Source organism: Schistocerca nitens, chromosome 9 (assembly GCF_023898315.1).
Source record: "Schistocerca nitens isolate TAMUIC-IGC-003100 chromosome 9, iqSchNite1.1, whole genome shotgun sequence".
NCBI lineage: Eukaryota > Metazoa > Arthropoda > Insecta > Orthoptera > Acrididae > Schistocerca > Schistocerca nitens.
The window spans coordinates 492,326,488-492,470,666 of NC_064622.1; positions in this window are offsets into that span (position 1 = coordinate 492,326,488).

Below are 144,179 nucleotides of genomic sequence, written 5' to 3' on the forward strand. Positions count from 1 at the left end.
GAGATCTGGGGTGCAAATATCTCTACCTCCGCTATCGGGTGGAGAAATGTAGGGTCCCCCTGAATAGGTCAGGCGTGCCCTACACTCCGGAAGCGGCTACAAGGGTAGCGGAGTACGTGTGGAGGGCACATGGGGGTTTTTTAGGTTGGAGAATTCCCTCCCTACGCTCGACAAGACGCCTCCTGAGACGCGGCAAGGTAGGAGTAGGCAAAATGCAACAGGGAATAACAATATTAATGTGCTAATAGTAAACTGCAGGAGCGTCTATAGAGAGGTCCCAGAACTGCTCTCATTAATAAACGGTCACAATGCCCATATAGTACTAGGCACAGATAGTTAGCTGAAATCAGACGTAATCAGTGATGAAATCCTAAACTCAGATTGGAATGTATACCGCAGAGACAGGCTGGACAGTGAAGGGGGAGGCGTGTTTATAGCGATAAGAAGTGCAATAGTATCGAAGGAAATTGACGGGGATCCGAAATGTGAAATAATTTGGGTGAAGGTCACTGTTAAAGCAGGCTCAGACATTGTAATTGGATGTCTCTATAGGCCCCCTGGCTCAGCAACTGTTGTGGCTGAACATCTGAAGGATAATTTGGAAAATATTTCGAGTATATTTTCCCACCATGTTATAGTTCTGGGTGGAGATTTTAATTTGCCGGACATAGACTGGGAGAGTCAAACGTTCATATGGGTGGCAGGGACAAAGAATCCAGTGAAATTTCTTTTAAGTGCTTTATCTGAAAACTACCTTCAGCAGTTAAACAGAGAACCGACTAGTGGCGATAACATATTAGACCTTCTGGTGACAAGCAGCCCCGAACTATTTGAAACAGTTGACGCAGAACAGGGAATCAGCGATCACAAAGCGGTTACTGCATCGATGATTTCAACCGTAAATAGAAATATTAAAAAAGGCAGGAAGATTTTTCTGTTTAGCAAAAGTGACAAAAAGCAGATTACAGAGTTCCTGACGGCTCAACAGAAAAGTTTTGTCTCAAGTACAGATAGTGTTGAGGATCAGTGGACAAAGTTCAAAACCATCGTACAAAATGCGTTAGATGAGTATGTACCAAGCAAGATTGTAAGAGATGGAAAAGAGCCACCGTGGTAACCACATCCGAGTTAGAAAACTTCTGCGGAAGCATAGGGAACTTCACAGCAAACATAAACATATCCAAAGCCTTGCAGACAAATATTACGCGAAGCGAAATGTAGTGTTAGGAGGGCTATGCGAGAGGCGTTCAATGAATTCGAAAGCAAAGTTCTATGTACTGACTTGGCAGAAAATCCTAAGAAATCTTGGTCTTATGTCAAAGTGGTAGGGGGATCAAAACAAAATGTTCAGACACTCTGTGACCAAAATGGTACTGAAACAGTGGATGACAGACTAAAGGCCGAAATTCTAAATGTCTTTTTCCAAAGCTGTTTCACTGAGGAAGACTGCACTGTAGTTCCTTTTCTAGATTGTCGTACAGATGACAAAATGGTAGATATCGAAATAGACGACAGAGGGATAGAGAAACAATTAAAATCGCTCAAAAGAAGAAAGGCCGCTGGACCTGATGGGATACAAGTTCGATGTTACACAGAGTACGCGAAGGAACTTGCCCCCCTTCTTGCAGCGGTGTACCGTAGGTCTCTAGAAGAGCGTAGCGCTCCAAAGGATTGAAAAAGGGCACTGGTCATCCCCGTTTTCAAGAAGGGACGGCGAACAGATGTGCAGAACTATAGACCTATATCTCTAACGTCGATCAGTTGTTGAATTTTGGAACACGTATTATGTTCGAGCATAATAACTTTTCTGGAGACTAGGAATCTACTCTGTAGGAATCAGCATGGGTTTCGAAAAAGACGATCGTGTGAAATCCAGCTCGCGCTATTCGTCTACGAGACTCAGAGGGCCATAGACACGGGTTCACAGGTAGATGCCGTGTTTCTTGACTTCCGGAAGGCGTTCGATACAGTTCCCCACAGTCGTTTGATGAACAAAGTAAGAGCATATGGACTATCAGACCAATTGTGTGATTGGATTGAAGAGTTCCTAGAAAACAGGACGCAGCATGTCATTCTCAATGGAGAGAAGTCTTAGGAAGTAAGAGTGATTTCAGGTGTGCCGCAGGGGAGTGTCATAGGACCGTTGCTATTCACAATATACATAAATGACCTCGTGGATGACATCGGACGTTCACTGAGGCTTTTTGCAGATGATGATGTGGTGTATCGAGAGGTTGTAACAATGGAAAATTGTACTGAAATGCAGAAGGATCTGCAGCGAATTGACGCATGGTGCAGGGAATGGCAATTCAATCTCAATGTAGAAAAGTGTAATGTTCTGTGAATACATAGAAAGATAGATCCCTTATCATTTAGCTATAAAATAGCAGGTCAGCAACTGGAAGCAGTTAATTCCATACATTATCTGCGAGTACGCATTAGGAGTGATTTAAAATGGAATGATCATATAAAGTTGATCGTCGGTAAAGCAGATGCCAGACTGAGATTCATTGGAAGAATCCTAAGGAAATGCAATCCGAAAACAAAGGAAGTAGGTTACAGTACGCTTGTTCGCCCACTGCTTGAATACTGCTCAGCAGTGTGGGATCCGTACCAGATAGGTTTGATAGAAGAGATAGAGAGGATCCAACGGAGAGCAGCGCGCTTCGCTACAGGATCATTTAGTAATCGCGAAAGCGTTACGGAGATGATAGATAAACTCCAGTGGAAGGCTCAGTAGCTCGGTACGGGCTTTTGTTAAAGTTTCGAGAACATACCTTCACCGAAGATTCAAGCAGTATATTGCTCCCTCCTACGTATATCTCGCGAAGAGACCATGAGGATAAAATCAGAGAGATTAGTGCCCACACAGAGGCATACCGACAATCTTTCTTTCCACGAACAATACGAGACTGGAATAGGAGGGAGAACCGATAGAGGTACTCAGGGTACCCTCCGTCACACACCGTCAGGTGGCTTGCGGAGTATGGATGTAGATGTAGAAGAAGGCCTGTATATTCCTCGCAATATATGGCTGGGCATTGTCCTGTTGAAATGTGGCCTGTACAGAGGCCTGAATCACGTGAAGTACCTCAGGCTCCACAACCTCCGTTAGGGACCGGTTGCTGTTCAAAGTGCCCGCAATACGTACGAGGCGAGAGCGATTGCTGTAACCAATAGCGCCCCTAACCATCACACCTTGTGTTTGTCCACTACGCCGCTCCACAATGCAGCCCTCCAGCTTGCGCTCACCACGGTACTGCCGGACAAATATGCGGCCATCACTGTAGGACACGTTAAAGCGGGACTCGTCCGAAACGGTTACATGTTGGCACTCGGCACCCCAGTGACGGTGTTCACGTGTCCATTGCAGTCCGAGGAGCTTGTGGTTTCTGCACAATGGAAGCCGACGTAATAGCATGCGTGCAACTTGTCCAACCTGCCGCAGACGGCGACGTACCGTCGATGAAGACAAGTTCACACCTCTTGCAGTGTTCCAGCGACGAGCCAACACTGTGGATGACGCTGTACGGTCCGTAATGGCCATGCGTGCAAGATGACGGTCATCCCGTGCTGTGGTCATGTTCCGTGGTCCAGTTCAATCTGGTCGCTGCGTACTACCTTCCTCTATCCACTGCTTCCACACACGCATGTCGTAGCAGCATGTCCTGTGCGTGCCGAAATGTCACGGTATGACAATCCCGTTTCCCGGAGACCGATCATTGTGCGTCGTTCGAACTCGCTCACGTGCCCATATGGCTCCCTTTGAAGTCGACGAGGCATCCTGGCACTTAGTGTATTGTTTACACCTTGTGTGACAGCTCTGCACCGACTACACTAGGCGCAACACCGACCCTGTCGAACCGAGACGAGAGGGCTCTGATCGGCCTACGTGTACCCCATCTCGCTGCAAACCTCATCACGTATTTCTTGCACACCCGTCGCCATTTCCACCAAGTGTGGCGCTATTCAGGCAATTCCTTCTCGGCGTTGCACTTTTCACAAACGGCGTGTATTATTCTACTCATGCAGAAACAATAGGTTTACTTTTTCCTTTCCCAATTTTTTTACTCGTTACCGGTCACTTCTCAAAAAAATCGTCTATTGACGATTGTGTAGTTACACACTTTATTTTATTTGGAAAATGATCAAAAATTTTTGTTGTTGCATATTAACCTTCTTTCTGAGTCACTGACAGTTTTAATAATGAGTAACAAACATGGCTTTTCCTTATAGTTTTGTAGGCACTGACATTGCTGTTGGTTTGAAATTAAATTGTGAGAGATTACTTACGATGAAATTTAATAGCGAATGTATTTATTGTGATGATGCAGATGATATCCTTGGAGAGACACCAACAAGTGACTGTGCTTGAACATCCCATAATATTCTCACTGCCCCCTTTTGTGCCATCAATACTTTTTTTCCAAGTGATGACATCTGCAAGAAAATTATCCCATACTGAGTTCAAATGTGGTAACTATGTTATGAAGTTGATCCTTTTCTTTCCAGGACTAGCAACTATGCGAAGAGCGAAAGCAGCTGAACAAAGTTCTTTGAGCAGCTCAGTAATATGTTTCTTGCAGCTCAAGTTTTCATCACGATTTACATCCAGATATTTGTAGCATTCGGACCCTGTTTACTGACTCCTATTCAAGCGCTGCATCAATCGTTGGTATGGCTCTGTTTGTTCTACACGTCTGAATATAATGTTTGTTTCTCAAAATTAAGCCCTTGATAAACTTAATTAACAATGCCTTCTATTGCTTTCTCTCTAATCAGATTTATTATGAGACTAGTACCAACTGCAAAAGCAGCAGCTCTGGTACATGAATGTTCATGGGAAGGTCATTCAGATACACAGGGTAATTCTGCTGCATCTACAAATACCGCTTTATGCAACCCGCACTACGTCATTATCTGTAACTGTATCCAGACGGGCGACAGCCACATAATGGATGTAAGTTCCATCTCAGAGCTTTAGGCGACTGGTAGTAAACGGAATCATATTGTAAAAAAATACAAGTGACGACTGACCATGAGTTGGAAGATATTTTTGGACCAAAATATCTCTTACTTCTGCCACATTTATCCAAATGTCTGCAGTCTTTCTCTGTGTAATTAGCGAGGTAGTCGTACAGGTCCTGAATGGCTCTCTACGTTCATTCCATTTCTAATACTTGATATTTCGTAAATGATTAGAAAACGTTTCCTTATAAAACATATTTCACCATGAGAAACAACGAAATTAACACCAGATATCAAAATAGGGAGTGTGGTAGTAACAACTTTCCAACACACAGGAAGAAGAAAAAATGCTGCACTTAGCTGCCAGCATGAGAACTCATCCAAAGTCGATAGAAAAGTGTATCAATCGAAACCTAGTCCCAGCACTAGGTTTAATTGAAATGTGTTTTTAAAAATAAGGCTCTGTCAGTGCTGTAAGAACAAGAACAGGTGGCATGAACTCTGCTCTGTGCTGGAGTCGTCAGATGAGATGATGCCATCGGGAATGATATGCGAAATTGCTAGTGTTCCAGTCTCGTTATTTTTCCTTTTTTGAAGTTAAAGCAAAAAAAAAATCCAATTTACACCTCTACAGTGTGGTATCTGTTACTGTTACCTTTATTTAAACGTTAAGATGTAACATGAACTTCTTACAGATGTAAACGACCACTTACTTTCGCTCATCAGAGAAATAAAGCCACCAGAAAATAATAGTGGATGCAGTAACATCGTCTGTATCCAATGAGGTACAGAAAACGCAATGGGTAACCGACACTAGATTCTACAGTCTTACACATAAAAACTGATCGCCACCACAGAAACTAAGTCCGAGTCGTTCACTTAAGGCGGCCAATAAAACACAGCGCCCCAGACAACGCTAAGTCCGGCCATCTGCACAATCTGGCAACACTGTAAGATGTGGAGCCCGCATCTCGTGGTCGTGCGGTAGCGTTCTCGCTTCCCACGCCCGGGTTCCCGGGTTCGATTCCCGGCGGGGTCAGGGATTTTCTCTGCCTCGTGATGGCTGGGTGTTGTGTGATGTCCTTAGGTTAGTTAGGTTTAAGTAGTTCTAAGTTCTAGGGGACTGATGGCCATAGATGTTAAGTCCCATAGTGGTCGGAGCCATTTTTTTGTAAGATGTGGAACTGTCAGGAGGAAGTGTTGTCAACTTTAGAGATATTGTTGTGTTGCGTGAGACTGTGGTCTAGTCTAGCCGGCATGGCAGCTCAGCGTGTTCCATCAGAAGGTTAAATGCCCTCTGTAATAAAAAAACCTGAGTTTATGGATCAATGATGAAGTTGAAGAAGCGTCATGGGACGTCAGCCACGAACAAACAAACAAAAAGTGGTAATCATTGTGTGTTCTAAACTTATAGTTACGTGTTCGCTTCCAAACGCATTTTTTTTTCTTTTTTACCACATTTCCGTCCTCGTCTAAAGTTATGAGGCTAATTGAACATAGAATATAATTCGCTTCACATTCTACCCTCCAGTAATAACAAATACTTCCAGAAACAATTCCACAGGACAACTCGTGGCTGCGGCGCAATTAGAACAGCTTTACGCTCGAGCATTTCATCGCCCTGCAGCGGTTACCGGCCATCGGCCAGACGCCACCCGCCGCCTGAAATCGGCCGCCACCCAGGTCATTGCGGAGCGACGCTGTCAGTGTATGTATCAATTGTCATTTTCGAACATGAATGTCTAGTTATCATCTTGCAGTTAAGCATTGGATTTTGGATACATGAAAATCATGAACTACGCTTAAGCAATGTAAAATTGGGTCGTAAGTGTAAAAAGGTGTAACATCTGCAACACAGTATTTACTTTTGGTATAATAGAGGGGTGAATGTAGAGGAGGCAGCTCGAAACATTTGAACTGTGTGTGGAGCGAGCGCTTTTGGGAAAAATACTGCAGAGAAAAGCTATTGTTATTTCAACTAAGACCGTTCTGGCATGAATGATTCTCCACATTAAGGAAGACTCGACTACTGATATAAGTGATGGATTACCATTTAATCATCATGCGACATTTGCATTCAACAGCCAAGATTCAGAAGTCTGGTGCAGGAGTACTGCACGCTCTAATTCGAAACAACAAAATTCAACAGAGTGATTATTGTTGCAGTATTCCTCGAACGTCGTCGCTCATTGAGCAGTCCTATGCAATACTGCTACTGGTGACGAGTTATGATGCCTATGTCATTAACTTCCTAAAAAGAAATGAAAGGCTGAGCCCTACCAAAAGACGTAAACACGAGCAAAGCGTAGTGTGAACATAATATTTTGCATCTGATAACTCCAAAAGTGTGCTTGCAACTTCGAATTCTTCCCTAAGTGTATGTCCATCACCGCTGGAATTTATTGCCAACAACTGAGACACCTTTCGGTCTCAGTGTAACAAAATCGACCGACAAAACTACATCACGTGTGCTACTGCATGATAACGCACTCTGTGGATTTGAGAAACAGAACTATCCAGGAAAATGATAGGGGAGTGATCTCTCAGGGAATTGTCTTGATAGGGGAGTCATCTCGCAGCACTTGTCGCTCAGATCGTATACTCGTAAAATTTTACCTTTCCCGCTATTGATCGATCAACCGTCAAGGCAATTCACTTTTAGACGACAATGCTCTTCAGACTACACTGGTTTAATGACATCGTTAGAATGAGTAGGTTTCTACAGGCGTAGAACTTGTAAACTACTTTAGCATTGTATTGTATTTTATGTTAACCGGGGACCTAGAAACGACGGACGTCCCCGTCGCAGCCGCAGTGGTCCACAACCCCACGACGACTACCGCAGTCCACTTCACCTCTCCACCGCCCCACACCGAACCCAGGGTTTTCGTGCGGTTCGGCCCCTGATGGAAACCCTCCACCCCCCCCCCCCCATGCCCCCAGGGAACATCTCACACCAAACGAGTGTAGCCCCTATGTTTACGTGGTGGAGTAGGGGTGGTGTACGCGTACGTGGAGAACTTGTTTGCGCAGCAATCGCCGACATAGTGTAGCTGAGGCGGAATAAGGGGAACCAGCCCGCATTCGGCGAGGCACATGAAAAACCGCCTAAAAACCATCCACAGACTGGCCGGCTCACCGGACCTCGACGCAAGTTGGTGCCGGGGACCAGGCGCTCCTTCCCAGTCCGGAAAGCCGTGCGTTGGACCGCTCGGCTAACCGGGCGGCCACTTTAGTATTGTCAGATTGTTTTAGATATTGTTAAAGAATATATTGTTTAATTTCGGTTTGATGATTACTGTTGTGTTCAATAAACTAATGAAAGACACAATTAAAATTTTATCTGTACTAACTCAAATTAAATTCAACTTACCATAGAAACACACGACGGTAGCCTACCTTTTAAAGCATTAAGTATCTGTAAGACGATTGTGCCTACTTTTGACTTCGAAAAGGTGTGTATTTACTTCGTGTCCTGTATCAGACTCAAGTATTATGAAAATGTGGCAATTCATAGATAAAATTATGTATTCACAACAACTACAAAATATGCAGACTCAAGTATTATGAAAATGTGGCAATTCATAGATAAAATTATGTATTCACAACAACATCAAAATATGTCGGCAGAAAACAAGAGTGAAATTATGGATTTCGCAGTACCATAAGGTTTGCACTCTGACACTAAGGGGTACTGAAGGTAGAAAGACAAATTTTTCTCGAGCATTTCTTACGATTCACTTATTGAGTTTCTATCTGCCTGCTTGTAGCTCTGTTACAAAAAAATTAAAAATCTGGCTTTCAGCTAGTATCGAAAGACGAACGAAAGCAACTTGCACCTGGTAGGCAACCACATTAACTCGGAGCTAGCGAGCAGGTGCGACATATGTGTCTTACCTGTTGATCTAGTAACCCCTTGTGACATAAATTGCAACATAAGAGGCGAGAGTAGTTGTATTTCCCGTTGGAACGACTTTTGTGGACTCAAAAGCATTAACTGATGTCCTTATATTACATCTCAAGAGAAAATCACTCACATTATTCAAATTAAATGACACGATAATATCAAGTGAATTTAGCAAGTAAGTAACTTGTCGGTCACAGATTTGCCAAATATAATCGGCGTTGTTGCCAATTTTTAGTTATACTATCAGGAAGGATACCAGCTCATGTGTTCTGACTACAGCTTCGTCCCAAAGTTGTGGGTGGCAAACACCGGAATACTCCCATTTTTATCAGTAAGTCTTATTCGCAATTCTGTAAGTACGTTTATGGGCTAGAGTGTAATTACTTGTAATACATCGATGAACTGAGTGCAAACGGAACGTCATAAATTAATGACTGCGACAGTTACTTGTGTTTTACTGTCTTAATTGTACAGTAACCTTAAAAGCGTATTCACCAGATGCGGTTCACAATTTTGGAGTTTCTCCAGTGGCTGAGTTGGCAACGTATCCTTGCTATACGATATTGTAATTGAGATGACTGTCGCTGGCACATCCGCCAGAAGACAGGCATGGCCTCACTTCTTGTTTTCAGCTTTTTTGGCGGATATTCTTCCGTTGTTCGAAAGGTGAACTTGAATATTCCATATTGTAAAAATCTAATTTTTCTATTCTGCCAGCTATAACATTCAAGAAATAGTCACAATAAGCGGCAGAAAAGATCCTGTGAACCTATAATTAATAATGCAGTCATAATTAGTGGAATCTCACAAACTCCATCTGTCATCTGATAACTGTGAAAAACTACTTTTTCATCTGCACAGCACCCCAGTATGAACTCAAGGGTTTCGTAGGATTGGCATACTTAATTTCGTTGTGATCTTTTTCAATGACAGTAGAGGAGGAGTAAAACCATCTGGCTTGAAATATACTTTTCCAGTGGGATTTGAATCTTTGGGTACAGTTGCAGTAGCATATCCAACGAGGTATCAAGAATGTGAACTTTCACTCATTGCTGTAGCAGGACAGAAAGAAGCAGATTTCCCACAAAGTAAACTATGAGAGACACTGTAATTATCGCAGAAAGTAACCACCTCGCAGATGTAAAATCTCCAAACCGCTGTTGTTCAGAAAATTACAAATGTGTCTAGCGAAATGAATAGGTTAACGCAGCTCCAGTCCGTCACTATCACTGAGTTGCCAAACATTTTCCGAAATGCACTTACCATAGAAATGTGCATGTGTGTGTTTGTGTGTGTGTGTGTGTGTGTGTGTGAGTGTGTGGTGCCTGTTCTTTCGGACATGTCTGAAAGAACAGACACTACAAATCGAAACAGGCAGACTTGTTAATCAATTAAATATCGAAGGACGAATGTCCAGGCTGTCACAGGGCGTTAAAATACACCTACGGCGGCAGATGAAAATTTGTGCCTGACCAGGTTCGAACCCGGATTCGAGGCGCCTTTTCTAAGCATATACAAGGTGTTTGGGAAGGAATAGTAGATATTGTAGCAGGTGATGGTGTAGACGTATTGCATAAAAAATTCCTTTAGTGAATTAGCAGTCTAGTTAAAAGTTGATTAACTCTCTACAGTAAACTGATTTCTTAGAATGGATAGGATGTGTGACTGCTGCGTACGGACGCAGGAGGAGCTGGCCACTGTTTGCGAACAGCTGAACGTGTTGATGGCCGCCGTCAGCCGTCTTCAGGCTGCTGCCTCGGAGTGTAGCGGCAGTGGGGAGTCTGGTGCGTCGCATGGTACACCCCAGGTGTTACATGCTTCACCCACTGTCCCTGCTGTCGAGACATATTCGCGGGTACCGGGCGCGGTTAGGCCATCCTCGCCCCAAGGGGAGTGGCGGGTTCAGCGGCGTTCGCGGCGCACGAGGCGGAAGGTCAATGTGGACGCTAGCCGTGTGGCATCGCCCGCTCTGCCTGTGAATGGATATGTGGCCGCTCCTTCAGCAAGGTCCGAGAAGGCACACGGGGGGAGGGGTTTATTAGTTATTGGGAGCTCCAACGTTAGGCGGGAGATGGAGCCCCTTAGGGAAATAGCGGAAAGGTCGGGGAAGAAGGACAGTGTTCACTCTGTCTGCTTGCCGGGGGGTCTCATCCGAGATATGGAGGAGGCCCTTCCGGCGGTGATACAGAGCACTGGGTGCATCCGACTACAAATTGTTGCTCATGTCGGCACCAATGACCCCTCCCGTCTGGGTTCAGATGGTTCAAATGGCTCTGAGCACTGTGGGACTCAAGTTCTGAGGTCATTAGTCCCCTAGAACTTAGAACTAGTTAAACCTAATTAACCTAAGAACATCACACACATCCATGCCGAGGCAGGATTCGAACCAGCGATCGTAGCAGTCGCGCGGTTCCGGACTGAGCGCCTAGAACCGCTTGACCACCGCGGCCGGCTCTGGGTTCAGAGATCATCCTCAGTTCGTACAGGCGGTTGGCGGAATTGGTGAAGGCGGAAAGCCTCGCTCGCGGGGTGGAATATGAGCTAACTATTTGTAGTATCGTTCCCAGAACCGATCGCGGTCCACTGGTTTGGAGCCGAGTAGATGGCTTAAACCAGAGGCTCAGACGATTCTACGGAGATCTGGGGTGCAAATTTCTAGACCTCCGCTATCGGGTGGAGAAATGTAGGGTCCCCCTGAATAGGTCAGGTGTGGACTACAAGCCGCAAGCGGCTACAAGGGTAGCGGAGTACGTGTGGAGTGCAAATGTGGGTTTTTTATGTTACAGAATTCCCTCCCTAGGCTCGACAAGACTCTCCTGAGACGCTGCAAGGTAGGAGTAGGCAAAATGCAACAGGGAATGACAATATTAATCTGCTAATCGTAAAGTGCAGGGGCGTCTATAGAAATGTCCCAGAACTACACTCATTAATAAACGGTCACAATGCCCATATAGTACTAGGGACAGAAAGTTGGCTGAAACCAGACGTTAACAGTAATGAAATCCTAAACTCAGATTGGAATGTATACCGCAAAGACAGGCTGGACAGTGAAGGGGGAGGCGTGTTTATAGCGATAAGAAGTGCAATAGTATCGAAGGAAATTGACGGGGATCCGAAATGTGAAATAATTTGGCTGAAGGTCACTGTTAAAGCAGGCTCAGACGTGGTAATTAGATGTCTCTATAGGCCCCCTGGCTCAGCAGCTGTTGTGGCTGAACACCTGAATGATAATTTGGAAAATATTTCGAGTAGATTTCCCCACCATGTTATAGTTCTGGGTGGAGATTTTAATTTGCCGGATATAGACTGGGAGAGTCAAACGTTCATAACGGGTGGCAGGGACAAAGAATTCAGTGAAATTTTTTTAAGTGCTTTATCTGAAAACTATCATGAGCAGTTAAACAGAGAACCGACTAGTGGCGATAACATATTAGACCTCCTGGGGACAAACAGACCCGAACTATTCGAAACAGTTAACGCAGAACAGGGAATCAGCGATCATAAAGCGGTTACTGCATCGATTATTTCAGCCGTAAATAGAAATATTAACAAAGGCAGAAAGATTTTTCTGTTTAGCAAAAGTGACAAAAAGCCGATTACAGAGTACCTGATGGCTCAACACAAAAATTTTGTCTCAAGTACAGATAGTGTTGAGGATCAGTGGACAAAGTTCAAAACCATCGTACAAAATGCGTTAGATGAGTATGTACCAAGCAAGATTGTAAGAGATGGAAAAGAGCCACCGTGGTAACCACATCCGAGTTAGAAAACTTCTGCGGAAGCATAGGGAACTTCACAGCAAACATAAACATATCCAAAGCCTTGCAGACAAATATTACGCGAAGCGAAATGTAGTGTTAGGAGGGCTATGCGAGAGGCGTTCAATGAATTCGAAAGCAAAGTTCTATGTACTGACTTGGCAGAAAATCCTAAGAAATTTTGGCCTTATGTCAAAGCGGTAGGTGGATCAAACCAAATGTCCAGACACTCTGTGACCAAAATGGTACTGAAACAGAGGATGACAGACTAAAGGCCGAAATACTAAATGTCTTTTTCCAAAGCTGTTTCACAGAGGAAGACTGCCCTGTAGTTCCTTCTCTAGATTGTCGCACAGATGACAAAATGGTAGATATCGAAATAGACGACAGAGGGATAGAGAAACAATTAAAGTCGCCAAAAGAGGAAAGGCCGGTGGACCTGACGGGATACCAGTTCGATTTTACACAGAGTACGCGAAGGAACTTGCCCCCCTTCCTGCAGCGGTGTACCGTAGGTCTCTAGAAGAGCGTAGCGTTCCAAAGGATTGGAAAAGGGCACAGGTCATCCCCGTTTTCAAGAAGGGACGTCGAACACATGTGCAGAACTATAGACCTATATCTCTAACGTCGATCAGTTGTAGAATTTTGGAACACGTATTATTTTCGAGTACAATGACTTTTCTGGAGACTAGAAATCTACTCTGTGGGAATCAGCATGGGTTTCGAAAAAGACGGTCGTGTGAAACCCAGCTCGCGCTATTCGTCTACGAGACTCAGAGGGCCATAGACACGGGCTCACAGGTAGATGCTGTGTTTCTTGACTTCCGCAAGGCGTTCGATACAGTTCCCCACAGTCGTTTAATGAACAAAGTAAGAGCATATGGACTATCAGACCAATTATGTGATTGTTTTGAAGAGTTCCTAGATAACAGAACGCAGCATGTCATTCTCAATGGAGAGAAGTCTTCCGAAGTAAGAGTGATTTCAGGTGTGCCGCAGGGGAGTGTCGTAGAACCGTTGCTATTCACAATATACATAAATGACCTTGTGGATGACATCGGAAGTTCACTGAGGCTTTTTGCGGATGATGCTGTGGTATATCGTGAGGTTGTAACAATGGAAAATTGTACTGAAATGCAGGAGGATCTGCAACGAACTGACGCATGGTGCAGGGAAAGTAGACATGTGTAACGTGCTGCGAATACAAAGAAAGAAAGATCCTTTATCATTTAGCTACAATATAGCAGTTCAGCAATAGGAAGCCGTTAATTCCATACATTATTTGAGAGTAGGCATTAGGAGTGATTTAAAATGGAATGTGTGGTGTCACCGCCAGACACCACACTTGCTAGGTGGTAGCTTAAATCGGCCGCGGTCCATTAGTACATGTCGGACCCGCGTGTCGCCACTGAGATCGCAGCCCGAGCGTCACCACAAGGCAGGTCTCGAGAGACGGACTAGCACTCGCCCCAGTTGTACGACGACGTTGCTAGCGACTACACTGACGAAGACTTTCTCTCATTTGCCGAGAGACAGTTAGAATAGCCTTCAGCTAAGTTAATGGCTACGACCTAGCAAGGCGCCATAAACCATTTGTAACGTAGCATGTACCTCAAGATAGAGTCTCACTTGTATCATCCAGAATGCTGTATACCAAAGGACAATATAAAAGTTAAGTGTTCTAGTAGCTACGTTCTTTTCTTTATCACATTCATTACGAATCCTGTTCCAGACTTAACGCCAGACGGCGTGAGTTGACGCGTGCCCTTTCGGCTACTTCAATGTGGACTGGCTGCCTTAACAGTCCACTACAGAATGACCACATAAAATTAATCGTCGGTAAAGCGGATGCCAGACTGAGATTCATTGGAAGAATGCTAAGGAAATGCAATCCGAAAACAATGGAAGTAGGTTAAAGTACACTTGTTCGCCCACTGCTTGAATGTTGCTCACCGGTGTGGGATCCGTACCAGATAGGGTTGATAGAAGAGATAGAGAAGATCCAACGGAGAGTAGCGCGCTTCGTTACAGGATCATTTAGTAATCTCGAAAGCGTTACGGTGATGATAGATAAACTCCAGTGGAAAACTGTGCTCTGCAAGAGAGACGCTCTGTAGCTCGGTACGGGCTTTTGTGGAAGTTTCGAGAACATGTCTTCACCGAGGAGTCAAGCAGTATATTGCTCCCTCCTACGTATATCTCGCGAAGAGACCATGAGGATAAAATCAGAGAGATTAGAGCCCACACAGAGGCATACCGGCAATATTTCTCTCCACGAACAATACGAGACTGGAATAGAAGGGAGAACCGATAGAGGTACTCAAGGTACCCTCCACCACACACCGTCAGGTGGTTTGCGGAGTATGGATGTAGATGTAGATGTAGATGTGTCCACTTTTTATTGACTACAGAGATACTGCTGTTAGTACGTTAACGCTAACAAACTCAAAGCAAAGGCAAATGAGGATGTTCTAACTAAATTTCCAAAAATTCACCCACCAATGCACTTTTGACTTCTCTTGATAATGCCATGTGTAGCTCTTCTGCGGTCATCTTTGCTTTCTTTTATGAGGGCTGCACTATTCATAATCAGGACGATCAAATCGGCTCTTGTATTTACTTTTTCTTTGTAGACTTCGGCTTTCAACCATCCTCACGGGCAAAAATCCAAAGGGATACGGTCCGGGGATCTTGGTGGCCAAGAAAAGTGCTAGAGGTACATACGCATTCTTGTAGCCAAAGGAAACTCCCATTAACACTGGAAGCTCATTTTCAAGAAAGTATAGACAACTGGATCCTGTAAGGACCAATAAACGAAACGAAAATGCATTGGTCCCAGCGGTATGATAGATAAACTCCAGTGGAAAACTCTGCAAGAGAGACGCTCAGTAGCTCGGTACGGGCTTTTGTGGGAGTTTCGAGAACATACCTTCACCGAGGAGTCCAGCAGTATATTGCTCCCTCCTACGTATATCTCGCGAAGAGACCATGAGCATAAAATCAGAGAGATTAGAGCCCACACAGAGGCATACCGGCAATCTTTCTTTCCACGAAAAATACGAGACTGGAATAGAAGGGAGAACCGATAGAGGTACTCAAGGTACCCTCCGCCACACACCGTCAGGTGGCTTGCGGAGTATGGATGTAGATGTAGATGTGTCCACTTTTTATTGACTACAGAGATACAGCTGCATGTGGTATGCGGCAGAGAAGGGGATTTGCGTCTGAAAAGGAGCGTGTGTAGATAGACCCTGCAGGGAGGTTGGCCGTCGTGTCCCGATAGTGCAGTGGTCGGCACGTCTGTCTACTCGCACTAAGCAGTGGGCCAAGGCTCGAACGCCGGTCGAGCACAAATTTCCATCTGCCGTCGTTGCTGTATTTGAACACCCTGTGACAGTGTGTACGTCTGTCCTGCGATACTTGAGATGCAATTGTTTTGAGGGGCAGTACAGGTGATTTGCGAACACTTCTCTTGCAATCAATGTAACGGGACTTCAACGGCATCCATTCCTTAGTCATTGCTTTGCGATGGCGCTAACCAGTGTCATATACGCGCGAATCAGAGTGTAGCGCATATTTAGTCAAGTAACGAATGGTAAGTATACAAGTATTTACGAACAGTAGAAGAGGACTGTATCGAGCTGATCACTTAACCAAGTGCAACATAGAGTACCTGTGTAGTGAGTCATTTCAGATGCATGGCTAACGGTAATATTTGTCAAGCAATTCACTACAGATTAATGTAATACCCGCACGATGATCTCTGTAGTCATACTGTATCATTAGCAGCTCGTGAATGGAGTACTGTGTTTGTTAAATCAGATTACTCAAGCTGATGCCAGATAAAGAGAAGCGACGACTGCACCACACTATCTTTACATAGTCAGCACTAGATTATGTGCGCCACCATTAACGTTACTGTAATCAGTTTGACAGCATAACATCACCACACCCGCTGATGTGCATCACACAGTTGTTACTCGCAGTGATTACAAGTTGCTGATGTTTGTCAAGAATAGCGAAAACCACCTCGTGAATGTGAAGTTCCAATTGCATTACACCTAAGACAGAGACAATCCTAAATAACAGTAAGAGGTTACCCAGCGAAGCGAAGAGTCCACGTATTGTCTCGAGTTCTTGTAGTTTGATCTTAATGTAGTTCCCGATGGTTTTAGCTATCGGACTATTCATATCAAAGTGTAATTCTAGAACACTCAACTACCTCAATAACACAACATTTTGGATTGAGTATGACTTGGAAAGCGACGTTAATCTGACGTTTCCGTCCGTCTGTTGTGTTGCCTGCAGCATGAATTCTGTAAGGTGTTGTGACAGCTGGCAGTCATTGCTGAATACAGACATGTACAAATATCTTCACTACTCTAGGGGAACTCGTCTTTGTTGCATTTTTTCCATACCGTAATTAGCACAATAACTCAAGGCTCATTCTCCTGAAGAACTTGATGCCCGTAAGTCCGTAAATAAGTATCTGCGAGAGGTAGTAATGCATGAAAGGAAACGAAGAAAAGAATTGAGAGCTCCCTGATTTTTGCGTTTCCCATAGGGCCTACGCTTCCAAGACATAAATTTTGATATCACCTAACATTACTTTGTGAGAAAGTTCCTATTTCCTTGGGATTCAAACAGAGTGGATATCCCATCACTGGTTAATATTCTGATGACTAATGACAGCCGGCGGCCTGGCCGAGCGGTTCTAGGCACTTCAGTCTGGAACCGCGCGACCGCTACGGGCGCAGGTTCGGATCCTGCCTCTGGCATGGGTGTGTGTGATGTCCTTAGGTTAGTTAGTTAGGTTTAAGTAGTTCTAAGCTCAGAGCCATTTGAACCAACTAATGACATGATGCCGTTCCAACTGCTCCATGGCACCTGTGAGTATAGTTTCATGATGATTATTATAAGAACATGCAGACAGTGATGTCCGCTCACTGCAGTCAGAAACAACGTGATTTCTTTATGTTTACGGCTAAGCGTCTGCTGCAGTGTCCACGCTCAGCCAACATAAACAAATCGCGGCGGCATTGGGCACTGCTAATCGCTGCACTTGTCCCGAGCCGCGACAACAAGAGCGCACTGTCTCTGCTAACGATATTATGGAGTTAATGCATCTTACTTACTTAACGTAATATGCAGGAAGTGAGTTGTGTAAAAATTCAGTTTGTAACTTTCCATCACATTAAAATACTCCACAGTGATTTTTAATCCGATTTGTAGTACTTCCTTTGATTTACGTCTTAACGTTATTTATTTGTCCAATATTGTAACTAGTTTCGGTTTCCATCTCATTAGCTAGTTGAACTTTTTTATTTTAAGAGGTCCCTGCTTGGATCCTCTCATAGAAATAAACTCAGTTTGAGTAGAAAATGTAATGACAATCATAAAAGTAAACTCAGTTACAACAGAAAATGTAATAGCAAACTCAAGGAAGGCAAAACCAATGGTCATTTATTAATATTACACCTTGTAAAGCCAACATTTCTTGTGTAATTCCCTAAATCAATATCGCATGTTGTGTGTGCGTGTGAGAGAGGAAGATATTAGCACAATTTCAGTAATGCAGCAATCGACAGCATCTGCTGGACAGAGATGTAAGGGTGCTACAAAGAGAGCAACAGCTAGTCGAGGCAAGCAGAGGTGAGTAAGGTTGGGAGTAAGAGGGGAGCTTCTTTTACGATACTTTGGAGGACTTCTGGAGGGGGGAGGGGTAGAAGAAAGAATGCTGGGTGTTGTGCTGTTCTAAAGCTCTCTGGCAGCGGACGGACTTCATGGTGAGTGGACGTGTTATGTAGCTCCGCTAAAAAAGCGTGGCATGGTTGGTGTGTTCACTTTAAGTGAGCCACAACGATACTGACTCTTTTATTTCAGCGTTAGGAAATCAGGATAGGTTTTACATTAAGATGCGTATGTGAAATATTTAAGAATATTTTAAGATATCGTGTGAAGCTTTGTAATGATATATCCTTAAGGTCAGGATATATCTTAAGATGCGTGTATGAGATACTATTCGTGTTTTGAGATTGAATAGAATAACACTTGTGACTTATAGATTGAGTGTGCACGAGCGCCCCAACGGCGAGAACAAGGTATGTGTAATGTGTTTCCATGATTGTGAAATTTTTGTATGTTCTGGAAATAGTAATCACGATCCCGAGATTTAATTTGAATAGTAGACTAACACGTGGACTTGGTGGACACGTAGTAGGCAATGTGTATATCCATCGTTTGCTTAACACTGAATTAGTTAGGATGCTAGAGAGATTCTTCTTGTTATTTAAGTTGTGAATTAATATATTGTAGGGCGATTTTAATAATCATCGTGTGGGTTCCTAGTAACACGTGGGTTCGATCTTCAGGGAATGCCACGTGCCTTACGTGAATTAGCCTGTCTTATTAGCGTTGTGAGTAGCGAGAGCAATATTCCATTCTTGGACAGTTTCTCTTAGTTAAGCTACACGTGCGGCTTCACCGCAGAAACAGACCCTAGTCGGCAGTTTTCTTAAGGAACCCTCTTAGCGTTCGAGTCTGAAAGTTGGGCTGCGAGCTAGAGTACCGCGCTGTGCAGAAGGGACAGAGGCTGCGCCGGGCCGAATTCAGGTCGCTCTGGGGGAGGGAATGCGCCGCCTCGGAGGCGACAAAAAGCGGCGCGCTAAGCGATGTGTAGCGGCTCGTTAGCGTGCGGAGCTTTCGGCCACACCTCTGCTACTTTAGAATCGCGGAATGCACCTTAGCTCGGAACTTCATAACCAAGTCCAGATAGCGTTTGACTGTGCTGCATTACTTGTAACTTGTTGCACCATACTAATCGTGATGCATGAAATAAAATCCGGTGAGCAGTAAATGTATGACTCTAGCACATAAGTACTAGCATGAATGTGAATACATCCAGTCCTCATCCATTACCTGAGGAAATTATCCGTTGGCTTATAGGTGTAAAGGCACCCAGGAGATTGACATTATTATCGAGGTGTAAAATGTTGCAATCAGTAAAATAAATTAATGTTTAATTCATTCGTTTGCTATTATTCCAAACAATTAAAATAGAATCCCATGTTTATAATGAGAATGAAAATCAGAGAAGTAATTATCAGAGAAAGAGAGAGTGATAAATAAGCTAGAAGTATTAGAAGGAGAAACCTTTTATTAACCCTCCACATGACCAGGAATCTTTCTACTTGTTCCATTAATAAAGATATTTTCGTGAAACGAACCTTCCCCGTTACAGGAGCCTTTCAAATATGTACACGGATCATTCAATTTAATACACTTATGTTCGTCATTGTAACAATAAATTTTCAGTTTAAGTGAGGTCACTGACAACCTCGCCTTTGAGCGCCTCAATCCCCTCTCCTAACATACACTCTCTCTCTCTCTCACACACACATACACATACATACACACACACACACACAAGTGCGCGCGCGCGCGCTACTATAAGTTTAAAAGCACGACGGTTACCAATTTTTTCTTTATTCTCAGATTGACTTGGTACTCTCATGACACTGCAGTAGACAATAGACAAAACGTCATGTAATATAAGCTGCAAATGGGAGAAAAAATTAATTATGATAACAGAATAATAATTATAAGGAGAAAAAAATGACCGAGAACGTAGCTGGCAAAACACCATCATATTTTGGGTTTTTATATATTTGTACGGTTTGTAATAGAATCTAAAAGTAGAAGGAAAACGAAACAAGATTACATTCGAAATAGCAAATTAAGAAAAATCCTAAGTTCACTGCAAGGATTGTATACGTTCATGTGTATCTATACTTCATCAACATACATTTTACAATAGAACTGGAGCGATGCTGAGTCAAATCACAAAACAAAACGAACAAGGAAACCAGGAGAGGACAAGCCGAAGCAAATCATATGGGAACGTACATAACAAATAAAAACACTTATCATCAGAAAAATTAAATTAACCAACACCTTGCCAACGGAAAACAAGATTCAACATGTTGGAGAAGAGGTCTCAATATCGAAGCATTTGCAAGCATGTCCAATAGGCCGTGATCATGTACTGCATGAAGCTCATGTGACCTTCCCCCTCGCCCTCTACAACATAATGAACGAAGTTTCTCAGCAACCACATAACGTTATGGGTTTTCTTTCGTGGAAAGAAAGAAGAATCTGGGCGCAATATGACTGCAGTGTATTCAGTCTCAGAAGAACGAGTATAGAAGGCCAATTGTGACCTGATCCAAGATAAGTTTGCCTTATGACCTCCACAAGTAAAGCAATGTCGTATCTTATCAGACCACTAGACCACGGGCTCGCACAACACGACATCTGTGAAATAGACAACACTTCCTCCTGACAATTCTGTTTCTTACAGTATTGTCTGATCGTCTAGACTGCTGGACTTAGCGTTGTCAAGGGCGATGGGTTTTATTGGCCACCTTAAGTGAATGACTCGGACTTAGTCTCTGTGGCGGCCGGCCAGCGGTCAGTTTTTATGTCTAAGACTGTACATTATGCTATCACAGTAATTCCATTCTGTACATTTGACGTCCAGGCCTATTTTCATTGAGCGCCACGTACGCATACGAACAACGTGAGCGCCACGTACGCATACGAACAATGTTCACTTAAGAGAAGATGTCAAAGCACTTCGTCGCTCTCTGGATCATATTCTGCAGGACCCTATGCAACACACCTACACCCACCATTGCTAAAGCAGCGTGCACACTAGCTACTATGCCGTGTACATCCATGGATGGAGTACTATAAACTTGTTCCTTTAAGTGTCCCCACAAATAAAAGTGTAGTGGTTTAAGGTTCAGCGAACTTGGAGGCCAGAACATTGACCTTCCTCGACCAATCCATTTCCCTGGAAACGCTCGTTTAAATAGTTGCGCACATTCATAACAAAGTGTGGCGGTGTGCCATCATGCTGAAACCATAGCTGTCGCCGGACACCAAGTGGAAAGTTTTCTAGTGCGTCAGGCAAAGTACTGCAAAGAATCGTACGATAGAGCGGGGCATTCAACTTTTCCTTCAACAGGTAAGGGCCCAAAAGCACTCCTTATTCCGGCCCGCAGGCTTATGCAAAAGCGTCCTGGAAGATACATTAGCAGGTGACAGGTGGGTTGTGTTCCGAGAAACAGTGATTGTTGCGGAGGTTGAAAATTCCTTCACGAGTGAAGGTAGATTCGTTAGTCCATGTCACATTATTTATATAATGTTTGTTATCTTCCCCTTGGTACAAAAGCCGTTCACAAAACTGTTATCTACGAATGTGGTCTTCTGGCCGCTGGTGTGAGTTAACGTGCAATGCTATGGATGCTGTTTTTCATCGTGAAACACTTCAACGAACAGGATATTGATATATCGATAGCTTTCCCAATAAATATAGATTCAAATCGGCGATATTTTTTCACCGACAGATCGATATCGAAATGGTAATATTGAGTGCCGATATTTTTATTTTATATATTTTTTCGCAGTTTTCGGTAAATATTTGATGTATATTTTTTGGAATTGTAGTAGAACATAATTTTACTTTCACTATGTGAAGGAGTCTTAATGCATTTTAAGGTTTCATTACGTCCAGTCTTTCTCTTCGACTATGTGAAGCAAGTGTTGATGGCACAAAGAAGAATTTCAATTGCACGGGGTGTGACAGTGTGAATGGAATAACGTGATATCGGATGTGAAGAAATAGCGCCCCAGGTGCGTCAAAAAAATTAATTAATTAATTAATTAATTAACGCAATTAGAGTGTTAGTGTGTTATTTCTTCTGATAAAAAAGTTGATGGATGAACAAAAATCTAAATGACAAGATTGGTCTTTGTGGTGGGTGGACATGTGTGAGAGAAGATGCTGATGGAATCGGCGCTCGGCGCAACCAACAGAAACTGCAACGTTTACCTTGTCAGCGTGTGGGTGCTATTCTGTCATTCTGCGCAACGGATTAATCTGAGATGTACCCTTCACCCTGTGGCTCCTGCAAGATGCAATTTCCACCCCCACACTACTACAGAAGTCAGACAGACGCTCCTAACGCTCTAAAGAGAAATGCCTGAAAAACTTTCAGCAATAAATATCTTCTGGAGTCGTCCACTGTAAGGAAATGGCACAAAAATTCACAAAATTTCTTACGTAACTGGTGGGATACTTGGGTACTGGAGTAGTGATAGTTAGTGTAAGAAAAACATGAAACTAACGAAAATTATTATTTATTTCGCAAAAATTCTGAGAAATCACAATGGCACTTTTAGTTATGAACTGAACAAGTTATTTCCGGGTTCTTTTCGGAATGTGAAGTTTCCTCTTAAGGATAGGATTCGCTAATGAAATTTCTATACAAAGTTTAAGATTGTTACTGACTGGGCAGAATGTCTGAGAGCCGCACCTACTCAACTTGAATAATTATCCTTTAGAATGTTGCCAGGTACGGTCGAGGCTGTCGTGTGTGAAATGCAGTGAAGTGTACTGTTGTGTAGGAAATATGGGGCTCGCAAGAGCTGTAGCGCACAATACCGTAAGCTGCGATGGCTGCTGTCTGCGCCGTTCGTTGCTGACACGTAACTCTCGTTCTATCTGGATTGACCTTTCCAGTCAAACTGTCCCTACGCCTTGATGAAGTCAAGGACTCCTATTCGCCCCCTATTCGCCCCTAGTCTAGCTATTGGCGTGGTACACCGTCAGATAACCAGTCCACCGCGATGCCACTCAAAAATTCGCTTGCGGGCGCTTAACTATAACTCTGTCTGTTCACACCGCACAATAAGTGTGGCCGCCAACACAGTGAACAACACTTAATCGCAAGGACTCAATATAGAGTCGCACTCTGATTCGCTCTCGACAGAGGTGCTCTCCCAGTGAAGTACTGAGGAGAGACTTGTTCCTCGCTCTTTGAGTACACATAAAAGTGCACACGCTCTCGTTATGTGTTCCCGCTCCAAGAGCGACAATCGAACGACCCCTCTCCACACCTGACGTGAAAGTGTATATCTTTCAGTCTCTGCAATTACTCCTTCAGCTCAATCCGCCAGGAATATCGTCTGCCAATCAGTATTGCTCTTCTAAAACGGGAGAATGACATTTCGACAGAAAGGTGTTTTTGAATGTTACTTAAAGAAGAAAAATAATGTGTATATCCTTTTCTAATTTTACATATAAAAGAAATAAATAGACTTTCCATGCGTTTGTGAGATTATATAACTATACTAAGTTTCTTTACAAAAGGTTTTAAGGTATCTATAAATTATGGACTTTACATACATAATAAAAATAATTACTTTTATAAAGAAAGAGAAAAAATATCATACTGCAAATGTATATAATTTTCATAAATCTACACTTGTTTTAGTACAGAGAGAATTTATTTATTTACTTATTTTTCGAAATAGTCTTTTCGTTTTGTGCTGCTCTGTCAGTTTCTGTGCTGGACGATCTCCATTGAAGTACTGCAAGGCGTCGACTCATTTATATGGGTGTCACAAATCATAAGCACTATAGCATGCGATGGCGGGTCTTATTTGTTAACGTTGTCATCATGAAGTGGTATTCTAACCAATGGTTGTCCATGACTGTGGTTTACTGAATATACAGTGATGTCCTTGTACTCCTTTACTGTCACACCTGGTGTGGTATGGCAGTTCAATGACTGTAGTTGACTACCAACGATCGTCACGCAATATTGTGCTGTGACGTCTTGGTACTTCACACCTGGTTCAGTATGGCGATTTGATGATGTGGTAGGGAGAATACTGTTCATTTTGCTGAATCTATTTCTAGATAATGTTGGTTGGTACTACTTAATATTCTGTTTACCGTTCCATTGTATTTTTTTGACGATTCAAGGTTTATTTTTGGAGAGGTGGTTGTAGTAGTTGCCATGCCTGAAAGTTCATGGAAAGACGTTTGTAGCAATTTGCTTTGTAGGTTAGGAGAGAAAGGTATCTTGCTGTCTTCTGGCCTTCTTCATCTTGCATCTTCTCTTCTTCCCTTCTTTCTTGCCTTCTTCTGTTCTTCTTGGGCTAGGAATATGTGAATTTTAGTCTAGGAGTGATATAGGATGTGTAGGATCTGACTGCCTTTCCAAATGTTACTTGATGAGTTTGTAGATCGTAGTAATTCTTTGTACCTCCATTGTCGTCTCGTCGTATTATGATTCTCCCCACGCTCTTCTGTTGTGTAGCAGTATCGTGACATATGAAATGTCCGAGCTGCGCGTTGTCCTCCTGAAGTCCAACCTGGTTGCAACCTGCATTTCCAGTGTGGCGTTGGTCTTCATGTTGTTGTTATTGCCCTAAGTGCTTTCTCAACATGTCTGTACCCTCTCCGTCGCTATCTCGAAGCATCTGGTGTTAAGGGAGCTGGTGATTGGTGTTAGTGGCGATGTCCCTCTGACACGTAGAAATATTTACAATTTTTGTTTTACATGTATTTGTTATTTACAAAAAAAACTCTGATTTTATATAATGCAAGAATCTTCTGATAGTGGCAAAAATTATATATATATATATATATATATATATATATATATATATATATATATATATATATATAAGTATGATTTCTTTTCTTTATTCTAATTATGTCCTACCACTTCTTCATTATTTTAATTGTTGTGTACCATTTATTGTTTGTGTGCATGTTGTAGTGTACTTGATACTACAAGAGATTGTTAGTGTGTGTATTGTCTCTCTTTTTAATTAATGTGTTGTTCTGTTTATCTATTAATTTAACTTTTATTTAGTGTTTAGTATAAGATAGGGTGGACGTTAGTTTGCCTAACCTCTTCCGCAATTTTTCAACTCAACCTTTACGTTTTGCAGTATTTGGTGGCCTAATTTCTACATCTAGTTTCTCTTTGCTGTGTTGTTCTTGTCTCTGTGGACCATGATTTCCTCGGTAATTATTCGCGTCCTGGTGTCGCCAGTTGCTGTTTCTAACATCGTGACCTCTTTCAAAGTACCCTTGACCGTTGGCGTTTTGATTCCTAAACCCATATCCTCCACTGTATGAGTGTCCATTACCGACGATTATTATTATTGGAATATTCTTTCCTAGTCCTTTCCTTTTGCTGTTCCCTTTCCTTTCTTTTTTCTTTAACCTCGCTTTTTTTAAACATAAATTCAAGTTCCCTTAAAACCTCTTTGAATTCTTCGGTATTTTCATTTTTTCCTACTGTCGCCTGTTGATACTTTACCGGTAATTTCATTCTAGATAGACGTATAAGCTCTCCGTTACTGTATGGTTTGTCTAGGCATTGATTCTTTTAGACCATTGTGTTAAAGAATTTTACCACGTTTTTCTCTCCTGAGTTTTCATATGGTGTCATCTGAAGTAACTCGTATTTAATTTTGTTTTGCGCGTCCTTAGACCAATATCTTTCGAGAAATGCTGTTCTGAACTGTAGGTAAGACGTACAGGTAGCCGCGATCTTTTGCATCACCTCTGCTACTGTCCCTGACATGAGAGCACAAATGAAGTTTGTGAGATACGCTCCAGTGGTTTGGTAAGCCTACTTGAAACTGATCGATGAATGTGCGGCATGCAAGATACCGCCTTCTTCCTTGAAATGTTGAAATTTTCTAACTGTAAGGAAGTGGTCTGTATCATATCTACTCATAAATCCGATTTGTGGCTGATTCATGGACTCAAATAATCTGCCACTGCTTGTGTCGTCGTGTTTATTCTCTGGTAATCTACTGCATGTCTGCCTATTCTCAATTTCCTGACTCATATCCGCGTCATATCGTATCATTGGTGAACAAAAGTGCTGTTCGTGTGTTTCTACTCTCGTCGTTCGCGGTATAGTACCTGTGCTGCTATTATGTTTTGTCATTGGATTTACTGGTTCAGTTGCCTGTCTTTCGGTTGGTATCGGCTGAATATATGAGTTCCGTTTTTCTAGATACTGTGCCTGGCCCTGTAGCATGTCATGTATTATTGTAATCGGGGTTTTCTGTTTCGATTTCTGATCGAGTGTTACGTCTAGCCTTGGTTCTACTTGAAGTTTCTTAGACGGCGAGTGTTCGTGTACTGAGTTAATGCTTGACGTGTCAGTTGTTTTTCTACAGGTGTAATCTGTCTCGATATTTTCTTCGATAGTTTGTATCAATTCTGTTCGAAGCTTTTCAAACTGATCTTTGTTTTTAAGTTCTATTTTATTGATCCGTTGATCATATTTTTTCAGTGCAACCTTTGCGACCTTGCTTTGAATTGCTTATTCTTTCGAAATTTGTATTGCTGATCGAGTGGCTTTTTTCGTAAAACGTTCCACCATTTTGTCAACGTTTACGATGTCCAATTGGACCTTGTCCACGTCAGTGTATAATTGCTGCTGACCTTCTGTTAGTACCTGAATTCTTTCTCTAGATTCTTTCGCGTCTTTGTTTATCTGAGTGATCTGACTATCAATTCTGGCGATCCCTTCTTCCATCTGGATTTTAACCTGTTGAATCTGTGTCTTTATATCTTGTCTCAAGTTCTGATTACCCTGTTTCAATTGCTGATACTGTTTTGTCATCTGTGTATTGTTTCGTTACCTGTGTATTAATATCATGATTCTGTTTCGTCATACTGGCGTTCATTTTTTGTAACATCTCCATGATCGCGTCCTGTCCTGTAACACTACCCTCTGCTGAACTATGTATTCTCGACCTATTGTTTTCTACTCGCTCAGTTGCGTCGTTTACTGGCCTATGCTGTGGCGTTTCTAAGTTTGATAACTGCAATAACCTGTGCTGTCTGTGTTGAGGACTAGTTGCGTTTGTCAATGAACCATTACGTGGCGCAGACAAATCCACATTCTGCCCTCTCTGTTGTGTATGTCTTGTGTTTGCAGTTATAGTTGCGTCTGTTTCGGAACCTTTTCGTGGCGCTCGTAACTCCGCAAAATTCTATGTCTGGTGTTGGGGCATATTTAGAATGTATACTATAGGTTCGACGTATTCTAAATGTTCCCCCTCCTCCTCACTGTCTACTTCTCTTTGAACGTTAGCTGACTGCCGGTTCATTGACTGTATTGACGCATATTCTGTCCCTGAATATGCGGCAAACAAACGCGTTTCCTGTGCTCGTTTCGCTTCTAATCTTTGCCATTACCTACGTGGACTGCCTATTTCTGGCTCAGAAAGTGGCCTACCTGGGATTGCTCCACAGGCGGGCGTCGTCCGACGTAGATAGGCTGAATCGTCGTCTGAAGGGACCTACCTCTCGGCGTGCGGTCCGCCTCTCGCAAACTAAACGCTCTTGTGACCATCGTGTCTTGAGTGTGTGTGTGTACGCCATCCTCGGTTATCTCAACCCCGGTGCGCACTTGTTGTTGCGGAATATGATTGTGAGGGCGGGATATGTAAGCAATGAATGTCAGGAGAGCACAACGTCTTACAAGCTTCATCACGCAATTTTCACACTACGACTGCTGTTTCGCTGGCATTTGCGGAAGTGTAAAAACAGGAAAGTTGACAAGAAGCGTTCCGACAAATCCGATACGTGACGAAATCGAACGCTGAACCCATCGGACACCTTTTTTTGTGCCACTAAGTGCAGTTACCATTGTTAGCAAAGTGGATGTCGTCAAGCACGAACGTACAGCGTTTTCGTTCCAGTTCTTGCTCTAGGGTGAATAAGCAGGATCAGGCTGCTAGCTTGTTGATGTACGGAACATCTTGTAATAAATCAATACTTACTTAAACATGCAACTCTAAAACTGGCTGTATTTGTATAATGTGCAGCTGATATCTTACTTTTATCCTTATCTTTTTTTTTGTTTTTCTTTTTCTGGACGGTACGTCGACATATTTTCCGACTAACATCAAAATTTTTTCGACTTATCGAGGGTCGATAGTGACAGCTTTTTAAATATGATGCATCAGATTCCCATATTTTAAAAAATACACTCCTGCAAATTGAAATAAGAACACCGTGAATTCATTGTCCCAGGAAGGGGAAACTTTATTGACACATTCCTGGGGTCAGATACATCACATGATCACACTGACAGAACCACAGGCACATAGACACAGGCAACAGAGCATGCACAATGTCGGCACTAGTACAGTGTATATCCACCTTTCGCAGCAATGCAGGCTGCTATTCTCCCATGGAGACGATCGTAGAGATGCTGGATGTAGTCCTGTGGAACGGCTTGCCATGCCATTTCCACCTGGCGCCTCAGTTGGACCAGCGTTCGTGCTGGACGTGCAGACCGCGTGAGACGACGCTTCATCCAGTCCCAAACATGCTCAATGGGGGACAGATCCGGAGATCTTGCTGGCCAGGGTAGTTGACTTACACCTTCTAGAGCACGTTGGGTGGCACGGGATACATGCGGACGTGCATTGTCCTGTTGCAACAGCAAGTTCCCTTGCCGGTCTAGGAATGGTAGAACGATGGGTTCGATGACGGTTTGGATGTACCGTGCACTATTCAGTGTCCCCTCGACGATCACCAGTGGTGTACGGCCAGTGTAGGAGATCGCTCCCCACACCATGGTGCCGGGTGTTGGCCCTGTGTGCCTCGGTCGTATGCAGTCCTGATTGTGGCGCTCACCTGCACGGCGCCAAACACGCATACGACCATCATTGGCACCAAGGCAGAAGCGACTCTCATCGCTGAAGACGACACGTCTCCATTCGTCCCTCCATTCACGCCTGTCGCGACACCACTGGAGGCGGGCTGCACGATGTTGGGGCGTGAGCGGAAGACGGCCTAACGGTGTGCGGGACCGTAGCCCAGCTTCATGGAGACGGTTGCGAATGGTCCTCGCCGATACCCCAGGAGCAACAGTGTCCCTAATTTGCTGGGAAGTGGCGGTGCGGTCCCCTACGGCACTGCGTAGGATCCTACGGTCTTGGCGTGCATCCGTTCGTCGCTGCGGTCCGGTCCCAGGTCGACGGGCACGTGCACCTTCCGCCGACCACTGGCGACAACATCGATGTACTGTGGAGACCTCACGCCCCACGTGTTGAGCAATTCGGCGGTACGTCCACCCGGCCTCCCGCATACCCACTATACGCCCTCGCTCAAAGTCCGTCAACTGCACATACGGTTCACGTCCACGCTGTCGCGGCATGCTACCAGTGTTAAAGACTGCGATGGAGCTCCGTATGCCACGGCAAACTGGCTGACACTGACGGCGGCGGTGCACAAATGCTGCGCAGCTAGCGCCATTCGACGGCCAACACCGCGGGTCCTGGTGTGTCCGCTGTGCCGTGCGTGTGATCATTGCTTGTACAGCCCTCTCGCAGTGTCCGGAGCAAGTATGGTGGGTCTGAAACACCGGTGTGAATGTGTTCTTTTTTCCATTTCCAGGAGTGTATCAAGAGTCCTAATCTGGAACTGTGTTGCAATAGCACGGGTACTTTCCCGGGGTGATAAATGTGCGGTTTCAAGAATCGCGTGCTCTGTTTGTGTCGTAGGTCTTGTCATTACTTGTGGATGAAGGTGTTGCTCCAGGCGGCTAAACACATTCTTATCGAGATGGTGCAAATGAGGGTAGTGTGCAGTAGCACCAGCTTAGTTATCAGATGCACCCAGCAGCAAAAGCAGATCGACATATTCATTGTTTGTGTACTCCATCGAGAAGCCGCCCAACATGAAGCTGTTATGGTTGTGCATGGCGTAGTTAGTGAAACATACATGTAGCTTAACAGACCTACCCGTCACCCGGTAGGCTATTGTCATGATTTTCTGCTTATAAACGACGAGAACTAGGTAACATATGCCTAAAAAAAATGAGAAGGAACCTGATAACTGTTCGAACAACAGCTCCATGGTGGACGTGGGTTTGATGTCCCAGCAGTCTAGTGATCTACAGCGGCTGGTACGGAAGTGCGGAGTGATACACGTTCCTCTGTACGTTCCGATGCACTGCACGATGAGACAGTGTTCCCAGTTCCGCGTTTTTATACATATGTTTCCAATATCCACCCGATGTGATTTTACTAGATAAAGTTTTTCTCTGTTTAACATGTTATAACACGGAAACTAATTACCGTACTAGTACCAAACTTGGTAGCATTAATGTCCATAGTATGGAGTGCACGAGTTCCATGCATCGCATTGTCTCACACACCCGGCCAGTCGCAGTGCACGTGTTGACGTGTCAACACGAGCTTGGACAGAAGGAGCGGGGCATTCGTGGTGACGCGATGACTGGGTGTTGTGTGATGTCCTTAGGTTAGTTAGCTTTAAATAGTTCCATGTTCTAGGGGACCGATGACCATAGGTGTTAAGTCCCATAGTGCTCAGAGCCATTTGAACCAGCCATTAGTGGTGAAGCTCTGTTATCAAAACAACTGTAATGCTCCAGCTGCGCTTCGAGAATATCTCTGACTGAAAGGATTACAGAAGGGTCCTCTTTCTCCACATGCTGTGCGCAGCATGACGAACAAGATCGAAGCAGCTGGAGAACTGGGCGTCGTTTCGGGAAGAGGCCGACGATTGGGTACACCACAAGTGGTTGGCGGAATCACTGCTGCTATGGCAGACAACGCTGCGAGCAACTCACGATCGTCAGGCAGTGCGCGTGCTGTGTCACGACAGTTGAACATCCCGTGGTATACTGAAAATAAGGTGCTTCGACCATTCTCAAATTGTATCTGAGCAAGATCCATATCATAGAGCAGCTTGCACCACAGGACGCACAGCGACGTGTTGACTTCGCTTTCCACATTTTGTCGTAAGGATTGAAGTTGACGAGGGCTGGCCCTGGGTCATCCTATAGACAGACGAAGCTCATTTTTCTCTGTCGGTTGAGGTGAACACATAGAATTGCTGAGTGTTGGGGTCCTCACCTCCAGTCACTGTGCGTGAAGTTGCTGTGTAGGCGAAAATGTCACTGTATGGTGTGGCTTCGTCGCTACGTTCATCATTGGCCCATTGTTTTTTGAACAGTTTGGTGCTCAAGGATCAGCGACGAGTAGTGTGACTAGTCAGCGTTACTGCGATATGCTTCGCCAGCATGTCACACCCGCACTACAGGAAAGAGACGCGTGTAACTCCGCGTTTTCGTGCGAGATGGGGCCCCATCACTCATCGCATGTGGAGCTCACCTACTTCTCCGAAACACGCTTGGAAACGATCGAATTATCAGCCGATGGGTTCCAAATGTTTGGCCGGTACGATCACCTGATCTCACTTCCTGTGATTTTTTATTATCGAGCAACCTGAAGGACAGGATTTGGCAAGGGAACATTCACACATGTGTTGATCTGAAGCGCAGCATATGAAGAGACCTACGGTCATGCTTCATTCTGCTGTGCAGAACGCAATCCTGCGCATTCGGACTCTTGTGGACACTGATGGGTGCCATATTGAGTCCCTTTTGTAGCAGTAATGCTACCGGTAGGCAACGGTTCAAAATGGTTCAAATGGCTCTGAGCACTATGGGTCTTCTAAGGTCATCAGTCCCCTAGAACTCAGAACTACTTAAACCTAGCTAACCTAAGGACATCACACACATCCATGCCCGAGGCAGGATTCGAACCTGCGACCGTAGCGGTCACGCGGTTCCAGACTGTAGCGCCTAGAACCGCACGGCTACCCCGGCCGACATGGTAGGCAGTGGTATGATGTACCGTAGCAGCACATTATAAGTGTTTCAACTGAATTGATTCTGCATTATTTCTCTACCTCATGACCTTGACACTAATGTTACCAAGTTTGGTACTCGTACATTAATTAGTTTCTGTGTTATGACATGTTAAATAGGGAAAGTTTAATTATAATCACCTGGTATATCGATTACGTGGCTGTCGCTTGTCTGGATATCGTTCCTGATACAGACATAGTACGGATTGAATAAAACGACGTCAGCAGTGGCAACTAAATCAATCTGAATGAGGGATGGGAATGGAGCCAAAACTGAACCCTGTGGGTCTCACTCCTCTATTTCGCCACAGTCACTGAAATGTTATCACCTTCCAGCAATGTTTCAATTGTTTAGCACATCTCTTTGCATTCTGTTTCTTAAATACGATTGAAACCAGCTGTTTGTGAAGTCGTCAAACTCATAGAAAAAACATTTCTAAGAGAGGCAGATGAGCACCCTTTGTGGAACGCCGTGACGTGCTACAGGTGGGGCTGTATCGCCGTGGCGGCCCTGCTCTGCTCGGAGCACCCGCGTGGCCGCTGCCCTACGTGGCGCCGCCAACAGGTAAATCCCTCCAACCCCCTCCCCCCCTCCCGCCCTTCTTTCCGCACGAGGCTGGCCGGCTCGCGCGATTTTTCTCCCCCTGGGCCCCGGCCGGCCTTTGTAATCTGCTCATTGCTGCGCCGATTTACGGCCCTAATTTTTTAATGCCGGTTCCTGCGCGACGGCGCGCTCTTTTCCTGCAATTAACTGGTGGGTTTTTTAATCTTCCCCCGCCGTACTCTCCCTGTAACTAACAGTCGCATCAACAGGCTACCTGACTCCTTCCGGCCGCGAACTGCAGAACGTGTTGCGTTGTCTACCCTGCAGGATGAGCACTGGTTTAAAACCTCCTCACATGCGAAGAGGAAATTCTTGAATCATCGTCGAATTGTTGCCGTGTTCATTACCAGCGAGGAAACGGGAGCAACAAACTTCTTTTTTTTTTTTTTTTTTTTTTTTTTTTTTTTTTTTTTTTTTTTTGGGTCATCAGTCTACTGACTGCTTTGATACGTACGGCCCGCCGCGAATTCCTTTCCTGTGGCAACCTCTTCCTCTCAGAGTAGCACTTGCAACCTACGTCCTCAATTATTTGCTTGACGTATTCCAATCTCTGTCTTCCTCTACAGTTTTTGCCCTCTACAGCTCCCTTAGTACCATGCAAGTCATTCCCTCATGTCTTAGCAGATGTCCTACCACCCTGTCCCTTCTCCTTATCAGTGTTTTCCACATATTCCTTTCCTCTCCGATTCTGCATGGAACCTCCTCATTCCTTACCTTATCAGTCCACCTAATTTTCAACATTCGTCTATAGCACCACATCTCAAATGCTTCGATTCTCTTCTGTTCCGGTTTTCCCACAGTCCATGTTTCACTACCATACAATGCTGTACTCCACACGTACATCCTCAGAAATTTCTTCCTCAAATTAAGGCCGGTATTTGATATTAGTAGACTTCTCTTGGCCAGAAATGCCTTTTTTGCCATAGCGAGTCTGATTTTGATGTCCTCCTTGGTCCGTCCGTCATTGGTTATTTTACTGCCTAGGTAGCACAATTCCTTAACTTCATTGACTTCGTGACCATCAATCCTGATGTTAAGTTTCTCGCTGTTCTCATTTCTACTACTTCTCATTACCTTCTCCGATTTACTCTCAAACCAGACTGTGTACTCATTAGACCGTTCATTCAGTTCAGCAGATCATTTAATTCTTCTTCACTTTCACTCAGGATAGCAATGTCATCAGCGAATCGTATCATTGATATCCTTTCACCTTGTATTTTAATTCCACTCCTGAACCTTTCCTTTATTTCCATCATTGCTTCCTCGATGTACAGATTGAAGAGTAGGGGCGAAAGGCTACAGCCCTGTCTTACACCCTTCTTAATACGAGCACTTCGTTCTGGATCGTCCACTCTTATTATTCCCTCTTGGTTGTTGTACATATTGTGTATGACCCGTCTCTCCCTATAGCTTACCCCTACTTTTTTCAGAATCTCGAACAGCTTGCACCATTTTATATTGTCGAACGCTTTTTCCAGGTCGACAAATCCTATGAAAGTGTCTTGATTTTTCTTTAGGCTTGCTTCCATTATTAGCCGTAACGTCAGAATTGCCTCTCTCGTCCCTTTACTTTTCCTAAAGCCAAACTGATCGTCACCTAGCGCATTCTCAATTTTATTTTCCATTCTTCTGTATATTATTCTTGTAAGCAGCTTCGATGCATGAGCTGATAGCTGATTGTGCGATGATTCTCGCACTTGTCAGCTCTTGCCGTCTTCGGAATTGTGTAGATGATGCTTTTCCGAAAGTCAGATGGTATGTCGCCAGACTCGTATATTCTACACACCAATGTGAATAGTCGTTTTGTTGCCACTTCCCCCAATGATTTTAGAAATTCTGATGGAATGTTATCTATCCCTTCTGCCTTATTTGACCGTGTCCTCCAAAGCTCTTTTAAATTCCGATTCTAATACTGGATCCCCTATCTCTTCTAAATCGACTCCTGTTTCTTCTTCTATCACATCAGACAAATCTTCACCCTCATAGAGGCTTTCAATGTATTCTTTCCACCTATCTGCTCTCTCCTCTGCATTTAATAGTGGAATTCCCGTTGCACTCTTAATGTTACCACCGTTGCTTATAATGTCACCAAAGGTTGTTTTGACTTTCCTGTATGCTGAGTCTGTCCCAACTACACGACTGTTGAATGAAACTCGAACATCTCTAATGACGAAAAATACTCTGATAAGCCAAACCATTATGACCACTGCCTACCGCGACGTTGGATGGCGCCTGACATTGTTGCGGGCACGTAATGCGGTAAAGAATGTATGTACGCGGAGCAGGCACGGACTGGGGATCACGCTAGCGAAGATACGGGCTTCAAATCGGGAAATCAACTGAGAGAAGCGACTTTGACAAAGGGCAGACAATTGTTACTCAGAACCTGTCAACGAGCATCCCCAAAACGGCGAAGCTGGTCGAATATTCACATTCTACTGTCGTGAGCGTCTATGGAAAGAGGTAGAAGGACAGTAGGACAGTGAAACTACAACTAGGCGCTAAATGGTTGGACGTCTACGACTCTGCACAGAACGTGGGGTTCGGAGGCTTGTGTACTCTGCAAAGTAGGACATGTGGTGATCTGCGGCATCTCTGCCGAAAGAGCACACTGCTGGTGCACGCACAAGTGTTACGGAGTTCACTGCTCATTGTATATTGTTGAATATGGAACTGTGCGACAGACCACTTCCCATGTTGATTCAACGACATCGTCAATTACGATTGCCGTGGGCAGGGGACAAGCGCGATTCGAACAGAGATCAACGGAAACGTGTCGGCTTTTCGGTTGAATCACATTTTTCCTACATTAGGTCGATGGCAGTCGCCACAAACGCCCTATCGACGTGAACTGTAGTTCGTAACGTGCATCGCGCCACGGACGAAGGCCGCTTTTAACAATACTATGCTACGGGAGACACTTTCCTGCGCTTGCATGGGAAGTATGATGGAAGTCGAAGGCAAGCGACAGTTTCGAACCACCTGCATCCCTTCATGCTTGATATCCGACGGCGACATCACCTTTCAGCAGTATAATTGTCCGTATGTCAGGGAGCCAAAACCGTGCTCCGTGGTTTGGGGAGCATTAGAGTGAACTCACGTTGATGTCTTGGAGACCGAATTCACCTGACGTAAATCTTATGGAAGCCATCTGGTTCGTTATCGGTCGCCATTGCCATGAACGCAAATCAGCGGCCCTTTCTTACGCGAATAACATGACCTGTTGAAACATGTACGTTTGAAATAAGTGTAACATGCAGGTTTGGAATATGACTGAAATTACGCAACTGATAGTAGTCGGAAACACAACTGTTAGAATGTAAATGGCACGTGAACGTGGGTTTTATCTCGTCACTTATGCGCTTTACCCTGCGCTGAACTTTCCTGACTGCGAGAATGTAAACTTAATTTAGCTGTGAGAATGTAAACTGTCAATAGCTTTAAACCAAACCAAAATTTCATGACTTTACGTAACACAAAACTGAATCTGAAGCAACATTATTGGTTTGAAATTTATCCTGATAATAAAATAAAACTTGATCAATTTGAAAATAATGATCCCTGCATTAATGAACGATATCCCTGAAATAATAATTTTTTTTACCTTTATCTTCGCAATGGTACTGCGCACTTTTCTCTGTTGGTACTTTAAACTGTGTAGTTAGCAAACAGCTAATGTGCAAGTCTGTTGCTTGGCATACACTTTAATTAAATCGAATATGACTGACACAGTAACTTCTGCAGAAAATCAATTAATCAAAAATGACATGCTTCTGGGAACTAGTATTGACTTGGGGTAAGTAACAATATAGAACTAATTTTAAAACTTGTGTTTTGACTTTTTGAAAATTTGTAATTCTCATAACTAACAAACTCAATAAACTGATTATACATGAACAATTAGCTTTGCTAAATCATTGGGTATGATTCCTATACATTGTCTCAATCATTACTTTGGAAAACGCACATTGCATTAGTAGCAACTTACTTTGTAGTAATCAACTCCTGTTGAAATTACTTTCACTGTTAGCAAACATCATAGTATCTTGCAGATAAAAATCACTACTGTCCGTAGCGAGTAAGTATATATCCAGCACACATCAGATACGTCTTTACACTTGAGAGTACTCCATACATCTCTCGATAACACCTTGAATCAGCTACCACTGTTGAGCAGCGACGCTACTACACAGTCGACACTACATTTGACCACCTTTGGTTCAATATTATATTTTCTTACAACACTTGAATTAATATACCCTTTCACTGTGCGTAGACATCTAATGTCACATACCTCCAAAACGCTACTAACAAACTGTCGGAGGCCTGATACGTAAAATCAGTGATGTATTCCAAAGACGAAAAACAAGCTGTTAAGGTGGCGGCCATAGTGTTTTGGCTCATCAATGCAGTTTGAAACAGAGGTACACTTACGCCCCATTTCAGTACCCAAAAAACTAACAAAAATGCTGTCAAAGGTACAGCATGAGCCGCTATCTCTTCCCTTACAGGTATGTGGGCTGATAGGAATTTTTCGGATCAGAATAGACGCTGATTTAGATGAATCCGCATGTTGCTTCATTGGATGAGATCGCACGTTGCTCTTGCTTGTAACGAATCCATTGCTGTTATAACTTTTCGCGTGAACTCCATTCTTCTTCCGATGTTTCTGTTGCGTATGCTGATTTCATTCTTTTTATTCACAGCTTGACTTAACCAGAACTGGGTATTGGGTTTGAACTTCGCACTCACGGGCGCGAGGATATCCATCCAATATCTCATAATCTGTTCTCGTACACTGCTTACATAGCTTCTCTCAGATGGAAGTAAGTCAGTTAAAAGTTTTAGTAGCTTTCTCTGGAGCATAACCTCCGAATTTTGACAAATTTTTAGTGGACAGTTGTTTTTATATATCGACCTGAAGCTCACATGTATGACTAGCAGGAACAATTTTTTCCTTACCCTTTGCATTAACTTGTCGTGAATAATGTATGCTGTTGCCCCTTAATATCCTAGTTGGTAACAGACTTTTTCTTGATGTGTTTCATATATTAACTGGCGATTTCATCTTATGCATCAGTCAGGTTTCTAAAATTTTACCGAATAAATACAAGAAAACTAAAAGAGACCTCGAACAGGCTCGAATAATTTTCAGGAGCGAACTGACTTCATCCTCATCTACTCATGGTTTGGGGCAATCCGGTCCTCACCCTTCTCCGCTTCCGTCAACTCTTTCACACTCTTCACAAGTTTAGCAACTTCTGCTTTCGGTATTCACCAGTTACAAGGCTTCAAATGTTCCTTCTAATTCCTGTATCGCAGCACTATTTCCCGCAACTCTTTCGTTTAGCGAGCCTCTGCCCTCGTGACCTGCACTACCGATTTGATTCACGATCTCCTCTTGCACTTCTCCCTCGGACGCTTTAACTTCGTCTTGAACCTTCGTCTGCTCCATTTCCATGGTACTCCATCGAGTCTCAACGTTCTCAAATCTGGCACCAAATTCAGCAATTGATTCTTCATAATCTGAACCGCCAGATTCAGAAATACTTCTTCAAGAGCTCTTTGTACCTTTTCAATTTTGTCAGAGTAAACCGCCATTTGACTGTGTATTACTATACGTATCTTCTGTCATATCTGTTAAGGTAGGTAAACAAGACTAACAGATGACATAATAATGGTCTAGCAACTTTCAGCATTGTACTTGAGAATGGCATAAGAGCCGAAATGTTGGTAGCAGAGAAGAGAAATGTAGTGATACGCAGTCAAATGGCGGTTTAGTCTTTTTAAAAATATTGCACCATTGTGGCTCAACACCGTCAAGAACTGAAACTTACTGGCAGATTAAAACTGTGTGCCGGACCGAGACTCGAACTCGGGAACTTTGCCTTTCGCGGGCAAGTGCTCTACCAACTAAGCTACCCAAGCACGACTCACACCCCGTCCTCACAGCTTCACTTCTGCCAGTACCTCGTCTCCTACCTTCCAAACTTTACAGAAGCTCTCCTGCGAACCCCCTTTCTTTCAGGAGTGCTAGTTCTGCAAGGTTCGCAGGAGAGCTTCTGTAAAGTTTGGAAGGTAGGAGACGAGGTACTGGCAGAAGTGAAGCTGTGAGGAGGGGATGTGAGTTGTGCTTCGGTACTTCAGTTGGTAGAGCACTTGCCCGCGAAAGGCAAAGGTCCCGAGTTCGAGTCTCGGTCCGGCACACAGTTTTAATCTGCCAGGAAGTTTCATATCAGCGCACACTCCGCTGCAGAGTGAAAATCTCATTCTGGAACCGTCAAAAACTGTTTTCAATTTTGCTCGCAAGTTTCTCGCCCTTTTCACGGCAATCTTTTGCGATCCACTCAGTTTTGCTTGTAAATTTCTCGCTCGTTTCACCACATTCTTCTTTCGCTTCTTCGATTTTCGTTGGAGTCTCTTGAATTTCGCTCGCAAGTTTGTCGTCCATACTGTGACTCTGTTTCTGCTTTTCCTATCCACTATGTTTTTGAAATTTATCATTCAATAGACTAGCTGTCACACTGATTAACTGATTATATCAGCCACTAGAGACCCCTGGCCAGCAGAATTATTAACCTGCACGTTCTCTTCACGTATTTTGCTCTCCACAGCTACGACAGACATATCCTAACTACCGACTACTGTAAACCGAGGCACTTGAGAATGACTGAACTTTGACAAGGCACAAGCGCCAGTTAAATCAGACTCCGATTTCTAAACACCATTGCCTGATGGTCATCAGCATGAGCTGTTCCCTGTTCTTTATGCACCGCAGAAAATGTGACTGTCCCACTCTCCATGTTCTCAGTGGCGATATCAGTATAGTTCTCCTGCGTTTGTACTGCCGCTGGTTCATATCCCACTTTTAATTTACCGCTGCTCGCTGTGTTTGGAGCGAAAAAGCAGAATCATGATGAACCTTAGTGGCACACTGAAGTCGCTTACAAAAAGACACCAAAAATATTAATAGAGAAAATTTTCAAAACCCCCCAAAAAAACGTAATATTAGCTCACCGCTAACGTACTTATCGTTACTCGCAAAAAAATTATAGTTTTCCAGTTACTAACTAATGGCTACACACGATATAAGGTTGCCCCCATCCCCGAAAAGAGAAACACAAAATACACTCCTGGAAATGGAAAAAAGAACACATTGACACCGGTGTGTCAGACCCACCATACTTGCTCCGGACACTGCGAGAGGGCTGTACAAGCAATGATCACACGCACGGCACAGCGGACACACCAGGAACCGCGGTGTTGGCCGTCGAATGGCGCTAGCTGCGCAGCATTTGTGCACCGCCGCCGTCAGTGTCAGCCAGTTTGCCGTGGCATACGGAGCTCCATCGCAGTCTTTAACACTGGTAGCATGCCGCGACAGCGTGGACGTGAACCGTATGTGCAGTTGACGGACTTTGAGCGAGGGCGTATAGTGGGCATGCGGGAGGCCGGGTGGACGTACCGCCGAATTGCTCAACACGTGGGGCGTGAGGTCTCCACAGTACATCGATGTTGTCGCCAGTGGTCGGCGGAAGGTGCACGTGCCCGTCGACCTGGGACCGGACCGCAGCGACGCACGGATGCACGCCAAGACCGTAGGATCCTACGCAGTGCCGTAGGGGACCGCACCGCCACTTCCCAGCAAATTAGGGACACTGTTGCTCCTGGGGTATCGGCGAGGACCATTCGCAACCGTCTCCATGAAGCTGGGCTACGGTCCCGCACACCGTTAGGCCGTCTTCCGCTCACGCCCCAACATCGTGCAGCCCGCCTCCAGTGGTGTCGCGACAGGCGTGAATGGAGGGACGAATGGAGACGTGTCGTCTTCAGCGATGAGAGTCGCTTCTGCCTTGGTGCCAATGATGGTCGTATGCGTGTTTGGCGCCGTGCAGGTGAGCGCCACAATCAGGACTGCATACGACCGAGGCACACAGGGCCAACACCCGGCATCATGGTGTGGGGAGCGATCTCCTACACTGGCCGTACACCACTGGTGATCGTCGAGGGGACACTGAATAGTTCACGGTACATCCAAACCGTCATCGAACCCATCGTTCTACCATTCCTAGACCGGCAAGGGAACGTGCTGTTCCAACAGGACAATGCACGTCCGCATGTATCCCGTGCCACCCAACGTGCTCTAGAAGGTGTAAGTCAACTACCATGGCCAGCAAGATCTCCGGATCTGTCCCCCATTGAGCATGTTTGGGACTGGATGAAGCGTCGTCTCACGCGGTCTGCACGTCCAGCACGAACGCTGGTCCAACTGAGGCGCCAGGTGGAAATGGCATGGCAAGCCGCTCCACAGGACTACATCCAGCATCTCTACGATCTTCTCCATGGGAGAATAGCAGCCTGCATTGCTGCGAAAGGTGGATATACACTGTACTAGTGCCGACATTGTGCATGCTCTGTTGCCTGTGTCTATGTGCCTGTGGTTCTGTCAGTGTGATCATGTGATGTATCTGACCCCAGGAATGTGTCAATAAAGTTTCCCCTTCCTGGGACAATGAATTCACGGTGTTCTTATTTCAATTTCCAGGAGTGTATGTTAACACTTGCACAATTTGTCCAAAACACAAGACAATAAACAGTTCAGCACTATGCACCTCAGTCCATGATATTAAAGAAACGCCGGTGGACACAGACGAAATTGTGTGACACAGAGATAAGGAATAAATTTTTTAATTGTGTATCCCGTTGTATCGCCGTGCTTATCACAAGATTCCTAGGCAAGGGCCGCCATTTACAATTCTTCTAATGTTTGTTAATACTGTCGAACAAGGATAAAGGGCATAACTACATGAACAACGCTGGCAGGATTTTGTCGTTCATAGCATTTCTTTGATGGTCTGAATGATTTCAGTAGGTTGTTACCATATATCCAATTTCTCATGCTAGTACTCTTTATCATCAACGCAGAGGGTTGCAGACTATTCTATCTACGGAAGATAAAATATTAGTTTAAATGTTCACTGCGTATTCCTAAAAAAATTTGGACAATTGAATTGTAAAAGATAACACAAGATACTGGAATGTACGAAAAATAGAATTATTAAACCAGTAAGCCTGTGGGATTAATGACGGAACACGTCATCATTCTTAGGCATGGGGCCGCAATGAGCAATAATTTAGGGGAGAGAATTTAAAGGCACTACCTCCAATAAATTGCGTCCAACACTTGTGGGTTCTGCCACTTACAAAATATAATTTTTCGATCATCATCATATTAACATATTAACACGTGCATAAAGGAAAGCAACACCATTCGGCATTTTTGAGCATCCCTTTCGAAGTAAGTATTGGGACGTGATCAACTAAGCTGTATGCTATGCGCAAAATGAATAAAAAGGTTTTAATGAATTAGCTGAAAAAGCACCCGCACGAGTCGATATTATTGTTTCAGATGATGTATACTAACCGTACCTAACACTTGATCTAGCCAAGCAACGCTGAAGAGCTGATGCTACGTCTGAAGTCTCTCTCTGTTTCCTTGCGAATCGAATATTAGGATACATTTCGTGTGCTTCCTTCCGTGACCAATGCCGAAATTAGAATGAATACTACTACGTCCTCCCTAACCTCCACCCAGACTCTGCGTAAGAAAATGTTCAAATGTGTGTGAAATCTTATGGGACTTAACTGCTAAGGTCATCAGTCCCTAAGCTTACACATTACTTAACCTAAATTATCCTAAGGACAAACACACACACCCATGCCCGAGGGAGGACTCGAACCTCCGCCGGGACGAGCCGCACAGTCCATGACTGCACCCCCTAGACCGCTCGGTTAATCCCACGCGGCTCTGCCTAAGAAAATACGTATGTTTGCTAGCCAGTCGCTCACCGAAGACAATAGTTCTGCCAGCTGGAGGAGAGGCTGCTTTTAGTTTGTCTCCCCTCTACGTTAATTTTGGGAGACTAGCCGATGGGACAGAAAGAAACTGACTCTCCTATTTTCATGGCTGACTCGAGTTGGAAATTCCCACGTAAGACTAGACAGAGCAAGAAGATAAGGAGCAAGAGAGAGAGTCCTTTGTCTACGAAACCCACTCCCTGGCTCATACTTGTCGGGGATTGTAGAACCTCCTAAAACTATCCTATTGCTAGGCACGCATCAGGACCTAAAAAGGACTATTCTCCTTGTACTAATTAACTCGAGCGGTGTCCGATTGCCTACTGAGGAGACATATTTGCTCATTTTTGCCCTCCGTGACGCTACTTGGTCACAGCGCCCGTGACGACCCCATTATGTGACGAGCAAAGAAGACGCGTTTGATGTTTGCCTGTCGCAGTGGCGATGCCGTGAGATTCTTGGCCCCTACACAGCCCACACCACTGCGAGACGTGAAACGCCTTCTGTCGCCGGCAGCTGGTCACCCTCGGCACGGCCCACAGCCCGAATGGCATTCCCGCCTATAGACTCATCAACCAGAACATCATCACCTAGCTAATAGGCGTTACGACCACATTTGGCACGGATAATAGCGGCGACGTGCCGTGGGATGGAAGCGATGAGGCCTTGATAGGTCGCTGAACGAAGTTACAGGGTGTTTCGAAAATGACCGGTATATTTGAAACGGTAATAAAAACTAAACGAGCAGCGATAGAAATACACCGTTTGTTGCAATATGCTTGGGACAACAGTACATTTTCAGGCAGACAAACTTTCGAAATTACAGTAGTTACAATTTTCAACAACAGATGGCGCTGCGGTCTGGGAAACTCTATAGTACGATATTTTCCACATATCCACCATGCGTAGCAATAATATGGCGTAGTCTATGAATGAAATTACCCGAAACCTTTGACAACGTGTCTGGCGGAATGGCTTCACATGCAGATGAGATGTACTGCTTCAGCTGTTCAATTATTTCTGGATTCTGGCGGTACACCTGGTCTTTCAAGTGTCCCCACAGAAAGAAGTCACAGGAGTTCATGTCTGGCGAATAGGGAGGCCAATCCACGCCGCCTCCTGTATGTTTCGGATAGCCCAAAGCAATCACACGATCATTGAAATATTCATTCAGGAAATTAAAGACGTCGGCCGTGCGATGTGGCCGGGCACCATCTTGCATAAACCACGAGGTGTTCGCAGTGTCGTCTAAGGCAGTTTGTACCGCCACAAATTCACGAAGAATGTCCAGATAGCGTGATGCAGTAATCGTTTCGAATCTGAAAAATGAGCCAATGATTCCTTTGGAAGAAATGGCGGCCCAGACCAGTACTTTTTGAGGATGCAGGGACGATGGGACTGCAACATGGGGCTTTTCGGTTCCCCATATGCGCCAGTTCTGTTTATTGACGAAGCCGTCCAGGTAAAAATAAGCTTCGTCAGTAAACCAAATGCTGCCCACATGCATATCGCCGTCATCAATCCTGTGCACTATATCGTTAGCGAATGTCTCTCGTGCAGCAATGGTAGCGGCGCTGAGGGGTTGCCGCGTTTGAATTTTGTATGGATAGAGGTGTAAACTCTGGCGCATGAGACGATACGTGGACGTTGGCGTCATTTGGACCGCAGCTGCAACACGGCGAACGGAAACCCGAGGCCGCTGTTGGATCACCTGCTGCACTAGCTGCGCGTTGCCCTCTGTGGTTGCCGTACGCGGTCGCCCTACCTTTCCAGCACGTTCATCCGTCACGTTCCCAGTCCGTTGAAATTTTTCAAACAGATCCTTTATTGTATCGCTTTACGGTCCTTTGGTTACATTAAACCACCGTTGAAAACTTCGTCTTGTTGCAACAACACTGTGTTCTAGGCGGTGGAATTCCAACACCAGAAAAATCCTCTGTTCTAAGGAATAAACCATGTTGTCCACAGCACACTTGCACGTTGTGAACAGCACACGCTTACAGCAGAAAGACGACGTACAGAATGGCGCACCCACAGACTGCGTTGTCTTCTATATCTTTCACATCACTTGCAGCGCCATCTGTTCTCGAAAATTGTAACTACTGTAATTTCGAAAGTTTGTCTGCCTGAAAATGTACTGTTGTCCCAAGCATATTGCAACAAACGGTGTATTTCTATCGCTGCTCATTTAGTTTTTATTGCCGTTTCAAATATACCGGTCATTTTTGAAACACCCTGTAACATCACATATGCAAGCACGAGACATCCAGTTCCCGTAAATTCCTGGAGGGGTGCGATGAGGTCTGACGCCACGTTCAATCACATCCTATATGTGTTCGTTCGGGCTACGATCTGGCGAGTTGAAGACCAGCACGTCAAATATAACTCGCTACTGTGGTCCTCGATCCGCTCCATCGCACTCCTGGCCTTTTGACACGGCACGTCGTCTGGTTGAAAAATGCCACTGCCGTCGGAAACATGGTCGTTACGGAGGGATGTACGTGGTCTGACACTCCTTGGCCGTCATGGTGCCTGCACGGACTCCGCTGGACCCACGGGTGCCCGGGTGAATGTTACCCAGAGCATAATGGAGCCGCAATCAGCTTCTCTCCGTCCCACAGCGCAGTTGTCAAGGAGCTGTTCACCTGGAAGGCAATGGATTCGCGCCCTCCCATGGGCATGACAAAGAAGGCATCACGATTTATCAGACCATGCCACGCTCTGTCACTGCGCCAATGTCCAGTGCCGATCGTCACGTTTCTATTTCAGTTGTAGTTACCGATGTCATGGTGTTAACATTGGCAGATATATGGGTCGTCGGCTGCTGAGGCCCATCATTAAGAGTGTTCTGTGGACTGTGTGCTCGGACAAACTTGTATTCTGCCCAGCATTAACGCCTGATATTAGTCCCGCCACAATTCGCCGCCTATTCTGTTGTAACAGTCTCCTCAGCCTATGACGTCTGACATCTGCAATGAGCGGTAGTCGCCCAATCCCAACAATTCCGGATTTCGCCACGTGTTTAAGAAACCCGCCACGGCACTCATCGAACACCCGAAAAGTCGTGCGGTTTCCAAAATGCTCGTGCCGAGCCTTCGGGCCATCGCAATCTGACCTCGGTGAGGCTCAGATAGCGGGCTCTCTCCATTCTACACACGCACAGCACGCCCACTGATACTACATGCACCGCCCGTGTGTCTGTCTCGCAGTCATTCCTCGCCAGGTGGCGCTGCTACCGCCTGGACGGGTTTATATCGATAGTAGGTGGGTGGTCAGAATGTTGTGGCTGATCTGTGTCCCCTTTCCGGGGACTCAAAACAGTCATGGGTTGAAGCCAAAAGGTTAAAATTACGAGTAAGATTGTTCTTCTCTTACACCGAGTGACTAGAACTCCCCGTCATTTGCTTCTGCCGTAGACGTATATAAAACCAGAAAGCTAGGATAAGCGAATTCTTACGTATTTACCTTCTCCAACTGCTTTTGCCGTCTGTTATTGTATTGCCCACTCCCATCATATTAGGGAGGGGGCGGGGCCGAAAATCACGTAATAAGTAAAGACTGACATCGATTTTAATGAAGCGGTACAGCCAGAAATTGGCAGCGACCGTTTCAGCTTCTTCCACAGTGCTTCCGACAGTGTAATTAAAACTCTCCCTCTGGTCGGCACAAACCGTATGCATGAAACATCTTCTGCAAAGTCTCAATGATGTTAAAGCTTCCTTCTAATTAAAAAAATCATGTAACAGCCTCCTTCAGGAAAAATTAGCATTTATTTCACGTCAAATTATTCCGCAGACCTTCTTGTTACCTGGAAGCAGGTAAAATTTCGAGAAATTTGTGGTAAGTTCCTATAGGACCAAACTGCTGAGGTCATCGGTCCCTACGCTTACACACTACTTAATATAACTTAAACCAACTTACGCTAAGGACAACACAAAAACACCCATGTCCGAAGGGGGACTCGAACCTCCGACGCGGTTAGCCGCGCGAACCGTGGCAGGGCGCCTAGACCGCACGGCTACCCCGCCCGGCAGCACGCAAAAATAAATGATAAATCAAACGAAAATTATTCAGGTATATGCTTTAGCTACATTGCAATGAGAACCGTTGACTTGCGATCAATATAGTGTATTAATAATATCAAATAACGTTTATTGTCTGTGGTGTCGTCCGAAGAGTGAGGTCCCACGTTAAAGTCGGTCCCCCACGACGGAACCGAAAGCTAAGGACGTCGACGAAGACACGCCCTGAAGAGGTTTGGTGCGCCGTCGTTACTGGAAGTCTACCTTTTGACAGTCCTCTCTAGTAGCAGCCTCCTCATAGCTCAGGTCCATCACTGAGCTAATGTCATCATTCAGAACTGTGTGCCAAAATTAATCGTTCACTGCGATGTGATATTTGACAGTCATTTAGTACTATTTAAAGTAATAAACAGTTATCATACTGTTAAACGACAGTATCTACACTCCTGGAAATGGAAAGAGAACACATTGACACCGGTGTGTCAGACCCACCATACTTGCTCCGGACACTGCGAGAGGGCTGTACAAGCAATGATCACACGCACGGCACAGCGGACACACCAGGAACTGCGGTGTTGGCCGTCGAAAGGCGCTTGCTGCGCAGCATTTGTGCACCGCCGCCGTCAGTGTCAGCCAGTTTGCCGTGGCATACGGAGCTCCATCGCAGTCTTTAACACTGGTAGCATGCCGCGACAGCGTGGACGTGAACCGTATGTGCAGTTGACGGACTTTGAGCGAGGGCGTATAGTGGGCATGCGGGAGGCCGGGTGGACGTACCGCCGAATTGCTCAACACGTGGGGCGTGAGGTCTCCACAGTACATCGATGTTGTCGCCAGTGGTCGGCGGAAGGTGCACGTGCCCGTCGACCTGGGACCGGACCGCAGCGACGCACGGATGCACGCCAAGACCGTAGGATCCTACGCAGTGCCGTAGGGGACCGCACTGCCACTTCCCAGCAAATTAGGGACACTGTTGCTCCTGGGGTATCGGCGAGGACCATTCGCAACCGTCTCCATGAGGCTGGGCTACGGTCCCGCACACCGTTAGGCCGTCTTCCGCTCACGCCCCAACATCGTGCAGCCCGCCTCCAGTGGTGTCGCGACAGGCGTGAATGGAGGGACGAATGGAGACGTGTCGTCTTCAGCGATGAGAGTCGCTTCTGCCTTGGTGCCAATGATGGTCGTATGCGTGTTTGGCGCCGTGCAGGTGAGCGCCACAATCAGGACTGCATACGACCGAGGCACACAGGGCCAACACCCGGCATCATGGTGTGGGGAGCGATCTCCTACACTGGCCGTACACCACTGGTGATCGTCGAGGGGACACTGAATAGTGCACGGTACATCCAAACCGTCATCGAACCCATCGTTCTACCATTCCTAGACCGGCAAGGGAACTTGCTGTTCCAACAGGACAATGCACGTCCGCATGTATCCCGTGCCACCCAACGTGCTCTAGAAGGTGTAAGTCAACTACCCTGGCCAGCAAGATCTCCGGATCTGTCCCCCATTGAGCATGTTTGGGACTGGATGAAGCGTCGTCTCACGCGGTCTGCACGTCCAGCACGAACGCTGGTCCAACTGAGGCGCCAGGTGGAAATGGCATGGCAAGCCGTTCCACAGGACTACATCCAGCATCTCTACGATCGTCTCCATGGGAGAATAGCAGCCTGCATTGCTGCGAAAGGTGGATATACACTGTACTAGTGCCGACATTGTGCATGCTCTGTTGCCTGTGTCTATGTGCCTGTGGTTCTGTCAGTGTGATCATGTGATGTATCTGACCCCAGGAATGTGTCAATAAAGTTTCCCCTTCCTGGGATAATGAATTCACGGTGTTCTTATTTCAATTTCCAGGAGTGTATATACATTACAAAAGCTGATGTCTGACTTTGTGTTCCAAATCTCCTCCTAAACGACGGTACCGATTTCAACGACACTTGGTACAAATAGCCTTTACTTTCAGGAAACACTTGCTGTGGCGGTAAGAACTGTCGCATCGCGTATAACCTTTAAGTACACTACTGGCCATTAAAGTTGCTACACCACAAAGATGACGTGCTACAGACCCGAAATTTAACCGAGAGGAAAAAGATGCTGTGACATGCAAATGATTAGCTTTTCAGAGCATTCACACAAGGTTGGCGCCGGTGGCGACACCTACAACGTGCTGGCACGAGGAAAGTTTCCAACCGATTTCTCATACACAAACAGCAGTTGACCGTCGTTGCCTGGTGAAACGTTGTTGTAATGCCTCGTGTAAGGAGTAGAAATGCGTACCATCACGTTTCCGACCTTGATAAAGGTTGGATTGTAGCCTATCGCGATTGCGGTTTATCGTATCGCGACATTGCTGCTCGCGTTGGTCGAGATCGAATGACTGTTAGCAGAATATAGAATCGGTGGGTTCAGGAGGGTAATACGGAACGCCGTGCTGGATCCCAACGGCCTCGTATCACTAGCAGTCGAGATGGCAGGCATCTTATCGGCATGGCTGTAGCGGATAGTGCAGCAAAGTCTCGATACCTGAGTCAACAGATGGCGACGTTTTGCAAGACAACAACCATCCGCACGAACAGTTCGACTACGTTTACAGCGGCATGGACTATCAGCTCGGAGACCATGGCTGCGGTTACCCTTGACGCTGCATCACAGACAGGACCGCCTGTGATGGTGTACTCAACGATTAACCTGGGTGCACGAATGGCAAAACGTCATTTTTTCGGATGAATCGAGGTTCTGTTTACAGCATCATGATGGTCGCATCCGTGTTTGGCGACATCGCGGTGTACCCACAATAGAAGCGTGTATTCGTCATCGCCATACTGGCGTATCACCCGGCGTGATGGTATGGGGTGCCACTGGTTACACGTCTCGGTCACGTCTTGTGCACATTGACGGCACTTTGAACAGTGAAAGTTATATTTCAGATGTATTACGAACCGTGGCTCTACCCTTCATTCGATCCCTGCGGAACCCTACATTTCAGGAGGATAATGCACGACCGCATGTTGCAGGTCCTGTACGGGCCTTTCTGGATACATAAAATGTTCGACTGCTGCCCTGGCCAGCACATTCTCCAGATCTCTCACGAATCTAAAACGTCTGGTCAATGGTGGCCGAGCAACTGGCTCGTCACAATATGCCAGTCACTACTCTTGATGAACTGGGGTATCCTGTTGTACCTGTACACGCCGTCCAAGCTCTGTTTGACTCAATGCCCAGACGTATCAAAGCCGTTATTTCGGCCAGAGGTGGTTGTTCTGGGTACTGATTTCTCAGTATCTATGCAACCAAATTGCGTGAAAATGTAATCACATGCCAGATCTTGTACACCATATTTGCCCAATGAATACCCGTTTATCATCTGCATTTCTTCTTGGTGTAGCAATTTTAATGGCCAGTATATTACTTCTGTGCTAGTTACTGTATTCGCATAAATTTCGCAGTTATGCCACTAAATCCACCTACAAAAATAAATCATGGTACGACACATAGTTCATAAACACTGAGATGCGCGAAAAACTACCGCATCATCGATGAAGTATTAATTCATAAAATCTTACCTACAAGTTCACTTCTACAGTCGACTCAACGTAAGGAAATCCCTCACACCGGTCATCGCTTTTGACAGATTTCAAATGCGGAGCGCAGACAGCTGTAGACGAACAGAATAGCCGTCTATTGAACTATGAGGAGGCGTTGCCATAGAGGTGTTTACTAAATAGCGCTGTAGACACACGAAACAACTGCCCCCAGCGTACAGGAATTGTTGTGTTCATGCTTCTTAATCTGGATGCTGTAATTATATATCTGTACATTATGCATATTTTATTGTACGATTGTTTCATAACATCAAAGATGTTGTCACCAATGCATGAGAATAAAATTTTTTCGATAGTACTTTACAAACACGAATCAGTTTTTGTTTTCGTTCTACTAAAAAATTGTTAAAGTGAATACTAAGTAACGCCCGGTTTGTCAACTAGTAAATATAGACTGAGCTGACAAAAGTTGTGCCATATGTCCTAATGTCGTGACAGACCTCCTTTCTCCCGGTGTAGTGCAGCAACTCGACCTAGCATGGACTCAGCAAGTCGTTGGAAGTTCCCTGCCAGAATACTGACCATGCATCATCTATCGCCGACAATAATAACGAAAGGGTTTCAGTGCAGGATTTTGTGGGCCACTCGATTACGTCTCATAAGTGCTTGATGGGACTCATGTCGGGCAATCTGGATGACCAGATCATTCGCTCGAACTGTCTATAATGTTATTCAAACTAGTCGCGAACAACTGTGGTCCGGTGACATGGCGCATTGTCATTCATAAAAACTCCGTCGGTTTTTAGGAACAAGAAGTCCACGAATGCCTGCAAATGGTCTCCAACTAGCCGAACATAATCATTTTGTGTCAGTTGGATTAGAGCATCCAGTTCGTTCCGTGTAAACACAGCCCATGCCATTATGGAGCCACCACCAGCTTGTTGACGACTTGGATCCACGGTTTCGCGAGGTCTGCGCCATCCTCGAACCCTACCACCAGCTCTTACCAACTGCAATCGGCACACATCTCACCAGGTTACGGTTTTCCGGTCGTCTAGCGTCCAGATAACACAGGAGAGTCGCTGCAGGCGATATCATGCTCTTAAGGGGCTCCGGAAAGGCTCAAAATCATGAAAAGTTCAATTTTTACTTTTTTGCGTTTTCTGAATCTGCAGACTATTACCTTTTAATAGATATATAATTTATTCAATTCCGAAGACTACAACTATTTTTAAATTTTTTTTAAATGTGTTCTACATGGGCGTGACCCACTGTGGCACTGTTAAACTGCTGTCAAATGGTGTTATTATTAACGTCCGTGTTCATCAGGTACATTTTAGTGATGTGAGATAAAGTATGTGTTGTGGCTAACCTGTGATGGTTCAATATATATCGCTGGTGTGATTGTCGATTGTTTCATGTTTATTTACTCTGTCGTTATCTCGAAAATATTCGTAATTAATTCTGTTTCTTGAGTCTCTGTTTTGTTGAAGTATAATAATGAGTAAAAGTAAAGTTATTAGAAATCCTCTGAAGGCTTTTAAGAAAAGGAGAAATGTTGGAAAGCCAAAGGTATTTAGAAATATGGGTACGAGCGATGCTTGCTTTAGAGAAGGAACGCCTTCGGGCTGCAGACAGGGCTGTAAAGAGTCTAGAAATACACTCCTGGAAATTGAAATAAGAACACCGTGAATTCATTGTCCCAGGAAGGGGAAACTTTATTGACACATTCCTGGGGTCAGATACATCACATGATCACACTGACAGAACCACAGGCACATAGACACAGGCAACAGAGCATGCACAATGTCGGCACTAGTACAGTGTATATCCACCTTTCGCAGCAATGCAGGCTGCTATTCTCCCATGGAGACGATCGTAGAGATGCTGGATGTAGTCCTGTGGAACGGCTTGCCATGCCATTTCCACCTGGCGCCTCAGTTGGACCAGCGTTCGTGCTGGACGTGCAGACCGCGTGAGACGACGCTTCATCCAGTCCCAAACATGCTCAATGGGGGACAGATCCGGAGATCTTGCTGGCCAGGGTAGTTGACTTACACCTTCTAGAGCACGTTGGGTGGCACGGGATACATGCGGACGTGCATTGTCCTGTTGGAACAGCAAGTTCCCTTGCCGGTCTAGGAATGGTAGAACGATGGGTTCGATGACGGTTTGGATGTACCGTGCACTATTCAGTGTCCCCTCGACGATCACCAGTGGTGTACGGCCAGTGTAGGAGATCGCTCCCCACACCATGATGCCGGGTGTTGGCCCTGTGTGCCTCGGTCGTATGCAGTCCTGATTGTGGCGCTCACCTGCACGGCGCCAAACACGCATACGACCATCATTGGCACCAAGGCAGAAGCGACTCTCATCGCTGAAGACGACACGTCTCCATTCGTCCCTCCATTCACGCCTGTCGCGACACCACTGGAGGCGGGCTGCACGATGTTGGGGCGTGAGCGGAAGACGGCCTAACGGTGTGCGGGACCGTAGCCCAGCTTCATGGTGACGGTTGCGAATGGTCCTCGCCGATACCCCAGGAGCAACAGTGTCCCTAATTTGCTGGGAAGTGGCGGTGCGGTCCCCTACGGCACTGCGTAGGATCCTACGGTCTTGGCGTGCATCCGTGCGTCGCTGCGGTCCGGTCCCAGGTCGACAGCCCGTGCACCTTCCGCCGACCACTGGCGACAACATCGATGTACTGTGGAGACCTCACGCCCCACGTGTTGAGCAATTCGGTGGTACGTCCACCCGGCCTCCCGCATGCCCACTATACGCCCTCGCTCAAAGTCCGTCAACTGCACATATGGTTCACGTCCACGCTGTCGCGGCATGCTACCAGTGTTAAAGACTGCGATGGAGCTCCGTATGCCACGGCAAACTGGCTGACACTGACGGCGGCGGTGCACAAATGCTGCGCAGGTAGCGCCATTCGACGGCCAACACCGCGGTTCCTGGTGTGTCCGCTGTGCCGTGCGTGTGATCATTGCTTGTACAGCCCTCTCGCAGTGTCCGGAGCAAGTATGGTGGGTCTGACACACCGGTGTCAATGTGTTCTTTGTTCCATTTCCAGGAGTGTACAAGCAAGAGTAAACAGGAGGAGGAACAAGAGGAAGCTGGAGGAGGAGTTTGCAGAGGATGAAGATAATCCATCCTATGGACCTGGAATGCACTAAAAAGGTAATCCAATCTTTGTCGCTTGATTCCCAAAACTTTTATTTTCTCATACTAATTACATGTTTTCTAAGGATCTTCCGAACATATTTGTTTCAAACTTTCAGTAAATGTCACACAGTACCTTCTGCATAATTTAACACTGCCTTTTTCCAAAAAACTGTATATTTTTGAATATATAAATAAAAAATTGCAAAAAAATGTTGTGAATTTTCATTACAATTGAAAAAAAAATCATGTTTAATAACTGAACTAAAATTTTGTAAAATCCCTGTGTTAAGTTGTAGCCCATATTCCAATAAATAATCTGTAAAAAGTTCAACTTCCTACTTCAAATACTTTGTGAGGAAAGATGTAATTTATAAGCGTTATTTTAACATTGCAAGTATAGGGCGTTCCGGAGCCCCTTAAGAAAGGCACTCCCGACAGGCGCCCGCTGCCGTACCCGATTAACCGCAAATTTCTCAGCCCTGTCATCCCACGTTGATTTCTACGGTTATTTCACACAGTGTTGCTTGTCTGTCACCACTGACAACTCTACGCAAAGGCCGCTGCTGCGTTGGCCATGGTGAGAGGTAGTGTCTGATATCGGGTATTCTCAGCGCACTGTTGACACTGTGGCCCTCGGAATACTTTATTGTCTCTGGATCGTACTGAAAAAAAAAAAAACTTTAATCGCCAGTGATAACACGGCTCAACAATTCTGGATTGATTTCCGTTTGCTCTAACAGATCAGCTGCTACATTTTTCCGTGTTTCTCGCTATTGTGGTGTGAGATTTTTGGGAACCATTTTTGCGCAAATATTTCTCATACCAAGATCCTGAGTTATTATTGGACGAACCGTTTCTCGATTGATGTTCAGTTCTTCTGCAATCATTTTCACGGACAATCTTCGATCAGATCGTACGAGTTCACGCACCCTGGCCAAGTTGACATCCGTCAGTGAGGTTGATGGTCGTCCACTGCAATCTTCAACATTCGTTCTGCCTTCACTAAACATTTTATGCCAACGAAAAACTTGAGCTCTTGACATAACCTCCTCTCCAAAAGCCTTCTGAAGCTTACAGTAAGTTGTCGTCGCGTCACACCCAATTTAACGCAAAAAGAAATGGCATACCGTTGCACAGTATTATGCTGTTCCATTTCCGTGACGAGAGACACAAACACGTGTTAACTTATTACAGCACAACTCACGTCTGAAAAGTTGCATCGATGTGCCGCTTGGACTAGAAGCAGCTTATAGACCAAGGTCAAAAATATTGTGCCTACCCAAGCCTGCAGGGTTGCCACATCTTGCAAAGAAAATCAATCGCATTACTTAATTGTCGCACCTCGTATTCAATGCCCTAACGATTTCCGAAATGGAAATGTTCCATGTGTCGAGCTCCAACTGCCATTCCACGTTCAAAGTCTATTAATTTCGATCGTGTGGCTATAATATCGTCAGAAACCATTTCACACGAATCATCTGAGCCCAAATGACAGATCCGCCAGTGCACCGCCCTTTTATACCTCGTCTACATGATGCTACCTCCTTCTGTATATGTTCATATCGATATCCCAAATTTCTGTCACCACAGTGAATATTTTCATTCAAGTGAACGTGGACTGTATCCAAAGTAAGTATCTGCAATAAAGAGTTTTACTAAATTAAATTAACTTTATATATGTGTTGTTGCTCGTATTCTACTTCCTCCAGGAGTACAAGAATTGAACTTACATCCTGGTTGCTAAGACGTACACAAAAATGACGACGTATGCTGAATTTTGAATATACTCGGGTGCGTTCTCGATGTTCTTGGTGTTCCTCTGGTCAGACTGGCAGTAATATTTCTGTATTGCATATGAAATACCCCACTTGAACTACACTCATTTTCATAAAATAAGGATAATTGCAGAATGTGGTGCCACACAACGTGGCACAACACAAAACTGGCGCTAATAGCATAGTCACATAGGGAACACACACGACACAGATCTCTAAGTCCACGGTATTGGTGATATGTTGAGAAAACCGTAACGAAACACATGTGCTACAAAACGCCACTGTTTCCTGGGCATGTACCCCGACATCAGTATGGGATATGATCACCATGCACACGTACACAGGCCGCACAACGAGTTGGCATACTCTGGATCAGGTGGTCGAGCAGCTGCTGGGGTATAGCCTCCCATTCTTGCACCAGTACCTGTCGGAGCTACTGAAGTGTCCTGTGGGTTTGAAGACGTGCCGCGATACGTCGACCGAGAGCATCCCAGACGTGCTGGATGGGGTTTAGGTCTGGAGAACAGGCAGTCCACTCCATGCGCCTGATGTCTTCTGTTTCAAGGTACTCCTCCACGATGGCAGCTGGGTGGGGCCGTGCATTATCATCCATCAGGAGGAAGGTGAGACCCACAGCACCCCTGGAAAGGCGGACATACTGGTGCAAAATGACGTCCCGATACACCTGACCTGTTACAGTTCCTCTGTCAAACACATGCAGGTGTGTACGTGCACCAGTCATAATCTCACCCCACACCATCAAACCACGACCTCCATACTGGTCCCTTTCAAGGACATTAAGGGGTCGGTATCTGGTTTCTGGTTCGCGCCAGATAAAAACCTGGCAAGAATCACTGTTCAGACTATGCCTGGACTCGTCCGTGAACATAACCTGGGACCACTGTTCCAATAACCATGTACTCTGTCCTTGACACCAGGCTTTACGGGCTCTCCTGTGACTAGGGGTCAGTGGAATGCACCTTGCAGGTATCTGGGTGAATAAACCATGTCTGTTCAGTCGACTGTAGACTGTGTGTCTGGAGACAACTGTTCCAGTGGCTGCGGTAAGGTCCCGTCTGCGGGCACTCATGGTGAGATATCGGTCTTCTTGTGGTGTTCGTGGACGTCCCGTACTATAGCGGCTGGATACTTTTCTGTCTGCTGGAATTGTTGCCATAATCTTGAGATCACACTTTGTGGCACACGGAGGGCCCGTGCTACGACCTGCTGTGTTTGACCAGCCTCCAGTCGCCCTAGTATTCTACGCCTCATAACGTCATCAATATGTGTTCTTTGAGCCATTTTCAACACACAGACACCATTAGCACGTCTGAAAGCGTCTGCACACTTACTCGACGCACCGTACTCTGACATGCACTAACACACCTCTGCGTATGTGGACTGCTGCCAGCGCCACCGTGCGACGACCGCAGATCAAATGCACGGCATTGTCATAACCCGAGGTGATTTAAACCAGCAAACTGCCCACCAGAGCGCTGTTTCACCATATAACAGCATTATCCTTCATTTATGAGCAGTTGTTCAGTTTCAGGTTAGCTGATTGAATGACTGATTAACCATATCAGGAACGCCAGTTTGCTTCGTTTCAGATACAGTTGATTGAATGTCAGATACAGCTGATTGAATGACTACTGTTCAGCGTTCTACAGATGACGAACTTACTGCTGCAAAAAGCACTAGTACAGCCACCTGCACCCTGATACACCTGTTTAACAGCAAGGAAGAGGGCTGGTCGGAATAGCGCACTCAACTAGAAACACACTTCATTGCATACAGCCTTAAAGGTACAGCGCGTTGGAATACTTCCACCCACTGTCGGTGGTGACGTCTGTAGTCTATGTACCAAGTTATTTCCCGATTCTCGTGCGGAAGATGTTGTTTATGAGGAACTCATCTGGAAAAGCAACGAACATTAGGCGGTGAAGATTTATGTCACTGCGGCGAGATTTAAATTTTTTTGTGTCAAGAAGCACCCTGAACAGTCATTAAAACAGTGAATTGGCGAACTTGAAGGGCTAACAAGACATTGATGCTTCAAGTATTCTTGCGAAGAGAGTTATGCTGATGTTACGTTGTCTAATGCAGTCCTGCAAAATATGTCAGATGCTGTCCTAAAATTGACAGATCTGTGTCTGTAAACAGTTTTGTAAATTATAGTGTCTCATGATGTCGTGGACACAACAGAAGTTGATTTTGGGGCTTCGTCTATTTCTCTTGTTCTTAATGCACAGTCTATAGTTAATGATAAAGTGAATAAAAACAGGGCTAAGATTAGGAGTAAAAATAAAGGTTAGACAATTCAATCATGTTGGAAATGAAGTGAACTTCAGAATAATATGAGAAAGTCTTGCCTCTCAGTGCTTTTCTTCTCATCATCGAAAAGCTTGTCCCTGTCATGAAGCATAGTATTTCATGTGTGGTAAGCAAGGTCATATCCAGAGCGACTGTTGACAGTGCTGCCAACCATGGCACCGGTCTACCGTATAGCTACAGCATAGCTCTCAGCAAGCGCATGTTCTGGTCGCCTAGCCAGTGCTCCAGAAAAAAACAAAGGCTCACTTTTTCCGCTTTGCGGAAATCTACTGTGGTCCACAAACCAAATGACAATTTATCTTCATTTACGAGTGGACTATAAGACAATAAAATTTCAATTTAACACAAGTGTGCCTGTGTCACCAATCAATAAAGGCTACCGTGATCTGATCGGTAGCCCACGGCTGCAGAAACCTACTTCTGTTCTGTTTATAACAGACAGGAAATGACTGGACTTGGCGTGTCAGGTTTTCCGGCAAATTTTTGTGATGTTGGTTAGTGTGCTCCATTTCATGTACAATGTTCTAGAAATAGTCTAAATATTTTTGGGTTAGACTTTTTTTATTTGTTCAGCTTGTGCATACAAGACAATTTGTTACAAATCAGGAGTTCAGTGCCTCGTACTCGTGTTTCTGAGTTGTGCAATAACCACAGTGAACTTTCTGAACCAGGTCTAGAGGGGCCTAAAGATTTAGGGACACGCATGCAAGACCACGATTTAACCGTGCTAGGCCTGTCGCCCACGCTACACATGCGATGGAACTGCAATAATGGAAAGACGATGAGGTGGGACAACAAATTTCCGCAAACCAGTGGGCCTCCCCCTTGATCATACTTCAAAAGTCGTCAGGATGTTTAAGCTTATGTGCTGATTTCAAAGCTGGAGTGAACCGACAAACTGTAATGGATTCCTTTCCTCTCCCATAGTTGGAAGAATTCATGGTCACATTACGTGAATCATATTTACAGTAACAATTGAACGAGCAGTCCAAGCTGTATTTTGTGATCAATACTCATTTGGAATTGTTCCAGTTTCAAAGACTACCATTTATAAGTGCTTCAGAACCTTCTATTTTTCAACATTTCCTAGAAAAATTAACTGTCAAAGTCCCCTACTAGACAAACTATCTGGATGGCACAGTTGACACTGGTTGTATGCCTGTCAAACATTGTTTGTTTTTTGTGCTTTTCGGGCAAAAACGCACTTAATCTGAAGGAATTACTATCTTCTTCATTATCACATACCTGGATTCAAGGTTTTACGTTGAGAGCTGTACGAATTTGTTGCGGAGAAGTGCGTTTTTGCCCTATGTGGGTGTCCTTTCCTCGAAGACAGACCGTATTCTCGAGAAACACTGTGTTAAGGTGATATTCCGGCCTCCCACGAATACTGCAGATTTACTTGGCTCTGGAAAGGACGATTTATTGCTTTATAAGACGGGTGTGTATCAGATTCATTGCGGAAATTGAGAAGTCATACATAGGTCAAACAACACGCACCGTTCATGAGAGATGTGTGGAACATCTAAGATACACACGCTTATCACAGCCAGACAAGTCAGCTGTGGCCGAACATTGTACTGATACAGGGCATTCCATGAACAACAGTGATGTGAAGATTTAACATCCACCTCTTCCATCTGGGATTCTGTCTTCAAGGAAGCTACAGAGTTTAAACTAGCTAATCATTTAATAAATAAAGAAATTTGGACAAAGCATGGAATCCGGCTGTTGGAATAATTAAAATGCAGAGAAGTCGTCATGGTGTCACCGCCGCCGAGCGTACATCCATAAGCGAATCGAATGTCAGTACGCCTTCGCCACAGGCGGCGCGTGTGTAAGCGTATTTCTCTGCCACCGACCACTGTCTGTGACTAGCATGCGCAGTACCGCCGCGGTGGAGCATTTAAGACCGCGCTTGGCAGCTCGTTGTGAGTCTTACGACTCATTCTGAGGATGGCCGGACGGTACTCTGCCGAAATATCAGTGGAAGAAATTTTATGTGCGCGGCTGTATACCCGAAATTTAATGGAATATTCATTATCGCACGAGAAGTTTAAAATGCACGGTCTTTTCTTAGTTTTGTTTCAGAGAGCTCTCAGAAATGTTTCGGGAACTTATAGGGTTAAGCAATACAACCAACCATTTTCACTGGCTGTATTTCTTTAGGTGTAACACTACAAGCTGTATACTCAAACCATGACCAGTTTTACTTTTGTTTTGTTTGGTATTAACCACCATACTTGTGACACATTTTTCTTGTCTGCAAGCTTGGCTATTCAGGATGACAGACCTGGTTTCTGGCATGCAGTGTTTGTGGCCTCTAGTTTGACTGGGGCTAGTCTTCCTGAAATTCATCTTAAGTGCTTTGTACTAGGCTTTGTACTAGGGTCAGCCATTTTCCCAGGAAGACAGGAGTTTCGCTACAGCTGTTGAAGATAAACCTGTGGGTGATCCTGCCAGGGTCGCCAGCTGAAACTTCCCTTCGCCTCATCCTCAGAGCTTTCTTGGCGTCACACAAAGTCTCATTCATCGCTGTGGCCAGAATTCACAACTGAAGATCAGTGTGGAAACGTTTGTTGGAGACCCATATTAAGTTTATTTTGCAAACTTCATGTTGTAAATTTTGATCTAGGTCTGGAAATAAGGTATGCTACTCACTGTCCAGAGCAATTCGTCTTGAAATATTTGTGTGCAAATGGGACTTTACATGAAGCAATACTTTACATGAAGTCACAGAAGCTCTGAGGGCGAGACAGAGGCATGTGTCACTTATCCTTTTTAATATTTTGAATTAAGTACATTTTCATGTGAAAATTTAGACTCTCTCAGCGTATACTATTGATAAAAAGCTGTTGGATTTCTAGCCAGGTAGCAGTGTTAAAACGCTGCGACCTTTGGGTTCAAATGGCTCTGAGCTCTATGGGACTTAACTACTGAGGTCATCAGTGCCCTAGAACTTAGAACTACTTAAACCTAACTAACCTAAGGACATCACACACATCCATGCCCGAGGCAGGATTCGAACCTGCGACCGTAGCAGTCTCGCAGTTTCAGACTGTAGCGCCTAGAACCGCACGGCCACTCCGGCCGGCTGCGACCTTTGGAAGCGTGTCATAGTCATCATCTTCTGGGAAAGATGATGAGTATGACACACTTGTAACATGGACGCATTTCAGCACTTCTGGCTGGGAACCTAAGAGCTTTTCGTCGGTAGTATGTTTTTAACAGTCTCCAGTGCCCTTAATATCTGTAATGTATCGAAGATTTTGTGATTACATCAACCTGCCTACCAAAAATGTTTTGGGAGTAGTGTGGACGTGGCAAGGAAACGTAGAACAAGCATCTTCAAGTATTCTTAAAGGCAAACTTCACCTTTAACCAGTATCTCCTGTAAAGGATGTATGTTGTGCGCCAGAAGAGGAATGCTAAGATTCGGAAGCGTCAACTAGCACAAGAATAGATTCTGAGAGGCTTTAACTATTCTTCAGTACAAACGGTTAGAGCAGTTGTCTACTGGGAACCAGATGTTTATTATTTGTTGCAATACAATCTTCCCAGAGCTGCAAGGAATGAACTTTCTTATCAATTAATTATGCAACAGTTATTTTAATTCTGGAAGTGACTCTTACATACTGCACTCGAACCACAGGAGACCTTTCTGCCATGTGTGTAGTTAATGTGTAATTCAGACTAACGCTGGTCAGAAATGGAATTCTTATGTGTGTATGGTGGTCTTCCAGTACTATTTAAGCAAAGAATAACCGCTGTGGCACTTTTAACGTGTCAGCTACCTACTCAGAGACGGAGATAAAGTCCAGGCGCTCAAACACGGAGTGGTGAAAAGCAACGGGCTAGTCAACATCACTCCGGGCACTCCAACGCCCATACCTTGACTACCACCAGAGGCACCACTACCTACACCCTACATCTGCATGTACATCTATACTCCACAAAAATGTTGTGAATTATTCGTGGAGAGACAGAGTGTATTAGTTATAATTTCTCATATTTTCTCTTTCTTGTCAACTTTCCTAACTGTTCTAGGAACATACTCTGAGGTGCCGGTTGAGTTGTTTATTAGCATACCTCTAAGTTACTAGAAGTGTGATCCATGGAGACCTCCAGGGAACAGAGGCACCTATTAGCTATGAGCTTATTAAGCTCTTGAAAATTTAAGAGAAACAATACCACACAACAGATAACATCTTATTGAAAGAAAAATACAAGGATGGCACAATTGTGAAAGTAGGAGTACCACATCTCACATGGATATATTAGTGAAGGGGTTCATTTAATTACAAAAGGAAACTGGTGGTCACTATTCAAATTTGATTTCTTACCATAAGACACTGAACATTTACCCACTGAATTAACATGTAATACGCAAATACAAATTGACCAGCCACCCATGACCCTCATCTAGGTGATAGCATTGAAGGCCCATGATTAACACTGCTAAACAGTGTTGAGCGCGGAAAACGACGGCAGTAGCGGCTGGGAATTTTGAGTCCAGTTCGACGTCTGCACTCGGCGCTAAGATGGATGCCTCACTCTCTCTGCAGCTGCCTAAAGTGAAGCATATTCTCCACGTTGCCTCAAGGGCAAGTGTTCTCTCTTCAACACCCTGGCTTTACTCTCTGAAACTTCGCTGGTTCGGCTGCATTGGAATTTTGACAACCAATTGCAGCAGGCCCAGCGAGTTCCGACCAAAAATAAATTTATCAATAACTTTAATATACTCCTACTCTCGCGGATATTGTCGTGGTTAAGCAGCAGTCGTATCGTGCGAGAATTAAGGCAGAAATCTCCCCTTCTACATGACAGGTTTATAATCCTGACCATCCAAAAAGCTTGTACGTAGACAAGCGTGTGAAAACGCGCCTTCTACAGAAACTATTATTGTGCGCCATTCATGTGCTCTGTTACTCTTTCGTGGCATAGCCACAGATATTGACCGATCCCACGCTCTCCTGTTGTGAGTGCTACACTCGGCTTTCAGATTTTATCTTTCCAAAAACAATTACTGCTAGCGTGTCACACAATGCAGTGTTATGGAACGCAGGCCGCCCGAAATGCGCCTGCTGTGGGGAGACGGGACACAGCGAATTCTCTATCATGTACCAGCTCGAGGGGCTGTTTGCATCTCCGAATAAGTTTATGACATCCATTTTCTGAGCCTACTGATGAAGCTACCGAGGCTGCAGAAAATATCAGCTCCCCGCTTACCGCAGCCACCGTAATAAAAGGAAGGGGTAAGAAGTTATCCTCTATGTAATCATAGGCACTACTGAATACTGTCTGCAGTTAACATGCAGCATTATACAGGTTGGATCGACTATACTGCCTTTTGGGATGTGCATAACATAAAACATGTTGCGAAGCAGTTTTGAGATAGGCTGCCACGTAACAATACATTCACAGTACTCTGAACAGTAAACCTCACAGTGTTGCGCCTAGCACCTAGCACGAGAGTAGGATGCACGTCTCCTTAATGCTCTCACTCGTGCTTAAACAAATCGTGACGACATTCGCCGCTGTTCTTTAGTTCTTTTCGATTAATCCAACTTGGTAAGGATCATATATTAAGAATCGGTCGGACGAGTGTTTTTTTAGTCAAATTCTTTTGTACGTGTGTAAGTAGGCTGTTTAGGTTCTTATATTGGTAACGCCGCCGCCACGTAGCGCTCTGTATGAAAATCACTGGCTGTGCTGTGTGCAGTCTGTGGCAGGTTGGCATTGTTGTAATACTCGCCATTGTAGCGTTGGGCAGTTGGCTGTTAACAGCGCGTAGCGTTGCGCAGGTGGAGGTGAGCCGCCAGCAGTGGTGGATGTGGGGAGAGAGGTGGCGGAAATTTGAGAGCCGATGATCTGGACGTGTGTCCATCAGAGACAATACATTTGTAAGACTGGATGTCATGAACTGGTATATATATTCTGACTTTTGAACACCATTAAGGTAACTTTTGAAGCTTTTGTTCCATCGTGTCTAACTTTTGAAGCTTTTGCTGTGTTTGTCTCTGATTTTGTTTCATTTGCTGCATTAATTGCAATAATAATGTATTAGTGTCTGGAATCTGTTCCTCTATGCTTTTCGGCAGTGCATTTGCACCGGCAACATTTACATTTTGACGAGCAGAAAATGTGTCTTGACTTATTTGAGAAAACGGTGAGGACCCAAAACCTGAGTCTACAGTATTTGCAATATTGTGTTCTGTCATTTCGGATTCCTGAGGCGAGCTGTTGCCGACCTATCGATCGATAATGCTTCCCTGTTCACTACTTGTTTCACTGTCTACACCATTATTTGCCGCCCGCTCCATTTCCCAATGCACAGTTACCAAATTACTACTTTGAATGTCTGTTACTTCATTACACAGTGGTGCTGATAAGCTACGCTCGTCGTCACTATTATTTCTCAGTTTACTTTGGAGCCTAGTGTTACGTTTTTCACACGCCATTATCGTCACAATATTTCACACGATAACACAGAAAAGCACAATTTGAAGAGCAAAAATAAGAGAACACATTAACATAGCACTGAAAAAAATATATAGTTAATTGCAAGCGCAGCTGCGAAGTACTTGGTGCAAATTTACATGCATGCCACAACTGTTTTACTGTACAACAATGAAAGACTGTAACTACAAAGAAGATTCTCTCTACAATTACGCGCTAGCAATAAACTAAAAGTACACTAATTACACAAACTACAAGAAAAAATCAGAAGTTTCCAGTGAGGTATCCTCGGCTAAGGGTCGACATACGAAACGTCCCCTTAGAAAAATTGTACATGACTGAGCTTAAACTGACACACAATATTTTTACCGCAACGGAATCTGACTTTCAATAATCCCTACAAAAGAATGGCCCTGACTAACATTAAACTACACCTTTCACAGATCACTTACCTTACAAAAATCTTCGTTACTCGAACTACTGCAATACAGCGAGCGCCACTACTGCCAGCTAAATAAAAGATTCAAACTACTGAAGGCACTAACTACTGATAGGCATAGTTAGCAAATGAAAGATTGTGTTAGAGAACAAACAATGTATTTACCTTAATAGTGTTCAAAAGTCATAAAATATATAGCAGTTCATGACATCCAGTCTTACAAATGTATTGTCTGTGATGGACACACGTCCAGATCATCGGCTCTCAAATTTCCGCCATCTCTCTCCCCACATCCACCACTGCTGGCAGCTCACCTCCACCTGCACAACGCTACGCGCTGTTCACATCCAGCTGCCCAACACTACAATGGCAGACAACAATGCAAACTAGCCACTGACTGCACACAGCACAGCCAGTGATTTTCATACAGATCGCTACGTGGCGGCGGCGTTACCAATATAACAACCTAAACAGCCTACTTACACGTGTATTACATTCTTCCAATGAAAGTCTTCACCTCTAAAACTGCAATACCATTAACGTGCCGTACAAGAATTGTCTAAATGGTGTGAAGTGTACCACATGCTATGTTATGCCAATGATTAACAAGTCAGCGTAAGGACACACGTTAGGTTGGAGTAGCCCTATCTTCATTGTGTATATAATGGGGTACATACTTCGACAGACTTTTCACATTTGAATGTTGTTTGTTTTGGTGTAAAAAGAGCAAACGACTACCAGCTCAAGAAGGAATAAGATATCAGCAGGATTGTGGCGTCATTAGAGTTTGATTTATTGTTCCATAACATTTCTGCTCGTGTTGGTAAGCATCCCACGATTTCTGTGCAAATATGGGATCATTGGGTAGTCGACGGGCAGGATATCAATAACCCCACGCGACTAGTGCCTGAGAGGTCATAATCTTCGCTCAGTGGTGCAGGACTGTCTTGTCACTTCATGTTCACCAAGTAAGGAAAAGTGCCCGTCTTGCAGCAACTTGGGTATTAGGCAGACAGAGTGACGGTGTCTCGAGAACCACGGGCTGTCAGCACAGCGGCCATGGTTGAGATTTCCCTTGATGCGTCAGCAGGGAGAGGCAAGCCGGCGGTTCCTACTACAACGCAGGACAAAGAAATTTGAAAACACTTGTGCTGCCTGTGTGGCGTTTTATTTCCATAGGCAGACTTCCAAAGAGATTTGTATCTTTGTATTTCACTCCGTCTATAGGAAAAATCTTTAAACTTCCTGGCAGATTAAAACTGTGTGCCGCATCGAGACTCGAACTCGGGACCTTTGCCTTTCGCGGGCAAGTGCTCTAGCAACTGAACTACCCGAGCACGACTCAAGCCCCATCCTCAAAGCTTTACTTCTGCCAGTATCTCGTCTCTTACCTTCCAAACTTTGCAGAAGCTCTCCTGCGAACCTGCGAACCTTGTAGCACTCCTGAAAGTGGGATTCGTGCAAAGCACCATCACGGCCAAGCAATATCATACACTGGTTGCAGACCACGTGCGTCTCTTCATGACGATCATGTTTCGCGATGGCAGTGGCATTTTTCAACAAGATAACACCCCACGCTACAAGTCCAGTAGCGTGATTAAGTGGTTCGAGGAACACAGTGGCGAGTTCCAGTTCAAGTGCTGGTCCCCTAACTCTCCAGATCTGAACCCAATCGAACACACGATGGATGTGATTGAACATGGCGTCACAGCTCATGGCACCCTCCACGGAATTTAAGAGATTTGAGTGATTTGTGTGCGCAGAGGTGTTGCCAACACTCTCTAGCGAACTACCAAGGCCTCATTGCTTCCATGCTAGGACGGGTCACCGAAGTTATCCGCGCCAAAGGTGGACATAATGTCTATTATGTAGTTGGTTATAATGTTCTGGTTGCTCAGTGTACATGTACATGTACATTAAAATCAACATCTACGTGACACTTAAGTGTCTGGCGGTGGCTTCATCGAACCATGTTCACTCTGGAATGAGATTTTCACTCTGCAGCAAACTGTGCGCTGATATGAGTCTTCCTGGCAGGTTAAAACTGTGTGCCGGATCGAGACTCGAACTCGGTACCTTTGCCTTTCGCGGGCAAGTGCTCTACAACTGAGCTACCCAAGCACGACTCACACCCCGTCCTCACAGATTTACTTCTGCCAGTACCTCATCTTTTACCTTCCAGACTCTCCTGCGAGCCTCAGCACTTGCCCTCGAAAGGCAAACGTCCCGAGTTCGAGTCTCGGTCCGGCACACAGTTTTAATCTGCCGGGAAGTTTCATGTTCACGGTATTTCTCTGTCGTTCCACTGTGTAACAGTGGTTTTTCCTTGTGAGATCTAATGTCTCTTTTTTTATTAATTTGGTCATTTTTTCATGTGTATGTCAGTGTCGACAGAATATTTTCGCATTGGGAGACGAATGTTGGAGAATGAAATTTCGTGAAAGATCTAGCCACGACGAATAACGCCTTTGTTTTCATGATTGGCGTATCGTATCCGTGACACTATCTCCCATATTTCGCGATGATACAAAATGAACTGCTCTTCTTTCGACATTTCCGCCGTCCTCCGTGAATACTACTTGGTGATGATGCCATACCACGTACCATTACGTCAGCAGAAGATGGCCAAAACGGACAGGCTGTCGAAGTACAGGAATGTGTGTTCAGTAGTCCCTCTGTCTCCAAAGGCACAACCAGTCTTCCAACTGAGGTTTACACGGAGCAAATGCGTGCAGTTAAGGAATGAACTGTGTCCTAGCACGGACTGGTATATTTGATCATCAATAGATCTCTGGTGTCGGTAAAGAATGCATACACCCTACGGGCCTTTCGCAGTTGTCCCACTCCGGCTGGTACGAGTTCAGGTCTGCAGTTTTTGAGCTCTCTCACAGCTTGTGTTCACTCCCTCAGATTCACTGCTTCTAGTCTGCCTTCAGCTAATAGGTTACAACTCTGAAGGTGATATAAATGTACCCCGAGTACCATGCACCGTTAGAGATACGGTAATGCGTGATCAAAGCTTGCAGCTGCTAAGGTCGCCTTGCGTGAGGCGTGACGGCGCAGAGGCGTCGCGGCGCTGGCCGACGCTAATTCCGCCGGTGAGAAACGAGCTCGCGGAAAGTACCCTCCGCCAGCGCCGCAGCCGCCCCACGGCGCCGTAACGACGCCGCGATAAACGTGACAAATGACCGTCGCGCACTCGGCTCTGCGCCGAAACAAATGAAACGCGCCGGGCGCAGCGGGGGTCGCAGAGTCTCGATCGCCGCCGGGTGGCAGCGCACGAAAAACCGGGAATTATTAATGGAAAGTGGAGGGGGGGGGGGGGGCAGCGGCGACACGGAGAGGCTCGGCGGCGATTCGCGGGCGACGGTAATTATTAAAGCGGCGTCGCGTTAGCCGAGAGCCGCCCGCGGTGGAGGGAATTTATAACGGCTGTCCTCGTCAGAGCGCCGACAGCGGAAACAAAAGGATTGGAGAGAGGCAGAGAGGCGCCTGCCGGGCAAGGCAGGGCAGAGCGCGTGACAAATGACAGCCGCGGCGCACTTGTTGATAAGGCGCCGATTCAATTAGCTGACGGCCGGTCGCCGCCGCCGCCGATTAGTCGCAGTCATGTTCCCAGTGACACCCACCTTGCCAATTTGGCTTCATCCACTCGTCTCTCCCTGACAATTATGATGTACTCGACGATGGTTTAGAAGGAAGAGCAGACCAGTGTTGAACGTCTCGTTGACAACAAGGTCTTTAAAGACGGAGTACAACCTCGGATTAAAGAAGGGAAGCAAATCGGCTGTACCCTTTGTCAGAGGAACCATCGCGGCATTTGCCTGAAACAATTTAGGGAAATCACGGAAAACCTAAATCATAATGGCCAGACGCGGGTTTGAACCTTCGTCCTCCCGTATGCGAGTCCAGTGTGCTAACCACTGTTCCACCTCTCTAGGTGTGAGTCGTTTTCTACCGCGCATGACACTTCGTCTGGGTACCTCACAGAAATCTTCAGGTGAGCAGCCGAACACCGGTGTCGTCCACCCACTTCGAACGAGTCATTAGTCTGCAGTGGGTATTTGGCACAAGCGTCATGAACAAGCGTGAGGGGTCGGTTGAACAATTTGAGATCTATCTCCGGTGATCTACAATCACAGAAAACTCCACATAATACATGGCGGTACAAAATAGGTGTTAGAATGTGTTTGTCTGACGCGGTTTAATCATATGCCATAAATGAGTCTCCTTGTTAAAAAAAAATGGCTCTGAGTACTATGCGACTTAACTTCTGAGGTCATCAGTCGCCTAGAACTTAGAACTACTTAAACCTAACTAACCTAAGGACATCACACACATCCATGCCCGAGGCAGGATTCGAACCTGCGACCGTAGCGGTCGCTCGGCTCCAGACTGTAGCGCCTAGAACCGCACGGCCACTCCGGCCGGCAGTCTCCTTGTGATGTTGTTGTTTCGTAGCTTTGAAAATTCTATAGCTCAGTCAACGTTGTCTCGGTTTCCTTTCCAGAAGGGAAGCTCGAACGTTGGTTTGTTTATCGTAAACACATTTCACACAAATTCTGGACGTATTGTTATGGTGAGACGCGCATTCAACAGCTCATTTGAGGCAAGAAAAGCACAATCTGGAATGACCACTGATCCATGACATTACAGTACCGAAAGGAAGTCAAATTGTGATGACCAAATTTAAGTATTCTCTGATACGGATTTCGTATAATGTTTCCCCTGCATTTTAACGGGTTGTTGAAAAACTCTGAAAAGACTGGACCCTTATATGACTCAAGGAACGGTCACTCAACTAGCCACAGCTGAAACCCTGGAGCACACGGAACTAATCCGAACCTCATTCAGTGAGAAACTAACCACATCAAAGAGGCATTCAGCACAACAACTCAGGACGTCACGATTACCTCTCCTGTGGATAATGAAAGAGAAAATTAACATTTCCCCTTAGAGAATTAAGCTATATCAACCTTTGAAGAAGAGAGATGTGAGTCAGAGATATTGCTTTGCAAATGAGGTAACTGAGACGTTTGAAAATGGAACAGACATTAAGGGTTAGGCTTAGTCATGAGGCACACTTTCTTCTCTATACGGACGTAAACAAACAGAACTGGCTCCACTCGATTACTTTCAACTCACATATTCAAGTAACTCGACAAGTTGTGGAATTGCCCCCTTATAGTCTAGATCTCAACCAGTATAATTATTTCTTTTCGGGTTATCTAAAGCCCTGAATCTTTAAAGATGATCCTGCAATTCTCCGGGACCTTCACACTGCAATTTCCAGAAAGATCTTCAGTAATTCATTACAGAATCCAAAAAATGGTTCAAATGTCTCTAAGCACTATGGGACCCAACATCTGAGGTCATCAGTCCCCTAGACGTAGAATTACTTAAACCTAACTAAGGACGTCACACACATCCATGCCCGAGGCAGGATTCGAACCTGCGACTGGAGCAGCAGCGCGGTTCCGGACTGAAGCGCCTAGAACCGCTCGGCCACAGCGGCCGGCTACAGAATCCAAGACTCTGCACACTATTTGCTGCAGAAGGAAAGCACTTTGAAAACCTTTTGTATTAAATTTCAGGCTATCTGTTGTAGCATAAATACGATAACAAGGATCTGTCGCCTCATATTGTGTCATGATAGACAAAACCTTTTTAACAGCTATTTTGCGCTACCCTTTATCAGGCGAATTAAGAGAAAACGAAGTCGCGTAATGGAAACCAGCTTGCATGATTAAATTACCAGGGGTGGTCCGATTAAGCATGACATATGGGTGCCACACTTCACACAAACATATTGATAATAGAATCCATCTAACTACGAAAAGAAAATACAATCTGATTTGTTGTTCAAATGGCTCTGAGCACTATGGTACTTAACATCTATGGTCATCAGTCCCCTAGAACTAAGAACTACTTAAACTTAACTAACCTAAGGACATCACACAACACCCAGCCATCACGAGGCAGAGAAAATCCCTGACCCCGCCGGGAATCGAACCCGGGAACCCGGGCGTGGGAAGCGAGAACGCTACCGCACGACCACGAGCTGCGGGCGATTTGTTGTTAAAAGACGCCAAAATGTTTTATCCACTGAATCAACAATACAAAATCATTATCGAGGGAACAAGGGATTGCAAACATGTTTAATGGCCTTGCACAGTTGGCTGGATACATGATACAAACGATATAATGAATATGATCAGGGATTGCGTAATAAGTTAATGAGCTAATGAAAAGTCCCAGAGAAGCAAGAGCAGGCACCAGTACTCTTGCCTAAGTGCATAGTGAGTGCAGCTAGATGGCTGTGAAAATTAGATTAGAAAAGAGTACTCTCGATGCAGCGCATATAACTTCACACTCACTGAGTGCAAATATGGCCCATGCTTACCACTCTAGTGATGTACGAGAGCAGAGGACATCAGCAGTAATGGCAGAATTCTGTTCAACCCCAGCATTTGAGTTCTGTTGTAAGTTGGAGGCATCTCGCTCTGCAGCTCAAGTGTTCACTATGGTGGCTATGGAGCGAGTACCCACTACGTTGCCACTGAGGGAATACTTTCTTACACTTCTCTACAAAACGTATCTATTTCTGCCAGTATTGGAATCTTTTGGGCCAGTTACAGAAGATCTTCCAAGTTCCAATGATAATTTAACAAATATGCTAACAAATTTCGTATTCTTACTGATTCAGCCATTGGTACCCAATGAACTACATTTCTCCCTTGGAGCAAGATAGAGGCAGAAAATTTCTCCCATTATGTGACAGATTTCTGGTTGTGGCGAATGAGAAGGTGTGCACATACATGCACATGGCAACTCTCCCCCACTATGAAAATAATTACTTTGAACCAATCATGGATCTCCTTGGAAAATTTAGTACAAAAGTCTCCTTCGAGCCTAATGGCTGCGTTCTGTGTTAGCAGTGTTGTGTTTTCAACTGACCTCCAGATCTTATCCTTGGTAAAAGGCATCCTTTGCACTTTGCGTACAGCGAAACTTTATAAGGAGCTGGGCCACCATCTCTTGTCGCTCCCGCTACGTTTGGCTGGCAGGCGCTCTTTTCTGTGAGTTCCTGACCAAGACTATGCTTTCAGCAGAAACATTTTTACGACCCTCGTGACTTTTGCCATTCACCAGACAGCTAAATGCCCACACTGCATCTCATTACAAGTATCTGTCAGCGAATCCAAAATAAAAAGAGACATATGTCATTAGAAATGTAGCCAGCACCATTTGCTATTATTGCTTTCAGCTTTGGCGCAGTGTTAGTGTTTTGATTTTACTTACTGCTCATATGTGCGTGTAGGATTACTAAACATCTTACATGACAGCTTTGTAAAAAAATTACCGTGTAACGTAATGGCGACTACACTGCCTGGTGGCAGTGCCCGCAGTGGCGTAAATGTGAACTTCAGCTATCAGATGGATTGATGTTCGCTATGGCCCATCGTCTACACTGGATAATGTATGCCTCCAGGAATGAAGTATACCCCATTTCGCGTTTTGTATCTACCTTCTGTCCCCTACCAGTAAGTTATAAGATCCCCCACATCTTCCCTCAGATTCCTTCAAAACTTTGCATAGGCATGAACTGATGGAAACTTCTCGTCCTTAGCGTCCAGTCAGAACGCTCATCACTAATTCAAAATAATATGTACTTTAAAATTTAAGGCTACATTATGGATTAATGTGGGGAGGCCCTCGTAAATGTGTAATCAATGATATTCAGGAGCAAGCGTTATCTAACTACAGATTCAATACATAAAAGTCCTGTTAATCCTGAATGCCTGACATATGTGCGAAATTGTCCATGGTGTGACATATAGTAACATACTCATAACTTTTTCATAGCTATATGTAAACAAACTCCTGAAAGTTCCACGTCATTCAGTTTTCTTATCAATAACGAGAAACCCATGCTATGTATGATTCCAGCAATATCCTCATATTGAATGACTTGTCGGTTCGTACATGCGTCTGGCAAATGTGTTTTAAATTCAAATTGTCATAGTTGAAAGATATAATGAGATTTGAATTATCACTCACCAACTGTTTCAGGATTGTGGAATACGTCTGATTCGAATAAAATTCGTTAACACCCATATAACGACCAAAACAGAAATATCGTAGAATTTGATCCTTGTTTTCTACAGCAGTATCGACAAATATGAATGCTATGTTTGGCGATACTTTTTTGGCAGGGGAATTTGACTGCTTTGACTGAATATCGTGTATGTTACACTATCTGTACCCTTCAGTGTATTTTACAGTAGCTGGTAGTTGCGCTAAAATAGATTTTTTTTAAATTACACATACGTGGTCAAAGCAGACTCCCTCCGCAAGCGTAGGTAGTGACATGAGAACATTTGGTCTTACTGCAGTTGAATGGATCTACAATAATCGCGTGGGAGTATCCCATTCTTCTTCTTCTGCACCATCACAGAAGCGGTCACTAACAACAAAGTCTTATTGCTTCACCCACCTGCCATGGCAACGACCACATCAGGTTTTGGTGTGCAGTGACTTTTGTATAAAATGAACTCTGGTAATAATAATAACAATAATATGTGTAGCCACTATAGGTCAGTCATCTTCCTGACTGAGCCACAATGGCCGTACCTTAAATTATATAATGGTGGGACAGTTAAAAAAAGCAACAAAAATTTATGATGATATTTTTTATTTACACATCAGCAATGGTGTACATCAGTAAGAAATCACAGGTTCAGTCTTCACAACGGTATAGTATTTTGCAAATAATGGTTACCTGTATGCGTCGAATTCAGTGTGTACTTCTTTCAAACTGATAGGTATTCCTTTAGCTTCAGCTTTTGACTCCCTATTAATGCAGTGTCCTAAATCGTCTACATGGACATTGTGTGTACGGAGATAGTTCACAATACCTTTACACACAGTTTTAATACATGGCATCCCACAGTTCAGTCTTTCCAGCAAAAGGGACGGCACAATCCGTAAGCTGAACAAGTTTGTAATGGTGGAGTCTTGCAGATAAATAAATCGACCTCCAGATCTCACCGTGAGGGTCACGCTGTCTTACAATGATGGTATAAATAGCTTCAGCCCAGCACAGTAAATGTCTGGAGATGAAGAATACTAGGAATTCATCTGTTGATTGACATAGGCTTCTGCATGACACCTCGTAAACCACACTTTAAAACATGTCAATGAATTTTCAGTTTCTAACACAACACACCAGTCACTGCCCACTGATGCTTCTACACAAATAATTAAGCGCTTTGAACCGCTAGCTGTTAAATTATAAGTTGCAGTATAGCATCAGGAGGAATCAGCAGCTTCTCATCAACAACATCAACACCCTGCCCTTGCAGCAACACTGGAATGTTCTGGGATGGTGCATATGCTGGAGACTAGTACTGACCTGCACCATATGGCGTAGGGTCCCCAGCACAGTTCTTATCAGAGCTGGGCCTCTTCATCATTGAGCGGGGTGGATAATAACAGCTCATTGTCCTGCTCCAATAGGCTGGTCAGGTACTCTACAGGATCCCACAGTGTTACTGCTGCTGCTGACCCCAACATGCCGGAGGTTGCTGCAGGCCCCAACAAACGGGTGGTGGTGGTGCTGACTCAGATGTGCCGGAGGTCACTGCTGGTCTGGACACACTGGAGCGTGCTGCCCGTCTGAACGTATTGGAGTCCACTGAAAAAAGAAGAAGAAACAATAAGCATCCACAGACAAAGACATGGAGTTCAACAGAGAAATGAAACTTGGCAGAGAAAAGGAAGAAGTGCTACATGCAGAAATAGTTGCAAAGATATGTAATGAATACTTACTTTCACACTTCTTCTGCAATGCAGAAGCAGGTGAGGATCTGGGCTGCTGGTCATGCTTCACAGTTCTTCCACTGACTACAAATGAGAGCATATCCAGCTTATATCCCCAGTGATCAGATGTAGTGCTCCCGCAATCCTACTGAGTCCCACTAGTTGTCCAGTTGGGAAGGAGGTACATGCTACGTTCCTATTGGTAACCGAGGGGGAGAAAAAAATCTGTTTCACGCATCTTCTATGGCAGTTTTGTGAACTAGCTCAGGCAAGGCCCACACACCAAGGTGAATGAACACCTTTGGTTTTTTCTGTCAGGAGTAGTGGAATAGGGCAAAGTGGTTTCTGCACTGTTGGCCAGCCCTGTGTAGGCCTGTCTCCCAAACTGCACACATGCGAATATGTGAGGAGGCTGAGGAGGCTGGGGCTGTTGCAACTCCCTGCATGTCTGCCTTGTGGTCGGTACGAAGACGTGATTGGAAGGATTCTTTGCTGGATGTGGCTTGTGGTGGTGGAGGAAGGTGCTTGTATAATCGTGCTTCAGAGGATACAAGATGTCAGATATATGAGGAATGTTTTTCCTGCACAAAACTGAACAAGAGGAGTGGGGAGGAGGGAGAGGCAGAGCAGTTGGGAGCTTTCCTGAAGTCCTGGTTATACCCTGGGTGTCACAAATCAACCCTCAGGGCCAGAAACCATTTAGCAAGTTCAAGTGTGTGTGAAATCTTATGGGATTTAACTGCTAAGGTCATCAGTCCCTAAGCTTACACACTACTTAACCTAAATTATCCTAAGGACAAACACACACACCCATGCCCAAGGGAGGACTCGAACCTCCGCCGGGGTCAGCCGCACAGTACCATTTAGTAGAACAATAGATTAAGGGGAAGGGAGGAGTGGTTTAATTGTCCAATTAACTAATTAGCATAAAAATTTAATCAAAAGTGCACCAGGACCCGCTTTACCCTACTACTAAAGTGTGCAATCCATAGGAGAGACTGATGTGCACCATTATAAAGGTCACGTAAGATGAATAGTAAAATCCTTGTGGCCTCCGAATTTTCCGCGCTCTATCAGCGCAGATTCGTATCAACATTTGTAGGAGCCTAGGATTTGCCCTTTAAGTCCACCATTCCAAAACGTAGGCGTATGTGTTGTTGGACGGAGAGTGGTGGTATTAGTGGCGGTAAACTCCTATGGGACCAAACTGTTTGTGAAGTGGAATCCTCCAAGTGTGCTAGATACAGCACCCAAGGCGATAGAAATAATTTCACCAACTGTCATGTGTGATTTAAACTGACATTACTGCACAATGCAGCTGAAGGGGATAACATAGACAACCAGTATTCTATCATGCATCCAATCAAAGAAACAAAATCTGCCAAGAGTAGTGCTAGAAGTAGCAGTAAAATACGTAAATTTGGCAAGAGTCGGATATTACAAATCCAGACATCTCTCCATTATAAGATCGGAAACGGTCCAAAGTGCTTCCCGCACCGAATGATGCATATAGGAAAATCAAGGTCAGGTGAAGAAAAGTGCATCCTATGCCTTTCCAATTATGAAGAACATCTATGTCTGCACTGGGAACGCCCTTCGTAAAAAACAAGGACGTCCCCTTGGGAGATTCGGAAGTCATATTAAACTCTCCCTGGAGAGAAAAGCGAGTAAATTCAGCTCCTTGTACGAATACGACATCCGCACAGATCATAGATAAATTAACGCAACGAAGCTCGCTGCAGTTCCGATTCCACCCTATTAACATTCAAAAGATAAACGTGAAAGTCTGCTTACTTTAATAGCAAAAAGCAAATTTCGAACTTCTGACCAACTTAATTACGTTACCGGTATGTGTCAAGTACATCAGTGAATCCGCTGACGAATCAGAGGGTGGGGGACTTCCAGTCTCACGTCTGGAATATTTGTGTTCCTTGTTTTTACCGGCCACCTCGGGCACAGGGTGGACGCGTTGTTTACGAGGCAATACAACACCTGCAATCGTGGAAGTAGGCGGTGTTTTAACCAAAGTAGGTGACAGAGTGTCAGTCTACAAGATGAAAGCCTTTCAGTTCAGATCGATGCACAAGAGAGAGGTCAGGCGTCACAATATCTGCAGGATTTCCTGGCCATCAATCGTCTTCACGGGAGTAACAACAGTTGGTCCTTCCGATCTCACTTGAATGCCTGACACCAAGAGCAGGCTCAACGACATTCCCACCCTTGGGTGGCTCCGGAAGAGTTACCTCAACCACAGGAGGATTACTAGAGGTCTCAGCAGCTCTTTCCTCATCATCGACCCCATCGGTAATGCAAAACTCAGCGACTACAAGATACATCACCCCATGGACTTACTTCAGGGAGGGGTCAGACCCATTCAACTCCACACCACCCTGCGTTGGACGTCTCTTATGGTGCACTACGGACGCTGCTGGCTTGGCAACAACAATTTTAGGACCGTACTGCGAAGGTAAGGGCGGAGAGCCGCGAGCGATAAGCTACGCGTCTCTCTTTTGTTACTTTGCACCCGGAGAAAACGAGCCACCATCCTCGTGAACAGTACGGAAGTGATCAGCTAACGTCAATTTTCGAGGCTGTTCAAATGAGGACTTCAATAAAAATAACCGCAGCGGGCAGTTACATTTAAGGTGGCCACTTTCACCGCAGAAAAAGCAGGTCCGCACTTGCTCACTGTAACTTACGTAAATGCGGTAACTACAGACGTGTAGATTTTCACTCCCATGTAAACGCACAATCGTTTTTGAAACGTGCTAGGGCTGTCAGACGTTTTGTTTCCAAAATATTCGACTAATATGCACGGAGTGTCTTATTGTGCAGTGAAGGAGAATTAGAAATATTAGACTGAGCATGAGACTGTCTGCCTCTAATATTTAATATAAGAGACATCACACACAGCCATTCCCGAGGCAGGATTCGAACCTGCGACCGTAGCGGTCGCGCGGCTCCAGACTGTAGCGCCTAGAACCGCTCGGCCAGGAAAGCTTAATTGCGCGGTTATCAGCGCCCGTACAAATTCCCAATATTTACTCAGTCCAATTTCGCCACTTTCATGAATGATGATGACAAAACAAACACCCAGTCCCCGGGAGGAGAAAATCACCAACGCGGCCGGGAGTCGAACCGGGACCCCGTTATTCAGAGCCGACCGGTGTGGCCAAGCGGTTCTAGGCGCTTCAATCTGGAACCGCTTAACCGCTACGATCGCAGGTTCGAATCCTGCCCCGGGCATGGATGTGTGTGATGTCCTTAGGTTAGTTAGGTTTAAGTAGTTCTAAGTTCTAGGGGACTGATGATTTCAGATGTTAAGTCCCATAGTACTCAGAGCCGTTTGAACCATTTTGAACCGTTATTCAGAAGCAGCAGCGGTAGCCACTACACCACGAGCTATGGACTACTATGCGGAACCCTTTAGCGGCAGACAGCTGCCAAATGTGTAGACATAAATAATAAGACGTAGAATGTTAATAACGTATGTTTTTTGTTGTAACGTGTGTGTACCGTAGTGTTGACGCCTGCTATCGACACTACGAAGATGTTCCTCGCTACCAGAGCTTCGGTGACCCACCAATAACACCGAAATAGCGAACACGCCCACAAAAATTTTCCGCTCTACCATCGGCGGCCTACATTGAAATAAACACACGGATATGAGGTCAGTTCAACACCAGGCTACATTCCAGTTGAAAGGGTACAGTACCGCCCGACATTGAAGATAGGTACAACATACTTCATTATTCTTGTCTGAACAACATATTTTTTCTAATAATAACTCAATTTCAATTAATACAGCAAAGCCGGATACCAGTGTGGGAAAGAATGACAATTTATTTATTTAATTGATCACATGTGCACTCCCACAAAATAAATCCCTACATCCAGTTCGGTGAGATCTGTGAAATGAATGAATGTATGGTCGTCTGCTAACCGCAGATAGTGAAAGTGAATATATGATCATCTTTGAGACGATCCTTTGGCCACCTTTTGGTGGAACCAAAGAGATGAAACTTACCGGAGCTTTGAGCGCCTGAAATGTGGCTGACCAATACGGTAGCATGGTCTTCCCCCACCTCGACAGAGATGCGAGATGACCTGAAGAACGGCCATGTTTCAGCACTCTGCCGCTGGATCTTGTGCTGTTAAGACCTGTCTTAGTTGTGCTCTGTAAAGACAAAAGAGTGGAGACATGGTATGCATGTGGAATATTTAAGAGTAGTTTGAAATAATAATTTCTCTATTTCAGGAACTTTTGTGGGGAGAATTAAATGTCAGGCAGGTAATATTAATGGGATCGTAGTAATCTTCGGAAGTGACCAACGGTCACAATGAAACCACGTGTAGCAATAAGTTGAAATATTTAAGAAATGGCGTGTGCAGGACTTGAAATTAGAGACGAGTACTTCCACGTGGTGAGTACTGTGTGGGTCTCAATCTGTGTATGAGACAAAGGATAAAGAGAAGTACTCGTCCATGGTATCAGTTGAGGACCCGCGTGTGTGATGAATATGGTTCAAAATGGTTCAAATGGCTCTGAGCACTATGGGACTCAACCGCTGAGGTCATTAGTCCCCTAGAACTTAGAACTAGTTAAACCTAACTAACCTAAGGACATCACAAACATCCATGCCCGAGGCAGGATTCGAACCTGCGACCGTAGCGGTCTTGCGGTTCCAGACTGCAGCGCCTTTAACCGCACGGCCACTTCGGCCGGCTGTGATGAATATGTTCTTAATATTACTTTGCGTGATATGATTCCGTGTGACGCTAGAATCAAACTCTGAGAGAGGAGCAAGGTGAGTCGGCCGTCTATCCAGCAACGCCACTTGGCTTGCATTGCACAGGAAGACGTGCATATATCTCCAGAGTTCATAGTAGGAAAGTAGAATTACGAAGTGGGGCAGTGTCGTGTGAAACTGGGATAAATATTAATTGAAGTGGGAAAGCTGAAAGTGATAATGTTGTGACTATTCCCTGTGTAGTATTTCATGTTGTAGTGTGGTGTATGTCATGTAATTTAAGTATGTGTGGTTTGCATGGGAGCAAGGTAGTTTCAGAGGTAGTGGGTTATGCGTGTTCCTTTTGTACTGCTCGGTCTGGAGGAAAGTTTCGTGATGATGATTGTGAGAGTCGAAGTGTGAGAAATAATAAAAGATCCACCATCCTATCCAGAAAGTGCACTGTAGCGTTAAATAATTACTAGACCATAAGATAGAGATTCACCAATGTAAAGCCATGCCCACTGGGCGGAATTACTCATGTGTTATTGTTGTAGGTTATAGAATTTGTGTGTTTAGGTTATAGAATTTATCGGAATAAATAAGATAGTGAAAAGAAAAAGATTGGTGGCCTTTTCCTTCGAATTGTATGTTGTCATGATATCCAGAATTTATAATGTGTTCGCCACTCATGTTCAGTGCGATGGCCACGTGTTGATAAAATCCGTTAAATGAAAAAAAAAGGAAAATGTGGTATTGCCAGTGCGTAGTGAACAGTCAGAGTTCTGTAAATTACTGATAGTCAGATGTGCGTTTCCGTTGCGTATTATTCACATAGGAGGATGATTTGTAACTTAATTGTGAGTACGAGAGTTCACGTTACTCGATAAATAAGAATGAATCCACTCGCTTGGCAGACCACTCATCTTGCAGGCCTGACTGCTTGAGACCACAGTATGAGCAAGGCACGTGGGTGCCTCTCACAGTCAATGACTAATCCATGGACAACAGATTTAGAGAAAATCAATTTGGCTCTTCAAGTTAGTCTACAAGTCCTTGCATATGTTTCTGAACTTTGTCATTGAACAGTTCTACGAGGAATAGTTTCTATTGAACAGTGATTCGAGTGTTATTACCAACGACAGCCTATTTGAGGGCAAGTGTTAGCCAGGTTCTATCATTGTATATAAATGTAGCTACAGTCTGACCCACAGTCACAGCAAAGCAGAAGTTGTATAATAAAAGATGAGTGTTAATTTAAATTGTTAATGTATTCAATTTTTATATTTTACGTGTGCAGTAAACATATCATTTATCAGCTGTGTAGAACTCGACTGATTTGTAACAACACGTCATAACAGTTTATTTAAGTAACCTTAAGAATTTTCGCATAAGAAAGTGGGATGCATTGTTTTTCGGCGCGGCACACCCTCGTGTAAGTGAACGTGACCCTGCTTCTCGGCGGTGCTCAGCCGTCCAAAGATATCAGTGGATCATGTCATGATGAAAGGGTCCTGTAGCCACCTTTCATTTCTCCGGTAGCCCATTTTCACTACCATTTCTCTTTCTTTTTCTTGTTTCTCTTTTCTCATAACTCTCATAGTGGTGTGGTTGAATGAATGTCGTTGTGTGTCACGTTGCTAGACGGTGGCGTAGTCTGCTGCAGTAAGTCTGCCATAGTCTTACAGATTAAGCAGCAGTTGTACAGAATAGCCAACTCTTGTAGTGGTCAAGTAGGCAAAGAGGCTTGCGCTACTTGTGAGAAATCCACCTGCATTAGATTGGTGGCGGAAATGGCATCTTTGGGTTTTCCGGGCCACGCAGAGCGTGGAAGAGGCTGGAGAAGGAAAAGGGAAGCAGTCTGCCGCCGGTACGGGAAGCGTCTGTGTTCCAGTCGAAGAAGGGTGAGTTAGACTGACAGCGTGGCGCGTTGTTACTTGGCGAGAGGAGAGCTGTCAGCTTTTGGCCTCGCTTTGCCTTGTCGCAGCAAGGAATGCAAACCTTTGGCAGATTTTTCTTTTAGAAAATTTCTATAGCAGACTTGGATCCGCCGCAAGAGCGCAACACAAAAGTGTTGATAAGAAGTGAGCACTCGCTTCTGTATCAATGTCTGATTGCCTTCAGCTTTTATTTTTCTAAATATTAATAGCTTTGTATTCTCGTAAATTTTCCTTGCTTTATGTATCTTTCGTCCGTGGGGAGCCAGCCACGTGGTTGAACACTAGAGTTTGTTGGGCTACCGGCATCACTAACTGTCCGATCTCATGTTCGTTTTAAAGAATGTTAACTGTTCATGATTGTGTGATGTTATATTGTTGCAACTTGGCCACGATACCTAGAAATTGAATCTCCACAAACCACGTGGGCGCGCGGGTGTACTGCGAAACGTGTACCGTTTCACGAGTTATTGCCATCAGTTATCAGGAAACAGCAAAAAAATGGTTCAAATGGCTCTGAGCACTATGGGACTCAACTTCTGAGGTCATCAGTCCCCTAGAACTTAGAACTACTTAAACCTAACTAACCTAGGGACATCACACACATCCATGCCCGAGGCAGGATTCGAACCTGCGACCGTAGCGGTCTCGCGGCTCCAGACTGTAGCGCTTACAACCCCTCGGCCACGCCGGCCGGCAGGCAACAGCAGTAGTATGAATGATTCATACCAATGATTTTAGGTGTAGATTATAAAGGTGAGTGTATAGATGCTTTTCTTTAATGTTTTAGGAATTAATGTTATCAGGAATTGTGTACATGCTTCACATCCATATCTTAGGAATAAATTATTTTATCTACAATTTTCTCTTGTATTCCGAGGTTACGTTTTGCATCTAAGTCACTCACGTCGTAGCTTTCCCGTTAGCACATCCGTTTCCTTACGCATTGGTCCAGTGATTAGTTTCCCCTTTTATTTTAAAACAGGTGCCTTAGATTGTGTCCTATTTTCAGATGTTTTGCTCGGAGCTTATCTTATGCACAGTGTTCATGTATCTTCTATTTTATTTTAAATGTTTGATTCTCGTGAACAGTGCACGGGCAATACTATTAATTACATCGCATCCTCTACGAGCGATATCACAACGTATGCATTTTTATGAGTTTTTGATCTGTGATCAAATTAATTTATTTTCCGACTCGGCCAAACCTTTGATTAGTTGTATGGTTAGAGTCGGTGGGGACCCTAATATTAACGTAATAGCCCGTGGAAACAAGTTAGAATAACGACTCGTGCGATTTTACCAATAGTGACAACAGCCTCGCAGACTTGTACAGTATGGGACAAATAAAAGCGACCCGGAAGAACGGATACGATTCCACGTGAATATATGCGCATAACCGCACCCCGTGAAGCGCAGACTGGGTGTACGCTCGCCATGAGATGAGAGCGTAGTGTGGGGTCTGTCAGGCGACGATGGTGCTCACAGAACAGCAGTGTTCGTTGCGGAAAGTTACGTGACGATAAAGTCGTGGAAACGGTGTGGTCAGTTGTCTGCTGAGAATTAAAATGGTGTCAGAATGCCAGCAAGGAGTACCATGCAACGCTTAGTCCTAAAATGGCATCAGACAAGATATGTTTTGAACATTTCGAACCATTCCCGCACACCAGAAAATGCTTCAGAGGTCTACCAAATGAATCCGACGTCTGTCTGAAGAGACCGGCATATCATGTCGATCAATCGGACGTATACTCTACCTGAACCTGTACATGCACGTGAATCCCTGCCGAGCGTCTGTTGTTCACGCATTTAAACGACCGGATGCTCCTCAGCTCCTCCAGCTTTGTGAGCGACTGTCCACTGAGACAAAAATGAATGACTTGGATCTTTTCTTTATGTCTGATGAAGCCTGATTTCACCTGAGTGGTTATGTCAACTCAGTGAGTCACAGATTCTGGTAGCGGAGAATCTGCATAACTTCCACGAAATACCACTGCATGATCAGAAGGTTGGCGTCTGGCACCCAGTGTCTGCACGCCTCATTATTGGTCCCATCTTCTTTCATCAGACACTGACTTCGGAGCGTTACATTGCCAACGTTTTGAAACCATTTGTGGCAGCATTAACGGAGGAGGAAAAGACTAATAGTTACTTCCAACAGGATGGAGCATACAGCCGGTCGAACCTTGGAGCTCATTTACACAATCTTCATGCCTGACAGAGTTGTTAGCAGAGATCAGTCTGGTCGCGGTATTAGCTGGAACCCCAGGTCATCTGATCTATGAGTGTGCAGTTAAGAGAGTATTTCGGAAAGTAAAGATACGCCAGAGGAACAGAAGAGTTTTGGCGAGCAAGTTGGCAACACTGGTGTTAACCTTGAACCGTTAGCTTTCTCCTCGCGGTCGTTCGGCAGTTGAACGTTGCTTCTGGTTGGAGTAGGTCGTGTTTAAAGTGGCTACGCCGATTCAGAATCCCGCGAAATGAGAAGTGCGCTCCGTCATACGTTTTCTCCATGCGAAAGGTCAGCGTCCAGCGGACATTCACAAAGAAATTGTTTCTGTTTATGGGAACATTATGAATCGACAAAATGTAACGAAATGGTGTCGCCATTTCTCTTAAGGTCGGCTATCTGTGATCTTTGATGCCCTTCTTCGGAGAACAGAGGAAGCAATTCGTGTGAATAGACGTCTCACATTGAAAGAATTGCATCAGATCATTTCGGACGTGTCAATGACAACTCTTTATGACTTTGTGAGTGTCAAGTTAGGGTGCAGGAAATTGTGTGCGTGCTGGGTTCCAAAACTGTTAGCGGAAGAACACAAAAAGGATGGGCTTTGCACTCGACTTCCTCACACGCGATGCTGAAGCAGGGATGTGTTCCTTGATCACATTGTGATAGGTGACGAGACGTGGGTTTATCACCATACACCTGAATCCAAGCAACAGTCAATGCAATGGTGCCATTCGAATTCACCAAAAGCCAAGAAAGGCAAAACGTCGATTTCAGCGAAGAAAATCATGGCTTCTGTTTTTTGGGACAGACAAGACATTCTTCTGTTGGAATTTATGCCTGCTGGAACGACAATTAATGCCGCTGCATATTGCCAGACTTTGAAATGTCTTCGAAGGGCAAATCAAAACAAACCCAGGCGAATGCTGACAAGTGGAGTCCGCTTGCTTCATGTTGTGTCGATTCCCTAAGGTCTCGACACAATGAGTGGCTAGGTGCACGCGGAACTAACGCAGACGGGCGTAAATTCTGAAACAGGAGACTGGATGAAAAACTATAAAGAAAAGAACGTATTGGGTAGATTACTTAACTTTTAATGATGTTCTTCTTGTTGAAATACATCTCGTGAGTAGTAGTAAGCAATTAGCACTGATACACATGGCGCCTTGCTAGGTAGAAGCGATGGACTAGCTGAAGGCTATTTAATCTGTCTCTCGGCAAATGAGAGGAAGACGTGATACGTCTTGTCGCAAGCTATGTCGTCCGTACAACTGGGGCGAGGTCAAGTCCGTGTCTTGTGACCTGCCATGTGGTGGCGCTAGGATTGCGAATACACAGTGGCGACACGCGGGTCCGACATGTACTACAGGACCGCGGCCGATACCACCTAGCAAGTGTGGTGTCTAGCGGTGACACCACACTTCATGACAAAGCTCGGCCTCACACAGCGCTCGTAATCAAAGCGCTACTCAAACAATTCAAATGGGACGTATTGATCCGCCATAGAGCACGGACCTTGCGCCCACCGACTTCCGTATCTTCCGTTACCTGAAGTTACATCTTTGTGGAAAATCATTCCACGACGAAGAAGAAATCAAAGATGAAATGTGGTTCCGACAACAGGCGGCAACCTTCTATGACTGTGGGATACAAAAGCTTGTGCACCGACTTAACAAATGTTTGGATAACGGGGGTGATTATGTCGAAAAATAACAAATAATCCAGTTAATAAGATGTAACTGGCGTTTTCTAAATAAATTTTCTATTTAAGGACTGCGAGCCATTGTATCTTTACTTTTCGAAATGCCCTCGTACTTTGTGTGGGGACGCCTCAAATCTCAGGTGTATCGCGACAACCCTCACAGTTTTCAAGAACAGGAGCAGAACGTTTCGGACGAGCCTGCAGCAATTCCAGCAGTTCAACATTGATCCGCCTTCAGTAACTTGCTCACGTGGCCCCAAAAGTGCGAAGAGATGAAAGGTGGTCGCCTTCAGCGTCTGCTATATTCACGTTCCTCTACTGTGTTTCCTGGTACCCTGGAACTCTGTTCTCCAGGCCACTTATTTCCTGCACCCTGTACAACACGATGGACGTGGAAGAATTATGGGCAAATTTTAAACACATTGCAAATCACGCATTGACAAGTATGTGCCGAAAAAGTGGGTTACGGACGGAAAAGACCCACCGTGGTTTAACAGCGCAATTCGGAGAATGCTCAGGAAGCAAAGGCAGTTGCACTCGCGGTACAAGAAAGATGGGGAGAATGAGGACAGGCAAAAGTTAGTAGAGATTCGTGCTGGTGTAAAAAGAGCGATGCGCGAAGCATTCAACCACTACCACCGTCATACCTTAGCAAAAGATCTTGCTGAAAATCCAAGGAAATCGGTAAGCGGGTCAAAGGCTTCCATCCAGTCACTCACTGATCAGTCTGGCTTGGCAACGGAAGACAGCAAAACGAAAGCTGAAATTTTAAATTTAGCATTTGAGATCTCTTTCACGCAGGAGGATCGTACAGACATACCGCCGTTTGAGTCTCGTACAGATTCCCGTATGGAGGACATAGTGATAGACATCCCTGGGGTTGTGAAGCAGCAGAATGGGTTGAAAATAAATAAATCGCCAGGTCCTGATGGGATTCTAATTCGGTTTTACAGAGAGTACTCTACTGCATTGGCTCCTTACTTAGCTTGCATTTATCGCGAATCTCTTGCCCAACGTAAAGTCCCGAGCGACTGGAACAAAGCGCAGTGACGCCTGTATATAAGAAGGATAGAAGGACGGATGCTCAAAATTACAGACCAATATCCTTAACATCGGTTTGTTGCAGGATTCTCGAACATATTCTCAGTTCGAATATAATGAATTTCCTTGGGACAGAGAAGTTGCTGTCCATGCATCAGCACGGCTTTAGAAAGCATCGCTCTTGCGAAACGCAACTCGCCCTTTTTTCACATGATATCTTGCGAACCATGGATGAAGGGTATCAGACGGACGCCATATTTCTTGACTTCCGGAAAGCGTTTGACTCGGTGCCCCACTGCAGACTCTTAACTAAGGTACGAGCATATGGGATTGGTTCCAACGTATGTGAGTGGATCGAAGACTTCTTAAGTAATAGAACCCAGTACGTTGTCCTCGATGGTGAGTGTTCATCGGAGGTGAGGGTACCATCTGGAGTGACCCAGGGAAGTGTGGTAGGTCCGCTGTTGGTTTCTATCTACATAAATGATCTTTTAGATAGGGTGGATAGCAATGTGCGGCTGTTTGCTGATGTGGCTGTGGTGTACGGGAAGGTGTCGTCGTTGAGTGACTGTAGGAGGATACAAGATGACTTGGACAGGATTTGTGATTGGTGTAAAGAATGGCAGCTAACTCTAAATATAGATAAATGTAAATTAATGCAGATGAATAGGAAAAATAATCCCGTAATGTTTGAATACTCCATCAGTAGTGTAGCGCTTGACACAGTCACGTCGATTAAATATTGGGGCGTAACGTTGTAGAGATATGAGGTGGGACAAGCATGTAATGGCAGTTGTCGGGAAGGCGGATAGTCGTCTTCGGTTCATTGGTAGAATTTTGGGGAGATGTGGTTCATCTGTAAAGGGGACCGCTTATAAAACACTAATACGACCTATTCTTGAGTACTGCTCGAGCGTTTGGGATCCCTATCAGGTCGGATTGAGGGAGGACATAGAAGCAATTCAGAGGCGGGCTGTTAGATTTGTTACTGGTAGGTTCGATCATCACGCGAGTGTTACGGAAATGCTTCAGGAACTAGGGTGGGAGTCTCTACAGAAAAGGAGGCGTTCTTTTCGTGAATCGCTACTGAGGAAATTTAGAGAACCAGCATTTGAGGCTGACTGCAGTACAATTTTACTGCCGCCAACTTACATTCCGCGGAAAGACCACAAAGATAGGATAAGAGAGATTAAGGCTCGTACAGAGGCATATAGGCAGTCATTTTTCGTTCGTTCTGTTTGGGAGTGGAACAGGGAGAGAAGATGCTAGTTGTGGTACGAGGTATCCTCCGCCACGCACCGTATGGTGGATTACGGAGTATGTATGTAGATGTAGATGTAGATATAACACGAGTGTGTTCGACCTCCCCACGCTACCTGCCCCGCCTGCTGGACCACCACGTAGGCCTCCCACTCGGTGTCGAAGTTGTCACTCGGTCAGGCGGCAGGGCGGATCGAGTTTCCAGGAGGGTGGCGGACGCTGGCCGCCAGATGGCAGCTCCATCTGTCACCCGGTCCCTGTCTGCGGCAAGTGGGCCCACGGGAGGAGCTGCTGGCCGCTGCCGTCCCCGCAGGTCGCCCTCTGCTGCCTTGCACCAGTGTGGCCCCTGGGGGTGGAGGTGAGGTTAGGCCACAATACACAGTGCCGCCACCCGTCCCGGTTTTACGACACCGGATTATCTTGTCCGGCATCATTCATCAACTCCACGACACGCATGCAGCTGCAAAAACCAGGGCAAGCGCGCTGCAGTTGCGCCGAAGAATTGAAGGTGGGGACGACACCGAACGTAGGCGGGGCACGGTGAGTAATGTGGCAGTGCTGGGGCTGTGATGCTGATCGTACAGTGTCAGTGGACAACGGAGGCAGGAAACAAGGCCGGGAGAAGCCCGGAAGAAATTAGGTCTGCTATACTATATAATGTCGTGTGACTAGGGCCTCCCGTCGGGTACACCGTTCGCCGTGTGCAAGTCTTTATATTTGACGCCACTTCGGCGACTTGCGCGTCGATGAGGATGAAATGATGATGATTAGGACAACACCCAGTCCCTGAGTGGAGAAAATCTCCGACCCAGCCGGGAATCGAACCTGGGCCCCTAGGATTGACATTCTGCCGCGCTGACCGCTCAGCTACCGGCGCCGGACATTAGGTCTGCTGAAAACGAAGAAAAAATACGGGGGAACGAGAGGTGAGACTCAGGCATTATCTCTGAACGCAAAAAAGGTTTTATACGGTTTCTGATCAAATGTTCGGCTATTGATGAAAGACCATCGGAACTCTTACAGACAGCAGACCAAAGAGAGGAGAAAGTGCTACGCAAGTTCGTATGTGAAACTGGTGAAACTTAAGAAGCTCCATCACACTGGGACCAGAATACCGTAATTACACTTGCGAAGAGTTCGAGGCGATGGATGTGTAAACTACGGTGCAAAAATCTAGTGTCGCGTAGAAATACTCACAAGAGCAGTTTAGTACAGAAAGGAACAGGACGTGAATGCAGGATAGTAAAAGAACACGTCTTTTCTTTTTTTTTTCTTTTTGTGTTGACTCACATAAGAAGCATTTACAGCACTGAGGTTAATAATGGAGTTATTTCCCAACACTTATTTTGTTTCCGGTGTATATAGCAGTATTCACATAACATCATTTAAATACTACAAACTGGTTTCTACATTTTGTTTATTGTATTTCTAAGCAATGCTTGTTGAAAATAAATTGCACGTAATGAAACGTTTATAGGTCACAAATCTCTACTGCACATTAATGTACACCGAGCGAGGTGGCGCAGTGGTTACACACTGGACTCGCATTCGGGAGGACGACGGTTCAATCCCGCGTCCGGCCATCTTGATTTAGGTTTTCCGTGATTTCTCTAAATCGCTCCAGGCAAATGCCGGGATGGTTCCTTTCAAATGGCACGGCCGCCTTCCTTCCCCGTCCTTCCCTAATTCGATGAGACCGATGACCTCGTTGTCTGGTCTCCTTCCCCAAAACAACCAACCAACCAACATTAATGTACGTATTGTAGTATCCCTGAGATAGAAATTATTTGGCAGTGTTGTCTTTATATCATCGCCATTTTCGTATACATTTCCCATGTAGCAAAACCTTTTTGATATATAGATATACAGTGTGGTCCATTGATAGTGACCGGGCCAAATATCTCACGAAATAAGCATCAAACGAAAAAACTACAAAGAACGAAACTCGTCTAGCTTGAACTGGGAAACCAGATGGCGCTATGGTTGTCCCACTAGATGGCGCTGCCATAGGTCAAACGGATATCAACTGAGTTTTTTTAAATAGGAACCCACATTTTTATTACATATTCGTTTAGTACGTTCAAATGGTTCAAATGGCTCTGAGCACTATGGGACTCAACATCTTAGGTCATAAGTCCCCTAGAACTTAGAACTACTTAAACCTAACTAACCTAAGGACATCACACACACCCATGCCCGAGGCAGGATTCGAACCTGCGACCGTAGCAGTCCCGCGGTTCCGGACTGCAGCGCCAGAACCGCTAGACCACCGCGGCCGGCGTTTAGTACGTAAACAAATATGAATGTTTTAGATGGACCACTTTTCTCGCTTTGTGATAGATGGCGTTGTAATAGTCACAAACGTATAAGTACGTGGTATCATGTAACATTCCGCCTGTGCGGACGGTATTTGCTTCGTGATACATTACCGGTGTTAAAATGGACCGTTTGCCAATTGCGGAAAAGGTCGATATCGTGTTGATGTACGGCTATTGCGATCAAAATGCCCAACGGGCGTGTGCTATGTATGCTGCTCGGTATCCTGGACGACATCATCCAAGTGTCCGGACCGTTCGCCGGATAGTTAGATATAGTTATCGATCTTCTTAACCGTATCCCTTTCAATTTCATTCAGATGTTCTGTCATATTACTATAATTATCTGTCAAGGAATTAACCCTTATCGATACCATATCACACTGTTCCAATAAATTACCAAAATTTTCTTGCAATTTATCTATACAACTAGTAATTTTAATTTCCTGTTTTTCTTGTTTAGTTAATCTAGACTCGACATCTTCGAATTTATTATCCACTTTGACCTTTTGATCGACAAATCTAGCTTCAACATTCTCTATCCGGTTATCTACTTTAACCTGCTGTTCAGCTAATTCAGAAAATTTACTATTCAAAGACGCTTGCTGTTCTGAAAATTTAATGTCTAATTTTACTTGTACTTCAGAAAATTTTTCACCCAACATATTCAATTTTGATAACATTACACTGAGTATGTCTACACTTCCAGAGCTGTTAGGTGCGTCATTCATTCTACATTCGCAGTCTATTCCCTCTCTAACATCAGAATTATTATCTGGTAATTCTACGACTTTATCTTCTGTTCTAAACCCCGATACACTCGGTATCGCTTCTTTATCTGGTTCAGTAAACGTTTCACCTCCTACATTGACAATATTTCTATTACCTTCTTCCTGTTCTGACAGATCACTAATCTCCTCCCCTGGTTCGGGTATTCTCTTATCTATATCACTACCCAGTCTCAAGTTTCTTTTAGGCATCATGATAACTACAGAACACTAGCACAGTGAAATCTCAATTATAACTACGATACAAAGTCTACTCTATGATACTCAAAGGATCACTTATTTTGTGGATTGCTTACTTTTCCCTGTAGTTATAAATTGTCGTGGCGTGGGTGTGATCACAGTCGCGTCATCCGACGCGCTGCGTCATTCTGCATTTAGCTCACTCGAAGTGGTGGACCGTTGGCTGCGTTGTGGAGGAGTCAGCCCCCCACGTCGTCTCTGCACTCGTCGTTGAGAAGAAACGTCGGACTAAAACATTCATATTTCTTTACGTACTACAGGAATATGTAATAAAAAATGGGGGTTCCTGTTTTAAAAAAACGCAGTTGATATCCGTTTGACCTATTGCAGCACCATCTAGCGGGCCAACCATAGCGCCATCTGGTTTTCCCCTTCAAGCTAGACAAGTTTCGTTCTTTGTAGTTTTTTCGTTTGACGCTTATTTCGCGAAATATTTGGCCCGGTCACGATCAATGGACTCCCTGTGTGTGTGTGTGTGTGTGTGTGTGTGTGTGTATGTGTGTGTGTGTTTGTGTGGTGCTTAATGTATCTCGACATAAGGCTGTCCAAGAAATGTTGCGACAAATTTTTAGGGCTTGAGAAACAATCCCCGGAAACGTCTTCCGCTAGGGAGCATGGAAGTTAGGGGCGACAGCGCCTGCCCCACATGAGCGGGTGTGAAAGGATGAATTGTGAAAGTAATGTTTTAGGTAGAGGATCAGAATGCGAAGTGTCAGAGATATCTGAGAGGAGAAAAAATGTTACGAAGATAGATGCAGTTTCGTCTTTGGTGGAATTCGAATGTGCTGTGAAGTCTGATGTTATGGGATGCAGTAGAGGCAATTTGTGGTGTGGTGTAACGGAGGAGGTTAATTAGTGGTGATTTCTATAGTGTATCGACAGAAGTAATGGATGTTTTAAATAATGAATCTTATGAGTTATTGTCGGATGTTGATGGAGTCAAATGTGATAAAGTTTGTAGTGATTCGTCGGAAATAAGTGACGTTTTGCGTAAGGGAGACGAAGTTTTAAGTTATGTGATTAATTCTGAGAATATTGCTGTTATTGATATCATTATTTCGGAGGAAGGGGGCAGTACGTATGATTCTGAAAAGGTCGATGGAACAACGGATTTTGCGAAAGATTTAGATGAAGCCGACGATTCAGAGACAGATCGGGAGAATATAGAAATAGGTAACGGGGAAAATATTTGTTTAGGAGACGATGTAAGTACTGAATGGCCGGACCAGGAAGAAAGCGACTGCTCTGTTAATGACTGGAAATGGTGTGGGAGAAGCTTGATGTAGTTACTACCTCACTGTTGGACACCAGGGAATTTAAAGTAGCAAGAGGGCTCGAAGGGAGGAAAGATGAAATAGAGGTGAAAGAAGTGTTTAATGATAGTGGTAATGAAACTGACGATTGGTCTGATGTTGTAATGTGTACAATAGATATGGAGGAGAAACAAAGATATGTTCAAAATGATCATTTGCGGGCACCGTGTTTATACTTGTGCGAAATTAAAAATGTGTAGCCTGTAAGTGAAGGGATCGATGTGGATGAAGAAAGAAAGTGAACGTTTCTCAATCCAAACTGTGGTCTTCCAAATGCAGACACAAATTTTGTCGGAGAGGGCTCAAATTTGAGCAGTGAAAAAAAAAAAAGCAAAAAGGGAGATTCAGTAGATAGAATGGTGAGATAAGTATTATAAGAGGCAACCGTGGCAGAGTTGCACCTTGTAAGAAAAGAACGGCATGTGTATTAATATAATTGTGTAAATAAGTGTAATTCATCTTTAGTTTGAAGAATTTGGGGGGGGGGTAATTTGGTAAATTTAAGACGTAAGAATAAAGTGTGGAAGTTCAGATTACAGCAATAAGGGAGTAAATATTGGCCGCACAACTGTTGGAGCGCAGAGGTCGACAGAACATCATTGATTTCATTATTTGCGTAGGAGATGAACATTAATTGCATGTGAATAAGATTTAGGGGGTTGGGGGAATTTCAAGCGGATATTTAAACATATTGGTTGTAGTATCTTGGACGGGTTTCTCGTGTAATATAAGTAGTTTATGTGTAATTTCGTTCACACAAAATTTGTTACGTGGAGGTCATCGGACCTCATTAAAATTATAATTGCTTGTGGAAGCAAAACATGGGTTTACGTCTAAAATATAAAGTAAGTTTTTGATAGTATGTTACGTAGGCTTATCATATGATGCTATTTTGAAAGGTTTTGAATAGATTAGTATGTAAAATTTTGGGGACAGCTTCGTAATATATTTAAGAGAATAATTACAGGGATGTGTTTTATTATGCAAGTAGGATATTGCAGAATTTAGAATGCAGTTATCTGATGAGTTGAAAGAGAAGTTAAATGAGCGATTTCTGCGCAGGTTAGTACTAGTTTTAGGTTTCTAAGTAGACGCAGTAAAATTTTAGAGGAAGTGAAAAAATGTTAGTTGATTTATTGTGTCGAACAAATGTCATACCACGAAAGTCGTATTTTCTAGTGGGAGCGTGCTCCGAGTGTTCGAAATATCGAGCTGAATCAATTGTTTTGCTATGCTATGAACCAGTTTTTGCTTTGCTATGAACCAGTTTTTGCTTGCTATTATGTTAACGAATGTATCGATTCCACTGGTTATTCAGTGCCTGATTAAGGGGGATTCGGGAAGTCATATCATTACTTTAACTGCACCACAGTCATATTTAGGCAGCTATTGTCCTTCAACACTGATGGGGACTGCTGACTGACGCATGTTCGTCTCAGTATGTGACCAGGAGGATAAGAAATTTAGTAGAGGCGGACTACGAAACGTCTAAACTTCGACGCCAGAACATCTAACACGTGTTGTGAAGTGCTGTGATGTGATCAGAGCAAAAATGTGCTGTCAGATAAGTGCAAAATCGATAATGACGTTTGAAAAGACAGGGGTGAGTCGAAAGTTACTTTAAATTTATGTGTGTATTAGGGCATTTAATTAACATGCCGTAATGTTTATAATTTGTGTTATATTTAGTAAATTAATGCTGATAACAGATGTTATGACAACCTAGGACGTACATGCTCTTTCATACACCACCACAAAGATACTTACACTATTGTTCTGAGATGCAAGTAGGGTATTCTGTTTACTATGTTATGTATGTGGTCATTTATCACACAAGTATATCAAATTTGGTGCGAATTAATGTGCCAAATTAAGGAGAAAAAATGGCACATCAAGGGGAGGTGTGTAACGTTACGTTTATTTAGGCGAGCTAATCGTCCGCTCAGTATTGGTACTAGGTGAGACGGGTTTGTTGTACGACTGATGGCTGGCAGATAGCCCCAGGGCCTTCAAAGCATCTGGGGCAGCGACCGCTGCAGGCGAGCCCAACTGCAGGCGCAAAGGCATGGCTGCAAATGGGGAAAATCCCGGTATTTTGACGTTTAAGAGGACAGACACTGCTCCATGAAATAGTGGAGTATCAGACAAGTTGCAAGATGGCTTCTTACAGCTCTTTGATGGTCTGTAATAATATACAGTCAAATATTAACGCAAACCTGAATAAATCTAAATATGAAATATCAGAATAATGAGGCACACCCAAAGACACAACCATTTTCGGTATCTTTAGAACTACAGAAGTTAATATTTCACAATAAATAATCATTTTCACAATGACCCTCTGAATTAACAGCTTTTAAACGCTTCATACGATTTCAATATACGATATTTCACACGGCAGCATTGCACTATAGCAATCACCTCTTAAAGATACGTAACTGTATCTACTTTATTTCTTGATTTATTAAATCTCTTACATTCTTTTCTTCTACGGAAATGTTTGTCAGAACATTGTATTCTCCCCATTGACATAGCTAACGAACACTGCATCAGTACCTCATATTTTGTCATACTTGTGTTTTTATTTAATGAATAGATTACTATTTTGTCAATAGCAGTTGATTGCAAGAGCTATTAAAAACTGTGCTTAAATTAAAAGTGGTTAGTCGCATGTTTTAGCGGACACCACAACTGAAAAGAGAGGCCAAAGAAGCATCTGTCTGGGAGGAATAAATAACTGTTTAAACAATGTTTAACGACAGTCTGTTGTACAATAATGATAAAGTGTCATTATGGTCTCTCAGTTGGAAACAGCTTCCGGAATAGTCCCCAATTTGGATCTCCGGAAGGGGACTGCCAATGGGGAGACGACTGTAAGAAAAAGATTGAATAATCAGAGAAAGGGTAATGTTCTACGAGTCAGGGCGTGGATTGTCAGAAGGTAGCGAAACTAGAAAATCTGACAAGCGCAATGTTAATTTTCAGTCTAGATAAAGCGGGTGGTCAGGGAAATGAAATGGAATGAAGGCAAGGTTTTCTGGTCAGATGAGTATACGGTAATATCAACATTAGCAGAAAATGGTATAACAGGTGTAGGACTTGTTAGGAATAGGAAGGTAGGGCAGAGAGTGATTTACTGAACAAATCAGTGATAGGGTTGTTGTCGTCAGAATCGACAGCAAATCAACACTCATAACAACAGTTGAGGTATACAGGCCGATGTCGCAAGCCAACGACGGAGAGGTAGAGAAAGTACATGAAGACACTACAAGGGTAATTCAGTACGTAAAGGGATATAAAAACTAATAGTCCAGGGGGTTCGGAAGGCAGTTGTAGGGGAAGGTGTAGAAGAAAGGGTTATGGGATAATATGGGCTTGGTTCTATAAATGAGAGAGGAGAAATATCAATGGAGTTCTGTAATAAATTTCAGCTAATAATAGTGAACACCATTCAAGGATCACACGAGGAAGAGGTATACATGGAAAACGCCAGGAGATATATGAAGATTTCAGTTAGATTATATCATGATTGTGTAGACATTCCAAAATCAGATATTCGATTGTAAGGTGTGCCCAGGAGAAGATAAAGACTCAGATCACAATATAGTAGTAATGAGTAGTAGGCTGAGGTTTAAGATATTACTCAGGAAAAATCAACACGCAAAGATGTGGAATACGGAAGTAGTAAGGAATGACGAGATACGCTTGAAGTTCTCTAAGGCTATAGATACAGCAATAGCGAATATCTTAGTGGGCAGTGCAATTGAAGAGGAATGGACATCTCTAAGGGGGGGGGGGGGAATCAGGAACGTTGGAAAGAAAGAAGGAACTACAAGAATGTTCTGGGAAATTCAGGAATACAGAAATACATGTCACTTAGAAATCACATGAACAGGAATTACAGGGAGTTGTTGTTGTGGTCTTCAGTCCTGAGACTGGTTTGATGCAGCTGTCCATGCAACCCTATCCTGTGCAAGTTTCTCCATCTCCCAGTACCTGCTGCAACCTACATCCTTCTGAATCTGCTTAGTGTATTCATCTCTTGGTCTCCTTCTACGATTTTTACCCTCCACGCTGCCCTCCAATACTAAATTGGTGATCCCTTGATGCCTCAGAACATGTCCTACCAATCGGTCCCTTCTTCTCGTCAAGTTGTGCCACAAACTCCTCTTCTCCCCAATTCTATTCAATAACTCCTCATTAGTTATGTGATCTACCCATCTAATCTTCAGCATTCTTCTGTAGCACCACATTTCGAAAGCTTCTATTCTCCTCCCGTCCGAACTATTTATCGTCCATGTTTCACTTCCATACATGGCTACACTCCATACAAATACTTTCAGAAACGACTTCCTGACACTTAAATCTATACTCGATGTTAACAAATTTCTCTTCTTCAGAAACGCTTTCTTTGCTATTGCCAGTCTACATTTTATATCTTCTCTACTTCGACCATCATCAGTTATTTTGCTCCCCAAATAGCAAAACTCCTTTACTACTTTAAGTGTCTCATTTCCTAATCTAATTCCCTCAGCATCACCCGACTCAACTCGACTACATTCCATTATCCTGGTTTTGCTTTTGTTGATGTTCATCATATATCCTCCTTTCAAGACGCTGTCCATTCCGTTCAACTGCTCTTCCAAGTCCTTTGCTGTCTCTGACAGAATTACAATGTCATCGGCGAACCACAATGTTTTTATTTCTTTTCCATGGATTTTAATACCTGCACCGAATTTTTCTTTTGTTTCCTTTACAGCTTGGTTAATATACAGATTGAATAACATTGGGGAGAGGCTACAACCCTGTCTCACTCCCTTCCCAACCAATGCTTCCCTTTCATTCTCCTCGACTCTTATAACTGTCATCTGGTTCCTGTACAAATTGTAAATAGCCTTTCGCTCCCTGTATTTTACCCCTGCCACCTTTAGAATTTGAAAGAGAGTATTCCAGTCAACATTGTCAAAAGCTTTCTCTAAGTCTACAAATGCTAGAAACGTAGGTTTGCCTTTCCTTAATCTTTCTTCTAAGATAAGTCTTAGGGTCAGTATTGCCTCACGTGTTCCAGTATTTCTACGGAATCCAAACTGATCTTCCCCGATGTCGGATTCCACCAGTTTTTCCATTCATCTGTAAAGAATTCGTGTTAGTATTTTGCAGCTGTGAGTTATTAAACTGATAGTTCGATTATTTTTCACATCTGTCAACACCTGCTTTCTTTGGGATCGGAATTATTATATTCTTCTTGAAGTCTGAGGGTATTTCGCCTGTCTCATGCACTTTGCTCACCAGATGGTAGAGTTTTTTCAGGACTGGCTCTCCCAAGGCTGTCAGTAGTTCTAATGGAATGTTGTCTACTCCCGGGGCCTTGTTTCGACTCAGGTCTTTCAGTGTTCTGTCAAACTCATCACGCAGTATCGTATCTCCCATTTCATCTTCATCTACATTCTCTTCCATTTCTATAATATTGTCCTCAAGTACATCGCCCTTGTATAGACCCTCATTATACTCCTTCCATCTTTCTGCTTTCTCTTCTTTGGTTAGAACTGGGTTTCCATCTGAGCTCGTGATATTCATACAAGTGGTTCTCTTTTCTCCAAAGGTCTCTTTTTCCTGTAGGCAGTATCTATTTACCCCTAGTGAGATAAGCCTCTACATCCTTACATTTGTCCTCTAGCCATGCCTGCTTAGCCATTTTGCACTTCCTGTCGATCTCATTTTTGAGACGTTTGTATTCCTTTTTGCCTGCTTCATTTACTGCATTTTTATATTTTCTCCTTTCATCAATTAAATTCAATATTTCTTCTGTACCCAAGGATTTCTGCTAGCCCTCGTCTTTTTACCTACTTGATCCTCTGCTGCCTTCACTATTTCATTCCTCAAAGCTACCCATTCTTCTTCTACTGTATTTATTTCCCCAATCCTGTCAATTGTTCCCTTATGCTCTCCCTGAAACTCTGTACAACCTCTGGTTTAGTCAGTTTATCCAGGTCACATCTCCTTAAATTCCCACCTTTTTGCAGTTTCTTCAATTTTAATCTGCAGTTCATAAACAATAGATTGTGGTCAGAATCCACATCTGCCCCTGGAAATGTCTTACAATTTAAAACCTGGTTCCTAAATCTCTGTCTTACCATAATGTAATCTATCTGATACCTTTTAGTTTCCCCGGGGTTCTTCCATGTATACAACCTTCTTTTATGATTCTTGAACCAAGTGTTAGCTATGATTATGTTATGCTATGTGCAAAGTTCTACCAGACGGCTTCCTCTTTCATTTCTTAGCCCCAATCCATATTCACCTACTACGTTTCCTTCTCTCCCTTTTGCTACACTCGAATTCCAGTCACCCATGACTGTTAAATTTTCGTCCCCTTTCACTATCTGAATAATTGCTTTTATCTCTTCATACATTTCATCAATTTCTTCATCATCTGCAGAGCTAGTTGGCATATAAACTTGTACTACTGTGGTAGGCGTGGGCTTCGTGTCTATCTTGGCCACAATAATGCGTTCACTATGCTGTTTGTAGTAGCTTACCCGCACGCCTATTTTTTTATTCATTATTAAACCTACTCCTGCATTACCTCTATTTGATTTTGTATTTATAACCCTGTATTCAACTGACCAAAAGTCTTGTTCCTCCTGCCACCGAACTTCACTAATTCCCACTATATCTAACTTTAACCTATCCATTTCCCTTTTTAAATTTTCTAACCTACCTGCTCGATTAAGGGATCTGAGATTCCACGCTCCGATCCGTAGAATGCCAGTTTTCTTTCTCCTGATAACAACGTCGTCTTGAGTAGTCCGCGCCCGGAGATCCGAATGGGGGACTATTTTACCTCCGGAATATTTTACCCAAGAGGACGCCATCATCATTAAACCATACAGTAAAGCTGCATGCCCTCGGGAAAAATTACGGCTGTAGTTTCCCCTTGGTTTCAGCCGTTCGCAGTACCAGCACAGCAAGGCCGTTTTGGTTATTGTTACAAGGTCAGATCAGTCAATCATCCAGACTGTTGCCCCTGCAACTACTGAAAAGGCTGCTGCTGCCCCTCTTCAGGAACCACACGTTTGTTCTGGCCTCTCAACAGATACCCCTCCGTTGTGGTTGCACCTACGGTACGGCTATCTGTATCGCTGAGGCACGCAAGCCTCCCCAACAACGGCAGGGTCCATGGTTCATGGGGGGGGGGGGGGGGGGGGGGGGATCTTCCGTGAAATTAAAAGCAAGAGTGGTAACATTAAGAATGCAATGGAAGTTCCACTATTAAATTCAGAGCAGAGAGGAGACAGGAGGAAGGAGCACGTTGAAGGCCTCTATTAGATTTGTCTGATGACGTGATAGGAGACGAAGCAGGAGACGAGGTAAAGGAGATAGGCATCCAGTATTGAAATCATAATTTAAACGAGCCTTGGAGGACTTACGATCGAATAAGACAGAATTTCTAAAATCATTGGAGGAAATGCCAATAAGACGACCACGTTGGTGTGTAGAATGTATGAGTCTGGCGATATACTATCTGACTTTTCTAAAACATTATTCACATAATTCCTAAGATTGCAAGAGACAAGTGCGAGAATTATCGCACAATCAGCTTAACAGTTCGTGCATCCAAGTTGCTGACCAGGATAATACACAGAAGAATGGAAAATACAACTGAAGATCAGTTTGGCTTTAGGAAAGGTAAAGGCACCAGAGAGGCAATTCTGACCTTCCGGTTGATAACGAAAGCAAGACTGAAGAAAAATGAAGACACGTTCATACAACTTGTCGACTTGGAAAAAGTGGTCGACAATGTAAAATGGTGCAAGATGTTCGAAATTCTCAGAAAATTGGGAAAAATGGGGATAAGCTGTAGGGAAAAGCCGGTAATGCATAATTTGTACAAGAACCTTAAGGGAATAATAAGAGTGGGAGACGAAGGACGAAGTGCTCGGATTAAGAAGGAAGTAAGATAGGTATGTAGTTTATCGCCCCTACTGTTCAATCTGTACATCGAAGAAGCAATTACGGAAAAAAAGAAAGGTTCAAGAGTGAAATTAAAAATCAAAGTGAAGGGAAATGAGTGATAAAATTCTCTGATGAAATTGCTACCCTTAGTGGAAGTAAAAAAGGATTACAGGATGTGTCGAATGGAATGAACAGTCTAATGAGTACAGAAAATGGGTTGAGAGTAAATCGAAGAAAGACGAAGGTTGTGAGAAGTAGTAGAAATGAGAACAGCGAGAAATTTAACATCAGGATTGGTGATCACGAAGTAGATGAAGTTTAAGAATTCTGCTACTTAGCAAGGAAAACAATCCCCGACGGTCCGAGCAAGGAGAACAATAAAGGCAGACTAGTTCTAGCAAAAAGGGCATTCCTGGCCAAAATAAGTCTACCAGTATCAAAAATGGGCGTTAATTTGAGCAAGAAAATTTTGAGAATGAACGTCTGGAGCACATCATTGTATGGTAGCGAAATCTAGACCGTGGGGAAACCAGAAAAGAAGAGATATATGCATCTGAGGTGTGGGTGCTATAGACGAATGTTGAAAATTCGGTCAAATTGTAAGGTTGGAGATTCTCCAGAGAATCTGAAAGGGATATTTCGCAAACACTAACAAGAGGAAAGGACAGGATGGTTGGACATCTGTTAAGACATCAGGGAATAACATTCATGGTACTCAAGAGAGCTGTAGAAGGTAAAAGCTATAGAGCATACATCCAGCAAATAACTGAGGACGTAGGCTGCAATTCCTACTCTGAGATAAATACGTTTTTAGAGGAGAGGAAGTCGTGGCGGCCGCATCAAACCAGTCGGAAGACTGATGACTCAAAACAAAACAAAAAAAGAAAAAGAAATTAGTATCTACCTAAACAGATTAGTCGATAGCTTTTCATAAAGTAGTGTCTGTTCTCTTATATGTGAAAAATCTACCTTCATGATATTCATATATACAGGATGTTTATGTTATAGGTACATCTAGGCCCTTGAATACGCACCCACCTCTCTGCATCTAACGGTCCTTCCAGAAATACGTCACATAATTTACAACCTGATGTTCTCTGCGTTGTCATAACACATGTTAGTAGAAACTTTCTGCTTTACGTCCATGTGTCCACACTCCGGTAATTTTCCTGCTGTCGGGAGAAAAGGAACGTTAATGGCTTACTTGTGTGGGACGTACTTGGAGATACTAACCAAGCTAAAACATACAACTCGTAATAGTTATTAACCTGAAAATTAAGTAAATACCGTGTAAAGTTGTTCAGTACACCGTCCTGGGGCATCAGTAGAAATATACAGGGTGTTTCAAAAATGACCGGTATATTTGAAACGGCAATAAAAACTAAACGAGTAGCGATAGAAATACACCGTTTGTTGCAATATGCTTGGGACAACAGTACATTTTCAGGCGGACAAACTTTCGAAATTGCAGTAGTTACAATTTTCAACAACAGATGGCGCTGCAAGTGATGTGAAAGATATAGAAGACAACGCAGTCTGTGGTTGCGCCATTCTGTACGTCGTCTTTCTGCTGTAAGCGTGTACTGTTCACAACGTGCATGTGTGCTGTAGACAACATGGTTTATTCCTTAGAACAGAGGATTTTTCTGGTGTTGGAATTCCACCGCCTAGAACACAGTGTTGTTGCAACAAGACGAAGTTTTCAACGGAGGTTTAATGTAACCAAAGGACCGAAAAGCGATACAATAAAGGATCTGTTTGAAAAATTTCAACGGACTGGGAAGGTGACGGATGAACGTGCTGGAAAGGTAGAGCGACCGCGTACGGCAACCACAGAGGGCAACGCGCAGCTAGTGCAGCAGGTGATCCAACAGCGGCCTCGGGTTTCCGTTCGCCGTGTTGCAGCTGCGGTCCAAATGACGCCAACGTCCACGTACCGTCTCATGCGCCAGAGTTTACACCTCTATCCATACAAAATTCAAACGCGGCAACCCCTCGGCGCCGCTACCATTGCTGCACGAGAGACATTCGCTAACGATATAGTGCACAGGATTGATGACGGCGATATGCATGTGGGCAGCATTTGGTTTACTGACGAAGCTTATTTTTACCTGGACGGCTTCGTCAATAAACAGAACTGGCGCATATGGGGAACCCAAAAGCCCCATGTTGCAGTCCCATCGTCCCTGCATCCTCAAAAAGTACTGGTCTGGGCCGCCAGTTCTTCAAAAGGAATCATTGGCCCATTTTTCAGATCCGAAACGATTACTGCATCACGCTATCTGGACATTTTTCGTGAATTTCTGGCGGTACAAACTGCCTTAGACGACACTGCGAACACCTCGTGGTTTATGCAAGATGGTGCCCGGCCACATCGCACAGCCGACGTCTTTAATTTCCTGAATGAATATTTCGATGATCGTGTGATTGCTTTGGGCTATCCGAAACATACAGGAGGCGGCGTGAATTGGCCTCCCTATTCGCCAGACATGAACCCCCGTGACTTCTTTCTGTGGGGACACTTGAAAGACCAGGTGTACCGCCAGAATCCAGAAACAATTGAACAGCTGAAGCAGTACATCTCATCTGCATGTGAAGCCATTGCGCCAGACACGTTGTCAAAGGTTTCGGGTAATTTCATTCAGAGACTACGCCATATTATTGCTACGCATGGTGGATATGTGGAAAATATCGTACAATAGAGTTTCCCAGACCGCAGCGCCATCTGTTGTTGAAAATTGTAACTACTGTAATTTCGAAAGTTTGTCTGCCTTAAAATGTACGGTTGTCCCAAGCATATTGCAACAAACGGTGTATTTCTATCGCTGCTCGTTTCGTTTGTATTGCCGTTTCAAATATACCGGTCATTTTTGAAACACCCTGTATGTACTTATACCGCTAACATCGTGTACAAATACTTTCAGTCGACTGCGTTCAAACTATAAGACATGGAAAAAGTAGTTACATATCAGCGGATAGAGCACATTTCCAAGTTCTTGATTCACATTACAGGTGCTCAATCTATACACCGTTTGAAAGGTGAAAAACAATGCATGCGTGTGACTGACTGCAGTTTCTGACACGAAATGCCTGGAAGGTTCGGCAGCAGCCCTGTCTGGAAATCTGGTGGTTGAATTGTTTACCTGCAGGCGGGAATAAGTAACAGATGGTTTCTCTACGTGTCCCGCAGCAACTACGCCGCGGAGCGTGTTATGAATCGAAACTTGCATAGGTGCTCAGTCAACTGACGTGTGTCATTTAACTGTATGCCTTGTAGTTTTCACGCAGTCGCCTTAGGAAACCACGAAGACGCTTATGGATAAACATGAACGCTAGGTCTTAGTAGCTGTCACTAACTGTCATCCACAACCAGAGTAATCTGTAGCAACAGATTACCTACAACAGCCTCTTTTGCGATATGTGTTTCTACAACCGTTCCATATCTCTGAATCTTCTCCTGCACAGTGCGGTTTATGGATCAGTATCTGGAGTAATGAGCGGATCTTCCTATAGGCCTTACGACGTGGAAAAGCAAGAGTTCGTAAGACGATGAAAGCAGGGCGAAGTTCGATGTCACTACACAGCTTGTTCTCTCGAAAAATAGGAAGAGGATGCAGAGCTGAGAGCCAGATCAGAAACATGAAACCATATAGAACGTTTCTCACACCCTCCACACGACGTGTAACGGGGAGGTACGGCCGATCGCTCAGGGAACGTCCCTCACACACAGGGAAAGAAAAATGTTATATGGCCATGGATCTGGAAAAACTTTATTTTCATGTTTGAGGGCAGTTTCTACAAATCTTCACCACAGTAATCATGGGAAACACACAGAAAACGAATGTATTAGCAAGGTGTGAAACACTTTCCTAAATGGAATATTCAAAATATCGTCCATTATCAAGGATACATGTATCAACCAGCTGATGTATCCCGGGCGAATTACGTGTTGTTTCACAACCTTCCACTATATGGGCACGAAGACTCTGTACTCCTTGTACTGGGGCTCCTTAAACAAGAGCTTTCAAATTTCTCCACGAATAAAAGTCTTGTGGGTTTAGCATCGGAGATGGTAGAGGCCGAGGAATTAGTCCACCTGTACGCACCCATCTATCACGGAAACAGTTATATAGAAGCCTACGTACATTAACACTGAAGTGAGCTGCGGCTCCATCGTGAATGAAGCACATGTTCTGGATCATTCGTAAACGCACATGTTTTAGCAGAACAGGTAGAGTATTCTCTGAGAAAGCGTGATAAGTTTCTCCGTTGAGCTTGGGTGGAAGAACACGAGGTCAACCGGTCACCAACAATGGCGACCGATATGTTGACAGAAAATCTTTGTTGGGACATGATTTCACAATTTCGTGAGGATTCCCGATAGCCCATAACCGCAGATTGTGAAAATTCATAATCTGATTACGCTAAACGAAGCTTTATCTGTGAACATCACATTTGCACTAAAGCGAGGGTCGACACATCGTTCAACGAACTATTCGCAGAAGTATGTCCGTGCAGGAAAATCAGCTACTGATGGTGGCTGCACACGTTGCGCATGGTATGTATACAGCAGGTTCTCATGTAGTTTTCTCCAAACTTGTTGCAGCTAACTGCCTCACCCAGACTCTAGGCTCCTCGTCAACTGAACGAAGAAGTTCCTCACTCAGCTGAGATGTCCTCGTCCTTCTAGGCCTCCGTCAGTCGTGAGTGGTAGATCTGAAAGTCCCGTGCTCCCTGAGACGACGATCAGTTGCTTCAATCTTACTCCATTCCGGGCATCGTCGTACCGGAAATCTCTCGCGATACGAACGTTGAGCGTCAAGGCCATTACCACCCGCTAACCGTGCAGAAACTGGGCATCTACCAACTCCGCATTCGAGTACACTTCTATTGCATTGTACCGGAAAACACGTCCGTGATGAACACTAAACACTTGATGTTACGTGCTTGCACACTCCTTGACGAGCGCTAGAAGCTAGTAAATCAACGAAGCTATTCACATGTCAAAACGAGCTATGAAGTCAGTCAAATGGCTCTGAGCACTATGGGACTCAACTTCTGAGGTCATTAGTCCCCTAGAACTTAAGAACTAGAACCGCACGGCCACTTCGGCCGACCTATGAAGTGAGTCACATGTCAACATTACCTTCATTAAATTGGAACAACAAACACTGGCGGTGAACCTAAGAATTACAACTCACTGCGCCTACTAAACAAAGAAAAAGAAGACGGTGTTTGGAACATTTCATGTATGTTCCTGTGATTAACGTGATTATGAGAAGAAGCAGAAAATCGGCTCTAACACGGAGGTGATGTTTTTCCGGACACACGTGGATGTAACACATTTTATTCCTCTACTGTCAGCAATGTTTCCTCTCAGTTTAGCCATACCTAATCGTTACATGAGAAACTTAAAACAGAGATCAAATGGTTCAAATGGCTCTAAGCACTATGGGACTTCTGAAGTCATCAGTCCCCTAGAACTACTTAAACCTAACTAACCTAAGGACATCACACACTTCCATGCCCGAGGCAGGCTTCGAACCTGCGACCGCAGCAGCAGCGCGGTTCCGGACTGAAGCGCCTAGAACCTCTCGACCACAGAGGCTGGCAAAACAGAGATCAATTTTGTCGGTAGGCACTGGGGTACAGAATGATGTACAGAAACTGAATTCCCCATTTTAGTTCCCTTTCCAACCAACTTCTGACCAATGTTTCTTCCACAGTTCTTTTCTGAACATACCAGCCAGCGTACGTCGACAGGGTCTGGCGCTGATGCGAGTAATATAAGCAGCGGCGCTAGAATTAACGGAGTTAGCTTATTCTACTACTTAACTGAAGTACTTTTATTTACGTCTTGGGTTAGAGCAGTTTCAAAAAAATTATACGGAATTATGATGGTCTTGCTCCAGCCTGACACTGTTTCAGATTTATCGCGGACTGTGAACGTAGAGAATTTCGTCGCTCGACGTTACCTCTTTTCCATCATATGCAACGTACACGACATGTCAGAGGTCTTATTAAAAACTTAAGTAAGTTCCTGACCTGAGGAGTAGACTCAACGCCGGCCGGTGTGGCCGAGCGGTTCTAGGCGCTTCAGTCAGGAACCGCGCGACCGCTACGGTCGCAGGTTCGAATCCTGCCTCGGGCATTGATGTTTGTGATGTCCTTAGGTTAGTTAGGTTTAAGTAGTTCTAAGTTCTAGGGGACTGATGACCTCAGATGTTAAGTCCCATAGTGCTCAGAGCCATTTGAACCATTTTTTGAGTAGAATCACTTGTTACCGAATGTGAAATCTCTCAGGACTAAATCGACAATAATAGGTGTGCAGTAGCTATTGTAGTATCCTATCCGGACAGTTTTTCGAGAAGCATCAACAGACGTTTGGTGATATGCTCGAAGCAGCGTAATTCATGCTGGGACGCCACCATAAACCTTAATTTACGTGTAGAGCAGACAAAGCAATTCCCATTTACGGAACTGATAGCAGGACACAAACAGTGCTGCAATTTCATTTTACTGCTCTGTACCGACAAGCAACTGTGATCTCGTGGGAGGTGAAACAAAACACTGCACGTGTCTGACAAGGTCCACTGACGCAATCGACAGCGGTTGCGATACGTGCGGTCGTTTTGAAGATATAAGGACAACGTGACGACCAGACCAGAGGACGAAATAGCACTGCGAAACGGATCTAGAGCTCATGTGTGGGTTTACGTCTGCGTGCTTGCGAAATGTCGATGCTGTTGCCCAGCGGAGCAACATTTGGAAGCCTTGCAGAAAGACGAAGAAAGATGGAGGTCTCGAAGTAGCCACAAGGGCACACGACGTTTCGTAAGTCAAAATAGTGAACACTGAAATGTGTATCTGCGGTAATTCGTTGTTAGAAATCAGAAATAAATCTTATGAAAGAGTTGAAATTAACCAGGTTACCCTTAAATCCGTTTTTCCCAGTTGAAAGAAATGCTAATAATTTTTGAAGGAATCGAATGTATGGCAGAAGGAGTTCTTCTCATTTTTGTTTTTTTCCCTGCGTTAAGGCCTTCTGGAGGCTACGTTCCAATATCAGTATTCCACAGTGTTTCTCTTTCCTGTCTTCAGACCACTTTTTCCCAGTTTTATTTTCCCTCCCCCTTTGGATTCCTTCCAACTTTAAAACTTGTCTCTGAAACCCTCTCTTTCCAGTACTAGTATTTTTCTTGTGTTATTCCTTTCGTACTCTTTCCTTACCTCTTGAATCCATCCGGTTGTTAATTCCTAATCCCAAGCTTATCTGATGATCTGTGAGTCTTTTGTCATCCATTCTGTAAATATGCCCAAAAAGTAGTAATTATCATTTTCCTTAACGTGTCTGATATGTTTTCTATGTTCTGATAAATTTCATCGTTACTTCTTAATTTCCAAAATGCTGCATTTTTCTGAGGACCTAATATTTTTCATATAATTATTCTTTCTAACAATTTATATTTATGAGCTTTATAATTTAACTAGCTTACAAACCAGATATTATCAGCATATTCATCTTGCCAGTTTTCTATTAGAAGTGAAAACAAAAAATGAGCTGTGTTAGAGTTGAATATCGAAAAAAATTCATTTCTGTGTATTTATGGAAACGTCTTTGAAATTATGAAACAGTCTTGCTAAGAAACATGCGTAATGTACAAATGTATAAGAACAGTATCGAAATTATGAAACATAGTATGCAAACTACAAATTCTATGTAATGTTTATTCAACACAGAACTCGATCATAAACAACATTTCCAGTTACATATCTGCCTATGCGGGATCACACTTTAGCAAGGGACATAAAATTGTTCGTGAGAAAAACAAAGAGATGTCAAATCCACTTTGCAGGATCTAACACATTGCCCCTGTCACTCGTTAACTGTAATGGCAAATGCACGTCTAACTGGAAATTGCTGTCTCTCCAAGTTAAAGAGCTGCTGGAGCAGCGGTATCTCTTGAAATATGTATTTGTGTAAGTATATTTAGCGGCATACGCAGATACTGTCTGCAAAATGTGTTGCGAGTAGAGTTAGTAGCAACGAAGTAATAAATTTAAACGTCATGCGCGATGCGGAAGTTTTTCATGCATCTCTGTGTTTAATATCCTGAGCTATGTATGGTAACGTGATATAATTTCGTAGGTGCATTTAGCAGTATATGTGGATACTGTCTGCGAAATTCGTTACGAACAGAGTTAGTAGCATAGAAATAGTAAATTTAAACGTAACGCATGATGCGGCAACTTTTCACACCTTTCATTGTTTATAACATCATATCTCCAGAATTGCCACATATAGGTTGTTTTCACCCCAACGGCCATTGTCGCCTTATAGTAAGGGATATGTGTACCAAGTACGGTTGAAATCGGTTCAGTGGTTCAAGATGAGATGTGGAATGTACCCCACATTACATACATCTATTTTTGTGATCTGTATGAACACTAGACAATTGCTAGCACACAGGAATTTTGGTTTCACTGCTGTTTTTTAGTTCTTTATTTCAAGTTTTTTAAGGTAATCGCTTTTTGTGGCCTTTTTTCTTTTTAACACCATGCACTTTTTTCATGTTGTGCATCATTTCTTATCGAGTCCCATATTGTGCGTCCTTTTTTATTAAGCAATTTTTCCTAAACCGTCTTCATGAAGAGTCTCATCCAAATATCAGAATTTTGTACCTTTACTATTTGCCCAATAACCATAATTAAGTATTTTGCAGCACTTCTATTTGAGATTAATTTTGTTTTCTCTACAGAGACTCATAAAGCTGTCAAGTTGGCTGTCTCTTCTAGACTTGCACAACTGCATTTGTCAGGCTTGCAGGAAAAACGCCAAAATCATCCGTAAGAGTGCTAGACAATTTTTTCAACGCCTTTTCTCTTACTCCCTAGCACAAGTGGCGATATTTTTTATTCTTTGTTTTTATTTTGAATTCTTACGATTTTCGAAGTTTCTGAAACAACTGATTTCACTATAGGATACCATTATCTTTCTAATTACTTATTAGTAATAAACTGTTTCAGTTTCACAAAGGATATTTGTTAGCACCACTTGTAACTTAACCTGACCTTTGTAATCTACTCCTCCTTCCTTCTTGTTGCTACTGTCCACGATGGTAAAGTATTTTCAGAACTTTCGAGAGTGAGATTTACAATAAACTTTTTACTTGTCTTTTCTGTCGCACAGTTGGCTCCATTTCTTCATGTCTAGGGGTCTGATGCTTGAAACTGAAATTCTCACATTTTAGGCTGTAATGGTTCAGCTGATCTAAATAATTTTGAAGAATGTCGTTGCAGAATTTTTGTTTTTACGACAATTTATTGTCTCACATCTTACTGTATCCCTCTGTATTTTGAATTTTCACATTAACAAAGCGGAAATTACGTTCTTCGTCCAAAATACAAAAATCCTTCCGATAACATCAGAGGCATGCTTGCTACTACTTCACTCTGCGGTAACAATATTCCAAAGGGTTTCAAATTTTTCTTGACAAATGAGTTTCTAATATTTCGATGACTATTTCATAAATGAATCAGAAATAAACATAGTAAATGGTTCAAATGGCTCTGAGCACTATGGGACTTAACATCTGTGGTCATCAGTCCCCTAGAACTTACAACTACTTAAACCTAACTAACCTAAGGACATCACACACATCCATGCCCGAGGCAGGATTCGAACCTGCGACCGTAGCAGTCGCGCGGTTCCGGACTGAGCGGCTAGAACCGCTAGACCACCGCGGCCGGCTACATAGTAAACAGTACTAGATTGTACGATTAATAATATAAATTTTAAGTGTCCAAAGAATTATTTTAACTGTACATTCAGAGCCAGTACATATCGATTGTAACAACGAAAATAAAGAAATTCCTTTTCATAAATTTAGCTTGAAATATAATGTATTGTGTATAAAATTATATGAAATTTTTCAGAAAAACAGCTGAGAAGATATTGACCTGCCCAGAATTGGAAAAAATGTTTATGGTATTGACTGCTACTGCTGAAGAAAAGTAATGCTAGAGGAGGATGTCCTTTTACATCTTCCTTCAAAACATGTTAGAATTTGGGGAAACTTCGCATGGGCTCAAATCCTGCCAACATAATTAGTGTGAACCTGATCCGGGGCACAGCTAGTGCACACGGGTGAACGCTGCGGCCATTGACTGCCCTGGTGCAAGACCACGTTGTTGTGCGCTTTCGTTGGCCGTTTCTGCATTCCAACCAATCACCAACGATGACACACTGTGAACTCTGACAAAGTAAGGAGTCAGAATCACGGGAAACTGTGTCGCACTGAAGTCGTACTGTGTATGACGGCCGAATTTTGCGTCATTTGGGCGAGCGTGGACACGATATGAGAATAGCGTGTTACAGACAGGTGAGCAGTGGAGAATGGCAGCTCTTCGGCAGTTAGCAGTCTTTGAACTGGAAGCGGTAACAGGCACAAGATGCTCAAGTTATAGCATGTCGGAGAGTACACAAGAATTCGGATTTTCGAGGTCAACAGGGGCTACGGTAAATCTTCAATGCTTCCGCACACTGTGAAATGCTGCGCCCGGCAACTACAGACGCCTGACGAACGAACGCCACGTCTCTTCGGCAGAAACATACGGGATTATCGTGGGTTTACTGTGAATCACGGCTTATCTGAATGTGGGTCGTCAGAAACCCGTTTCTTCCGGGGCTGTAAGGAAACACTTGCACCGTATACGCTTCATGGATCCATAACCGAAAAACCCATGGTACATTTTACTCGTAGGTGGTGTTACGGCACGACATCGATGTTGACTTTAAACCCACGCGTCGACATGTTTGAAATGCTAATCATTTCTGCAGAACATACTAATGTATATGTCTGAGATTCTAACTAACTTATTTTTCACTCTCTTGATATTTATTCAAATCTTCGCATTCGTTCATTTATGAACTATGTTCATGAACGAAGAACGTTCCGCTTTCACTATATTTTAAGCAGATAGAAAACAAACTGCCCTCAGCAGTTCCTTACTTTCAAATGAAATTTTTAGCAGGTTAGTTGCAGTGGAACTTCGTGGTTGCAGTGGAGGACACTTCGACATTTTGCTGTCGCACTAGCTCAAATCTTTTCAACTTGCTACGTGTTTTAGCACACAAAGTGCAGACACATTTATATTGCACGAATTACATCCATAATGCATAGTGCATAGACGCAGATAGCGGGGACCATCATGAGATCTGTTGCAAGGGTAATGGTTTCAGTTTTGACTTGGTTTAGTTTATGTTAAAACTCTCCCTTAATTAGTGCGTTGCGGTATGAGAAAGTTCAAAATGTTCGAATGTGTGTGAATTCCTAAGGGACCAAACTGCTGAGGTCATCGGTCCCTAGACTTATACACTACTTAAACTAACTTACGCTAAGAACAACATACACACCAATGCCCGACGGAGGATGAGAAAGTTCCTTGCACTGCGGAATCTACACCAAAGTTAGTCAGATGGTGTTTTTTCATAGGTCAGACTCCATATAAAGGAGAATGTTTCAGGGCATTAAAAAGTACGGTCACAGATTCTTGTAAAGTTACAAGTTAAAATTTAAAGTAGTTACAGGATTTGAGCACTTTCCTGGGTACGGCAACATTAAGACTGCACAACGGTTTCTGAAAGATATGGAGAGGGAGAGACAGATGCTACTCCTTCCAGTAAATAAGGTCATTTTACTCGCATCCTGCGTCACACTGATCTACCGAGACAAATAGTTCTATCATTTTTGTAATTTACGAGATGTATTCGTAGCCACAGTCTTTAACTTGAATTCTGTCGTAGAAAGATTTGACGATGCAGCACAGAAGCAATGTGGTGCATGTTGGCAAAACTATACGACATGAACAATTTCTTTACCTAGTAATACGTTCTGAATTTCAGACAAAATACCTCTAGCAATGGAGCAAGTGGAACCTTTATGTCCTGTTCAGACAGAGACAGATCTCTGCCCTCTGCGTAAGTATTTCACTAGACTATAGTAGCTTTTTGGAACAAATAACACACGAAGTAGTCGTAAGCAACTATAGTCCCACTTCACCAGTGGGATGCACTTCTTTGTTTTGGCTTCTCTAGTTGCGAGCAGCGTTACTTTAGCGTCAGGATTTCAGTGTGTACCATGACTATAGACGCGTACATGTGAACAAAAAATAAATTACTAACGTAACTTAATCTATTAGAAGTGATAATTATCATTTTATGAGTACCCTCGTAGAAGTTAATCGGAAAACTAAACGTAAGTAAAAAACAGAATATTGAAGATGGCTGACAACAACAACCGTAAATAAATTTTCAATATGTAGAATATACAGCCAACCGATTGCATAAAATAGTAGTAAATAAAGTAGCTTGTTTTCTCAAAAATACTAATAAGAAAATTAAAGGTTTGGTGCATGTTTTACAGACACTTAGTTTGGTGCATAAAACAGATCTTACGTTTGCTGTCTTCCTGCTAATAAAACGAAAATTTAGTTTATAGTTTTGTATCCACATTTCAGGTTTCTGCTTATGATCAGATACACCTTCACGATGACTTCTTTCTCTGACTTCACTTCGGTGCGTAACTCATCAAGACGAATTTGTTGTAGTGTGGTTTGCTGTTTCCAAATTGTATTCTAAAACTCTGAAGAATATATCAAAATTTATTCGCTGACTGTGAATTCTTTGGCATCAGCTGTATTAGGTATTCTATCTATTAGCGACCTACAAACATTTGTACCTAACTGGGACTCGGTCCCAGATTTCCCATTTATGGCTAGCGGTCCCCTTAATTAGTCTTTTTCTCTTTTTTTAACTCAGAAATCCAATAAAAGTCCATGCAAACATACACATCCCTGCATCACACTATACGTCAGATAAACAATAGGATAAAATTTGAAAAACAGGTATAAAAGAATGAAAATAGGTGGAATGGGACTTGATCCAGTGATCCATCGACCACTGAGCCTCAACTCGAAACACATCTTTTTTAAAATGGAAACACCATCAGCAAGCAGCTAAGGGACAAAACACATACCTAAACGTGTTTTCCCCTATACGTGAGAGAACCTCGACCGTGTCTTGATATGGAGACTATAAGACGAACATCAACAAAAGCAAAACGAGGATAATGGAATGCAGTCTACTTAAATCAGGTGAAATGAGACAGTTAAAGTACTAGATGAGTTTTGCTATTTCTGCAGAAAAATAAGAGATGATGGTCGAAGTAGAGGGGATATAAAGTGCAGACTGGCGATGGCAAGGAAAGCATTTGTGAAGAAAAGAAAGTTGTTAACATCGAATATTTCAGTGCCAGGAAGTCTTTTATGAAAGTACTTGTTTGGAGTAAAGCCACGAATGGATGTGAAACATGGACGAAGATAGAAGACAGGAAGAGAATAGAAGATTTTGAAATGTTGTGCTACAGAAGAATGCTGGAGATTATTGGATGGGTAGATCAAATAACTAATGAGGAGGTACTGCATAGAATTGAGGAAAAGAGGAATTTGTGGCACGACTAGAAGAAGGGGTCGGTTGGTAGGACACATTCTGAGGCATCAAGAGATCACCAATTTGGTATTGTAGGGATGCGTGGAGGGTGAAGTCGTACAGGGAGGCCAAGAGATGAGTACACTAAGCAGATTCAGGTTTTAGGTTGCGATAGCTACTCGGAGAGGAAGAGGCTTAGGATGAACTAGCGTGGAGAGCTGCATCAATCCAGTCTTTGGACTGAAGACCACGATAACAACAACATGCGAGAACATAACCGGCGAAACAGTTTGCCAAAGACAGAAACGAGAAATGATAAGGGTCATATAACCAAATAGCACGCCTCAACATCTCGTGTCAGAGAAGGGCTACATCCACTGACCACCTTAACCAACACCCTGTCTGCTGTTAGCATTATCGTTCAAATAACTGGGCAACTGCAAGGCGTCCCAATATGCAGTAAGCACACACCGCTGAATCGTAAACCGGCCGCGGAATCATCTCTGTGGCGTAAGCTGTGACAGAAATCCTGGTGAGAAAACCAAGGTGATATCACAGCCAGAACCAGTTCCCCAGGTGACCACAGCAGGTAAATCTATGTAGACGCGTGTCTAAGGAACCACATCGGCAGCATGCATCCGTGTCACTAGGTGCAGCTTGGTGTACACGTTCATTAGTAGGTAACAACATATCTGTACCAAGACGAAGTTATTCCCATTGCATGAATCAGAGGACTGCTGTTGGCCAATACAGCTTTCCAACGAACACAAGATGATGACAGTTTAGAGGGATATGGGCAGACCACCCCGTCCCCGCGAGCAAGCAGGAACTGTGGCGTGACCCTTGCCGCCTCAATGCGTCGTCCCACAGGTAGCTCACCGCAATATAAAATTCTCGAACGTCACACAGTTTGAAATGGATGTGACCTACTTCAAGAGGCGTAACAAGACTCATTGGCTGTACGAGAGTGAAGAGTCGTGATATTACGCAATTCACGGGTAACAGTTGAAACGTCCCCATTTAACAATTATAAAGGACTGTCCTTAAACTGACACACAATATTTTGTTAGCGCAACGCAATCTGACTTTCAAAATTCCCTACAAAAGAATGGCCCTGACTAACATTAAACTATACCTTTCACAAATCACTTACCTCACAAAAATCTTCGCTACTCAAGCTACTGCAATACAGCAAGCGCCACTACTGCCAGCTAAATAAAAGATTCAAACTATGGAAGGCACTAGCTACTGATAGGGATGGTTAGCAAATGAAAGATATTAATAGAGAACAAACAATGTATTTATCATAATAATGTTGAAAACTCATAATATACATAACAGATCATTGTATATCTTACAAATTTCCAAACTCCGCCATGTCTCTCCCCACATCCACCACTGCTGGCGGCTCACCTCCAACTGCGCAACGCTACGCGCTGTTCACAGCCAGCTGCCTAACACTACAATGGCGAGTATTACAACAATGCAAAGCAGCCACAGACTGCACACAGCACAGCCAGTGATTTTCATACAGAGGTGGCGTTACCAATAAAAAAACCTAAACAGCCTATTTACACAGTCAGTTGCAGGCCTCCGTCATACAAAGCAGACGTCTTGTGTGTGATACCTGAGAGAGACAAACCTCCTTCCGTGAGCGGATTCGTCAGATTCTCGTAACATAGTTTAAACGTATAGCCTTTCGATGTAAATCGGCAAGACAGTTGCTGCAATTTCTTCACTACCGTTTTGGGAATGGGAAAAACCTGCGCGATGTAATATCCTTTACACAAAATGGTGCAAATGGCTCTGAGCACTATGGGACTTAACATGTGAAGTCATCAGTCCCCTAGAACTTAGAGCTACTTAAACCTAACTAACCTAAGAACATCACACACACACCCATGCCCGAGGCAGGACTCGAACCTGCGACCGTAGCGGTCGCGCGATTCCAGACTGAATCGCCTAGAACCGTTCGGTCACCCCGGCCGGCTCCCTTACACAAAATATAGGTAACCAGTATTCGTACTTTCTGCAAAATATTAAGCGAGCTCCTTTCATATTTCAGCACGGCTCCCTGAATGTAATCAGTAAGAGATTATCAGTTCAGAGCTGCCATCTACAGTCGTCAAAGATCAACGAGAACCCACAGAGATGCATACCAATCTACAAAGCGAAGCCGCGTAGGTGGAGGAATCTGCATTTGACTTCATTTAAGCGCGCACGTGAAGAACAATAAAAACCATTAATTATCACTTCCTCACTTCGAAGAAGGAGGATCGCCACGTCATCGGCATCCGCCCTAGCTACGAAGTTCCCCCCCCTGAGAGTTTTAAACCTGTCAGCGGACAACCAACTTCCAGTAACAACGGTTTACGAAACGGGACAAAGAAGTAGAAACAAGACTGGTCTGAGGCGCTCTCCGACAGAGAACAAACGACGGTGACACCTGTCAGTTGACCACCACTGACGCTGCACTGTTCTTGTGCAAGTTAGGAAGAACGACACGTGCAGAAGCGGTGAAGCCAACGATTTGCAGCTATCGAGATGCGTGTGACGGACGCAATCGAGTACCCTAAAAAAATCTAGGAAGGCAAAAGCAAAGTGAACAGATGTAACGGACGCCACGGATACCAAAACTCTATACTCCGCCACAGGAATTAAAATTGAACGTCCAGGGAGGTAACATTGATGTTCACCAATCACACAACCAAGCATACAGGACAATCTGCTGTTCACAGCCCGTGCAATCGGATTTGAGCAACGTGATGGGAGGAAACAAAACCGCTGTTAAACGGCCGTGAGAACAATATTCCCCACCTTGAAGCGCGTAGGTACAGCTTCCCCCGCAAGATCGCGATTAAAATGAAAGTAGAAGTAGAACCCAGGAGATGCCAAAACTTCAAATAAAACTCTTTCTTAAGGCTGTGGATTTATGGGAGGGGGAATCAGCAGTAAGATCAATTACTTCGTCCTCCTGAAAACCCTAAAAGACTCAACATTTTGGCCAGGCGTCATCATCTCACAGAGGGTTGCAAAACCAGCATCGGAAGGGAGGCCCACGTTGCCATTCACTGCATACATCTGAGCATCATATTGATGTGAAGCTTGAGTCACCTCAGCTTGTCAACTAGCTGCGAGGGAGGCAGTAAGAGAGCGACGGCGACAAGTGTGATGGCGAAGTAGGTGGAACGATAATGTCAGTTTGTTGTTAACGAGAGAGCGTGGCTTAGACTTCACCCTGAACCCTCCCACTGTTGCCTCATAATCAGCAACATTCCGGCCATGATCCGCCTAACGGCAGCGATCCTCAGAGGGGCATCACCTGCTCGTGCAAATAATGCACGAAAAACGATGTAATATAAGTCATTAATGTCGGAACAGTACCTCGCCCTCGCAGCATAATAACATACCAGCGTTTTACGGATTCGCGGCTTTGTATACGCAGAACACCAGCCAAAATAAGAATGTGTAACTCATACCGATCGCAGGAAAATCTCCCACTCAGCACCAGTCACGGAATCAATGGACCAATCAGCAAAGTGGGAATCGTTGAGCATCCACTGAGCACAACAATGACGATGAGTACTTGGGCGAAGCTGATAGTCGTTGTAACAGCACAGCGATCAATGAAACGCATAGGAATTACGCCGACTGCAAGAATCTGATGACACAAAATACCGGACAAATAAAACCTGTTTGCTGCTAGATGTCACAGTAACAAAATCTAATTTTCACCAAAGTCGGAAATTTATGTACCTAAACGTGCCTGAAACTCATCATACGAGTAATTTCATGTAGATCACGACTAAAATTAAAATGAGGAGACTGATCAACGGGATGCGTCATATAGTTGAAGGCACCATCCAGCACAATGTCTGAGGATTCTGGCACAAAACATAAGAGAGGTCCCTCTGTAAAACTGCGAGCACGCCACCGTTTGACCAGCGAGAGGCGGGGCATGAAGCACAACCAGGTTAAGGTAAAAATGATGAGAACCAGTCCCACATACATAATCGAGAACTTCGACAGTGATGGAGAACACCTTCACGATAAAAAAGAGCTGTACAAATCGAATCATCTGCCACTACACTAAAAAAGATCTGAAACCCAGGGACAGAAAAGCTGATAAACAATACTTCCTGTGGGAATGTGTGTGAACTAGAATTTAACAGAGGAAAATTTCCTGCAGATAAACTCATATCGGACTATGGATTGCCACTAGTATTACCACCAGGTGAAACTAGAACTGCTAATCTCAATTTGTTGTGGCCACTTCAAATAGCGTGGACCCGACAACCAGAAATCTGAGGAGCTGACAGGTTCCATTTACTGTAAATCTCAACTAAAGATACACCACTACAGCTGTGAAGGTGATGTTGACTCGACCAGCATTCCCAGCGAATATTCTTAACATTAATAAATCCAAGCAACACATCTTTAAGTCATTGATCATCAATACCAAGTCGGTATGATCAGCACACTTGGTGGTTTTATTGCATATTCTTCTTATGAATTAATTAAATTAATTATATTATATTATATAAACTTTTTATAACATAAAAAATTGAAAATTTCTTGTCTTAGAAGAATTTTGTATACTGTAATTAATTAATTCGTAAAAAGGTTATACAATGAAAACATGCCAAGTGCGCTCATCGCACACACTTACTACCCTATACAAAAATCAGAGCCAATTCTGAATGCACTAGAATAAAATAAAATTCTAGTTGAAAATAATGAGTATTTTGAGAACACTAGCACTAATTTAAAAAAAATTAGAGAAGTTTCTCATTCCTAATTGAAATCAGTATAGAATGAAATAAAATTTTCAGCTCATTAGAATTAATTTAATTAATAATTTGATTCCAATTCATTAGTTATTCCTTTATAAACAGTCAACAAAATTTGAGCAGAACCTTTCAGCACCTTTTGAAAGGAGACCCAGCAGGATTTTTTTCCAATTGTACTTTTTTCATTTCGTTTCTCCGTGCTGGGGTTTTTTCCTGAATGTCGCTGTTGGTCTGTGACTTGACTGCTAACCATTGTCCACCCACCTTTTTCTTCTGACAGCGTCTCTGCAAAAACTTGTGTAGATGGTAGAGCTGCTGACAGTGGATGTCCTCATCTTCCTCTGATAGTTTGAGAAGTGGACAATAATAGCAAATAGCAATAGTATGGGCCAGCTGAACTAATCTTGTACGTATTCAGCTGTGTCATGGAGGCAAGTAAATGATGTTTACAATTCGTATATGTAATTGGTACTTGAGGAATGAAGTTGCTCCAAGAACGAAAATGGAACAACTGTTACTGGTTTCCTGAACCAGCTCCAGCTGCTAAAGCTGTCCAGGAATCTGTGGTTTGATAGTGTGATGTGACCTTCTACTGTGCCAGATAGCGATAAAAACGTCAGTCAGAAGCAAGCCACTCTAGAGACAGGAGCTGGCCTGATGAATAGATCGGTTTTCGTTAATTCGTCAACCAAATACTAACAGATTTTAAAAATTTAAAATGCTAACATAATCTAAGTAAAAAGAGATAGTCAGAAAAATAACAACAAAAAACATAAGGTACACTTTTCCCAGTTTAAAAATTATCAGTTAATATTGTGTTGTGGGTTATATGTAAGATTCTTCTTTCCATGCATAATTATCTAGACAACTGTGTCTTTCGGTGTTTTATCATTGAATGTTACAAATAATTTCATAGTAGTCCTCTGGGGGGTACCAATATTCTTTCTCTGAGTCATGTTAATCACATAGATAGGTATAGTTCATTATGAATTTAAATGGACTTATAACTACATTGCTCATCAACATTAAATCTAATTTAAATAAAGAAATGCATCATATGCCTTGAGATAATCATTTGGTTGAACCAAATTCCACATTTCTTCAAGAAAAATTTCATTGCTTCCATTTCTAATACAAATATTCTGGAATTTAACATGATCATATAATGAAGAATCAAACAACTCATTATTTTTCGATTAGTTTGAAACACTGCAAAAATAAAATAAGTATGCCAATCTCTTCTGAATCATAGTAATTCATTTTACCTTGCTCAAAATTTTGTTCCCACATAATCCCACTACCACAAGTGTTTGTTGTTCATAGAAAGATATTGGAATTTTAGGGCTTTTCAGTATATGTTCTTGTTGTTCTAGCTAATAATTCTGTTCCTATTTAACAAAAACACATGATTTTCATTAGTTTTACTACAATTCTACCTTCTTTTGAAAGTGTATCTTTTACTTCAGCTCCAGTATTATTGTAGTCTGCCATTGAAGAACAGCATATCCAGCACTGAAGCACCAACTAAAAATTACACTAAGATACCATTCTCATAAAATTTCTTTATAGTCCCTAAAGAAGTCACCAAGCATATTCAGTGGATAATGTACTTCATTTTTCTTACTCTTTACAATTATTAACTATATATCCTATATTTATTTCATCATTAACAGATAAAGCCCAATACAACAATACTGATGATGAAATAAAGGGATTCTCTATTCTAGACCTATCATTAGCTCCTTTCTTTATGGTTATAAAATCAAATAGCCCTGCCATATAATTATTAATTCATTTTTCATTAGATTTTCCACCATAAGTTGGATAATCTGTATATTCAGCTCCAGTAATACTGAAGCTCATGTTCAGCCAAACATGATAAGGATGAAGCCATCCATCTCCCGTATTTATGTTAAATTCTGTATCCTAGTTAGGAATATTTAGATTATTTTCGATTTGAATGCACTCTATTTTGTTCATTTTTTAAAGATAGCAATTTATTAATCCATTTCTAAAAAAAACTGTTACAGTAGCACCTGTGCAGTCAATAAATTATTAGTTTCGTTATTTAAGATATTTGTAAATCCTGTATAGTATTAAAAATTGGAATATACAGTGTGTTACAAAAAGTTACATCTGAACTTTCAGGAAACATTCCTCACACACAAATAAAGAAAAGATGTTATGTGGACATGTGTCCAGAAACGCTTAATGTATGTACTGTATGTACTGTACTTCCTCGATTCACCACCATGATTTCATACGGGATAATCTACCTGTGCTTCTAGAACATGTGCCTTTACGAGTACGACACAACATGTGGTTCATGCACAATGGAGCTCCTGCACATTTCAGTCGAATTGGTCATACGCTTCTCAACAACAGATTTGGTGACCGATGGATTGGTAGAGGCAGACCAATTCCATGGCCTCCACGCTCTCCTGACCTCAACCCTCTTGACTTTCATTTATGGGGGCATTTGAAAGCTCTTGATTACACAACCCTGATACCAAATGTAGAGACTCTTCGTGCTCATATTTTGGACGGCTGTGATACAATACGCCATTCTCCAGGGCTGCATCAGCGCATCAGGGATTCCATGCGACGGCGGGTGGATGCATGTATCCTCGCTAACGGAGGACATTTTCAACATTTCCTGTAACAAAGTGTTTGAAGTCACGCTGGTACGTTCTGTTGCTGTGTGTTTCCATTCCATGATTAATGTGATTTGAAGAGAAGTAATGAAATGAGCTCTAACATAGAAAGTAAGTATTTCTGGACACATGTCCACATAACATATTTTCTTTCTTTGTGTGTAAGGAATGTTTCCTGTAAGTTTGGCCGTACCTTTTGTAACACCTTGTATACGGGATAAAGTGGTTCATGAATTATTGATCCACCAAATTTACCAATAGGCTTGAATGAAGCATAATATGAGTTTCTGAATGAAAATGTTTAGTTTGCTTCACAAACATTGCATTACCTTGATTAAAATTTATATTGATTAATTTGAATGGATTACAATGAAGAACATCATTAGCAACAGTTTTGCTATCAACTTCAATGAATTGGTCACTAAATCCAAGCACACTTCCAGTACCATCTTTTATATCCATAAATAATTTAACAGCACTCTCAACAATAGTTCTATGTAAAATTTCATCTGCTTTAATGTGAATCTTTGGCTTTTTCAATGAATAAAGTTTTCCAAGCTTTTAAAGTTATATTGTCAAACAACAATTTATATTGTTTCTCCATCACAATATAATTTACTATTTTTTGTGCAGTATTTGGAGTTAGAAATGTTGTGTACAAACCAACTACTGCAACAATATTAAAACTTTCTTCTATAGATACAGTCAATCTTTTTTTTTGAGACGGATGACTCACCACTTAACTGAAATTGGAGACTCAATAAAATTTCATTTAATTAATAATTTCAGAAGAAATCAAAAAATAAACAGCGTAAGCTCTTAATTCTATTCAATGTGCTGTAATAGGTCCATGTGATTGTAAGAAGACAGCATAATATCTGACAATTATGTTCTATCTTCAGGACGGTTATATGGGATAAGTCACTTATAAATTTATTCAATAAGTTTAGATCAATCCAAATATCCAGACTTTACGAAAATGTGTAAAAAAAGTTTAAAATGAAAAAGAGAAGATTACGATGTTTATTGGAAACAGTTATGAAATTATACCACTAGATCTGTAGGAAGATAATTAAGTTTTAATATTCAATGATAGAAAAGAGATAACTGAAACTCAAGGTGCTGTTGCAAAAATTAAGGAAAGTAATTATAGAAAAATAAATATAAGTGACAGAATGATAAAGTATATCATCCATAGAGGAAGTATAGTTTTCGATTGAAACCTGCTGGTATCTTTAACATATTGGCAAGAAACCAGTAAAATTTTATGGAGATAAGTTACTGATCAATGGAAAGGAATATAAGGGTGCAATGGACTGTAATCTGTTAACTAAAACCACATTACTATAGATGATATGCGTGAAAAATTTGATGGCATTGATTTATAAAATTATGTAGATGTATTATAACATTCAAATGCAATATATTCCGAAAAAAATCAACATAAAATAAGATCAAGTAGAGGTATTAAATACAATAGTTTGATAAAGAAATTGTTGATGACCACTTCCCAAAATTAGGATAATTACAGTCAAATACAGATGATGATTTTCCAAACATAGAAGCAGATTTAGCATCAAGTGAAGACGAGAAACTGGGTGAAAGCTTAATAAAAGATATATAGGAGAACCAACTGAATAACTTTGCATGAATGACGTTATAGATTAAAATTATAAATTATTTGTCAATAATGTAGAAGAATTAGTTGGAAATCAATTTTATCAAAATGAAAAATAGTAAATAACACAAACATATTTTGAGATTTTTATATCAACAATGCAAGAGGAATTCCATATTTGATTAGATTTTTGAATAATTTGAATAATTATAACAAATATAGAACATGATTATTTAATACTAAGATTAATAAATTGTCAGTCCAAATGCATCTCTCTGCTTATTATAATTGTAGTTAACAAACAGAATAAGAAGAAAGATTAGCTAGAGGTGATCAAGGAATAAATCTCGTAGATGAAGCTTACAATAAACATGATATTACATGTAGAGATAGTAAACATTTAGAAAAAAGTACAAAGCAGATAATGAACTTCAGCTAGCTGTAAAGGAAAGGATGCATGCTCCTGGTGCCTCAGTTCGAGAAAGCTTAGCTGCTACCATAGTTAGAGAATTAATGTATGGAAAGATAATATTAGGTATGGGTTTAGATGTTGAGGTTGAGGACTATAAAAATATTAACCCCTATTACAATTTTTATCAGTATAAATGAATAACTTCAGCACTAATTTTATTATACTGCATGGTGGCAAAACTAAACCAATATCTGTTAAAATTAAAATTCAAAATGATCGGTTACATAGTACTTATAATTTTTAAACTGATGCACAAAAAAGAAAAAGAGATAAAAAAGCTGATGTTAATTTACTCATAACATTAGGTATACATGCCGTGAAAAAAATTATCACACACCTAACAAATAAGAAAAAAGATACAGGGCCAATAAAACATAAAGGAGGATATATTCCTTTATTATTGGTAGCAACTATTGTTTCAATATCCGGTGAAGCACCTGGTATTGCAAAAACAGTAATGGACAAAATGAAAGATAATGCAGATTTATAAGAACAAATAAGGTATAAAACTTAACAATTAGGAAGCAAGCTGCCACCAGAATAAAAACATTGCAAAAATATTCCATGTGTATTCTAATATGTTAAGTAATTTCGATACAGAAAAACTTTCTAAACAATTGAAAATCAAATGCTGTTGTGGTGTTTCTATAATTGATGAATTACCTAATTATCCTAGAGAATATGAATTTGGAATAGTTAATTTAGGTACATCAGATCATGCTGGCTCTCATTGTGGCTGTTATTCTACGAATAGAAACAAAAACGTTGTGTTTCAATCATGTGGATGAAATATTCATTATGAATTGCTTAAATATCTTGGTTGAAATGAGTTATACTATAATAGACAACGAATAAAAATTTTTAATGAAGTAATTCGTACCCATTTGCGAATATTTTTTTAAAGTATTGTCAGAAAATTATAAATTTAATGATATTTTGAATATAATAAATGAACATGCTTGGGATCAAGGTGCTGTATAAAGGCATATGCAAGGTCAATGAGCAAATAAACCTAGAAAAAACTCAAACAGTATTGGATTCAAAATCTGAAGTTTATAAATCAAATATTAAAAAATTTCAAAATTAAAAAAAGCTTATCAAACATGCCACCATTAATCTAAGTGATGTTTATAATACAGAATTATAATCATTAGTTGATGAAAAAAGGGAATGTAATGAAGCAATTTTAAAATGTATTAAATAACATTTTTAAATGATCTAAAAGTTATATTGATTTTAAAGGTAAACGACTGGTAGATATAAAAGATCCTCTAAGTCAGTATGATGTAGTTACCACACAATATTTGGAAAATGAGTTTGCATCACTGAAACCAAACTTTGTGTTAGATATTAATGACTATAGTCGGTAACTTAGCCTGCATCTGAAAAATCATGCTACAAAAGCTGATAGGGAAATATTCTAACACAATTTAGTAAAGGAAATACAATTTATGATAGTGCTGTAGCAGGTTATCATAAAGAGACACATAATATCATACAAATCTTAATTATTCTTTACACAGAGTGGTGCACTGGAAAGAAAGGTAAATGCTAAACAAGTACTTAAGTTTATATTTAACTTAGGAAATTATATACACAAATGTAGATTTCAGTATGTCTTCACACTGAAAAAAATTATATTTCTGGGTAAGATGTAGACAATAACTGTAAGAGAGAAAAAGATGGAATGAAATCACAACCTATAATTGTGAAAATAAATTTACTTGGTAAAATAATTTAAAATTTAAAGGACACTAATCTATATAAATCTAATCACACAATAATCATACTCAAAGTCATTATCAAATAATCGTAGAATAACAAACATGTTTCTCAAATTAGTATAACGAACACTAATCTATATAAATGCAATCACACAGTAATGATAGTCAAACTCATTATCAGATAATCGAATTCTGACTTCTCAAATCAGTATTTTCAGCTGGTACAATCACATGTGGTTGCATTTCGATAATTTGTTCTACAAGCAATTCTGTCATATTTTTAAGTTTTGAATATCTTTTCTTTTCTTTAGCACACACATAGTCAGTTATTATGATTTTGTATATATTAAAATTGTTCTTGTAAGTTTTCAGTTGTTGACTGTAGTTTATATTGACCATATTTTCTAACTGGAGGTAAAACTTCCTAGTAAAACGTCTCAGTAAATATTTCAGTATGAAGGATCGTTAATCTAAATATCAACTTATGTAGTCCAGATTCATTCATAAATATGTTTGTCTTTTAATTATAAGTTAGATGTGGCAAATACCCAACTCTCGATATATTTTGATATTGTGCTTTATCATCACTTTCCATATGTTTACAAATTGCATCATCAGTATTTTTACACCCAATACCATTTCAACATCCTTTCCTGTAATCCAAGTATTATTCTCTTAAGGAGTTATCACAAGTACTTTTGTACTGTTGTAAACAACCCCATTGTTAATCTCAAATATATTCATTACTGATGAAGCTGAAGCAGTGACAGCTGAAGAAGTTGGTTGAATAAAAGAAAATAATTTTTAGTTGTTTTTTTTATTTTTATTAATTAAAATTTTATATGTATATATATAAACACATCATACAGAATGAACAATCTAATTAACACCATAATTTTTTTCTATCTGTATGTTATCCTGATGATGTATCTGTATTCAAAGATAATCTAACCAATGAAATATTTATTATTCATATGATCTAAATGGAGAAGAATTATATATTATTTATGGGTATTTTAAAAACAAAACTAAAATTTCTACCCCACACCTTTCCTCTCCTTTGATGAAATTAACTGTCTTTATACCATTAGTAACCAACACATTTTTCCCAAATAAAAAATGAGTGTTTAATATTTTTAATAAAAAATATTTCTTCAAAATGAACAGCCTAAAAGTAAGCTATTGAAGAACTAGAACGAAACAATTAATAGTAAGAGGATATTCCAAACATAGTAAACAACTTATTAATGTCATTAACAACAATGGTCCAGAGACTTCATGCATTGAGGAGACTGCTTTCAATATAAAGGAACTAAAAACTAAAGTGAAAGTACTAGGAATTAAAAGATATTCTAATCAAAAAAGTAAAAACTTGATTCATTAATTACAATTTCGAAAATTTGTGTTTTGAGGAATTATGTAATTTTTATTCAGCAACAACTGAAACTAATAGAAACTATTAAAATTTATTAAAAAAATAATCTGCATGATAAAACAGAATGGAAATATATATCAGGAGATTTTGCAATCACTGATGATTTTACCTGAGAATTTCATGACAGATTAAATTGCAAAGTTATCTAATAATTCATTGAGTTTTATCTGAAGATTTTATTAGAGAAATTCAAGGAAAAACTACTTAGTATACCTTATCACAGTGACGAAATTTATGTAAAGATTTTATAAAAGAAGTTCAGGGTAAAATAAATTGGGTGATACATCACATACACAATAATTATCTGAAGATTTTACCATGGTATGTAAACATGAAGATAACTGGTCAAATAATGTAAGCTTCCAAAAATTATCTGAATGATTCATACAAAAAAATAATAAAATAAAATATTTTGAAATATTATCTACTACAGAAGAAGATCGTTCTATACACTTAACTGATCAAGATTATCAGTTTCAAAAAACTAAATATGAACTTTTTATTCACAACAAATGAATTAATTAATTATAAAAGATGCAGCAATCATTTGTATAAATTTTATTTCTCTTGTTGCAAATCGCTTTTGACTGATATCAGTCATCATCGGTGCAATTTTCTAACTGATACATGCCATAAGTGGAAGTACTGTCCTTGGCAGTAAAATCTGACAGATACTATTATAATGAAGGATACTTAAACAATCACCAAGGAGTTTGTGATAGAGCTTACACATGAAGGGTGTAACAGGATTTCTTTGAAATCTAAAGTGCATAACTGTAGCTTTGAAAGATGCCAAACTGTGATCTTGAAGCAGAAATTAAGAATCAGAATTGTTCCATGCAAGACAAAATACAAAGAGTTGTGTACATAGAAGGAAATTTAGTGAAGAATGTGTAACCAAATGTTACCAGAAATGTAGTAAAATGGTTTTGTTCATGGAAACTTTAAAATTACTGATTTTTGAATGCAATAACGTAATTTTGCAAAGGATTCATGGATAAAATTGCTTGTGCCTATACTAAAGAACATATGTGGTTTGATTGTGAATCTGAACAAGAAACAGCAATACATATTAAAAATCTCGTAATAGTTCAAAATTTTGTTGGTGATTTTGTTTATGTATTTAAAACAAATGATGAATTCTGTAGATGGATAATATCTAATAAACATAGTGATTATATATTTATAGCTCATTATCTATACATCATGTTTGACAATTCATTCTGAAGTACTGTGTTGAAAATACAGCAAAGCCATACACCATCTATACAGGAACTATATTTATGTTATTCCAAATGAAACAATTAGGCCTAAAATTATAGACAGCAGCAATTTGCAATTATAAACAAGGACAAGTTAGTAAATCTCTGGAAACGTTGATCTGAAGGAATTAAATAAAGAATAGATTCCACATTTATTATCACATACAACAGATTACTGATATCAAATATTATTGGTTAATACTGTGAAACTGAAAGATTGGGAAATATTTCTCAGGTGGCACAGTGAAAACGTTAAATAAAATTATATATTTGCTATGAAGCATTAACTAGTTCTGTAATTCTCTTGAAGATATATTAAGAAGAGATTGTTTAGAATTAAGAAAAGAAGTCCTAGAAATAGCTAATATAGATCCATTCTGTTATTTAACAATTACTAAAGTTTTTATGGCTATATACAGATCTAAATACTTACCTAATAAAACAATTTCTGTACTGGATAAAGAACAAAACGAAAATTATACAATTGAATTTACAACTTTGTTAAATAGTGTAAACAATAATGATATGAACTTACTCATAAAGGTGTGAAGTAAATGTATCTTGAGCTAAAGCAGATGTCTCTGATTAAGATATCAATACTACTTATCAGTACTGTGGCTCTTTTTGGCATGATTGTAAAAAATGTTTTAAAACTGAAATGATTAACAACAAAAATTGAGACTCAATGGATGATTTTTACTAACAAGAAGCATAGAAATACGAAATTCTGGATATAAATTAGAGGAGATGTGGGAATGTTTTTCGATTAACTCATCACTGTATAAAAACCTTAAGAAATTAAAACAGTTGTCTGAAGTCATCAAACCATTGAATCCAGGAGATGCTTTTCATGGAGGCTATAAAAATACAGTAAAATTAAGAACTAATGGAGGTACTGTTAAGAAAAAAAGTAAAATATATTGATGTGTGTAGACTCTATCCAACTGTACAAGAATATGAGTATTATCCTCTAGGTCATCCAACAAAAATATGTAACCCAAGATATTATTGTAAGCTCTGGTACAAGCTTATAAAATTTAAAGTAGTGGCACAAGGAGGGTTGTATGATCCTGTTTTACCTGTAAGAATGAAGACTGATAAAAATAAAAAACTGTTGTTTCCTTTAAGTGTGAAATATATAGAAAAAACAATAAATAAATGTAATCACAACAATGATGGAAGAAGTTTCATTGGAAGTTGGACAACAGGTGAAACAAATAAAGCTATAGAAAAAGAATATAAAATTTTAGATATATATGAAGTATAGAATTTTTAGAAATAAAACAACTTATTGTTTAAAAATTACATGAAAGACTTGATGGACATAAGGTTAGAAATTATCTCCCATGAGTTTGAAACTAATAAGATGTATATTAAATTTTAAAAAAAGGTACTGATAGGATAAAAGGAAATCGAGGAAAATTAGACTTGTTGCTAAGGTATGTCCCAATTCATTATGGGAAAAATTTGGATAGTGACAAAATATGAGTAAAACTGAGTATGGGACACATTTATGATAGTTTTATGAGATAATATTGGATGATGGATTATGTAATACAAAAATAAATTTTATTAATGGCAATTTGGTTCAGATAAAGAACAGTTTCAATCATGATTACATGGAAAATAACACAGCTAAAAATACCTTCATAGTACCATTCACTACTTTAAATGCTAGACTCAGATTATATGGTATATTAGATAAGCTAGGAAAAGCTGTTCTTAGTTTTGATATAGGCAGTATAGTATATATCGATAATGGTGAAAATATGATAGGAACTGGTTATATGCTAGGTGAATAGCTGTACTAGAAAATAAGTCCATTACAGATTGGACTTTAAGAGGGCCTATTTTTATGAAAAATAATAAAATTACAGAAACAAAATTACAGAGATTCATTTTAAACTATCAGAATACACAAAAGCTCAATCGAAAATCTATGATAAGATTAATTGAGCATTAGGTGAAGAAAAAGATACAATTACAGTACAACCAAATAACTAGAAATGTAAATACTAAACTTTTAATGAACTAGGAAGTCAAGAAGAGTCCTCATTTCAATATGATCAAACAATAGTTCTAGAAAATTTTGATGCAATGAAATATGGATTTTGAATTTTATTAATAAAATTTTATTCTTTATAAATGGGAGCATTATTGAAGAAGCTTGATAATGCTAGCAATATTAATTTAATTTACAATTTTAGCTTGCTACAAGTAAATTTTTTATATAATGTTACCAGTTGTGAATATTTGAAAACTATGAACGAGATAAAAAATGATTGGAACTAAATAATGGATATAAAGTTATTTTGCTACACAGATATTTGAAATTAATTAGTGGTTGGAATTTTCAGTTTTTTGAAGAAGGGAATATTCAACTGAGATATAAAGGAATGAGGAAACATAAAACTAATGATAATGAATTTATTGACCTAGAATTTTTGCTCTGGTTCTTATTGTAATATAGTGTTGGATGACCATCCTATAATGAATAAAATGTGAAATTCTAAAGTCTATTATTTAATAATCGGATGGATGATGGCCATGCAAAACTGAATTTATAGATCAAAAAGCATTTTTAAAAAATTAATTCTGGTTCACTGAAAGTGTCTATTATATTCAACTACAATTTTATTTCATTCTATTGAGATTTAAGTTACTGTACTCAAAATTGGCTTTAATTTTTATATAGTAGTAAGTAGGTACATTGAGCATACCTGGGACATTTTTAATGTATAACCTTTATTATGAACTAATTAAATTAATTACATATTATAACATAATATAATTAATTTGATTATTTCATAATAGTGTTATGCATTAAAACATGTCAAGTGTGCTCAATGTACTTATTCTTCTGGTTACAACATGAAAAATCACACATTAGTACATTCAAAATCAGCATTGGGAAGAATGACATACAAGTATCATCTCCAAGGTGGAAAGAGTACTGAGTTCTGTCTTTAAGTAACTGCCAGTCTACTTGGAGGTGGTTCACGAATTTTGCAAAGAAAGCATAAATGTCAGTGTTGCAATATGCTGTGTGAACCTGATATAAAGTGATTCCAAGCATCTACACTAACCAACCATGACTTTCGATGTAATGTGGCTGCACATTACGGGTAGGTGAGGGTTGAATTAGAAGAATGAAGCAGTCGAAAGCGCTACCAAAGCACACTTCAACTAACATGGAAGACTATGCAATGATGAATAACCACTCAGAAAAGTTGCAACATGCCACATAAACTGCTATGCCTTACAACACTGCAAAAAGCAGTAGAATAAACATGCCTGGCATGCTTGGCACTCCAAGCATACCAGACACCTCTTTGGCTGTTCTTGTCACCAATAGCTAGTGCATCTACACATGCTGATGAAAAAGAATTCGCTGTCAGCGAATAAATTTCGAATTATTTTATAGAGCTCTGGGTCGTCAACAACATGTATTCTTTCGACTATTAAGTACTCAAGATATCCTGGAATATGCGAAAACATTCGTAAAAGATTGAGAAAATTATAGAATAGACCAGAAGTTTTTCCCTTGAAAAATATGTTGATGCATAAGAGATTAGATTAAATTAGATTTACTTTCATTCCAATTGATCCATAGTGAGGAGGTCCTCCAGAATGTAGAACATGTCAGAAAAACAATAATGCATGACAAATATTTGCAAGTGAAACAAATAAGCTAATGTAACTTCCATAGGTCCCAAGTGGAATGATCGTCATTTTTCTAAAGGAGACTGCATGAAAGAATCATTTTACAAACACTCATTTACTAATATTGCATTAATGCACTGAACTTAAAATTAAATTTTTTTATTTTTAAGGTAATATACATATTATAGAACTACTACAATACTTGTTTGCAATGAACACATTACTGCACTGAAATGATGCAGAATTTAGATTATACATACATACATATATATATATATATATATATATATATATATATATATATATATATATATATATATATATATATAATAAGAGTAGAATGATTTGGCCACCAGTAAATCCTTTAGGCTTCTCTTAAACTGAATTTCATTGGTTAAGTTTTATAGCTGCTGGCAAGTTGTTGAAAATGTGTGTTCCTGATTAAGGCACGCCTTTTTGTATAGGAGTAAGTGACTTTAAGTCGTTGTGAAGATTATTCTTGTTTCTAGTACTGATTCCATAAATTGAACTGTTGGTTTAAAAAAGTGATATATTTTTAATGACAAATTTCATTAAGGAATAAATATATTATGGTGCAGCAGTTAGTATCCCTAGTTCCTTAAACACGTTTCTGCAGAATGTTCTTGAGTTCACACTGCATATAACTCTCACTTTCGGTTGGGTTGACGAATTACCCCAGAAAATAATCCCATATGATATTATGGAATGAAAGTAAGCATTGTATGCCAACTTTTTCATTTTTATATCCCCTATGTCTGACACATTTCACACTACAAATAGAGATTTTTCAACACACTTCTGGTGTACTGTGGTGTGCTCCTCCCAGTTGAATTAATTATCAAGCTGTAATTCCAAGAATTTAACACTGTCCACTTCTTCTCTCTGCTTGTCATCGTATGTTAAGCATACACTTGTCAGACACTACACCCCCTTACTAGTTCTGAACTGCATGTAGTGTGGTAAGATGGAACCTTGTGGGACAACGTGGTTGGATGATGCCTGATAACTTAATACATGTCTCTCTCCTAATAACACCTCTTGTTTCCTGCCAGGGACATAAGATCTGAACCATTTTGCAGCATTTCCAGTTACACCATAGTATTCTAATTTACTTACAAGGATACTGTGATTTACACAGTCAAATGACTGTGACCGATCACAAAATATATGTGGCCTGCAATTTTTTGTCTAATGAATTAGGTACATTTTCACTGTAAGTGTAGACAACCTTCTCAATGAAACTTCCTGGCAGATTAAAACTGTGTACCGGGCCGAGACTCCAACTCGGGACCTTTACCTTTCGCAGGCAAGTGCTCTGCCATCTGAGCTACCCAAGTACGACCCACACCCCGTCCTCACAGCTTTACTTCTGCCAGTACCTCGTCTACTACCTTGCAAACTTTACAGAAGCTCTCCTGTGTACCTTGCAGAACTAGCACTCCTGGAAGAAAGGATATTGCGGAGACATTGCTTAGCCACAGCTGGGGGATGTTTCCGGAATGAATTTTCACACTGCAGCGGAGTGTGCGCTGATATGAAACTTACTGGCAGATTAAAACTGTGTGCCAGACCGAGACTGGAAATCGGGACCTTTGCCTTTTGCGGGCAAGTGCTCTACCATCTGAGCTACCCAAGAGCGACTCACACCCCGTCCTCACAACTTTGCTTCTGCCAGTACCTCGTCTACTACCTTCCAAACTTTACAGAAGCTCTCCTGCGTACCTTGCAGAACTAGCACTCCTGAAAGGAAGAATATTGCGGAGACATGGCTTGGCCACAACCTGGGGGATATTTCCAGAATGAGATTTTCACTCTGCAGCGGAGTGTGCGCTGATATGAAACTTCCTGGCAGATTAAAACTTTCGGAAAAATGTCATCCACACAATTTCGAATACCGGAAGTGCTGACAAGTGCAAGAATCATCAGCTCATGCATCCAAGTCGCTGACAAGAATAATATAAAGAATGGAAAAGAAAACTGACGTTGTGTTAGATGACGATCAGTTTGGCTTTAGGAAAGGTACAGCAACAGAGAGACAATCCTAACGTTGCACTCTTCCAAGTGCTTTCTGTTTCTGACAGAATTACAATGTCATCGGCGAACCTCAAAGTTTTTATTTCTTCTCCATGGATTTTAATACCTACTCCGAAATTTTCCTTTGTTTCCTTTATTGCTTGCTCAATATACAGATTGAATAACATCGGGGACAGGCTACAACCCTGTCTCACTCCCTTCCCAACCACTGCTTCTCTTTCATGTCCCTCGACTCTTATAACTGCCATCCGGTTTCTGTACAAATTGTAAATAGCCTTTCGCTCCCTGTATTTTACCCCTGCCACCTTTAGAATTTGAAAGAGAGTATTCCAGTCAACATTGTCAAAAGCTTTCTCTAAGTCTACAAATTCTAGAAACGTAGGTTTGCCTTTCCTTAATCTTTCTTCCAAGATAAGTCGTAAGGTCAGTATTGCCTCACGTGTTCCAACATTTCTACGGAATCCAAACTGATCTTCCCCGAGGTCAGCTTCTACCAGTTTTTCCATTCGTCTGTAAAGAATTTGCGTTAGTATTTTGCAGCTGTGACTTATTAAACCGATAGTTCGGTAATTTTCACATCTGTCAACACCTGCTTTCTTTGGGATTGGAATTATTGTATTTTTCTTGAAGTCTGAGGTTATTTCGCCTGTCTCGTACATCTTGCTCACCAGATGGTAGAGTTTTGTCAGGACTCGCTCTCCCAAGGCCGTCAGTAGTTCTAATGGAATGTTGTCTACTCCCGGGGCCTTGTTTCGACTCAGGTCTTTCAGTGCTCTATCAAACTCTTCACGCAGTATCATATCTCCCATTTCATCTTCATCTACATCCTCTTCCATTTCCATAATATCGTCCTCAAGTACATCGCCCTTGTATAGACCCGCTATATACTCCTTCCACGTTTTCCCCTCTTTGCTTAGAATTGGGTTTCCATCTGAGCTCTTGATATTCATACAAGTGGCTCTGTTTTCTCCAAAGGTCTCTTTAATTTTCCTGTAGGCTGTGTCTATCTTACCCCTAGTGAGATAAGCCTTTACATCCTTACATTTGTCCTCTAGCCGTGCCTGCTTAGCCATTTTGCACTTCCTGTCGATCTCATTTTTGAGACGTTTGTATTCCTTTTTGCTTGCTTCATTTACTACATTTTTATATTTTCTCCTTTCATCAATTAAATTCAATATTTCTATTACCCAAGGATTTCTAATAGCCCTCGTCTTTTTACCTACTTGATCCTCTGCTGCCTTCACTACTTCATCCCTCAGAGCTACCCATTCTTCTTCTACTGTATTTCTTTCCCCCATTCCTGTCAATTGTTCCCTTATGCTGTCCCTGAAACTGAGTACAACTTCTGCTTTAGTCAGTTTATCCAGGTCCCATCTCCTTAAATTCCCACCTTTTTGCAATTTCTTCAGTTTTAATCTACAGTTCATAATAAATACATTGTGGTCAGAGTCCACATCTGCCCCTGGAAATGTTCTACAATTTAAAACCTCTTTCCTAAATCTCTGTCTTACCATTATATAATCTATCTGATACCTTTAGTATCTCCAGGGTTCTTCCATATATACAACCTTCTTTTATGATTCTTGAACCAAGTGTTAGCTATGATTAAGTTGTGCTCTTTGCAAAATTCTAACAGACGGATTCCTCTTTCATTTCTTAGCCCCAATCCATATTCACCTACTATGTTTCCTTCTCTCCCTTTTCCTACTGTCGAATTCCACCCATGACTATTAAATTTTCGTCTCCCTTCACTATCTGAATAATTGCTTTTATCTCTTCATACATTTCTTCAATTTCTTCGTCATCTGCAGAGCTAGTTGGCATATAAACAGCTCCCTATGCTGTTTGTAGTAGCTTACCCGCACTCCTATTTTTTTATTCATTATTAAACCTACTCCTGCATTACCCCTATTTGATTTTGTATTTATAACCCTGTATTCACCTAACCAAAAGTCTTGTTCCTCCTTCCACCGAACTTCACTAATTCCCACTATATCTAACTTTAACCTATCCATTTCCCTTTTTAAATTTTCTAACCTACCTGCCCGATTAAGGGATCTGACATTCCACGCTCCGATCCGTAGAATGCCCGTTTTCTTTTTCCTGATAACGACGTCCTCTTGAGTAGTCCCCGCCCGGAGATCCGAATGGGGGACTATTTTACCTCTGGAATATTTTACCCAACAGGACGCCATCATCATTAACCATATAGTAAAGCTGCATGCCCTCGGGAAAAATTACGGCTGTAGTTTCCCCTTGCTTTCAACCGTTCGCAGTACCAGAACAGCAAGGCCATTTTAGTTAGTGTTATAAGGCCAGATCAGTCAATCATCCAGACTGTTGCCCCTGCAACTACTGAAAAGGCTGCTGCCCCTCTTCAGGAACCACACGTTTGTCTGGCCTCTCAACGGATACACCCCCGTTGTGGTTGCACCTACGGTACGGCTATCTGTATCGTTGAGGCACGCAAGCCTCCCCACCAACGGCAAGGTCCATGGTTCATGGGGGGAGGGTTCTACCTATACATCGAAGAAACAATACTGGAAGTATAAGAAAGTTTCAGGAGTGAAATTAACATTCAAGGTAAAAATATCAATGATACGATTTGCTGACGATATTGCTACCCTCAGTGAAAGTGAAGAATTACTTGATCTGCTGAATGAAATGAACTTTATAACAAGTATGGAGTGTGGATTGATAGTAAATGGAAGAAAGAATGAGAAGCAGCAGAAACGATAACAGCGAGAAGCTTAAATCAGGACTGGTGGTCAGGAAGTGGATGAAGTTAAGGAATTCTGCTACCTAGGCAGCAGAATCACCAATGGCGGCCGGAGCAATGAAGGCATCAAAAACAGACTAGCACTGGAAAAAAGGGAATTCCTGGCCAAGTGACATCTACCAGTACGAAAAATAGGCCTTAATTTGAGGAAGAAATTTCTGAGAATGTACGTTTGAAACACAGCATTGTATGTCAGTGAAACATGGACTGTGGGATAACCGGAGCATAAAGGATTGGAAGCATTTGAGATGTGGTGCTACAGGCAAATGCTGAAAACTAGAGGGACTGATAAGGAATGAGGAGGTTCTGTGCAGAGTCGGAAAAGAAAGAAATATGTGGAAAATACAGACAAGAAGACGGGACAGGGTAATAAGGCTAAAACATCAGGGAATAACTTCCATGGTACTATAGAGAGGGAACTGTAGAGGGTAAGAACTGTAGAAGCCAGAGATTGGAAAGCAGCAGCATATAACTGAGCTAGTAAGTTGCAGTGATAACTAAATATAAAAAGCAAAAATAAATATAAATAAAAAATGATGGTTTTTGAAGAATCGTCAACGATTTATGTACAGCGCTTAGTATTTTGTATGCCTTCCGAGAAGCATCCAGGGGTGATGGATCACCTCGTGGAGAACCCCTTTTATTAAAGGACAGTGTTCTCTGACGCTTTCCAAAGCCGCTAGGCAGATTTTACATTCGTTGGCCCTAAGATGACGAGATTTCAGCGAACTGACAAGGTCTACAGACCAGGTACGCTCCTTGCTTTCAACTCTGGTGAATTGATAAAGTGATTTTGAGCAAGAAAACAATGAGAATGCGCATTTATAACAGGAGAAAGAGATTTTAGAAGGGAATCAATTACTTCAGTTTTTCTCGCCCTACTTTTCTTCAAAATGGTTCAAATGGCTCTGAGCGCTATGGGACTCAACTGCTGAGGTCATTAGTCCCCTAGAACTTAGAACTAGTTAAACCTAACTAACCTAAGGACATCACAAACATCCATGCCCGAGGCAGGATTCGAACCTGCGACCGTAGCGGTCTTGCGGTTCCAGACTGCAGCGCCTTTAACCGCACGGCCACTTCGGCCGGCTACTTTTCTTCACGCAGAGCAGATGACCGAATGAAAGGCAACACACAGTGCGTATGATCGGAGCAGAGTCCCTAGACCCCGCCACCTCTCGGAGGCATAAACAGTTCTGAAGAATGCCCGGCATGTCATAGGACATGATGTCTCTAACAGAAGTACTCCGTGACGTTATCTATCATCGCTAGAAGTTTGTCGCAAGTATTTTGAAACCCTCTATATGTACATGGATGCAGCCAACCACAACGTTGTAGAGGAAGGCCAAGATGAACAACTTGATACAGGACACCTGTGATCTATGAAGTTGGGAAACTACCTCAAATTGGCCCACAAAAACCACCCAAGCAACAGTGCTTGCACGTCACGTCAGATTTTCAGTATTCTCTCCGCTGAAATTATTATTTATAGAGGAGAAAATGCATAGGACCATCTGTTGTAGTGGGAATATTTCCGCTAAAGGTCGTAGTTGTCGAATTATTCAAGAAAAACGTAGAAAAATGACCTTCAGACGCACCCCCGCCCCCACACGCACGCCCCCGCCCCCAGGCCAGGATATTCAATAAGTTGCTCGTAGCACTCCCTGCTGTTACTGTACGAAAAATTGCGATTTCACGAATTACTTCCCATACTCGAATTTTTTTTCTTAACATTGACTGAGCTATTATACCAACAGATAAGTCGGCTATTTCGTTAATTTTCTGAATTTCAATTTTTCTGTGAGGGTATTGAAAGAAAAAAAGACTGTAAACGTTGCGCAAAGATAATTTCGTCTACAATTCGATGTAAATTCAACCCTAACAAGCACAGTAACTTCGCCGTAAGATGGCCAGACAAACAAAACTTTATGCTACTAAAATTCACAAAATTGTGAGCTAAAATTTTCACAAAATGATCGGATGGCATTGTTGGCCGAGAGGCCCCATTTGGGGGAAGTTTGGCCGCCGTATAGCAAGTCCTTTTTAGCTGACGCCACTTCAGCGACTTGCGGGTCAATGATGATGAAGGACACACAACAACCAGTCCCCTGCCGGGAATCGAAAAAAAATGGTTCAAATGGCTCTGAGCACTATGGGACTCAACTGCTGAGGTCATTAGTCCCCTAGAACTTAGAACTAGTTAAACCTAACTAACCTAAGGACATCACAAACATCCATGCCCGAGGCAGGATTCGAACCTGCGACCGTAGCGGTCTTGCGGTTCCAGACTGCAGCGCCTTTAACCGCACGGCCACTTCGGCCGGCCTTCGGGAATCGAACCCCGGCCCCCTGCGTGGTAAGTGGTAACGCTACCGCTACGCTACAGAGGCGGACTTCGCAAAAACCAACTTTACGTTTTGTAATGCACGAATAACCCGGTGGCTTAGTAGCCCCGACAAGGAAGACCTAAGAATGGAAACAACTCGTGTAGTTGCAAAGTTTTGTACAGTGGTAGGAAGTGTGTGATTGTATGTGTATGTGTGTTTGGGTTTGGAGCTCACGGGCGCTCAGCGACGAGGTTATCAGCGCCCTTACACATGTTAAAGGAAACGAATGTGGATAAAGTTAGGAAATTTTGTATCACACAGTGAGGAGAAAACCCATGAAAAGACACTAATGCACTCACTCTCACCTCACTCGCATTCACGCACACAATCATTTTGTCACACACAGCCTAAGAAAACGCAGAAAGAGGAAGTGTGAGCCACTCACACTCTTATTCAGTCCGGAACCGTGCGGCTGCTACGTGCAGGTTCGAATGTTGCCTCGGGCATGGATGTGTGTGATGTCCTTAGGTTAGTTGGGTTTAAGTAGTTCTAAATCTAGGGGACTGATGACCTCAGATGTTAAGTCCCATAGTGCTCAGAGCCATTTGAACCACTCACACTCTGAACTCATTAAGAGATCTCCCTAAAATTTTCGGAGAGAAGTTGGACAGATCACAAAATCTTAAATTTTGACCAGATTCGTTTGAATGTTACTTAAAATAGAAGGCAGACCTGTCGGGAAATCTGTCGTTGCCCACTTGTTGGATAATAAAACACAGTCTAATAAAATGTGACGCACAGTGATCTGTACGCCACAAACCCCACACAGTGAAGGATGCTCTCTCCTTGTTAGGACGATTAAGGGTGACCTCGTCCTGTAGACTTCCCGATGTCTGGAAGAAGGTACACCACGGTCATGTTGTGGGCTTCACCTGGCGGAACTGTCACTTGCAGCCAGTCGCCTTTCCACCGGCACATGACTCTATACCTCAACAGCGAACAGCGAGACGAGAGCATGCAGGGGCATGACAACAGAGGATCAAGACACGCCTCCCTGTCTGCTGCATCCACCCTTCCGTTCCCCGCAATACCCATGTCCCCTGGCACCCAGCAAAAGGACACTTCCTTCCCCAGCCGTTGTAGCCAGAGGAGGGAACACAGGATATCCTTAACTACATTATCAGCTGGATACCAGCGTTCCAGAGACTGAATGGAGCTAAGCAAGTCAGAACAGATGAGGAATTTAGCAGGCATGACACATCTCATCCGCTCCAGCGCACTGGAGATTGCGGATAGTTCTGCATCAAATACTGTGGACACTGGAGGCAACCAAAACTTGAGGACACGATCTGGGAAGACAACAGAGCAACCAACCAAGTCCCTCAGTTGACACCCATTCGGAATACTGCTACATAGTTGTGGTGCTCATTTAAAATGTCGCATTAGAAGCAGAAGCAGGAGTGCAATCTTTCTTGTACTATACTAAATATAAAATTACTCTGGGCCACTGAAGCAACCTGGGTGGCAGTCGGTTAAAACCCCTGACTTGAGCCTGTACATGCCCCACAGCGAGGGACTCCAGCACGTTTCACATGGATTCCAAATGGCCTCGCTGCCTGTGGATGATTCGTAAAGAAGCGTTTGATCGCTGGACGAGCAACGATATGGTATGCTGTGGAAGCAGGAATAGCGAGGACCTCACACGCCTGACACACCATGAGGACCCGTCTCCATATAGTAAATGCCGGTTCACCAGCCTCAGCACAAACACTCGGTATGGGGCTGGTCCTGTAAGTGACCGTGGAGAAACTGATCCCCTCATGGTGTGCAGCGTCAATGATTTTTAGGTAGGAAGGTGTCATGGACCTGTACACAGACCACCCATAGTCCAGCAATGATCGAACGGAAGTCCTGTAAAACTGGAGCAGACAGCCCTGTCCGCTCCCCAAGACCTGTGATCGAGACACTTCAGAATGTTTAGTGCCTTATGGGGCCCATTATGGGCCCTTGCCGTCAGTTCACCCAAGTGGGGTAACGACGATAGCTTGGAATAAAAAATGAGGCCCAAAAACCGCACAGAAAATCTGAAAGGAAGAACAATGTTCCACATACTCAATTCAACTAAGTAAAAAATACGATTAAAATGAACAAACATACACTTTTCCACAGAAAAGGTTTCAGCCCACTCCTAGAGCCTCATCAAAGTAAGTTGCAACTAACTGACAAGTTGCTGTTGCAGTATTGCAGAAAGAATAGAAAACTACAAAATCTTCCACAAATAAGGAGAATTATACAGGATTCTTTACTGTACACGTAATACTGTTTATGGCTATGGTGAAGAGAGGTAACACTTAAAAAATCTGCCCTGCTAGAAACTATTGGACAGCACGTCTCCAACTAGGAACCGAACAATGCGCTTTGATAAAAAGGACCGAATAAATATGAGTAGACGGCCACGGAAGCCCCATGGTGGAGCTCCCCTAGAACAAGGTATCTCCAACTGCTGCCCTACACCTTATTCATATCAAAAAATATACTTACACAATGCTATTTACATAGGAAAGCCTGCTTAATAGCCAGCTTCAACAAGGTCACTTGTCGACAGAGGCTCGAAATCTCCTGAATCCGCACTGAGAGCTATTTAGGAGTTGCCTGGCCTCCAACACCTGGACCAGACGACGGCTAATCATTAGCTCCAAGGTCTTTCCTACACAGCTCTTTAAGTCGATGCTCCAGTAACTACAACGACGTTCGGTTCTTTCCCTATTTCAGAAGAGCGATCAAAAATCCTCTCGCTAAGAGTTGGGAAAGTTGTCTGTCTGTCATGAGGATTTAAATCAATGTAAGAGGATTTCCTTCGACACTGGATTCAAGCTCCGCATTATGCTGTAACGAATTTGGTCATGACTGGGCGCAGTATGATGTGTCACTAACAGGCCTGAATCTAGCTTCCACGTAGAGTATGGGCAGTTATAGATCTCTGAACTATTAGACCCGATGTCCAAGTCAAGTCTTTCCATGGTGGCGCGGTAACGACGAAACACTGAACCCTGGCTGTCAGTGGTAGTAGTCAGCACCGAATTCTCTGCCATTGTCTGTGAAATGTCTCCAGATATTGTTAGGAGACATCTCTGGTTCAACAACGCTGCCTTTACCAGAAATTCGCCTCATAGCTTCCTATACTGTAATGGAACACATTCTTGCTCTCCTTGGCGATACATCGAGCCTTTGGCGTTGCTAATCGAAAGACGAAGGGTTTTTCCGTTGTTGGGAGGCTCTTAAACAGTCGCAGAGCTGCTCGCCTCTCCCGAATGACTGAACAGCACTCACCAATCCACCAATGCATAGGGGCCTCCTAGGATGATGGGATGATCTATTACACGTTTGATGTGGTCCACACACGCCTGTATCCTCTTGTGGCACTCAAACACACCCAGCTGGCCGAACAGCATGCAGTTAGTTTTGCTGATAATGCACTGTGGTTGCAGCATTTTAGCGAGAGATCGGTAGAGTAGCTGAATGCGGAGTGAGAAGTGGTCACTTCAATTAAGGCTGTAGTGACTTCCCACTCAACAGAATCCACAAGAGCTGGAAAGCAGAAAGAGAGGTCGATGGTTGAGAATGACAAAGTAGTGGGACAGAAATGAGTGTGAGTGCATGTATTGAGGATGCACAACTCATGAGACGTCATAAGGCTCTCCAAAACCCGTCCACAATGACAAATAAAGGTAGAACCCCACAATATATGATGGATATTGATGTATCCCAGTGGCAGGCCAGTTGTCCTGTAAGACCTGTCAGACCTTCAATCACAATATTGTGAGCAAACAGTGATCCCCTGACATACACGAACTTCAACCACAGAGCTTCAGAGTCAATCACAATATAGTGAGCAAACAGTGATCCCTTGACATACACAAACTTCAACCACAACCGCTTGCAGGTCAGCAGCTAGGGGGAGAGCAGAGGTGTTGTGTACGTTATAGACAAACGAAGTACCCCTCCCTTCTTCCTTTCCCCAGTCAGGTCATCCTTGAGTGTACAGCCACTTAGTACAGAGGCACCAGACACTTTAAAATCTGCTTCCTGCAAATACAGGCAAAGGAGGTCTTCCTGTACTCGAATTTCCTCCACATGTGTCCAGAACTTTTCACTGCAGTGTGGAAGCCATTTTCACTGAGACATTTTATTCTGTCTTTCCCTAGTGGCGAGACGGCAGCGGATGTGGAGGGATCACCTGAAGGCTCTCTGGTTCCCTTAAGTAAACGTCGACGTCCACACCGGCGATGGTATGATTGTTGTCAGATCAATCAGACAGCAACAAGGTCGTATGGTCCGATGGTTTCGGAGCGTGCTGCTTTGGCCATTTGGTAATCGCCCCAGCTTGGATACTGGGATGATGGCAAGGCTGATGTAACAGAAATATTCTTCTGTATTTCTTCCGATGTATGCCACGAAGGTTTGCTCTCTACGCTGACGTTATGTTCGACACCTTTCAATACTTCAGCGAAAGGATGACTGGGCCGTGGGACCAGTGGCGCAGGCAACTCATCAGCACGCAGCACTCATAGCGACTGGAGAGTTTTTTTTTATTTTTATTTTTTTAAGAAAATAGAGAAAACATACAGCTTCCACTGTCGTGCTACACAGTGGTCGCTGAAGCACGCCCAGAGTTTACCCTAATAGAGGACTGGCCGCGCCCACCAATCAGGGACCCCACAGTTGGAAAGTACGTACCCGGAAAACGAATGGTGGTTCCCTGAGTGGGTGGTAGGAAGGGGCTCCATGAAAAACACCCTAAGAATCCTGACTCATAGGATGTAGGTGTGGATGTGTGGGTGCGTTTGAAGGTCCGTTTCTCTTGAACAACCCGAAAATCGCGGCCTCTAGCCAAACCGCATCACAGTAAGAAATTAAATTACATGCAAATATCATAATTACGTGTTTTTTTAAGACTAATAGTTTTGCACAAAGAGAGCGAAAGAATATTAAAAATCACGCGCGATTCGGATGCGTTGTACCTTATGTAACTTTTGCAGGGTTGAGAGGCACCCACATGCCTTGCTCATTCTGTGGCATCAAGCAGTCAGGCCTCCAAGATGAGTGGTCTGCCAAGCGAGTGGATTCATTCTTATTTATCGAGTAACATGAACTCTAGTACTCACACTTAAGTTACAAGTTATCCTCCTATATGATTAATACGCAACGGATACACGCATCTGACTATCAGTAATTTACAGAACTCTGACTGTACACTACGCACTGGCAATACCACATTTTCTTTCTTTCTTATTTAACGGCTTTTGTCAACACGTGGCCACCGCACTGAATATGAATGGCGCACACATTATAAATTCGGGACATTATGACAACATACAATTCGAAGGAAAAGTCCACCAATCTTTTTCTTTTCACTATCTTATTTATTCCGATAAATTCTCTAACCTAAACACACAAATTCTATAACCTACAACAATAACACATGAGAAAGTCCGCCCAGTGAGCATGGCTTTACATTGGTGAATCTCTATATTATGGTCTCGTAATTATTTAACGCTACAGTGCACTTTCTGGATAGGATGGTGGATCTTTTATTATTTCTCACACTTCGACTCTCACAATCATCATCACGAAACTATCCTCCAGACCGAGCAGTACAGAAGGAACAAGTATAACCCACTAATCTTTTGCAACCACCTTGCTACTCTCCCATGCAAACCACACATACCGAAATTACATGACATACACCACACTACAATATGAAATACTACACAGAGAATAGTCACAACATTATCACTTTCAGCTTTCCCACTTCAATTAATATTTATCCCAGTTTCACACGACACTGCCCCACTTCGTAATTCTACTTCCCTACTATGAACTCTGGAGATATTTGCACGTCTTCCTGTGCAATGCAAGCCAAGTGGCGTTGCTGGATAGACGGCCGACTCACCTTGCTTCTCTCTCAGAGTTTGAATCTAGCGTCACACGGAATCATATCACGCAAAGTAATATTAAGAACATATTCATTACACACGCGAGTCCTCAACTGATACCATGGACGAGTACTTCTCTTTATCCTTTGTCTCATACACAGATTGAGACTCACACAGTACTCACCATGTGGAAGTACTCGTCTCTAATTTCAAGTCCTGCACACGCCA